The 144,179-nt window shown below is 42.1% G+C and overlaps 2 protein-coding genes across 2 annotated transcripts; both read left to right on the top strand.

Annotated features, from left to right (window-relative positions):
- The first annotated feature begins 3,608 nt into the window (after positions 1 to 3,608).
- Positions 3,609 to 71,852, top strand: LOC124252837. The gene is made up of 3 exons (XM_046686512.1): positions 3,609 to 4,338; positions 71,267 to 71,364; positions 71,623 to 71,852. The coding sequence occupies exons 1-3, from the start codon at positions 3,837 to 3,839 to the stop codon at positions 71,662 to 71,664; spliced, it is 642 nt and encodes a 213-aa protein (XP_046542468.1). The 5' UTR covers positions 3,609 to 3,836; the 3' UTR covers positions 71,665 to 71,852.
- Positions 71,853 to 82,529: 10,677 nt separating this feature from the next.
- On the top strand, positions 82,530 to 114,767 carry LOC124252836 (calcitonin gene-related peptide type 1 receptor-like). The gene is made up of 8 exons (XM_046686511.1): positions 82,530 to 83,142; positions 83,640 to 83,790; positions 90,026 to 90,176; positions 94,767 to 94,827; positions 97,140 to 97,206; positions 97,624 to 97,706; positions 99,029 to 99,206; positions 109,693 to 114,767. The coding sequence occupies exons 1-8, from the start codon at positions 83,057 to 83,059 to the stop codon at positions 109,915 to 109,917; spliced, it is 1,002 nt and encodes a 333-aa protein (XP_046542467.1). The 5' UTR covers positions 82,530 to 83,056; the 3' UTR covers positions 109,918 to 114,767.
- The last annotated feature ends 29,412 nt before the right edge of the window (positions 114,768 to 144,179 follow it).

A 144,179-nucleotide genomic window follows, 5' to 3' on the forward strand; every position in this document is an offset into this window, starting at 1 on the left:
GCCTTCTTCTGTGGCTGTGTGTACTTTTTCAGACTTATAACGTATTTATGGCGCTTGCCCCATGGGCTGTCTGGTCAGAGTTTAACATGCACGCCCCTCTCAGACACAATATACTGATCCGAGCTGACCAGTCCTTCTTTTGTCTTCTTAATGCCGAGCGCCAGGCAAGGTAACATCAAGCACTCTCTATTAACGTCGCTAGCTATGACTCGTCCACGGATTGAACCAACGGCCTACTCTCCCCTAGAATACGCAATGTCCACTAGACCGCGTATAGCTTTACCTAAGTTCAGGAGGAAGTAGAGAACGAACTTAAATTAGAACATATACAATATGTATAGAAACAAAGAGAGAAACAAATAAAGGAACACGTTCCTTTACTAATTTCCAGTTTTCATCTCCAGCTTTGAACAGAACTGTGGGAGGAAATCTGAAAATACATACAGGAACACTGCCATGAACTGTTGTTCCCTTATTTGTTTCCCTCAGTATATATTCATGCCTGAAACACCACACATGTATTCTCCAAAGATGGCATCAACAGGCGCCCAGCATTAATCAGGATCAATCACAACCAGGAAGAACCCATTTTGAAAAAAACCCAATTCCAACCATTATGAGTAGTTCCTTGAGCCGCAAGTCTGAAGGCGGAGTTAACGAATGGTCTTCAGCTTTTGTGTTTTTATCAGTGCAATAACTGTAGTATAAGTGTTGTCGGTGAGGTCAAATCTGGAGGACATAGCCTGCTGACGACCAGCTGTATATACTCACTGACACCGGGTGTCACCTGGAGCACTGTACACCTTCATCGACCCGCGGACACCCGGTGTCGTCACTCCAGTGGTTCATTAATGTAACTTTTCGTGCAAGACGACCTTGGAGTAGCTGGAACTGCTTCATGCACATATACGGTTTTGTTGAAACAATTATTCACGTCTTTACTGCAACCGACATTTATCGGTTGTGAGTGAAATACGGACTGTCGATTAACGAGAATGTGCAGTCACGTGCATGCACTTGTTTGTGTGTCTGTGTCTGTCAATGTGTTTCTGCATGTAGTGAGAAATCTGGACAGTTGACGATGTTACCGGACTGGACGACTGAGATACCATACAGCGTAATCGTGGATACCCTATACAGACACAGTATTCTGCCTCAGAATCGACAGGTCCGTATTTCATGGATATATTCAAGGGGAATTTTTAACAAGGTATAATCTCTTCCTGAAAATAATAATAAAATGAAAATAGTCAAAACGTAATCGTTCAACAGAAAATCTGAATATTTCGCAGCTTTGACTAAAATAGATCTAATCACAACACACTTCTCCCCTCCAAACAATTTCCCTGTTTGGAAGGGCAGTTCGGCTGTATTAGGCTCTGCTGTTGGATATGCTTACTGGAGTCACAGACCTGTAAAGGTCCGGGTTAGAATTGATCTTCAGTAACCCATGCTTGTCGTAAGAGGCGACTAACGGGATCTGGTGGTCAGGCTCGCTGACTTTGTTGACACATGTCATCGTATCCCAATTGCGTAGATCGATACTCATGCTGCTGATCACCGGATTGTCTGGTCTATATTCGATTATTTACAGACAGCCGCCATTTAGCTGGAATATTGCTGGGTGCGGCGTAAAACTAAACTCGCTCACTCACTCACTAACTAACTACTGGAGTCACGCAAGGCAGGACCCGATCCTGAATCCTGGTTAGCCTCTACTGTATCCACAGCTTCACCTCTCGTTGTAGATGTTTACGATGCCTCAATCGTTCATCAGGCATTATGCTGACATATTTATAACTAAAAAGACACAGATGAAAGCGGCGTAAAACGCAACTCACTCAACCACGGTTTATTCCTAACGCCCTTGCGTGTCACAGGTTAGACGGTCATATTGAATCTTATCGTTAGCAAATAACCGAATCAGGCCTCCCCCTGTGGTTATACTGTCTCCAATCAATACTGCACAGTGGCTAGGTACCAGGCGTAGATACAATATGAGAGGTGCTATACTTATATACTGTATACACAGGCTTACCGTCACGTTAAGGTCTTAACTTGTCATCTGGGCACTTTATTGTCATCGATCAAACACAGGTGTATGTTGCGACTGGAAATATTTAGTTTGTGCTGCGAATTGTATGTGTTTGTGTTTGTCAACGTCTTGTTGGGGTTTTAGGTAGGTTACATCATATTTAACCGTATCGTGAATGTTATATATGATTATATACTGCTTATTGTATTCAGAGTATTTCAGTTACAGAGACGGTCGGTGGCCAAGTGTTACAGTGTTTGCACTTGGGCCCAGTTCACGGGTTCGATTCACCACTGGTATAATCTGTCCATTTATGACTTCCCCTGCAGTAGTATAAGCAAACAAACGCACGCACGTACGAACGCACGCACGCAAGCACGCACGCACTGAAACGCATTTAACTGTCACACATTTACCTAGCATTTTATCGTTCTAATCGCGTTTACATATGTGTTATCGTAAAGTTAAAGTATTTCCACACGCTGTTCCTGTCGGACGAGCACATCTGTACAATCTCCCTGACGTCTTTGACAGCTATATGTACCATGTGGGTACTGAGTATATTCATCCACAAAGAAGGACTATATATCATTTTATTACGCAATATGTCATTAATATGCTCTATCTGGCTTAAACATGTGGTCGTTCCGAGACAATAAAACAGCCAATTGTGAAATATCGTGTTGTTTAACAGATGACTCACGCTGTTATGTAGACTCAAGTTTTACAGTGAGTTGGAGATGTGAAGACCATCCCAGTGTTCTTTACACCACAACTGCAGGAATCGCACTAGTCTGTCTCACATGCAGTCCCTCAACCACATTATTTTCCCTACTGCCCAGCCCTCCCTGCAATGTTTAAGCCCTAAAAGAAGCACGTATAGATTTCCCCAGATTCAGGCCTGAAATCTCCCAACTCACGGGGGCTCCTTTTCAATTTAAATGGGTCTATTTGTTATTATCAAAATTATGTACGTCATGTATATTCAGGGAGTAAGCGTTAGTCGAGCGAGATGTACTTTGCAATATATATCACGTGTATTTCCTGCCTCGAAACCTGCATTAAACTGCTAAAAGTGTATACATGTATGAGTCGCATCAGCTGATTCTATATTTGTTGTGATGGATCTAATATATAGCTGCATTTCTTACAGTCGACAAGGAGTACCTGTAACCTGGAATACCGCTGTGATGTTGCTGTAACACCTAATGAAGTCGTGAACACGTCATCGTAATTGACAGAATCACAACAGCTGAAACATCGATTAAAACTCATCCACTGTTAATAACATTGTTCAAATCATCGGAAACGCTCACCCATGAAGAGGAAACATCTACGTGGGTATACATCTTTAAATGTTCTTTAGGTCCTACTAAGCATGAGTGTGAGAGTTTAAAGTGCTGAGCAGGCAGTGTCCCGAGTGTTGAGACAAAGGAACGAGTCGAACCGTGACGAAGTGGCTGTTATGTGTTCTGTGAATGACACAAGAGGACCTCGTTATGATTGGAGGTTAGGCTACCGCCGATGAAGCTCAACCGTTATATGGTGTATTTACTGCGTGTATGTGGCCCCCACTCACTACACATCGACAACGCACTGCCGGGAGAGCGAGAGAGAGCGGCTGCGATTCGTTGCTGGTTGATTATTCAAAGGAAACGCGCGACGGATAAAGCCAGTTGATTAAATTCGTCAACGTTGCCTGTCGTGGAGGTTGCAGTCGTTCACTCACAATCATGAATGAGGCGGTCAGAGAACGCAGGTGCTGATTCACCGTATCGGATTACCATTGTAAAAAACAACAATGCTGTCTTTGAAAGATGTTTTGTACGTGGGGTTACTTTTCACGTGGATGTTTACACCAGGGGAGGGGACAGTGACGTCCTGTCGGGACAGGTATGGGGTTCTCCCCCTCCCTACGTTCAAGGCGTGGTCGTGTACAATGTGCTTCTCATACCTCTTCAGGGATGAGTTCGAGTTGAGGGCGAATCTCCCCAAACCTGAACTTGTGGCTGTGAATGGCTCTCGTTATGAATACGGTACCACCTTCTTACCTGATATAGAAAACAACACCGTGGTGGATGTTATCTGTGGAACCCTGAACGGCGAGGACTGTGAGCGATGGACGTCTTGCTGTCACGCAGCCCTGGAGTGCTGTCACCGTCAAAACCGTCTACCCCCTCCCGACCCCCAGGGACAGCTCTGTCCACGCACCTGGGACGGGTTCGGGTGTTTTGGGGACACCCCCGCTGGACAAAAGGCGCACATTAGGTGTCCGGCCTACATCGAGCACAGTAACCCCAGACGTAAGTAAATTGCTGCTTTTATATTTTTAATTATATGTTTTCTAGCCATTCACCTTGACTTTACAGATCCCATCTTCAGTTGTTATTAAAGTTTCAACAGAAAACCGTGGATGAGTGGACAACAATACATCACGTGGAAGCGTCCAGTGTCATATGTATGGTGCACCTAACGTTCTTGCATTCATCCATTAGATTTGGTGTAAAACAACAGGTGTTTGGTGTCTTTCACGAGGGAAGATTCCTGTTAATATGAATGTTCCTAAAAAAATTAAACTTCTTTTAAAGTGACGGTGTTTAAGTTTTAATTAGTTGTCCATTATCTCAAGAAAACAAAATGACGTTATACCCGTAACCCAGGGTTACAGATATATACAGGAAGATTGAAGGAGATGAATGAAGTTATCTACAAGTAGATAATAACGTGCTAGTAAACACATCACGATAATAAACCGTAAACACATCACGATAATAAATCATGTATTGTTCTAAATCTAGTACATGTACCCTGACGTTGTTCTGTGTGTCTTTAGCAACAGCGCATTTCGTATCGTACCAACCAATGGAACAAACGGCGACCTCAGCATCAATTCATGATTTGTCTAGAGGGGTGCACAAATGTGATTACAGCAGTAGGGAACCAGATGCTGTAGCAAGATGAAAGAGTTGGTCAATAATTAAACAATAGTTAACCATGGCTTTGAGGGGCACGCAGACCGCAGACCGCAGACCAACGCCTCGCTTACACACAGCTCACGACTGAGCCCATACCTGTCAAACTGAAACATGCCTCGATATTTACTACCTGATAAGACTCAAGGAATGCTTGCTTATCACAGTGACATATTTACCCGTCATTGTGGTGCAGCCAGGACGGCGATCACAGGACAGGGGGGTGGGGACGACGACCTGATGGGGAGGGAGGGGTACGTTCTGGTGGTGCTGATTAATGGTGAGAATACATTTAGCAGGAATATATTATGGGCATATACTGCATGGTAAAAGAGCTATACGCCCGTTCTATTATCATTCGATGCTTTCATAATGGTATTGACCCGTGAAGATCCGAGTTAGAATTGATCTTCAGTAACCAAAGCTTGTCGTAAGAGGCGACAAACGGGATCGGATGGTCAGATTCGCTGACTTTGTTGACACATGTCATCATATCCCAATTGTATCCGAAGATTGATGTTCATGCTGTTGATCACTGGATTATCTGGCCCAGACTCGATTATTTACAGACCGCCGCCATACAGGAATATTGCTGAGTGCGGCGTAAAACTAAACTCACTCTGCCACTCACTCACTCATAATGGTATTATCTTACGGTATGTACCATCAAATTGGTGCTTTGAACCTGAAGTTTACAGTGCTCTCGTCAAATTTTCAGGATTCTATCGGTTTGTTAATTTATGAAATTTCTTGATCAAATCCACTGAGTTTCAAGTTTATATTACTTGTTACGACAAAACAGATTTCGAAATTATACGAAATCTCTGAAAGTCAATCCATTGTACGATTCCGATTGTAGCACGAGCCTGTGTTGAAGAAGCATTGTCCAATAGTTATGATGTCAGGTCTAAGCTAAAGGCGAATAAAAAAATACGCCGCACCAAGCTACATGCATGCAAAGTTGCCTCCCTTGGAAGTGCCAGAATCCTATGATCCTTCTCAACACTATTGTTCGTTGGTTTTACCCCAGCTAACACACAACGTTTTAGTATTACGTGATTTAATAACGTTGCAAATTTACCTTGAGGAAACGTTATGTTTTGGGCTACTCACAGCGTAATAACAACGTTTGTTATAACTTGGTGTCACGATAGAGTTCTGTAAAACGTTTCACTTTGAGATTCTTTCTTCACTATTCAGCTACAGCTTCAGAAAACACACGACCAAAACAACATGCAAATTGACGAATAAACATTGATGTGAATTTCTGCTTTGTTTCTTATATACTGTTCACTACTAGGAAAACTATGCAACCATTAACGTTAAATAGAACGACGTCGTTATGACAACGTAAAATACGGTAGCATCAAATAACTTAACCTTGTGGCGACGTAAAACTGACGTATCACAACGTCAGGCCACAACGTTGTGACAACGTTAATGGGAGTCTACAGAATATAGCTGTAACAACGAGAGTATAACGTTGTGACAACGTGAAATTGTTAGCTGGGACCGTACTTGTTCACGTCTAAAATCTTTACCAACATAACCGTGTCTCAGTGAACTAACTCACCATTACATATAATTAATTTTGTTAAAATTTGCGTTCAAACACCATCATTCACAAAAGTAAACTTTTTTCAATTATTTTTTTCAAATTCACCCATTCATAATATTATGTTGAACTCGTTAAATTGCCACTCCTCGCGTCTCAATGCAATGTTGTATATTGACTGCGCGTGTCGTTAAAAGTAGTATGTTTTAGAAATATATTTTGTAATATAATATAACCACATAATCGAACGTTATTATACAATGCAGACATACACATTTGAAAAGACCATACGACGTGAGAAAAATACTGTTTGTGCCCCAAAACAGAATCACATCATTCTGTGACCGATGTTTTGCAAAGGCCGGTCCAGCGCTTGCAATAACATTCCCGTCAACATCAAAGATATCTACGTATTCAAGATACTGTGAATCCTATTTCTTCCACCTGGCCTGAAACTCTCATTGAAGTCTTTGGTTGACGTGGAGACCCATACAAGACCACCTTTGACCAGATCCGATCTGACGTTGGTGCTATATAAATTCATGGTTACATACAATAACCATTCCCCATGTTTACCGTAGTATAAGGCCAACTTCAAAAGCTTGAGTCCAGGTTAAATATTGTTGTTGCCAACTACAAACTCTCAAGCAATGGTTAACTGTTGTTGTAAGTTTCACGCACAAATATATATTTAAGAAGGCATGACTACATGATAACTTGTAGATATTTCAACATTAAACTAAAAAAACACAGTTGTAACACATGAAGGACAATCAGCTGATCAATTCCGCAAGACAGCAGCTGCACGATTGATCAGTTGACGATACTGTTAGTTGTCGACAGGTGCTACACCATCGTCAAGATTCTGTCGATAACAGTGAAATATATACTGTAAGTTATACGTCAGATAAACTCATGGTGTATGCTAACACTATATAATTGTGTTGAAAGGCATGAAAGGAACTCCCGGTGTTCATAGCATCAACCATCGGTTTTCTGTCGTCAATAGTCACTGGTTTACAAACTGGCATTATCTATTTCAAATATTTCTTAGTACAGCTTAAAACAAAACAAAACCTGAGTACACCTTCTCTGACATTGTGACTCAACAATCCATCTGCCTGTTAACCTGTGCCGCGGGTGCCGTAGTTAAACAACCTTGAATCATTATTTCCTAGTCCTGGGTCTCGAGGCAGTATCCCAGTCTTCCAGCGTGAACAATAAACTGAACCTTCATCTCCATCAGATAGATAGAAGTGTATCTGACATGATCTACTGCCCCTCGTTGTGGAGATGTGTGTCAGGGACGTCATCAACCGCGGCATCATCATCCCGACATGTTCCATCACGGAGACACGACTCAAATACACGGAATATGACCCAGTCACATAGCACCGTTATCACGAACAAATCTCTATATGTGTGGGTTTTTCCATAAAACGATTCACTAGTACTCAAAGGAATGCATTACATTGACGTGTATTTGTGATGGGCATTATCTTCTATATTTCTGATATAGAGACATAAACGACATATTATAACAGTTGATATGATATGCGTTATAGAGCAGATGATGGGCATTAGTTTCTATATTTCTGATATAGAGATATTAAAGATATATTGTAACAGTTATGGCATGATATGCAAAATATAGCATATTGATGGGTATTAGTTTCTATATTTCTGGTGGGAGTTTTAAAAGATATATTATAACAGGTTAGCTTTACTTACTATTGACTTACAAAAGACGGGCCCTCCCTGGGTTTTATTCATCTCGTAGCTTTTGCATCTTTTTCTGGAACTCTTAGAGCGTCTCACAGCCAGCCATGTTTATTACCTAATATGTCGGTTTAAGGGCAAGGTGCCGATTGAGTTCGCAGTGACTCCTATGTCTTGTGTGGATTTTTATTTGTGAAATTTTGTGTGTCGTTAAGTCATGCACTGCCAACTTTACGTAGCAACAGATCTTGTCTTTGCAATGATGACATAAAACTAGTTTGATTGATTTGTTTGTATGTGGCAATGCAAATTCTACATTTTTTCAAAGTATCGATTCCTTTAACAATGAAGTAGACGTAATAAAATATAGGAAATATCTACATACAGTCGATATCGAAATACGTGAATTTACCTTGTCCTGAAAGTGTTTGAAAATGGATGAAGAAGGATAGGGGAGCGGAAACAAAAGTTTGAAATTGCTGATCAGTCAATCAGTCACACCAAGGTGCCCTGTGATGTTTATTGGTTCTCTGACCCACTCCTACTGTCGTTCCGCCCATGCTTCGTCACATACTCTCTCTATAGAGGGCCCAGGGCAAGATACCTACTAGACATAACGAGCGCGTTCAACACTTATTGGATATTTGACATTGAATAACAACATGAAGCATGGATTTCAAGGTTTATATTGCCGTGACGTCACAGTCGTGTACACAACCAGGTACACCTTCACGGTTTGCCGACGTAACAAATGTGATCTTATCAGTTTCAAAAATATTGACTGGGCGATAAGGCTTGATCCAAGGAAATGTGTTTAAATACATTTCTTGTCTCTCATGACTCGTCCCAAAACTGACCCCGTGACAAATACCGTTTTCCATGTACTGTAATGAGAAGCGTCGTTTATATAACTGCTTTCGTAACCCCATCAGCTGTAGCTTAGCTACCCCGATACTAGATGTGATGACCGTCGTGGACCCACCCCTACACCCTGAGAGTGAGCCCGCCAAAACATGTCGGACTGCATGCGAGGATAACGACATAGTTCACTGTCACAGATATATCTGCTACAGAAAGCAAACACTCTCTCTCGGTGGACAGTTAGATTTGCTGTACAAACGGTTATAACGAACCAACGGTTATAACCGCTTTTACTGCATATCTGAATATCAGGGGCCACTAATTTCACTAATATACATAGATATATACTACCCATCAAAAGTTTAGACTCACTAGTGTAAATGTAGCCACTTACTTCAGTCAACTGTTCTAAACTAGATTTTGCAAAATATTCCATACTGTTTAAAGGTACTGTTTACACATGAACTGATGTATTGTACAACCAATTTGTAATGTTGATAATTAGTTCAATAAATGCTGAAACTAAGTGAAAATTGGCGAATTCTTAACAAACTTTTACACCAAAGCGCAGCTTTGTGATATTTGCACATGCTTTTCAGGAATTTGATGCATGATCCTCGTGCAATTCATCTGCATAAGGTTTGCAGTTGGTTCCCCTAAGTTAGTGGAGAAATTCATCTTCGATGTAACCACATATATATACATAACATATAGTGAGTGCTTTAAGCGAGTCTAAACTTTTGATGGGTAGTATACTTTGTCACAAATGTTTTATACAGCAAGTGGCCATGACAAACATATACATTTCATTATATCCGTCAATTCGGTACAACCGTGCTGGTTATAAACGCAGCTTGCTGACTCCTTACACTCTTTCATGATCAGTCAGGGCGGTGGGGTAGCTTAGTGGTTAAAGCGTTCGCTCGTCACGCCGAAGACCCGGGTTCGATCACTCACATGGGTACAGTGTTTGAAGCCCGTTTCTGGTGTCCCCTGCTGTGGAGTAATCAGTGAGTGGCGTTTTAAGTTGAAACTAAGTGTGAACTGTCATAATCGAATATGTTCCTTGAAAACATTAAAAAGCTTATTGTTGATGACACAAAGATCAAACCATTGAGCATAACCGTTACACTGATCGCGCAGCAATGGGAGACTCAAGGGGTTTTCACGTTCCATATACCCACAACGCCCGGGACTGGAACCAGCTGTTCACAGCGCTCGGGATTCCCCGTAATATATTTAATTAGTGGACATGTGCAAATACCATTACGATCTTCACAATAGACTCGCAGCCATCTGGACATGTGATTAGTAGTGATGACAAACATTAAACGTAATATGGTTTTGAAATTGAATTCCGCTATTATGGGCTGACTGTGACAACAGCAGACAAAACATGTGTCGGGCCACCAATATGATCCGATATTAACAACAGCTTATGTGGAAAAGCTTTAAAGATGCTGCTGATTGTTGTCCAAGCCTCGGGGTGGTTGTTAATGGTTTTGCTGTTGGTGATTAACAGTTGAGTCAAAAGTGTTGCAACCTGGTTTATCCGGAAGCGTCTCCTTTCTGACCACCTGGGAACGTCAGTTTTTGGCATCTACCCATTGGGGTTGTTCCTTAATGAGAGAATGAGTGAGCATGGTTTTACGCTGCTTTTAGCATTATTCCAGCAATATCGTGGCGAGGGACACCAGACATGGGCTTCAGACATTGTACCCATGTAGGGAATTGAACCCAGGTCTTCGGCGGCACTAGGCTACCCCACCGCCCCTATTCGGTAATGAAGATATTCTTAAATCCAAATCACGATGTCTGGAATAACGAGGTTTTACTTCTGTATATGACCATTGGTGATGCCCCCCATGTTTGTAACAATGGCTTGGCAAGGCTGGACATGGATCATACAACGCCCCACTTACAAACAAAACACACAAGATACTCTTACACAAGATACTCTTACACATGAAACACTTACATAAGACACACTTATACATGAAACACTTACACAAGATACTCTTACACATGAAACACTTACATACGATACACTTACACATGAAACACTTACATAAGAACACTTACACATGAAACACTTACATAAGATGCACTTACACATAAGACACATGAAGAGTCGTACCGTAACAGGGCCTATGTAAGGGACACTGTGTCAGCAATGTGCAATATATTGAAAACAATATGTTGAAACTCAACCTTTACGATTTACCAATGCATGAGCCGGGTTTAACAGAGGGAATGCAAGCCCTAGAAGCTTACGACTTTGGCGTAATCCACATGCAAGGATACGGTGCTAACAAACACTATACGTACTGGCCATAGCTTCGTGCTGTTGTTCCAGCACGCCAAGGGATGCAACTCTCAACAAGGAATTGTGGCACTACTGATTACACAAAACCAAATATTTTCCCACTGACTTCTATAGTAAGGGTATATGTTTGTTTAATGAATTAAGATATCAACAAATATTGCATGTGCATGTGTGCATAGTCTGACCTTACAGAAGCAATAAAAATATAAAATATGAACACCTCGTCAGTTCCTTTTCAGAGTACAGGAAGCTAAACAGACCAACCCTAGTTCCGCACAAAATGTCAACTGCTTGAAAATATATGTCAGTATTCAGTATACATCATCAGTAAAACATACTAAATATTGTAAAATATGGTTAGTTTTAATTACTGGATGGATGCACATTTAAAAAACACAAAACTCTTACACAAAAACACCCAATGACAGCTGTCAGATAATTCAGTCTGCACTGAAGGTTCGGTACGAAAAGTGCTTAATGAATACGGATTCTGATTTGGTGTAGTGTAACCAAATACTTATTGGTGTAGTGTAACCAAATACTTATTGGTGTAGTGTAACCAAATACTTATTGGTGTAGTGTAACCAAATATTTATTGGTGTAGTGTAACCAAATACTTATTGGTGTAGTGTAACCAAATACTTATTGGTGTAGTAACCAAACCAAATACTTATTGGTGTAGTGTAACCAAATACTTAATGGTGTTGGTGTAATGGTGTAGTGTAACCAAATACTTATTGGTGTAGTGTAACCAAATACTTATTGGTGTAGTGTAACCAAATACTTATTGGTGTAGTGTAACCAAATACTTAATGGTGTAGTGTAACCAAATACTTATTGGTGTAGTGTAACCAAATACTTATTGGTGTAGTGGTGTAGTGTAACCAAATAATTGGTGTAGTGTAACCAAATACTTATTGGTGTAGTGTAAACAAATAACTTATTGGTGTAGTGTAACCAAATACTTATTGGTGTAGTGTAACCAAATACTTATTGGTGTAGTGTAACCAAATACTTAATGGTGTAGTGTAACCAAATACTTATTGGTGTAGTGTAACCAAATACTTATTGGTGTAGTGTAACCAAATACTTATTGGTGTAGTGTAACCAAATACTTATTGGTGTAGTGTAACCAAATACTTATTGGTGTAGTGTAACCAAATACTTATTGGTGTAGTGTAACCAAATACTTATTGGTGTAGTGTAACCAAATACTTATTGGTGTAGTGTAACCAAATACTTATTGGTGTAGTGTATACAAATGCCCTAACTTACCAATGCCTACATGTTTATATGCCACTAAGGTGTTGGGGACCTACAAACTGTTAACACACGGGTCACCGGGGCACTGAGCTACTAACGAAATCAGAAATAGATATTTATGAGAACCAACACGTATTACTGGCACAGAAAACGACACCTTGGCCAGCGCATACAGAAATGAGATAATTATTTCAAAATGTACATATATCTATTGTATTTTTTCATGTTTAAATGACAGATTGCCATACATTCTAAATTTATCTCGCATTTACATGTCAGTTTGAAAGAAAGCCCATTATTTGAAAACATATGGTTATTCTAATGAAATATTTTATTATATTTATGTACATTAATGTCAGAACATTTCAACGCAGATATAAACCTATTTGTGTATGTGAATAATTTAAATGAATTAATACTTTGTTCAAAATATCTGTGTTGATGTTTAATTTATTATCCTGGGTGTCTGACAATGAACTGACATATGGATATCCGGTTATCAAGCAACATATTGGTCTATATCAACACGGTGATATTTACATCACCCTGGCCTGTGACAGTGTTGTGGCCACCTTTAGTAATGGCTGTCATTTCAACACAGTTCTGTTGTGCTATTGGCGATCTCTAGGAATGCTAACTGTGTCTATTACCATATTGTCAGGTCACGGTGCAGCTGGAAAATGTAGATTGGCGAACAGATTCCCTCCACTGACCTTTCAGCTTACATATTTTATACCACGGCTCAAATTGACTGGGTTTGACAGTTCACATTGTGCAGATTTAAAATGCGCCCAATCTACACCCTAAAGAATGATCGACGTACTACATGAATACCCGGTCAATGGATCAGTAAACTCGATCTATATTCTCAACTCCCTAGGGAGCCTCCATTCCAAGTTGCCTGTAACTTGTTGGAAGGTTAATTGTCTCCGACTATGGTAACACGTTTAGAATTCTGGTAGTTGTATCAAGTCAGTTAATAACATAAATACATCACCAGGGTTATACATATGTATGCTCACAACCCTTCCACGGGCTCACATCGCTCATTCAAGTCCATTTAGGCAGCAGTCTTTTCTGTGTGCATGACTGTTTCATGTTTTGTCTTCATTTTTCTTACATTTCTTTGTGACTCATGTCATTCTCAAACCTCTTGGTGAGGTCACCGTGACACGCGGGGTCGACGTGATACCCATGTTCTGGTATGGCGACCTCCCTGCCAGCCTGGCCAGACTGAAATAGATAAATCACTTATTGGTTAAAGACTTGTCAGACTTATAAATGCGTGATACAAATTGAATTTGTAAGACAACGGATGAAAATTAAAAACATGTCACTTCTTATATTCCGCTGGAATAAGAAATAGTGGAGAGTCTCCTGTGTACGTATAAGCAAAATAATTGTCAGTGTAACGCTACTATACTGAAGCAGGATAGAAACGCTACATATAGGATCCTGCATCTTGTCAACGATGTCAGAATGGGTTTAATGTTGATGTTCTAAAACATTTTTTTGATCCGATCGTTTGTGATCTCTACCTACCACGGTTTGCTTTACGCCCGTTTCGCTGACATTCATAGACGTCGTATATAGTGAGTGAGTGAGTTTAGTTTTCGCCGCACTCAGCAATATTCGAGCTATATGGTGGCGGTCTGTAAAAAACCGAGTCTGGACCAGACAATCCAGTGATCAACAACATGCGCATCGATCTGCGCAATGACATGTGTCAACCAAGTCAGCCAGCCTAAACACCCGATCCCGTTAGTCGCCTCTTACGACAAGTATGGGTTACTGAAGGTTCATTCCAACCCGGACCTTCACGGGTCGTCGTATATACCGCTCAAGAGGGGGAGAAGAATAAAGCTGACTAAAACCTCCCTCGACGACGTCATGCATACAGAGCCAAGCTTTTCTGTTATAGTTGTACCCCGTTCACCTATCCCAGTTCACTCACTTACTCACTGACTCTCATGCACGCGTTTCTTTACATACCCGTCACCGACGCATTCACTCACTCACTCAACTCCGCTCTGGGGCGGTGGGGTAGCCTAGTGGATAAAGCGTTCGCTCGTCACGCCGAAGATCCCGGTTCGATTCCCCAAAAGGTACAATATGTGATACCCATTTCTGTTGTTCCCCGCCGTGATATTACTGGAAAATCTGTGGAAACTGAACTCACTCACTCCACCGACTCAATTACACCCATTCCACTCACTCACTCTACTCCACCAACTCGACCCACATAATTACACCCACTTAACCACACAACTGCACACAACACAGCACCTCACTCTACCCCTCCCTCCCGCTCCACCCTCCCACTCCACAACACACCTCCTCCTCCGGTGTCAGCTGTAACCACGTTCTCCCAACATCCACTGCTTGGGGCGGTGGGGTAGCGTAATGGTTAAAGCGTTGGCTCGTCACGCCGAAGGCCCGGGTTCGAATCCCCACATGGGTACAATGTGTGAAGCCCATTTCTGGTGTCCCCCGCCGTGATGTTGCTGGAATATTGCTAAAAGCGGCGTTAAACCAAACTCAGTCAGTCAGTCCACTGCTTGGATGACTGTCAGTATATCACAGATCTATATCAAATAAAACCCTCCACGTGTCCTCCTTGTGTTTGATGAGACATGTAATACTGGCTTGTATCAAAGTGCATTGTCTGACTGTGTGTTGTGCAAGTACTTCTGTATAACCTTGTAAAGATAAAACTGTTTTTTCAGTAATAAATGTTATGTTTCGTGACGTCGTTATATAGGAGAGGCTTATGTCTGTGTCGTAAATGTCGTCACAGTCGCAGCGCCACTTGTCTTGTTTGCACGGTATGTTGTAAACATGGTGGTGTCTCCACGAACACTCGATAACTCGAACACTAACACCTCATAACATTTCTGGTGTCCCCCGTTGTGATATTGCTGGAATATTGCTAAAAGCGGCGTAAAACTAAACTCACTCACTCACTCACTCATAACATCAGGGAGCGGCTATGTGAGAGAGTCAATTTCGTTATGAGCCTCTTCAATACTATTGGGAAAACGAAAATAATAAGGTGCTTTTATCATTTGTTTTTCTTTTGCAAATTATATCTATGTAAGCGAAATCGAATTAATTAACTGTTCTGGGAATTATTAATTTATACAATTTGTTTTCCAAATTGAAAAAAGAAATCACGTTAAAGGATCGAATAATACACCGCTGTTCAATGCTATCCTAAATGTCCTGCCTGAGGATCAATAAATGTTGCTTTTCGGTACAAATTAACATTTAAAGTGAGTGAGTTTAGTTTTACGCCGCACTCAGCAATATTCCAGCTATATGGCGGCGGTCTGTAAATAATCGAGTCTGGATCAGACAATCCAGTGATCAACAGCAACATTAAAATCAATGTACAGGCAATGAGATTGTCTATTCATGTCTTGCCCCAGTGTCTATTGAACCAAAATATTCTTACACAATATTACTCAGCAGCAGATTACTTTTAAAAAACTGTGTGTTGGTTAAAAACACACACACAATCAAATTTCACAAAAGTTCTTTCAATTTTTAATCACATTACAAAAACACGGTATACTTTCTTAACACCTCAGTATATTTCAGAAATATCAAGAGGCTTTCCGTGCGAGAAGTAGCCTTGGCTGTGCTTTTGAACAGTGATATTTGTTACCTGATTGTTCATTATAACCGACTGTTCGTCATATCCGAAGTCAGTTAACCTATGTGTGGGTATATTCCATTATATGAAGGGATTAGCCACTCTCCCAGGATATACTGAAAGATAAATCCGTGGATATACAGCAACTGTGTCCTAATGCTCGATAAGCCTGGCGACAGTACAGCACAACAGTCCTGTAAAGATATCGCCTGATGTTCATATGATCTTGGAATTGTGTTTGGATTAATAATCATTGTGCAAGTCTGTGATAGGATTAACACATGGATATCCGTATAGTATTATATGATAGTATAAATATGTTATATGTATCGGTCTAATGTCAGCGTAAAACGTTCACTCTAACTTGATAAATTTGTTATTTGTTATTTGTGTTAGAAAGAGTGAGTGAGTGAGTTGGGTTACGCCTCTTTATCAATATTCCAGCAATTTCACGACGGGGTACGTGACCACCAGATATGGGCTTCACACATTGTACCCATGTGGGGTATCGAAACCGAGCCTTCGACGAGCGAATACTTTACCACTAGGCTACCCTACCACCCCTAACTAAGGACGAATGGAGATACGTATACCAGCGAAGTCGACGTAATTAGGACATTGGGATTGTAAACCCACGTAGGTCAACATTTTCATGAGACTAAAGGCAGACATCTACACATAGAGACTGCAAGACCTTAAATAACACCTGACCTACCTGCCATTATGTCCTTGTTTTTAGCGTACCGACCAGTCATGTAAATAACACTGACTGATCGTCTCTAGCTCAGCAGGGAATTATAGGGAAACCCCGTAGCATAATGTAAGACTTGTAAGGCATTAAGCAGCACTTTGATTCAGCACTTAATGGCTACCTATAATATAGGTTCAATATCTGAAGAATATTTATTGATGCTAGATGTACTGCCGATGATCTCGAGAAGGTAAATACGTGATCTAGTTCATGTAGTATTGCTCAATAGCTGCTTCTCCTGAAAGTGATCTTTTCACGATCAATACCTCAGATATATCCGGGGCGGTGGGGTAGCCTAGGGGTTAAAGCGTCCGCTAGTCACACCGAAGACCCGGGTTCGATTCCTCACATGGTTAAAATGTGTGAGGCCCATTTCTGGTTTCTCCCGCCGTGATATTGCTGGAATATTGCTAAAAGCGGCGTAAAACCATACTCACTCACTCACTCACTCAGATATATCCGGGCACACAAGTAGCCTGAAGCCACGTTTTATTGTCACCAAAGGTGTGTCCGTAGGGTGTGCCAGAATCCCGCTACCACAAGATTCTGGGATTATCAGTACGTGGGTTTCACAAAACTGGTAAACGTGAAACACCTGCATCACTTGTTCTCCCACATCGAGTTGACGCGCGGTGAGATTACTGAAATACTGTTGAAAATACATCAGCTCCCTCACTCACTCATCCAGACGAAGCCCTCGGTCCCCGGTGTACCTGGCATATGTTCAGAGGGATTCGCTGGTCAGGTGGTATGTCTGATGTGATGCCTTGAACAGTGATGTCGTAGTTCAATGTCCACGTTTGCCACCCCTGTGTAGGTGTAGTACCTCACTCATGAGACACTGACTGTCATAATGTTAAACATATCTCTTCACGAGTGTCATGAGACACTGACTGTCATAATATTAAACATATCTCTTCACGAGTGTCATGAGACACTGACTGTCATATTGTTAAACATATCTCTTCACGAGTGTCATGAGACACTGACTGTCATAATGTTAAACATATTTCTTCACGAGTGTCATGAGACACTGACTGTCATAATGTTAAACATATCTCTTCACGAGTGTCATGAGACACTGACTGTCATAATGTTAAACATATCTCTTCACGAGTGTCATGAGACACTGACTGTCATAATGTTAAACATATCTCTTCACGAGTGTCATGAGACACTGACTGTCATAATGTTAAACATATCTCTTCACGAGTGTCATGAGACACTGACTGTCATAATGTTAAACATATCTCTTCACGAGTGTCATTAGAGACTGACTGTCATAATGTTAAATATATCTCTTCACGAGTGTCATGAGACACTGACTGTCATAATGTCATGAGACACTGACTGTCATAATGTTAAACATATCTCTTCACGAGTGTCATGAGACACTGACTGTCATAATAAACATATCTCTTCACGAGTGTCATGAGACACTGACTGTCATAATGTTAAACTCTTCACGAGTGTCATGAGACACTGACTGTCATAATGTTAAACATATCTCTTCACGAGTGTCATGAGACACTGACTGTCATAATGTTAAACATATCTCTTCACGAGTGTCATGTCATAATGAGACAGACACTGACTGTCATAATGTTAAACATATCTCTTCACGAGTGTCATGAGACACTGACTGTCATAATGTTAAACATATCTCTTCACGAGTGTCATGAGACACTGACTGTCATAATGTTAAACATATCTCTTCACGAGTGTCATGAGACACTGACTGTCATAATGTTAAACATATCTCTTCACGAGTGTCATGAGACACTGACTGTCATAATGTTAAATATATCTCTTCACTTGTGATCAGCAAAGAGAGTTTACACATTTTATTAATGAATTCAGGTTTCAGGATACGACAGTAGGCATCCTTGGAGAATATACATGTTTTCAAGACTTTCTCTGCAAATGCCAGACAAAGGTGCAATGAGAAGGCACATTTCAAGCTGCAATAATGCATGAATATGGCACATGTAACACCGATCGGTACTGGTTTGAAGCCTCTCCCAAGTGCGACTGTGTTAGCTTTATGTTGAGCGCGGTGTGAAGGGCACTTGCTTTCATGTTTTATTAAGCTGTAATTCACTCTTTATATTCCCCCAGTTTAATTTTAAACCTGTGTAAAGTGTCTTTAGTTTGCTATCTAGTACAACTAATCCATGTCAAATGTCTATGTACACACATCGGTATAGTAATGCCTGGTAAGATTTTAAGGTTTCCTGTTTCTGGCCCTAACCATGTTTATGTAATGGTATTTTGTAACGATGTATATGTCAATACCTGCCTGACGTTTCGATGACGTGTTAATAGACACGTGGCGTATTTTAGGGAAACGATTGCCCCGTCTTTACACAGGTCCACTCTCGCAGCTCTCAGGAAGGACGTTTGGAGATTAAAATAACTTTATATCGAATTAGACGTGGTGCGTTGTGAGATTAATGACACACATTTTGTTAAATACAACCGGGTTATCTTTACTGCGCCTGTCAAATGACTCCACAACAACCGAAATGCCGCGCCCCCAAGTCGGGGCTTGGTTCAGCGTGACGAACAGTGTTGTAAGGTCACAGAAAGGAGCTATCGTGGTTACAGTGCTACCAATGTCCTCGTTCAGAAGACGACTGGAGCTTTAGGTCGGGTATTTGGCTCCTTGAATTGACCTTGCAAGAGTATCGCTGAGAACAACTTTGTACGTTGTCCAATATATGTTGTCCGTTGTGCTTGTCCGTTGGTCGTTATACACTGTAGATGGTACGTTGTCCGTTGTCCTCTATCCACTATACATGGTACCTTGTCCGGTGTCCAGTGTCCGTTTGTAATGTCCGATGTCCGCGATAGTTCGTTGTAGGTTGTCTGTTTATGTTATTCACTATAGAGGATACGTTGTACGATGTCCGGTGTCTGTTGTTCGGTGTCTCTTGTAATGTTCGATGATCCGCAATACGTTGTACGCTGCTAAGGGATCGATCGCGGGTTTTCAGAGTCACGACCTTGTGCTTTTTCAACGAGGCGTCAGGGACAAACGCTTAAACAACTAGACCAAACAACAGATCGAGACACGTGCGGGGCACAAATTAACGGAGACGGCTCGAGTTTGATCACACTGTGTATTGAACAAGAACCCATTCCTCCTGGGTGGGTTGGGAGACAGAATAGCTCTCAGGGAACCATCTAACGTAAAGCGGGCTCAACTTGGATCATTTGGTTCACCGCGTGTCAGCGTGTACATATGTGTGCTCATACTATCCGTCACATGTCTATTTCGGTCTGCATGTCCTGTGACACACCTCAACCTTCTAATGGTATGATTCAATAACCCAAGACCCTAACAAGCCTCATATGGTGATTGGTAAAGTTAACATAATCTTTATCCTTTACAAATGACAGGCCAACATCCCATCTGGCTATAATGGGTCACGATATGGCTGAAATATTGCCGATGTGACTTTAAATCTTAACTCACTCACTATAATGGGCAGTGGCGTCTGTGTACGCTCATCATGACCTGGGTTCGATTCCGTTCGTAGGAACGCTGCGTGGATCCCACTGTTTGGGTTCCATGATATTTCTGAAATATTACTAAAGGCGGTGTAAGACTCTTTAACTCACTAACTCCTAGGGTTGTTGCGATTCATCCAACTATAATGTTGAGTGTCCGATAGGAATTAATCGATGGTAGAAAAGAAAAACTATCGATACATCGATAGTATGTGTGACTGTCGACAGTTTAGTAATAGACTTCCGTTTCGCAGCGCAAAATACACGAAGTACCAGATTCGTTCACTTTGATTTAGAGTTATCCACCCCTGATACCACTTAAACAAAGATGGCGGCAAACACGGCATGCGACTCGGAGTTGTGAATGACAACGCTGGAAAATCCATAGTGTGGAGACATTTTGGGTTTCAAGTTTCTGGTCAGTTATTGAAAGAGACTGAAACTACTTCAACTTGATTTTTTTTTATATGAACTATACATTCATTTGACTTAAAATGACTATTGAAACTGAAAAAACTATTGCAAGTTGGTCGCAATAGACTATTGCTATCGCAATAGTATGTTGCAATAGACTCTCGCTATCGCAATAGTTGTTTCCCCCTCAATAGTCACCCATACAAGTAACTCCATAATATTATGATGACGGGACTTCTGGTGTGAGCAGCGACTTGGGCCGTGTGGATGTTGTGACGTTATGTTCTTGTTCAGTTACACAGATGGCGCTTCATGGCATGTGTTAATTACAGTCGTGTTAAAACAGTTCCTGTTATAAACCAGACCCTTGTGCCCCAACCACCCCCTTCCATTCGACATAACGACCAGCGATTAACGTACTTGGTATATTTGTCCTAAATTAACCACTTACTGGAACGACCTTTACACCACCCTCGTTCATTACATCCATTAACACGAAACTGGGCGTCTAGTCCTGCATCTCAGTAAACTTCAGTGACACACCCTCCCATCCCCCTCCCCCTTCTTCTTCCTTCTGCTCCTCCCTTCATCCTCCTCGCAAACCATCACTTCAGATGTGGTCAGACCTTCTTCCACAGTAGGATGTCTGAAGCCCACGAGCCTCTGCTATTTATCTATTTAAATGAAGACGTATCGCAAACCAAAATTAGATAATTTGGTGTTTCAAACGTGAAACCTCAAAGTGGTTAACACGGAATGAGATTACCATATTCATGACACGTAAAGTTGCTTAATTTCTTCTGGGTTCTTGACAACAGACTGTGTAAACAATGATGAACTCGCATGGCCTAGGGTGTTAGCAGGCCTCTGGTGTTCTGAATCTATCAGCGAGTAACATCGGAATATCAAGCCTATGAAATATGTCTGGAGGTAATGATGACCTGCTGAGAACCGTCTCGTACACAGATGCCTTATCATACATGCGATACTTAAGTCGCTTACACGGTTGACCAACCATATGTCATCTGAGTCCTCTTGCATGGTACCGCTTGGAATGTATCAAGTTTTTAATTAATCTTCCCTTTCAGGCAAAGTGAACGAAATAATCATATTACATTTTGTATTATATTACATATTACAAGAGGACATGGGTGGTCAGTGCTCGGACAATGTAATGGACGCACACACGAAATTTGCCATCAGTTCTGTGAAGCCAAGAGCAGATTGCATCAGAAAAACCCAAGTGTCCTCAGCACATGATCATGGCCAAACCTAATTGTAGTCGACGATGTCGTGCTGTCAGCGCAGATCCCCGGTATGATCTATGCATTGATGCTCACTGTCTTCCACATTAGGACTCAACGCGAAGGCATATGAAGCTGATGACGTCACAGTTAAGAAGCGATTTAGAAGATGAATCGTTCGTTGATATCGGTCGTCCTGTGGCGTCTTACTCGGAAGTGCTTCTGAATCTGTACGATGAGTTGGGACATAACTTTATCGAATTCAATTACGTCCGCGAGATTGCCATAAAGCCAGAACACGAGACGAGAAAGCGATAGTTTCTCGCGCAACAATATAACCTTCTCGTCTCGTATTACCGCTTTCTCCTACACACATAAATATTCCCTACCATAAGGTAGTATAATACTCTGCAATCGTATTCTAACATTCCAGTAATTCCGAATACTCATTAACACGATCACGTCAATGTTCTGCTCTCCCAGACTGAACATATCCATTCTAAACAATCAATAATATTGATAATCAGACACTGTAGAGGATTTTTCCATTCCAAAGAGCACCATACGACTATACATAAGTTGTTTGATGAATTCTACATTTTTCAGTACAGGGTTCACGACGTTTGATGCCGTGACAGTTGGAGGACACCAGTCACAAGAACGTTTTGACTTGAACTATTTGTTCTACTGCTCATTCTGGTTAACAATTGACTTGCCTGTGCGTGTGTTGTGACGTCTGTTACCACGGGAACACCTGGTGTCATTACTTTTAAATATTGATTCATTAACGGACAACCATGATATAGTCGGCGTATATTTGTGGCAGAGATTTTCGTATCTTAATCCGAAAGAGATTACCGAAGACCTATGCAGTATGCATATAACATCAATTAAATGCAATAGAAAAGACCACAAAAAACAATAGAAGGATCGCATTTCATACTAAACAATCATTTTACCCAAGAAACTCAAGGGCGCACGGTTTGTTAGTTATACTTAAAGTTTGCTTTTCTACGTGAATTGAGAAACGAAACATAAAACGGCCAGTACCCTGTAACATCTGATTATGTGTCCTTTGACTGTATATTGAGCAGGTTACAATTCCACGCATATGGCGTCCTCGTTGTTGAGAAACTTTACCTAACTGTTACTGCAAACTGAAGTTCATCTAACACGTATCACTGGCCGGTGTCACCTTAAGTATGTCCGATTTCCCACGATATATCCTTCATTAGCACCAGCATGTACACTGTAGTATATGTCTTTTTAATAACAGGTATCAGTATTGAGCGTCATGTTGATGACTTTCTGATGGTGCGGCATCGGGCGGTCGTTAGGTAATCACTCTCCAGATAACAATACATTGCTGTCGGCTCCGCTGTTAGGTCTTGTAACATCTGGGTTCGTGGGCAGACACTGAGGGGAAATCGTCCCTCGTTACGCCAAACAGCACGGTTCAGTTCCCTCAGATCGTCAGTTGCGAGTATGTCACATAATACACTTGCCTACATTAAGACCTTGACAAGACTCTTTTTATGGGTTTTCTTTTTTTAACTCTTTTTTTATGAGGGGTCTGTACTTTCATCGTGTGAGACATCCTTTCGATGACGTTGGGCGTTTTATCTGTTACTGATGCACGGTACATGGCCATGTGCAACTCTGGTCCCTGAACATGCATTTGATTCATCGCTTGAAGACCGTACCCAGATGGAGTACAGGTAACACAGAGGATTGTCTGTTTCTCTGGTGACAGTTCGGTTGGGGAGGGGAACACCTGAACATCCTTATGTATAACACAGTAGCAGTGTATGAAATAAGACCCGTCCGACCGCCCGAGACGGGCTAGATTTCCGACGGACGGTCTCCATTTACAGCTAGCCAGTCAGATGGTCTGGTAAAAAAATTAGATTTTGCATACAAATTCACAATATCTTGGTGTCTGGTCTGGTTAAATTCATATCGGGCTGGTAACATTTTGAATTACCAGCCCTGATGTCTGGCTGGGTTTGGGGCTTATTCCATACACTGACAGTAGATAGGTTTTAGGGTTATGCATTTATTCATAAATGTTTAACAGTGAATTTTAAACGGGATCGTATCAATAAATATATTACCGTAACCGAGGTCGTACACTTCATGTCCTCACAGTGTACACTACACGTCCTCACAGCGTACACTACACGTCCTCATAGCGTACACTACACTACACTACATGTCCTCACAGCGTACACTACACTACACGTCCTCACAACGTACACTACACGTCCTCACAACGTACACTACACGTCCTCACAGCGTACACTACACGTCCTCGCAGCATACACTACACTACACGTGCTCACAGCGTACACTACACGTCATCACAGTGTACACTACACGTCCTCACAGCGCTGTTAGGTCTTGTAACATCTGGGTTCGTGGGCAGACACTGAGGGGAAATCGTCCCTCGTTACGCCAAACAGCACGGTTCAGTTCCCTCAGATCGTCAGTTGCGAGTATGTCACATAATACACTTGCCTACATTAAGACCTTGACAAGACTCTTTTTATGGGTTTTCTTTTTTTAACTCTTTTTTTATGAGGGGTCTGTACTTTCATCGTGTGAGACATCCTTTCGATGACGTTGGGCGTTTTATCTGTTACTGATGCACGGTACATGGCCATGTGCAACTCTGGTCCCTGAACATGCATTTGATTCATCGCTTGAAGACCGTACCCAGATGGAGTACAGGTAACAGAGGATTGTCTGTTTCTCTGGTGACAGTTCGGTTGGGGAGGGGGAACACCTGAACATCCTTATGTATAACACAGTAGCAGTGTATGAAATAAGACCCGTCCGACCGCCCGAGACGGGCTAGATTTCCGACGGACGGTCTCCATTTACAGCTAGCCAGTCAGATGGTCTGGTAAAAAAATTAGATTTTGCATACAAATTCACAATATCTTGGTGTCTGGTCTGGTTAAATTCATATCGGGCTGGTAACATTTTGAATTACCAGCCCTGATGTCTGGCTGGGTTTGGGGCTTATTCCATACACTGACAGTAGATAGGTTTTAGGGTTATGCATTTATTCATAAATGTTTAACAGTGAATTTTAAACGGGATCGTATCAATAAATATATTACCGTAACCGAGGTCGTACACTTCATGTCCTCACAGTGTACACTACACGTCCTCACAGCGTACACTACACGTCCTCATAGCGTACACTACACTACACTACATGTCCTCACAGCGTACACTACACTACACGTCCTCACAACGTACACTACACGTCCTCACAACGTACACTACACGTCCTCACAGCGTACACTACACGTCCTCGCAGCATACACTACACTACACGTGCTCACAGCGTACACTACACGTCATCACAGTGTACACTACACGTCCTCACAGCGTACACTACACTACACGTCCTCACAGCGTACACTACACGTCATCACAGCGTACACTACACTACACATCCTCACAGCGTACACTACACTACACGTCATCACAGCGTACACTACACTACACGTCATCACAGCGTACACTACACTACACGTCATCACAGCGTACACTACACGTCATCACAGCGTACACTACACTACACGTCCTCACAGCGTACACTACATGTCCTCACGGCGTACACTACACTACACATCCTCACAGCGTACACTACATGTCCTCACAGCGTACATTACATGTCATCACAGCGTACACTACACTTCCTCACAGCGTACATTACATGTCCTCACAGCGTACACTACACGTCCTCATAGCGTACACTACACGTCCTCACAGCGTACACTACACGTCCTCACAGCGTACACTACGCGTCCTCACAGCGTACACTACATGTCCTCACAGCATACACTACACGTCCTCACAGTTTACACTACACGTCCTCACAGCGTACACTACACGTCCTCACAGCGTACACTACACGTCCTCATAGCGTACACTACACGTCCTCACAGCGTACACTGCACGTCCGCACAGCGTACACTACACGTCCTCACAGCGTACACTACACGTCCTCACAGTTTACACTACACGTCCTCACAGCGTACACTACACGTCCTCACAGCGTACACTACACGTCCTCATAGCGTACACTACACGTCCTCACAGCGTACACTGCACGTCCGCACAGCGTACACTACACGTCCTCACAGCGTACACTACATGTCCTCACAGTGTACACTACACGTCCTCACAGTGTACACTGCACGTCCTCACAGCGTACACTGCACGTCCTCACAGCGTACACTGCAGGTCCTCACAGCGTACACTGCACGTCCTCACAGCGTACACTACATGTCCTCACAGCGTACACTACATGTCCTCACAGCGTACACTACACGTCCTCACAGCGTACACTACACGTCCTCACAGCGTACACTACACGTCCTCACAGCGTACACTACATGTCCTCACAGCGTACACTACACGTCCTCACAGCGTACACTACATGTCCTCACAGCGTACACTACACGTCCTCACAGCGTACACTACATGTCCTCACAGCGTACACTACATGTCCTCAAAGCGTACACTACACTACACGTCCTCACAGCGTACACTACGCGTCCTCACAGCGTACACTACACGTCCTCATAGCGTACACTACATGTCCTCACAGTGTACACTACACGTCCTCACAGCGTATGTTGTGAGTAATATTTCCCGACATGAACTTTAGAATCAAGATGTTGGCGAGGTTTGGCAACCATCTGTTTCTTTCTGAAACGTACAGGATCGTTTTAACATTAGAGATGTGTGTAAAATAACAGGTTCTTAACACGACCAGTCCACGGAAGGTACGACTACAAAACGACGTCGTTGTCCTGTGTTCCTTGGCCGTCCTGGCATGAATCAGATCCCCAGTTTCGTCCGCGATATGCTCAGTGATATATGTGTACCAAACCTGTGCACGTCGGAGTCGGAAATGTCTGAACCAGCATCATGTCGTCCTCTCATCCCGCACGTATCACCCCCACCCCCACCCCCCGAGTGGCTGAAATCATGGCTGCAGTGTTAAGCACACTCCGAACAGAACACATTGAACAGTGTCAGCAAAGTTTCAGTGTCCGATCACATCTACCCCTTTTATTGGAAGTTCACACCCAGCGGTAGCTGACATGTCCTTGTCGACTTGTCGACGTAGGATACACAATCGTCGTACACCGTGTGTGAAAACGGTCGGGACACACTGTCAAGGAGTTGAAAGTAATTCTTCCTGAAGGATCGGGTAAATGGATAGTCCTAACACGTTTAGTTGAAGTTTTTGAACACCCAGTTTCTGTGTCTCTTTGTCCCATCTGATGATGGACACCGAGCTGATCAGACAATCCAGTGACTGATATCATGAGTGAGTGTGTTTAGGTTTACGCACTCAGCAATATTCTAGCCATATGGCGACGGTCTGTAAATAACCCAAGTTGGATCAGACAACCCAGTGGCTGATATGAGTGATTGAGTTTAGTTTTACGCCGCACTCACCAATATTCTAGCTATATGGTGGCGGTCTGTTAATAATCGAGTTTGGACCAGACAAGCCAGTTATCAACAGCATGAGCATCGATCTACGCAATTGGGAGACGATGATATGTGTCAACCAAGTCAGCAAGCCTGACCACCCGATCCCAACCGATTACGACAAGCAGTTATTAGTGAATATTAATTCTAACCCGGATCATCACGGGTCCACTAATATAATGAACATCTATCAACGCAATAAGGACACGATGACTTGCATCAACCAAGTCAGCCACCCGATCCCGTTAGTCGCCGCTCACGACAAGCATGGGTTACTGATAAAGACCAGTTCTCACGGGTTCTCTGTAATTATTGCAATTGTATTAGCATCTGCGTCGTGCAGCTGGGGCCAACAAGGAGGTGATTATCGGTGCAATGACTCGTTCACTGGAGTTTCTCACGACTGATTAATGGTTGTGTGAGAACAATATCATTAACTACAACATAATGATTATATCGTTAATAGTCGTCATTTCGCATTATGATGGCAATCACATTTCCATTGTATGACTGTGGACGTGTCCATCCATGACTATTTCACTTTCTGCCCCACCGTTAACCGTAATATTGCCTAAATGGTGAAAATAATTCACTGAAGTAAACCTTATTCTGACAGACAGTTGTTGAACAATATTCCTAGATAATCTTGGGCGTCCAAAACGACAATAATTTCATTACGGAATATATATTTTCACTGCGGAAGTTTACCTACCTTGATAAAGCTCGGGTATTTGTTTGATAAATTAAAAGAAAAAGTTTCTGGTCATTGTCTTTCGGTTTGCTTTGGTTTTCATTTTCTTCACATTACTAAAAACTAAGACCCAGTGTGTGTCTTGTCCGTACAGCTTTTCGTGGCTTGAGATACCTTGTAATTATAGTTAATGTAAAGTTTCATTCTGTGAATGGTCGCTCGAGAAATACAGTACTGAAACAGCGAAGCTTAACTTTGCTCTCAGCAAGAATTGATATATTCTTTCATTAAATTAATCAAAATCATAGTTACTCTTGATCTACACACCACAAACTTGGCAATGTGTACGATGTAACTGATAGCTGCACTACATGAAGATGACACTATATATAACAAGGCCGGCTTCGTTTTGTACCGTCTTCAATACATTCAAAAACCAATTAACATTTGACAACTTAGTAAGTATTCCAGTGTATATATTCCTCCAAATAGATCACAATTTGTATTACAATTTGGAGTTATCTGTTTAAGATATATGTATAACAGAGAATCAGGCCATTATCAAATTGGAGCATGTATGTTTGTTGTCTACACGGTCCAGAAGATGTCGAATATTTAAACTTGATTGTCTGTTTTCTTATGAAACAAATTGGATTTCACAGCATCATTACCGTCAGCACTTATAAAAACATATTTTTCAGGATTAATTGAGTATCCATATGAATCCGACTGCACTTTTGACTGACTTTGTGTTTATATGTTTATGTTAACATACATCAAAGTCAAATGTTAAGCTTACTGCAGCAAATAAACAGTTCATCTAAGAAATCTCACATGAATATTTCTCTTCCACTTTTCTTCCAAAATATTCAAATTGCTGATACGAATCTATTAGAACCGCCTGATTAATGTAATATCAACTTGATATGAAATATCCTAAAACCCTTAATCGTTCCGTAATCCTGTCAAAATGTGTGGACATTTAGAAGTGGTAATCGTTTGGGTTTTTTATAATGTGTTTATTTATTCTAAGCATTTAGAATTGTTGTTCAACTTGGCAACAGTTGCTCACACGTGTCTTTTGCTCCTTTAGCTATAAACTTGTTATCATGATGAACTAGTCGTGTTACAAGAGATATACGATATTATTTATTATCCAAGCATGTCCTTAGTGTTTTCGTAATCAATAGTAGGGGTCAAAGTAACATCCAATTACGCCTTGTCGCCGACCCGTAGGTATTAGCGTAAGACAGGGGTCGTTGTGGCCCTATTTGCCATGACTATCAGCTGCAGGTGATAGGACAGGTTCTCACCGTGTTTAATGGTGCTAATACTGCCTTCACGTGCCTCCCCTGAACTTGCCCTGACATCCTCGTCGTTTATTGTCAGAAAATAATTAGAAAAACAGAGGTTGTCTAGTATTTACATCTTTCTAGTCATTACCTTCCAGTACTTCACATAAGACTAACTGATAGTAAATTAGGGGAGATGGGGGCCAAAATTGGGATAATGTCAGTTGATAGTGGCAAACATTATCCTCTTGTTAGACCATATCAGCTGGTAAATTTTGATTCATTGAATTACTGTGACGTAGCATTCCTGTGTCGTTGAACGAAATGTGTACGACTATGAATGTCACGGTGCTCACCACGTCGATAACCAGGTGCACGCGCATTGTACACGTTTATCTTGTCAAATCTCGCAAAATCGAAATTCATTATCCCGATGTATCATGCCAAACTGGCTACTAAAGGAGACATCGCTTTGGTGTTATCAGTCGTTATCTCCCAGCAATAAGGAAATTACATCACTATGCTTGGACAATATTGTGACGTCCTCGGTTACCATGACGTCACAATCAAACAACATCACTAATCTTAACCTTTGTGATGCCAAGGCATTTGTTGTTAATGTTTCCAAATAAAAAACAACGTTTGTAGACTGATTTTAAATGCATATAAAAAGATAGCATATCATCTCTAACCATACATGCATGCTACGCTACACCGTGGATCGCCTGGTCCAGACTCGAATATTTACATTTAACCGAAAAATTCTCGAGTGCAACATTAAACAAACATACAAACTCAAGTGGGCAACACGGACATTCTTCGATTAATTTAAGCTTTTTTGCGTTCATACTCCCACGCTGACGTAATTATGGATTTTATGACTTAGTCGAATTTTGAAATGTAATGCTTTTCATCCATTATTATAATCTCCGCCCCTGTTCGAGACGACAGGGCTTGATATAGCAAATAATGTTGACACCCTGGCGCCTACGTAGGGGCTAGATAGGACGGCACGACAGCGAGGTTAATCGCTCAGTTTTCAAAGACAATTTATCAAGTATTAGTTTTTTGACAGTTAGCGTAAAAATAGTTAAATTTCGATTTAGGTACTGTTTCGCTTCAAGTTCATATCACACTTATAACTGGATTTTCGAATGGTGTGCGTCTTGTGCTATCTTGTTCTATCGTATTTGGAGGAAGCGGCTTGACTCGTCAAGAACTTGTAGACACGCCAGAGCGTTGGGTTTGTCACTGGAGCTGAGTTTTCCTTCCTGACGTAATCTTGATCTTTCGCTGACAAAGAGCCTGTCGGAACTGTTAGGAGGTGAATGTGGAGAGGGGAATGCGGACGCGATGGAAGGCTGAGCGAAAATAGTGTCAAGTAATGACTGGTTTAATTAGCGTCTCTTCCCAAAGAGATCCCGCCACACTGTGTCCAACACGGAGTTAACCGACTGGCGGATCAGGGAACAATTTGCCACAGTCTCATACAAATTAGTCCGTGTATTCCACCGGATGACGCGTATTGATTTGAGAGGGTTTGTAATAAATCTCGTCAAGATCTCGTTCGAAACGTCAAATGACGTTACTTAGTTATTGCTGCTGTTCACCTGCATATTGTCTTGATGGCAGTGTTCTAAATATTTGAACTCTTCGAATAACGTCTTTAAAGCATGGCTCCGAGGCAAAGAGGTTTACAGAAAGCCTCCACGCCAGGGCATAAAATCACATGTACAATACGATTTTATAGTTCCAAAGAACTGCGTCCAAATTAATCGTGACGAGATGCAAGCAAATGAAATTTAAAGTAGGTTTCATGGAAAAAGATACATGAATATTTAAACCTTTAGAAGGTTGTCATCACATACAGCTGTGAGAATTTTGCAAGAGTTTTACAAATGTGTACAAGATACATTAATTGCTCAACATTTATTTACTAATAAACATTTACTTTGGAAGTAATTTGCACAAATATGTACAATATATTTCAATCCCTCAGCATCAAATTATTAGTAATAAGCATTTACTTTCACCGACATATTGTAATAATTAATACCAATATAATGGCTGTTCCAACGTGCTAGTGTAAAGCATGGCAAATTCAAGTTATCTGTTTCTGTCATTACTGTCAACGCTTCAGATGTCTTGTTGACATCATACTCAGGTATACAAAACCGTGTGGATCGGTGAGATGACGTGAAATATACGCGTTCAACATCATTGTACTTATATGTGAAAGACGCATGAGTGCCTGCGTGCGATCTTGCTTGCGTGTGTACGTCTCTGTGTGTTTAAGGGAATGCTTGCACCAGTTCGAACTAGTGAGTGAGTTAGTGAGTATGGGTTTTCGCCGCTTTTAACCATATTCCAGCGATATCATGGAGGGGACACCAGAAATGGGCTTCACACATTGTACCCATATGGGGACTCGAACCCCGGTCTTCGTCGTGACGAGCGAACACGGTAACCACTAGGCTACCCAACCACCCCCAGTTGGAACTAATGTCACTGAGATCCCATTTTTACCCCACCAAGACACAGTTATACTGGCCCCGATCAGCTGACCAGTCGTTTTTCCCCAGAACCAGACAGGGCAACAACAAGTACTGTAGTTTATTTATCATGACGCAGCCGGGGCTCTAACTTATGAAGTTGTCGCTATCAAGGACGCTACACTGGCTCCAAGACCACAGAGACGAACGACACTACACATGATGGTCTACTCATGCGGATATCATAGTATCTTCTCGGACCATTGGGGACATTTGTCAGTTCGGGATAACATCAGTTGGAATGCCAGGTTCCTATAATCCTGGGTTTGAATCCTAGATTCGACCTGATCATTATTCCTGGATTGTCAGATCCATTCGAATATCGTGGGTTCCCGAGTGTGGTAAACGGCCGCACTCGCCTCCATATGTGGCGGCCACGTCTTGGGACTTACCCCACGGAGGGTAATTGTAAGTCTGATCGACCAGAGGCTGGTCAGTTCAGATGGACAAACGCTTGTGTGCGTGAAGGCAGATGATGTTGTCTCGGGACGGTTTGACATCAGGCTAACGGCGAAACTCTACATCGAAGGATGTTTCATTTCTATCACAGCACCATACACTTGGGAGCCAGCACTATACAGGTCATAGTTTATATTTCCGGAAATCAACGAGCACAACTATCGCGCTAAAACCCTAGAAATATAATCAAAGTGAATCTCGGATTCGAACCCACGACGAAAGGTTCCTAGACCGCCTAAGGGAAACAACTCTGAACAGAATAGCGGCGCATCAGATACCGTGTCCTCCTGTGTATAACTGCTTTGCTCACATCTTTGCTCACAAAATACATTTCAGAGTCAACAAAATGATTGCCACGTTACTGGTGCACAATGGTCATTTGGACAGTGACAGCAATTAAACGACCGATCTGGCATTGCACTACACTGAGACGAGGAGTGATAATTTCCCCTGTTGCGGAAGTGCGTGACACAGCTGGCGGAAGGATACACATCTGAGGCAGCAGGGAAACCACTGTTTCCGTCTCCGTCAGACATATCCCTCACGGCACACTCAGTCTTCGCTCTAACTTTAAAAGCCCATTGTCGTGATACGTTAAATAGACCGTTATTAACAGGTTCCGGGTTCCAACGGTGCCCAGTAGTGCCATGAGCTGCAATTGGCTGTGCAGGTGCTCTGTAGCGTTCCAGAAACCCATTTCTCAGAGTGGAAATCCGGATCTCCATATTAATGTGGCCATGCTTGTCAGCACCGTACAATGCTCGTGGGCTTAACCTGAGTGGTAAACATTTAAGACCTTCATGATTCTAGATGTCCCGCTGCCACACCTGCAACAGGTGGGATAATCAATATAGGTGTACGGAATCTTTCACAGAAGTTAGAAAATCACAAAATGATTCTCGACGTGAACTAATTTAAATCATTTGATTGTAATTTTCCAAGGGAGAGATCTGAATATATGCCTGTTGACAAACCCCATTTCTTTCTGAAATGATTAAACCACAACAAAACAGCAAATTGTCGATATAGTCGTACAGTAAAAGTAACTAAAAAGCGCCAGCCTGTAATATACCAATTGCATCTGCATCTGATATGTTAATCGTCATTACATATAACACAGGCTTACAACAGTCGATATGTTAATCGTCATTCCCAGTCCTAGCGACATGTTGGCTTACAACACAGGTACAACAGTCGTAGCGATATCGTCATTCCCAGCCTTAACACAGGCTATGTTGATCGTCATTCCCAGCCTTAACACAGGCTTACAACAGTCGTAGCGACATGTTGATCGTCATTACAACAGTCGTAGCGACATGTTGATCGTCCAGCCGATATGTTGATCGTCACAGCCTTAAGGCTTAGTCAGCGACAGTCGTAACACAGGCTTACAACAGCGATATGTTGATCGTCATTCCCAGCCTTAACTCATGTTGGCTTTACAACAGTCGTAGCGATATGTTGATCGTCATTCCCAGCCTTAACTTACAACAGTCGTAGCGATATGTTGATCGTCATTCCCAGCCTTAACACAGGCTTACAACAGTCGTAGCGATATGTTGATCGTCATTCCCAGCCTTAACTCAGGCTTACAACAGTCGTAGCGATATGTTGATCGTCATTCCCAGCCTTAACACAGGCTTACAACAGTCGTAGCGATATGTTGATCGTCATTCCCAGCCTTAACACAGGCTTCCAACGGTCTTAAGGCTAATGTTGTTTGAGCAACGGTGCCCAGATTCTTGGCGTGGAAATCTGCGACTACGATGAAGAGCAATGGTTTACATCAATAAAAGTCATTATTGTGGCAAAGCAGAACTCTTCTCATAGCCGGAGTTTCTTTCATCAACTATTCCTTTTCCCGAGTAGCGTGTTAATTAACCATTTATTATAGTCTACCGTGTACATCATGTGATCAACGCCTCTTCTATTTTCTAGTTTGCTTAATTATTCATTTCGAATATTGTGTGCCGTTTTGGATCAACGTGTCTCATAATTTGTTCTTTCTTTATCAATCATGTCTGATACTGTGTTCCTATTTTCATCCTCCTCTGTCGAAGCATATGCTTTGTGTAATCAACTAATGCTATTTTACTGTTATGTTTTATTCAACTTTTTTTTTCTGGTCAAGATATTTGTCGAGCCGAGGTCGCAGCTTCGTCAACAGCAAATGATTGAGTTCGTTATCTCTATCTTAATAAAAAAAACCCACTAAAACATATGTGTACGTGCTGCTGGAAAACACATGTCAATTTCTCGTGCCTTTCAAGTCTGTGTCTGTATTACCATATATATGACCATGAATAACTTAGGTCTGAATAGACCTTGACAAATGTTTTAAACCTGTATATTGTGTTTCGTTACCGTTAATGGCACACACGAAGTGTCTTGCATATATACAGTAATAAACACACGTTGAGATGACCTCGGTAATGTACATAGATATCTGTTAAATGTAGTTCTTGCACATCCATCCAAAACCCACCACCCACCCAACCCATCCACCACCCACCCATCCATTCATCCAGCAACCCACACACCACCCACCCCATCCACCACCCACCCATCCATTCATCCAGCAACCCACACACCCACCCACCCCATCCATCATCCATCCATCCATCCATCAGGCAGACAGAGAGATATGCGTCAGTTATAATTGTAATTTATGCCCGTCGTTCAGAATGGCCAGTGTTTGTTTATTTGTTCTTGTTTAACGCCGCACTCAACAATATTCCAGCTACATGGCGGCAGTTCACAAAGACCATTGATTTTTTGGTTCCGAATCAACTGCAAAAAAGGTGGTTTGCTGCTACAAGAGCCCATGGGCATATACCTTTATTGTACATTACTTTACTACATCTTCATCCAGAAAACCCAGGTTCTGGACTACCACGAATGCTGCTTTCTGACACAATTTGTTAGGCTTTTTGAAGACAGAGAAATACAATTCGATTACCAGAGCCTTAGAGAGTGATTTTCACACAAATCAACTCATTATTACTTGACATGGCGTTAAATCCCCCCTCAGTGTCGGGCATGCAGTTGCTATCTTCGATGGCACATCACACGGGCGCAATAATACTCGTCAGCTTCATCCAATCAAAAGTCTGTAATTACAAATCCTAAGTAGCTGATCAGCCGGTTAAGTCCCGGCCCAGTCACATGTGCATTATTTAGATGCGAGGGGTGGCAGGGGAAACGGGCACCTTTTAATGACGTATTTAGGTCAAAGGGCGACGATGGGGCAGGTGGAGGACAAAGTGGTTTTCACACATCGCCTTGTGTGTGCATGTGAGTCCAAGCATTACCTTGCAGTGATGTGAAAATAAGAAATAAATAAAAGTATGTCAAAACATGAATTATTTCTTTACAACACTATGATATTTCGATCAAAATAATGTTTGACTTTTCTGTACCTCTTACAGGCATAGTTCGACTGCACGTGGGTCAAGATCCACACAGCGTTCGTAACGTCATAACTCTATAGTTTATCATCGGCTTACGAATGTCGTAGCGCTAAGAACACTCTACGTGGATAGAACCCTTGTCAATTATGCACGTGACAACAATAGCGTTTGAGCTATGTCTGTCAGATCGCATCTTACGATCTTAGGATCGTGTTGAAAACAAAAGCAACGTTCAAACGTATTTTACCACATACTCCAAAATTAATGATAATAGTGTAAAGTTTTTAGAGGAAATGAACCTTCACAAATCCTTAAATGGATGAACGTTAAATATTAATTCACTCAATCATTCAAACGTTTCCTCTTCAATGATGTATTGTGGAATTAATGGTTAAGCGTCATTCAATATTTAGATAGTGTACATGGTTTGTCCTCTCATCCAGCGGTTTCTTCAGATACGTCAGTCATCTATTTCAGGATTGTTGGGTTTTGTGCTTGGTGTCACGTGGCTAGGAAAAATGCACTGATTTCCTCTATATGTAAGATTCTACACTCATGTCCAGCTTCAAGGTGAATGACGTTGCACGGTATTCCAACAGACGAACGTTACTTACCCCAACGCAGTTATGTAATTATCCATGCCTGCCATTTTCTTAATGACCCGTCATTAGATAACATCAAAGGCCATGTTTAGCATGTTTTTCTCGGTTAACAATATTGTATTATATATAGCATGTGAAGGTCAGTATGACTAGTGGACACAGAGGACCGCCACTGTGGTGTAGTGGACACAGCGTCTGGCCGGGGAGGCCGGTAGTTCGATCCCTTTACTTAAAGACGTTAAAAGATGTTGGTAAACATCCTAGCGGTCAGCAGTAGGGACATGGTCGGCCTGTTGCGCACACTGTCTGATTGGGTTCCATGTGGGGCAGGAATGGTCTCCATGCAATGCATGGTATCTCGGTGTGCTGGCACTAGAAACCTCGGCTTCCAGTTCCTACACTGTCTGACTGGGTTCTATATGGGGCTTGGTGTCTCGGTGGGCTAGCATTAGAAACCCCGGGTTCCAGTTCCGACACTGTCTGACTGGGTTCTATATGGGGCTTGGTGTCTCGGTGGGCTAGCATTAGAAACCTCGGCTTCCAGTTCCGACACTGTCTGACTGGGTTCTATATGGGGCTTGGTGTCTCGGTGGGCTAGCATTAGAAACCCCGGGTTCCAGTTCCGACACTGTCTGACTGGGTTCTATATGGGGCTTGGTGTCTCGGTGGGCTAGCATTAGAAACCCGGGTTCCAGTTCCGACACTGTCTGACTGGGTTCTATATGGGGCTTGGTGTCTCGGTGGGCTAGCATTAGAAACCCCGGGTTCCAGTTCCTACACTGTCTGACTGGGTTCTATATGGGGCTTGGTGTCTCGGTGGGCTGGCATTAGAAACCCCGGCTTCCAGTTCCTACACTGTCTGACTGGGTTCTATATGGGGCTTGGTGTCTCGGTGGGCTAGCATTAGAAACCCCGGGTTCCAGTTCCGACACTGTCTGACTGGGTTCTATATGGGGCTTGGTGTCTCGGTGGGCTAGCATTAGAAACCTCGGCTTCCAGTTCCGACACTGTCTGACTGGGTTCTATATGGGGCTTGGTGTCTCGGTGGGCTAGCATTAGAAACCCCGGCTTCCAGTTCCTACACTGACACTGTCTGACTGGGTTCTATATGGGGCTTGGTGTCTCGGTGTGGGCTAGCATTAGAAACCTCGGCTTCCAGTTCCGACACTGTCTGACTGGGTTCTATATGGGGCTTGGTGTCTCGGTGGGCTAGCATTAGAAACCCCGGGTTCCAGTTCCGACACTGTCTGACTGGGTTCTATATGGGGCTTGGTGTCTCGGTGGGCTAGCATTAGAAACCCGGGTTCCAGTTCCTACACTGTCTGACTGGGTTCTATATGGGGCTTGGTGTCTCGGTGGGCTAGCATTAGAAACCCCGGGTTCCAGTTCCTACACTGTCTGACTGGGTTCTATATGGGGCTTGGTGTCTCGGTGTGCTGGCATTAGAAACCCCGGGTTCCAGTTCCGACACTGTCTGACTGGGTTCTATATGGGGCTTGGTGTCTCGGTGGGCTAGCATTAGAAACCTCGGCTTCCAGTTCCTACACTGTCTGACTGGGTTCTATATGGGGCTTGGTGTCTCGGTGGGCTGGCATTAGAAACCCCGGGTTCCAGTTCCTACACTGTCTGACTGGGTTCTATATGGGGCTTGGTGTCTCGGTGGGCTAGCATTAGAAACCCCGGCTTTCAGTTCCTACACTGTCTGACTGGGTTCTATATGGGGCTTGGTGTCTCGGTGGGCTGGCATTAGAAACCCCGGGTTCCAGTTCCTACACTGTCTGACTGGGTTCTATATGGGGCTTGGTGTCTCGGTTGGCTGGCATTAGAAACCCCGGGTTCCAGTTCCGACACTGTCTGACTGGGTTCTATATGGGGCTTGGTGTCTCGGTGGGCTAGCATTAGAAACCCCGGCTTTCAGTTCCTACACTGTCTGACTGGGTTCTATATGGGGCTTGGTGTCTCGGTGGGCTAGCATTAGAAACCCCGGGCTCCAGTTCCTACACTGTCTGACTGGGTTCTATATGGGGCTTGGTATCTCGGTGGGCTAGCATTAGAAACCCCGGGCTCCAGTTCCGACACTGTCTGACTGGGTTCTATATGGGGCTTGGTATCTCGGTGTGCTGGCACTAAAAAAAACCGGGCTCCAGTTCCTGCACTGTCTGACTGGGTTCTATATGGGGCTTGGTATCTCGGTGGGCTAGCATTAGAAACCCCGGGCTCCAGTTCCGACACTGTCTGACTGGGTTCTATATGGGGCTTGGTATCTCGGTGTGCTGGCACTAAAAAAACCCGGGCTCCAGTTCCTACACTGTCTGACTGGGTTCCATATGGGGCTTGGTGTCTCGGTGGGCTAGCATTAGAAACCTCGGTTTCCAGTTCCTACACGGGGAAAACTTACCAAACACTTTATACCTACTTTATATCTTCCTCCAGATAAAGTGTCGACAAGTGCATTTGAAAAAGCTGCTTTAAATCTGCCTACATAGTGTTTTCCACTTGCGACAAATACGGTTCTGATGGCATTTTTTCGAGTTTGTTTGCAGTTTTTCAAAGTGTTTAGTATGAACGCTTTGCCACCATGTCACGGACATGAATGGGGGTGATCTGTGTGTGATTCCCTGTAGGGAACGGGTTATCATTAGGCCCAGATATAAATGCGCTTTGCAGTCATTGATGACGTTTCATTAAGTTTGATTAAATCTTGGGCTAGTAATTTGTTAACTCATAAACGTTCAAATGACAAGTCGTTAAACATTTATCATTGTGGACAAATTACAAATCGTAAAGTAAAATAAATAATTAGGCCTGATGAGCTACCACATTAGCCGTGTGTCGATGGTGTTGATAACTACATAGAGAATGGACGGGTGGGCTGTGTGGATGGATTGGTGGGTAAAAAGGTGGGTGGATTGATGAGTGGGTGGATGGGTGGATTGATGGGTGCATGGGTGGGTGAGTGAGTTTACAGATGGATGGAGTAAAGTGTTGGTCTTTCTGCTTGAGCAGGTCTCCCTCATGGATGCAATACCTTTGATAGAGATGTTCATGTTAACGTACTTTGTCATTACGACATTGTGCCACGGACTGCAAGTTGTGTTCTCGTAAAGGTCATACTGGCATCAAATCGAATGACATGACGCACATTGAGTAATTTATGACATTTTTGGAATTGTGTGCTGCGGATAATAACAGATTTATCATGTGAACTAATAATTTGAAAATCTTAAGTGACTGACTTTCATTACATTCTAAAATGATTTTTAATCAGCTTGTTATAATCAAATACGGGAACATAATTTATCAAATTCTTTTCGTAGAAGGTAGAATTAAATGAAATACCTAAACGTCGTTTGTTATTGAAACGGCGTCTCTGCTAAAAGTAAGAATCGTGTGACTCTCTTTGAATTCGTACGTCACATTCGTTTGCCTCTGAGAGATCCGGATTAGAACCGTGGCAACCTATCTTTGTCGTGAGAGTCTGGCAGACTTAATGGATGTTTGTCATCGTGTACCAGCTGTGTAGATGTCCCGGTTTGCATTGTTCAGACTCGATTATTTAGGCCAGATAGTACAGCGTAAAACAACAAAGAAACAACTTAAACTGATCCTTGTTAAAGCAAAACACTCAAGTGAAACGCCGTCGCATGACCTGTTGTAGAAATGCGATGCTTCCATTGAGCAACTGACGTGTGGCATGGGGGAGGTTGGTTGGTTGGTTGGCTGGTTGGTTGGTTGGTTAACGCCGCATTCAGCAATAATCCAGCTATGTGGCGTCGGTCTGTAAACAGTCGAATCTGAACCAGACAATCCAGTGATCAACAGCTTGCGCATCGATCTACGCAAATGATGACATGTGGCAACCAAATCAGCAAGCCTGACCACCTGATCCCGATAACCGTCTCTTACGACAGGCAAGGATCTTCATGGGTTCATGGAGGACGCTGTACATCCTTGTAGGTAACAAGTTTGTAACACTGTGCAGGTCTGGCGGGGATATCAGTGCTGGAGATAGGGGGATCTGTTTGGAAGGTGAACACTTGAGAGTGACACATACTCAGCTGTATGTTGTCTGTTTGATATAGAGGTCACCGGCCTGAGATGGATAGTCATCACTTCCACTTCCGCCTCAATCAACGTGCCTAGGTCACTGGACGAGTGGCAATTTGCAGCTGTTGATTGCCAGGAACGTATTCGTCAGTCTATGGCATGACATGTATTATGGAACAGTTTTAGTTTTAGTGAGTTTAGTTTTACGCCGCACTCAGCAATTTATTATGGAAAAGAGCCAGGGGAAGTGCCCAAGGTGAAAATGGACCAGATATTGCTCTGATAATCCTAATTCTGATATATATTGAACAACATGAACAAACCGATCTAAACCTACATCGATACTGACATCATATTATACGTCAAATACGGACGTCATATCATACAAGTACGGACATCATGTCATAGTCAAGTACGGACATCATGTACGTCAAGTATGGGCATCATATCTTACGTGAAGTGCTGACATTATATCATACGTCAAGTACGGACGTCATATCATACTCAAGTGCGGACATCATATCATACGTCAAGTGCGGGCGTCACATCATACGTCAAGTGCGGACATCATATCATACGTCAAGTACGGACATCATATCATACGTCAAGTACGGGCATCATGTACGTCAAGTATGAAAATCATGTCATACGTCAAGTACGGGCATCATATCATACGTCAAGTACGGACATCACATCATACATCAAGTACGGGCATCATGTACGTCAAGTATGGATATCATTTCATACGTCAAGTACGGACATCATATCATACGTCAAGTACGGGCATCATGTACGTCAAGTATGGGCATCACATCATACGTCAAGTACGAACATCATATCATACCTCAAGTACGGACGTCATATAATACGTCTAGTACGGACATCATATCATACGTCAAGTACGGGCATCACATCATACGTCAAGTACGGACATCATATCATACGTCAAGTACGGGCATCGTGGTTTTAAGGGAGTTCATTCTTAGCTGTCAACGTATTTATTACTTTTAACACAATAAGAAACAAGTTAACGTTAATAAATTCTGTCATAACTGACGTCACCACGAACATCCTACCCAAAACTACTTCAAAGTCGAAAATCATAGCAGCACAATTCATATGTGTCACAATGAAGATAGTATCTCCATATTTGCATTGTATTTACGAAATCCGAGACATTTAGGATATTTCAAGGACTTCGACAGAATCCAGAGAGACGATATATTTTAAATGGAAACAGGGATTTATCCTTTAGGTTTTAAGAATATGTTGCAATAAAATCCTTTTTATTTTGCAAATTGCGTAAGACCTGTTTGCACTACGAACAGATCACATTACGTTGAAAACACTAAACGCGGAATCAAACAGAACACAACTTCAGGTTGGTTATGTTTTGTCCATCATTGTTATCTAGGCAATATCATGATGTTTGAAATATGATATGATTGGGGAGATTTACTGAGGTACTAAAACGTTGATGATTTCTTTCAGGCGTTTGTCATACGGCTGAAATGTGAAACGATTTATACATTTCAAAATGTTAGTGTTTTGTAAAACGTTCGTAGAGCTTATTAGATTGTGAAATTCTTCAAATTTAAAGTAGAGAGAAAGTTTGAGTAAATATTTTTCATAAATTTAGGAAAGCAAAGGGGAAGATGGTGAGATAAGGTTGAAGGTAAAGTAGCGACAATGATGATGTATTGGGGTGGGATCTGCACTAATTGGTCGTAGTGAGTGAGTGAGTTTAGGTTCACGCCGCACACAGCAATATTCCAGCTATATTGCGGCGGTCTGTAAACATTCGAATCTGGACCAGACAATCCAGTGATCAACAGCATGAGCATCGATCTACGCAACTGGGATATGATGATATGTGACAACCAAGTCAGCGAGCCTGACCACCCGATCCCGTTAGTCGCCTCTTACGACAAGCGTGGGTTACTGAAGATCAATTCTAATCCGGACCTTCACGGGTCTAATGGGATTTAATAGGTTTTATTGTTCAAGGCAATGAGTGTAGGGGTAAAACAAAGAGTGACCAGCTCGGAGTTAGTAAACTGTATCAGAGAGGCGTATCCAGGTTACATGGTCTCTTGTAGGACAAGCACTAGGAGACTGGCACTGGTCCAATACAAGCAGTCACACGCACACACGTGCATGCACGACACTATATAAGACCTTTAATTGTGAATGACCAGTCACAAGTTCCATTTCACCTCTTACCACTCCCCACCCCAACGCTGCCTTACCACTCCTCACCTCACCCTAGCTTACTCCTCACCTCACCCTAACCTTCTCCAAACCTCACCCTAACTTACCACTCCTCACCTCACCCTAACCTTCTCCAAACCTCACCCTACCTCACCACTCCTCACCTCACCCTACCTTACTCCTCACCTCACCCTAACTTACTCCTCACCTCACCTAACTTCCCACTCCTCACCTCACCCTACCTTACTCCTCACCTCACCCTAACTTTCTCCAAACCTCACCCTACCTCACCACTCCTCACCTCACCTACCTTACTCCTCACCTCACCCTAACCTTATCCACACCTCACCCTAACTTACCACTCCTCACCTAACTACACCTCACCTAACCTCACCTCACCTCACGTTAGAACGTACATAGATAGCGCTTGAAGCTAAATTTGTGGGTAGAATCCGCAATGCTGCAATGATAAATGACCTCCTCGGCAATGAGAAAAAGAACAGTTTCCATTCCCGATAACGAATGGTTTCTTGAATAAATCAAAACGTTTGAAAAATAACTTGAAATAAATTGTCCAGTTTTATAAAGTGGTGACAGTGGTATTGTGCATGGCTTCACTGTAACGACAGGTCTATGTTTCTTGTCACGGATACTTTACGCATGTAACGCTGCCCCGGTAATCTAGCTACTCCAGCAGCATATAGATGATGAGCGTGGTCCTACGTCCTACGTCCTACGCACCGGTCACGAATCTGCTGAAGCAATGTTGATGGCGGAGAGTAGGTGGATGGGCGTCTCTGGTCGGTACCTTCACTCCCAGATTGGGGGGATGGGGGATGGGGTTTCTGGGGGTGTTGCCTAATGGTTAATGTGTTCGCTCCTCAAGCCGGGTTCGATTCCCCAGGTACAATGGATGAAGCCCATTTCTGGTGTACCCCGTCGTGATATTGCTGGAATATTGCTTAAAGCGGCGTAAAACTAAACTCACTCACTTACTCACTCCCAGGGAGTGGGTCCTTTCTCACGCTGAAACATTTGTGTCATGAGAGACACTTTTTTGCATGAGACTTTCATGTAAATATCAGTGACAGGGTACCAGCTAACGGAGGTCATAATGTGACTTCTTGTGCGTCTTACGGCAGCCCTGTTGTGTACTCTCCCCAGGGCGGTGAGGATGAAGTTCTCTGAAGTGTACGCTGACCTACAGAGAAGGGTAATAATGGTGTGGTACCATGGACTTGCTGAAAGGAACATGACGATTATGAAGCTCTCTTTTACGCTTTCTTATGTGTTATCTTTATTAATTTATTACACATGATGACATTTATGTATTATATAATTTAGAAGGTGGTACAGTCAGACTGGTTAGTCTCATCGTCAGCTCCGGGCCCTTGCCGGCTACACTACACGCAGCCCCGTCAATCAGTGGGACATGTCCCAAGTGGCATTGCCTAGAACCATCAAGAACATGTCGGCACATGTGAAGACTGCAGGCTGCCTTCTGCATACACCGAGTATCAGAAGGGCTGTGCTCCTAGCAGCAAGCCCGGGTATTCCCCCAATGCCAGTCAACACAATGGGAGGTACCAAACCTAAGGCACCAATTGCAAGAACAATGGGCAGTCATGTTGTGAGACGCTCACTGATATGATTCCTGTACTATCACTTAAGATGTTCTTATCAAACACTATCACCATGGAATATCCATTCTTGTTAGTTTCGGTTTTAGTTGCCATCAAACACGGTGTTTTCTTCCTTTCGCCTGGCAGTTGATCTTTCTTATCGTGATAAAAGGTTTGTGGTAATTCTACATTAAGAATGATATGCTGCTTTGAGCTGTAGTGTACTGGGTGGCAAATGGTATATATTTTTTCTGTCCGCGCCTGTACACGTATACATGTACTTCATCTGAACAAAGATTAAAGCCTTCCTATCCATGAATTTCATTTACCACGACAATTTCGCAAGAATTTTCTGACATAAATATCTTTATGATTAATTTAATTGAGTTTAGGATTTCTGTTATTAGAGACGGGAGGAAAATGCATCCCCCCTCTCTGTGATCATGTGATCCGATAATGCCTAAATGTATCCTGCAGCGTCGTATCATATATTCCGTTGTGCAGGAACATTTCCTAGGGTCTGGGTATTCATTTCATCATATGCCATACATTTACGGTTTGATCAGAGTGAACCTTTCATATGACGTAATACTCCTTCAGATTTCATGCCACGCAAACCCACGCTACATTAACATGATATTAATATAAAAATTAAAAAATAAAGACATTACGAAACTTTCATAACTTTTACTGAAAGGGAGAATATTTAATGAAATATTTCATGCTGTGACGATATCGAATCCACATGAACGCCACGCGTGTTTTAGAATCATCACTTGAACTTCATTTCCTGCCAGGGGGCAATCCCAGTACATCCAGCCGCCCAAGTCCCTCAGCCCTGTAATTAGTCCGGGATACCCGCTTATTTCCTTGGCTGAAACTGACATGTCGGTCTTGTTTCAACAGCTGAGGTTCCGGGGAAATAGACAAGCCTTTAAAGACAACTTCTGAAACTGACACGCAATTAACACCAGTTTATGGTTTTAATGCCCAAGTCCCCGACACGTGTGTTTGGATTTTAAATCTAATTCTCCCAGATATCATGCATGCATTTTGTGGAAGTTTACTTGAGTCGACATCAGTACGCTTTAGCAGACTCGGGTCAGTTTTGTCAGATGTCCAGCGTAATGTCAGCTGTACATGTATGATTTAGTATACAAATATGAACTCAGAATTTAGAAGCCAAGACTTGCGATAGTGGATGAGTATGTGTGTGACAGTGTGGGGCTTCTGAATATTGTTTGACGGCTGCTTGGGAGTGTCGTCCATAGAGCCTGAGTGAGTACATTGTATAGATGATGGAACCCCATCGACTGATCTACTGAGTATGTCGGCCGGTGGGGTAGCCTAGTGGTTAAAGCGCTCGCACGTCACGTCGAAGACCCGGGTTCAATTCCCCACATGGGTACAATGTGTGAAGCCCATTTCTGGTGTCCCCGGCCGGGATATTGCTGGAATATTGCTAAAAGCGGCGTAAAACTAAACACACTCTCTACTGAGCATGAAGAGGGTGTCTGATTGTATGGTTTAGTAAGGAGCTTGAGTACTTAGCTTAGCTTAACATACAGAGTATCCGTGTAAACGTCTGAGTGGGTATGTATGTAGATTAGTGAGTGTCTCCTCGAATGTCTGAATGAGTAAGCAGTACAGATGATACATCCCCATCAACGATTCTGCTGAGTATGTATTGAATGCCTAGTTGTATGGTTTAGTGAGCTTACCTTGACATACTCGAGTGAGCTTACCTTGACATACTGCGGTGGGGTAGCCTAGTGGTTAAAGCGTTGGCTCGTCACGCCGAAGACCCGGGTACGATTCCCCACCTGGGCACAATGTGTTAAGCCCATTTCTGGTGTCCCCCGCCGTGATATTGCTGGAATATTGCTAAAAGCGGCGTAAAACTAAACTCAGTCAGTCAGTACCTTGACATACTACGCATGTAACTTACTGAGAGTCCGTGCGAGAATGATATCTGAGTGTGTGAGTACCTGGGCCTAGATTATCGAAGCTCTCTTAGCGCTAAGATAGTCGTAAGTTAATGTTAACGTATGGCACTTACGACTATCTTAAGGCTAAGAGAGCTTCAAAAACCTAGACCCAGATTGCTGTCTGAGTTGGCTGTGTGAGTGTCACAATGAGTGAGCGAGTGTCAGTGGGTGTCCACATGTATGGCATTGTGGTTGTCTGAATGAGAATGCCAAAGAGCGTCTGCGTGAGATTTTTGGCATTGCTAAACGTTATTATTTATATGCCTGTCGGAACCGTGGATGAACTCTGAGAATTTCTCATGGTTTCAGAAATAGTTTTGTCCGTTTTACATGAATGACATGAATGACTACAATGAATTGAGATCCATTCTAAAACACACAAAGTAATACGTAAATAATCACTTAATGGAGTATAGAAGCAATTATAAGCAAATGATATATCCATAATCCGTTTCAACAGTTCTGAAATGGACATCCTCCAGCAGATACAGTTTACAACCATTTACCCATTAGGCTATTTTTTATACATGAAGTTTCGTGTTGAGCGCAGTGAGACCAGACAGGGGCGCCTACATGCCATGTCTCCGACATATTTAGAGCAGCGCGGTGCCTATCTGTTTTAATTAAGGCTGTGGCATACCTCCTTTATTCCAAATGGAATGGAATGTATTTTAAATATGTCTAGATCAAGTTGATCCCTTCGAAAACATGAAGCTGTTAGTGTTTTTGCCGACGCCGCCTACAAATACATCGTTAGATGACCGAGGGAGCTGAATACGGATGGCGGGGGAAGCAGTTGTTGGTCGTTAAAATGACATGTTTTACATATGCCAAGATAAACACAAACTAAAGTGCACCTATGTATAAATTGCTTGCAAGAAACAAGTATTTCACAACATCGTTTTCGTTTTAACTATATAATGATACTAGATATTATGAACTTTCTTAAATCAATAACCATATATTGTGGTGGTGTGCACAGGCCCTCGTGTCTTTGCGAGGATTAAAGATTTTATAAAACATATACCAAAATTTGAGATGAACCCCGACTCGAAATGCTTCACAGTATAATACATTATGATGAATTGTACTGTGAAGCATTTTGAGTCGGGGGTCATCTCAAAAACAGTATATTTTTAATAATTAATGCTCGCAAAGACACGAGGGCCTGTGGTGTTGTGTGGTCCTGTGCATAGAGCTCAGGTCACAAATCAGTTGAAGTTAAGCAATGTCGACCGCGGAGAGCCCTTGGATGGGTAACCGTGTTTGGCAGCTTGACTAAGAGTTTCTAGGACTTCAGTCCTGCCCCACAACGAAGCACATGTGATAAGGCAAGTGAGTTTGTTCCAAATTGCCTCTATTCACCCAACAGAAAATAAATGGGTACCCGGTAGGATAAGTTAACCTTCTAGCACTTCACAAGCAATGAGATTGCTTGTGGGCTTTGAGCATTCTAAAGCATGGATATATGCGAGGTACAAATATGCTATTATAAGGGAAAATGTTCCTGTAATCAAAACAGTTGTTTAATGTGGTCTCGAAGTTAGAACCCGACGTCGGGTTTACAGGGGCTAAAATATACACGAGCTAAAGTAGTCTTTCAGTTTGAAATGAAGAGTTACCTTTTGCTTGAATAGTTTTACATGAGGTAATAGTACATGTCTTTAATGTAACAAAACACACAAGATGCAGTCCGTTTGTGACAAAGACCATGACTGATACAAAGCCTCCGTGCAGCTTTCATAACGTTTCTGGTACATTGAGAAGTACATTTCAAAATCATTATGTCCGATGCAATTCCCTGACTTCTATGTTCCCGTGTATTTTTGGTGAATAACCGACTTGCCTTTGAATGCCTTGTTTGTACCCTCCCCTCTTAGCAAACACGACCTGGTATCAGCACAATATAAAAGTGACTAACACAGTCGTACAATCACCTCGGCCTTGGGCAGATATTTCTTGTTGCTCTTGTCTCTTGTAAACTATGTTAGGTATACTAAGCAGTTTCTATTCGATTGAAGATGGAAGATACAGTGTATGATCAACAGCCTCGTTATAAACTGTGACGGCTATAAAGAAATTCCTATCAAATAATTCATCCTGTCTCGAGGTATTTCAGTACCGTGCTCGAGGGTGTTCGAGTTGTTGAGATATATTATGGCTATTGACAGGTTTTATTGCAATTATTATCACCTAGAAACCCTAAGGCCTCCACATTAAACGATGATATAGCTGAAATATTGCTCAAAGGGGTTGGGAACCCATTTCACTCACTCACCCATCCACCCGCCAACTCACACACTCACTCACCCAAACACCCACCAACCCTCTCCCTCTCGCACTCACTCAAACTTGCGTTGACAGTAGGGACACGTGTACTGAATGTTTAACTACCGGAGAAGCCATGCTGAGTACAGAGAAACCTTAACCAGTTTATACCTACTGATCTTATCAGTAGAAGATATATCCCCTGCTTGGCTGACACACTTGCCCTCACAAAACGCCGTAATGGGTCCATATATCCTTCCACTACACAGTAGTAGGTGATTGTAATGTCGACATTATAGCGTACACGTGACATGTACGAGTTGTCCCACACGCCATCTTCACCAGTGGTCAACTATTGACTCGTTCTGTCCTTGATCGCCACCAAGACTCATTAATCTTAACAGGTCATCAGATTCTGACTTTGATGGCTCAAGCGAGATAGATATTGACCATCCATTGTATTGAGGTCAGTTGGTCAGCTGTAGATATTTTTTCGCTTGACATACATATGAGGTTATTGTTGTCGGTCACTGACCCTGTGCACGAAATGCTAAAATTGTATGTTCTGATGTACCACTTGTATGTTCAGGTATTATGCTTGGTACAACAGACACACTCCTATATACATACGAACATGGTTTCCTGGCTGAATTTGGTCCACAATTCATAAAAAGCATTAGCTGTATGCCAACAAGGAGAGCTATTCCGCCATATATATTATTTATTCCTCCTTGAGAGTTACAGGTATTCACTGTATTCACAGGTGTAATACCCATTCTTACGGTAACTGTATGCACAGCTCAAATGTTAGACAATACAATATTTCCTCGAGTTTGATGTATCTCTTAACTGTAAGAAGCATTTTGCAGCATTTTTTGCCAATGTTCTCTACTGTTTCTTGCTTTGCTGGAAATTGGGGCCTAAATGATAGCACACTGCAAACCCTCCTCTATTGTAGACTGCTACGCTGACCTTCCATTGGCAAGTGGCATATTTCTGGAATAATCATCCGTTCTGCGTTGATATACTCTGTTTTGGTATCCACTTCTTGCCCTTTTTCGGAAGAAGGTTCCTGCTTTGATAAACACTGGTGGAGGGCCAACTTCGAGTGAATGCTTATGTATTGATGAACACTGGTGGAGGGCCCACTTCGAGTGAATGCTTATGTATTGATGAACACTGGTGGAGGGCCCACTTCGAGTGAATGCTTATGTATTGAGGAACACTGGTGGAGGGCCCACTTCGAGTGAATGCTTATGTATTGATGAACACTGGTGGAGGGCCCACTTCGAGTGAATGCTTATGTATTGATGAACACTGGTGGAGGGCCCACTTCGAGTGAATGCTTATGTATTGAGGAACACTGGTGGAGGGCCCACTTCGAGTGAATGCTTATGTATTGATGAACACTGGTGGAGGGCCCACTTCGAGTGAATGCTTATGCATTGATGAACACTGGTGGAGGGCCCACTTCGAGTGAATGCTTATGTATTTATAAACACTGTTTTGAAGCCTACTTCTACCTTCAAGAAATGCAGGATCTGTACCATTTATTCACTTCTAGTCCCTCTTACGCCTAGATCATGTACTTATTATTGAAAAACACGCAAACGTCATTACGCAACAAGCGATTTAATGTTTTTTGCCCCAGGATGATGCCTGGCTAAGAGGTAAGGCGACTCTTAGATATAGTCTTTACATATTGTCCTTGACAATACACTGATAATCACGAGAAATCCCTATCTTAAGCTATAACTTTGATGACTTCTCCATCTTGTAGAATTCGTCGCTAGGTTCCACGAACATTGTGTCAATTTGTAATGATCTAATGAACTTTTTAAAATAAATCATTTGCTTATTTCTGTTTGAAAGCTCATACGATGTGTTCATTGCCTGCCGACGCCAAGCTTTGATGTAAAACATCCTTCAGCTTCATTATTGATCAAACCTTACCGCTACACTTCTAGAAGACAAATCTTACCTTTTAAGCCCAGCACCGTCGATTCATCTCCTACCGTGCATATCACTGTCACTATCTCTTTGCATCGCGGTTTAGGAAACGTCTGAATACAAGCTCTTAAACGGAACATATTCGCATTTGTGGCAAATGTTTAAGTGTGGCGTCTAATGGCAACGACCTAGCGATGATCTTACCCCGTGTAAGACAAGCCAGCGATGCAGTTGTTGTCTAACTAGCACTATTGATGGGCTGTTTTACTTTACATCCGGTCGGAATTTCAACTTGCACCAAAAGCGCACTCACTCCTAATGACGTGTGCTTGTGTTCTGTGTTCTGGCGTCAACCTTACCTTATTGCTCCGCTGGTTTCTGGTTAAGAAAACCTAAAAATTGTTTGTACAGACTTGTAAATAAGGCCCCAGGATTATTCTGTAATTCATCGCAAGGCCGACGGAATTTCACAAACATACAATTATATCATGAATACTTTAAACTCTGATCCGGATTCTTGTTTCATATAGCTTCTGTAGCACCACTTTGTCTGACTACTTACTGCTTGCCTGATTGTAGCAGTCAAAAAATAGCAGAGAAAAACAAACAAAATCCTTGTTTAACGAGTTTCGCAACAGATATACGGTAGATCCCGATTTGACTGCTGAATTACCTCCGTATGTTGCCTCCGTCTCACAAGTTTGGCATCCCGAACGTTTTCCATAGATTCCTTAAAGAAGAGCTTGTTACTTTCCAGAAGCAATGTGCATGTCCACGACGCTGCAATTCTCTGCCCATTGGGCATGTGTGAGTTCTCGGACCGTGCGTTAATATCCTGGTTCGTCCTGCTGGTATCTCAGTTGGGTGACACTGGAAAACACTCTATATGACGTGTATTAAGTGGGTACGGTAGATCCCAAGACACGTATCTCAGCAATCAAGGACGATGACACCGTTAGGAAAGTGATGAAGGTATCAGATTGTTTTGAGTTCAGTAAAACCCACGAGACTGAGGCAAATACTGTTCAATGCGACCAAGCTGAACCATTAACTCAGTCTCTCACAAAGGCGTTTGGAGCAGTACGAAAGTAAGATTCGGGATGGGAGTCGTTCTTTAGATGATACATCGTGTATAAACGAAAAAATTCAGTCTTACTGCGTGGTAATGAAACAGACGCTATTACTCTTCACAAACTGCCCCATGATGCTGTAGAAAGGCTGTATTCATGGCCTTACGGCCTTCCTGATGTACAAGTCGTCATACTGAACATCGCCCAGCATCAACCCGACTTCCTTGAGGGTTAACGGGTCGTACTGAGAAGCTTGTTTGGCATCACAGTGACGATCACTGATAGTACTTTGCCTCAATAAAACAAGGTAAACTTGTTTTGATTCATTAGAAAATTCCTAACCTTTTTATCTATATTTGTCTTCTTTAGCAGAGTATAAAAATGAACAAAACTTGACGTGCGTCGATTCTTTATCTCACGGTCGTGTGCTTTCATTATACGTCTAGTTTCGCTGGGTTTTACTGAGGTGGAAAATGATGTGAGATTTAGGCTGGACTGGGCAGAATCTTCCCGAAAGCAAGTTGTCTAAGGCTGTCTTCTGGGAGCGCAAACCTTTCATTATTCCGTGACACTGAACCAAGCCAATGCTAACAGGCTTACTGTCGTTGATCTCACAGTATTAGGACCAAATTATGTTTAATCATGCTGACGTATTTGTACAATACCACACGCTGGCGCTATGGAGGCGAGATAGTCATTGATGAGTCGGAGGCTGGGGGAATAGTTTGCTTTGCCGTCATCGGTGCTGCAGCTTATTCTAAATCACTTTCGGCGATAAAATATTTATTTTAAATCTTTGCTGGTCATACCATTGTGAAATACAATTTTGCATCTATTTGCAACGTAATGATACCGTGTGCAATATTCAAGCTACATCACTGCGACATGAGCCTATTAACTACTTGGTAGAATTGGGTCTGACCAAAGTGACGTGACCCAGTTTATAAGAGCATGGTGGACACCAGTACGTGACATATGCATGATATTCATACGCTGTCTGAAAGCAGGAAACGCTGTGTGGAGATTAGGGAGTCCAGGATGCGCAGACGTTATTTCGAGAATGATCCTAGAGCTGTTGATGATTCTTTGAAACATTATGCTGTGTCAATATAGTCTGGGAATATTCCATTGCAAGATTGATCAGGACAACTGAGAACACTGAAGTACCTACACTTGAAGTACCTACTAAACCTTGCTAACTCGTTTCCATTTATCTAGAACACACATACTGTGTAATACACAGGAACATATACTCATACACACATATACATCACACAAAGGCATACACACATAAACACCACACACACACACACGCCACACAAACTCACAGACACATATACTCATACAGACACATATTTACACCACACACACACTCACAGACACATATACTCATACAGACACACATATACACCACACACACACTCACAGACACATATACTCATACAGACACATATATACACCCCACACACACTCACAAACATATATACTCATACAGACACATATATACTACACATACACGCCACACAAACTCACAGACACGTATACTCATACAGACACACATATACACCACACACAAACTCACAGACACATATACTCATACAGACACACATATACACCACACACACACTCACAGACATATATGCTCATACAGACACAAATATAAACCACACACACACACCACATACACTGTCACACACACACATACTCATACATACACACATATACACCACACACACCACACATATACTCAATATACATACACACATATACACCACATACAGGCATACACACACATATACATCCTCTAACACAACACACATACACACAGATATGCATACATACACATTACAAACACAGCCATACCCTCTCTCTCTCTCTCTCTCTCTCTCTCTCTCTCTCTCTCTCTCTCTCTCTCTCCCTCGATATAATAGCGCTTGAGCTATTGTAACGCAAATACAGGGTAACGGCAGATATCAATGTGAGGCCATAGGCCTTTGAATGTAGGATTAAAAAAGAAAAGAAATTCCTATCTTCCGTTCGAGTTAGAGACTGTTCACTTCCGTTTCCAAGCAGACAAAACATTGATTATCTCCCTTATAACTTCTCTCTGGAATTGTCCTCAATGCAGCGTTTACTTGAACGCATGTCAATTACGGTATCCATTGTGCGAATCTGGCTCTGCTCAAACCCATATTTATTGACATGTGTCGGTGCAGATTATGTGAATTACAGCATAGGTGTCTGAGAAGAAGACAAATCATTCAGATGCAAGTCTAACTACACTTACCCAACATTGTCATCTAGCAGTGTTTCCGGAATCCGGAATACTCGGGGAGAAATTCTGCGCAAAGATGTCATTCATCCACGTAATTGCTTTCATTTTCGCCATGTTAGGATCGGGGTTCCGACATTATGTGAGATTTGAGGAAATGTGTCGGGAACGTCTCTCTCCATCAACAGTTATATGAATTTGCAGCTGTTAAAATTCAATAAATGAACATACTGATGCTACGGCTAGGCCAAAATGACGTTGTGCTTTGGGAGTCGGTGTAGATGGCTGTCTTTGAAACAGCAGACTGATGTCTGATGTCCATTTCACAGTGACTGAATTTGAGTTTGAAAGTAATCTGCCATTTTATTGACATGCAAAATGGACAAAGGTGAGAAGTCAACTCATATATGAGTATTATACTTGTGAATCTGGGTGGGAGGTTGTTACGAAGATACCTGAGCCGTGGTTTTGAGGCTTTGAGCAGCAGCAAACGTATGCAATAAACAGGGTGATATTTTTCAATAAAAACACAGTCTGAAACCACTCTGAAAACAGTTCTTCAGTCTCAACAGGAAGTTCAGAAACAGATAGCTGTCAGGATTGAGCCGAAATTTCTCCCGTCTGAAGTTCTTCCAACTGAAGAAAATGTTCTCGGAATTGCTAGAAACTTGGGACAAGGCAGTAAGTTTTTCGGTCTGAACGAAAAAGAATCGGACTGAGCAGAAAGTTCTTCGGTCTGAACAGGAATGTCTTCAGAAGATAAAGGAAGTTCTCCGGAATTAAAAGTTTCTCGGACTGAACTGAAGATGTGAGGAAACCGGCGACAGGGCCGTGGACAACCTGTCAACCCGCGTCGCCTGTTTGCTTAAATGAATATCGTATACACCTGGCAAGAAGCACCCCGAATTATATTTGTACTATTTTCAATATGTTACCATTAATCATACAAAAGGAACTTATCCAAACCTCAGTTTAACTTCCTGGATACATTGAGGTACAACGATTACCTAAATGTCAGATCTTTAAACGCAAGAAGAACGAAAACTGAAGTTTATTCATAAAAGCAAGCATGACAAAATAATATACACATTTTGTAGTACCGATAAAATTAACGTGCTGGCATTTGTAAGATTCTGGCATACAATCCTCAAGAAACCACATGGGTATCAATAGCTGTGCAATAGGTATCAATAGCTGTATCAATAGGTATCAATAGCTGTATCAATAGGTGTGACCCGCCAACTGCAATAGCATCCCTGACTCTCGTCAATGACCGTATCAGACGTTCAGTTTGATGTTGAGGTATTGTGTTCTATTCTTGATGGAGGACATGTTCCGATGCATCAACATATTGTACTGGAGGGTCCCTCTGGCGTAGTCTACCTATTATGGTCCCAAACATGCTGATTGAGATCCGGACTGATTGTAGGCCATGACAGAGTTTATTTCCGCCTCTTCACGTGAGAAATCACCAACGGTAAGTGAACGAACTGGCCTAGCATTTTCGTCCTTGAAAATTGGTCATGTATTGAGAGGATGGTCATCTAAATGTGGTACAACAACCCGTCTTGGATGTCAATGATGTACCAGATTTCGTCGCAAGTTTAAGTCATGTAAGTGGCGACTCCAAACCATCAACGACCTCCCTTCAATCTGTACTTGCTCCAAGATATTCCGTTGTCCATATGCAGTGTTTCTGTCGCGCCAAATACGAGCTCTGCCACCTGTCATGAACGAAAGAAACTTTTGTCCGACTGGTGACCCCTTCCCCTGACGTCTTGAGATTGACACAAGCTGGTTGTGCAGCTTTGTGCCCTGGAGAAATCGGTGGACGTCTCTGTTCCCGGTCGATTTGGGGCGATTTCAGACCTTTCTGCTGGACAAACGACGATATGGAAGCCACTGTTTTTAAACCACTTGACATGAATGAATGAAGTCTTGTGATTCTAAAACGGGCTGTATCCTCGATATGAAGTGTCACTCATGGTCGACCTGAACACTCACCAGCCTTAACGTCATTAGTTTGCAAATGTGCCCTGACCAGTCAGTTGATAATTGATGGGCCAATATCTCTTGCAATTGCCCTCAATGACATGTCAGCATCCTGCATACCAATAATGTGCCATCGTTGAGCAGTTGTCATTTGAGGTGGACACGAGGAAAACAAATTGATTGTCCAAGTAATTGAGCTGTAAGAACAGTTCAATGGGGCTTGATAGTGTTTATTGACGATTATACGTATTGCATGTGATCCTCGACTTTGATTGCAGCATGTGTATATCTCGAATCAAAGTATGGTGCGCCAGAAGGGACAAGCTAATCATACAAACATAATAATAATATGAATATGAATGGCTATTATGTGGGTTAAAAATCATAGGTGTTGCGACACTTACTTTTATGTGTATACATGTTCACTGAATAGACAATATGCATTATCTTATTCTAGATATCTTTGGTAGTTAAGTTTATTTACGTCCTGTATACTATAGCTTTTGGAAACGTTACGGGTGTTTTAACCATAAAGGGTTACTAACTTGTTATGAGCATTTTTTTATGTTCTGTGAATCTGTACATGTTGATGGAAATCTTACAAGGGTATTGTGCCTTTACTTGCCCCTGATGGGAGGTGATCGCAGGTGTCTTGATCTCTCGGAAAGATTATCTTCAGATATTCTATTGATGTCAGAAATCTTCTTTCGCTAACCTATCTGTGTGTACCCTTTACGTACGCCCCATGACCTTATGACCCGCGACGTACACTCCCTTCCTAATAACGACGACCTTTAGGTCGCTCTCCGGAAATGTCTATTAGAGCGTTATTAGCTCGTTATTATCAAATTCTTCTTTGACATAGTTCATAAATATTTATAAGCCCCAGACAAATGACTACATTGGTCGGATGATTTGAAAGCTAAAAGGTTATCAATGTATGATAATCAAAGGAGCTGCAGCCATCAAACATTTCTACCGCAGAGGCCGTGTTCAGATCTTTCCCAGATGCCATTCTTTAAAGAACGCCATTACTAGTTTAATCCAATTAGCCTGTGAGCTGATTGATGTTGGTGTTTTTTTGTATATTTACAAGGGAAGGGATTAAATACCTCATGAAACTCATTCATTGAATTATGGTATTTTTGGTAGATTTGTGTCATGGATTCAGACGGATAGCGATGTAATGTGTTCCGGGGTGATCGAACGCTAGTAGTGACGTCATTACCCACATGTTGTTGTGCAGCTCTGTGTGGAATCTTCTTACATTCGGTTCTTTTTCATCATGCAAGATTTTTATGATAAACTGTAAAAGGAGAATTGAAAGCCTTGAGTCCAAGATTTAATAGCTGAACATTTCGCCTGCTGACAATCCGTGTCCGGTATCCGACTCTTAGAAAGTAATAAATGCTAATATCCAGATCTATTATGCTCCTGCAATACTTATTTGTCTTTTATCGAAATGCCAATTGGAGGTTATTTTGTGTAACCTTCAACATCCAGCTTTTCTCGTGCATGGTGTTCATTGTCGGTAGCTAATGTTGCAGCCACAGTGGCTTGCAGGGCCAAGTATGGATCGACACCCAGGTGCAGTCTTGTTTCATTTACCTTCCAGGATCCTGCTTCGAATCCTGCATTACCGGCGTGCTACATAGGTGACGTGGGCTTGAACGCCGCTTTCACGATCATTTTACCGAATCTGTTTCGTGCATGCATATCTATGTCTGTCTGTATGTGCGCGCGTGTGTTTTGCTTCTTTTTTATTTTTATTTTGTGTGTGTGTGTTTTTATTTGTTCTTTTGTTGTTGTTTTGTTTTGTTTTGGTTTTGGTTTTAGTGTGTGTGTGTGTGTGCGTGCGTGCGTGTGTGTTGTTTGTTGTTGTATTTGTTACCTTTTTAGTTTTGGGTGTTTTTTATTTTTTTTGTTTTGTTTTTTTTTCTTATTGTTGTTGTTTTTCTTTTGTGGGCGCTGGGGACATGCGTGCGTGCGTGTGTTTGGTGGTCCATATATTCAGGGCCTATAGTGCTAGCCCACTGTGATGCAATGCTCAGTTTAAAATGGATATCCCACTTGAGCACTCGGGCACACAAACTCCGACCCGACCATCTCTGCGTTTTGCCTTAAGTGCCAGGAAACAAAACGTAACATGTTTTGGTAGGACACGGCATAGGGATGGAATAACTGGTATTCTGCTATCCGGGAAAACTAGGGAGACTTTACGTGTGCCATTGCCCTTCGTCTACTGAAAGAAATAAAACACCATACCTTTGATCATGTATTATCACCAACAATAGTAAATGTCTAAAACGTGCATCACTTCGGGGCTTCCTCCCATATATAGCAGACAAGCCGTGATATAACATCATTATTCATCAGGCGGCAGTACACCAAACTGTCAATGTCGTGTAAGACAGACCAGTGGTCGATAGGTAGACTAGACACATGTCGACGTCCACCAGTGGTCTATAGGTAGACTAGACACATGTCGACGTCCACCAGTGGTCGATAGGTAGACTAGACACATGTCGACGTCCACCAGTGGTCTATAGGTAGACTAGACACATGTCGACGTCCACCAGTGGTCGATAGGTAGACTAGACACATGTCGACGTCCACCAGTGGTCTATAGGTAGACTAGACACATGTCGACGTCCACCAGTGGTCTATAGGTAGACTAGACACATGTCGACGTCCACCAGTGGTCTATAGGGTAGGCACATGTCGACCAGACACATGTCGACGTCCACCAGTGGTCTATAGGTAGATAGGTAGACTAGACACATGTCGACGTCCACCAGTGGTCTATAGGTAGACTAGACACATGTCGACGTCCACCAGTGGTCTATAGGTAGACTAGACACATGTCGACGTCCACCAGTGGTCTATAGGTAGACTAGACACATGTCGACGTCCACCAGTGGTCTATAGGTAGACTAGACACATGTCGACGTCCAACCAGTGGTCTATAGGTAGACTAGACACATGTCGACGTCCACCAGTGGTCGATAGGTAGACTAGACACATGTCGACGTCCACCAGTGGTCTATAGGTAGACTAGACACATGTCGACGTCCACCAGTGGTCTATAGGTAGACTAGACACATGTCGACGTCAACCAGTGGTCTATAGGTAGACTAGACACATGTCGACGTCCACCAGTGGTCTATAGGTAGACTAGACACATGTCGACGTCAACCAGTGGTCTATAGGTAGACTAGACACATGTCGACGTCCACCAGTGGTCGATAGGTAGACTAGACACATGTCGACGTCCACCAGTGGTCTATAGGTAGACTAGACACATGTCGACGTCCACCAGTGGTCGATAGGTAGACTAGACACATGTCGACGTCCACCAGTGGTCGATAGGTAGACTAGACACATGTCGACGTCCACCAGTGGTCGATAGGTAGACTAGGCACATGTCGACGTCCACCAGTGGTCTATAGGTAGACTAGACACATGTCGACGTCCACCAGTGGTCTATAGGTAGACTAGACACATGTCGACGTCCACCAGTGGTCTATATAGGTAGACTAGACACATGTCGACATCCACCAGTGGTCTATAGGTAGACTAGACATATGTCGACGTCCACCAGTGGTCTATAGGTAGACTAGACACATGTCGACGTCCACCAGTGGTCTATAGGTAGACTAGACACATGTCGACGTCCACCAGTGGTCTATAGGTAGACTAGACACATGTCGACGTCAACCAGTGGTCGATAGGTAGACTAGACACATGTCGACGTCCACCAGTGGTCTATAGGTAGACTAGACACATGTCGACGTCCACCAGTGGTCTATAGGTAGACTAGACACATGTCGACGTCCACCAGTGGTCTATAGTGGTCTATAGGTAGACTAGACACATGTCGACGTCCACCAGTGGTCGATAGGTAGACTAGACACATGTCGACGTCCACCAGTGGTCTATAGGTAGACTAGACACATGTCGACGTCCACCAGTGGTCGATAGGTAGACTAGACACATGTCGACGTCAACCAGTGGTCATTCCAATATTCTCGTCAGACACTTTGTCATTCCAACTCTTCCTGTATTTGTGCTTGTAAGTGAACAATGCATACGTCGGCAAGTCTATCCAACCATTAGCTATTTTTCTGTTATATCACCTTAAACCTGTTATATCATCTTAACCTTGTTATATGATGTTAAACCTCTTATATCATCTTAAACATGTTATATCATCATAAACCTGTTATATCACCTCAAACCTCTTATATCATCTTAAACATGTTATATAATCTTAAACATGTTATATCACCTTAAACCTGTTATATCATCTTAAACCTGTTATATCATCTTATCCTTGTTATACCACCTTAAACCTGTTACATCATCTTAAACCTGTTATATCATCTTAACCTTGTCATATCATCTTAAACCTGTTATATCACCTTAAACCTGTTATATCACCTTAAACCTGTTATATCACCTTAAACCTGTTATATGACCGTCCGTCATCCTGCTGCTTCTCCCAGATTTACATGTGCCCCTTAAAGATAGCTGTCAGTAGGGTCCTAAATTGACGAGGAGAGATAGCTACCTTCATATTTATTCTGTTGGCAAGCCAAGGCAATGGCAGCGACAACACTCTTTATCATCGGATTTAGCAATATCAGAATGCGACAGGCGATCTGGAACGATGACCATAGCAAGGATCATCAGGATGAGATGCCAGTAAGAAGACATCATGGGGCATGTGTATGCATCGTACATCACACAGTCTGGGCTTCACTGGTCGTAACGGTGGCTGCATTGACACTGTGCTGGTCTGAAGGATGAAATATAACACTTTATAAATCTGTGTGTAAACACCTTCAATGGTATCTGGCTCGTGATTAACTTGTTGAACCTAACCTTGCTCCTGTTGATGGACCCAATGCAAACCTTCTTCACTTTCATCCCAACTTTGAATTGTTTTGACCCTCGGCCGGTTTATCAATCAGGGTATTGATTTCTGAAGATTAATCGCATGCATATGTTGCTAGGATTTCAATTCAAAATTGAAAGGTTAGGTTGATGAATTTGCTAAAATTCGAACTCTGGCTAGAAATCATAAGATTTAGTTCAAAAGACAGATGGGATCGGGTTTTAATTCCCCTAAACTAAAGAAACTATGTTATTTTGTTATTATTATAAATATCGACACAGGGTTTGATTCGCGGTTGATTCGTGTCCGTTGTGTTGCTCAGGAAGTGTACAATACCCCTCGCCTACCAACCACAAGTAGCCGCTCTCTGAGATTACCAGCAACACTTGGTGTTGATTGAAAGACGAGTGAAGCCTCATTTCCACCCCATCGTGTGTGAGCCACTGACATCCGGGTTCTGACTGATGTCAACAAACGCTCCCGGAAGTGGGTCTTTGCTGTTTCGACAGCCACTTAGTGCTGGATTTGCACAAATCACAAAAAGAAGTATTGTATGACGGGTTAGGCAGGCGAATGTATTAAGTCTGTGTTATCTCCGGAGATTGTCAAACAGAAGGTGGTACTTTGGTGGCCGATTGTCCGCGACAAAGAGTAATATCCGACAGCCCTCTTCTTAATTTCCCCGGTTCTATACTTGTTCTTTACACATCATATTTCAGCGAAAAAAACTTTGATTCTACTATTTTGATTAAAAAATTACATCGCCTTTTAAGTATTTTAAAAGCAAATACGGGCAAAGTGGTGGCGTATACTGACTGCCTGATGGAGATCTAGAGCTGAAGACTCCTGGTTCCATTCCCTGTGCGTATCTAACCAATCGACGTTAGTAGCGCAACAAACAATTGATAGATTGTCCAATAGATAGTTTTGCTCTGGGCTGAATATCGTATTCCACCAACAAACCGGTACAGTATCAAATATACAGTATATGTAATTATTATATAACAGCAAACTTGTAGCATTTCTAACGTCTCTGTATGGGGACATAGCCGATGAAACTGAGATTTTAAAAGATCCATAATTATGTTTTATAAGAATCGGTCTTTAGCACACACAATGCTAACGAAATCGGGTTGTCAGCCTCGTTGAGATAGCACCCTATTTGCATAGATGGATGTTGACGATGTTAATCACTGGATACACTATAAACAGTCGGTCGTATTGTATTTAGAATATTGCTGAGTTTGGTGTTAAACAGCAAACAAACATCATCATAAATTAGATGCTTTCTTTAGAAACCGTTTAATAGTCCAATATATTTCAACACCCGTGTACAGTCCGCTAAGAGCAGATTCTCATACATTAATATAAAGTACCAAGACACTGAGTTACTTCCCTTGTTGATATCTGGATATCGTCATTCAGCGAGTCTGTTCTTCCTGGCCAAGACATAAGCTACAGCGTATCGGGAAGGACATGTGTGTGTTCATTGCAAACAGATTAAGAATTACACGCGTTCGGATTTCACCACTCTTCTGATGATTTCGGTTTACTTTCACTGGGTCGAGCGACGGTACCACTCTTGCTATATATGACACTGATGTTAACTGCCACTCCATAAATTTCTTCAGACTGGAAACAAGCATTAACTGGTTTGGATCAGGCAAGGATTGTGCGGCAGGAGAGTTCCATTCACTGTTGCTCCATAGTGCATTTTACATTGGCATTGGTGAGCTGAAATCAGTTACACTACATTTAAATGCGATTTAAAGCATTTACATGTCACGGAATTGCTTAATGGAGGATATGTTTTTGTTCCAAGCGTCCTCAATCTTTTTCCTTTGAATGTTTCCTGTCAATATATCATATGAAACATGAAGATTGTAATGGTCCATGATCTGACTGAGTTGTACCGCGTTGTACTGATGCAGTAGGCCGTCCACGACGTCAGCCTTATCATGGTCGATCCATCTTCATTGACCCCAGTGCGATGGTGAGATTAGCTGGTAAACAGGTATGACATCCAATAACACTATCTACGATTCTACGCTGTGTGCGTTACTGTCACGCTCTCATGTATGCTGTAGCAAGATAAAAGATCACAGATATGGTTAGACTGTTTCTGACATCCAATATATGCTAGGGCATAAAGTTACAAGATGGAATAGAAGACAAAGCTGCTTCACATCGCATATATGCCGCAACTTCTTCTTGCAAAATGTAACTCCGCAGACTGCGTCATTAGTCATCAAGCAAGATCACATATTCGTCTTTAGTCATCAAGCAAATTCACATATGCGTCATTAGTCATCAAGCAAATTCACATATGCGTCATTAGTCATCAAGCAAGATCACATATTCGTATTTAGTCATCAAGCAAGATCACATATTCGTCTTTAGCCATCAAGCAAATTCACATATGCGTCATTAGTCATCAAGCAAGATCACATATTCGTATTTAGTCATCAAGCAAGATCACATATTCGCATTTAGCCATCAAGCAAATTCACATATGCGTCATTAGTCATCAAGCAAGATCACATATGCGTCATTAGTCATCAAGCAAGATCACATATTCGCATTTAGTCATCAAGCAAGATCATATATGCGTCTTTAGTCATCAAGCAAGATCACATATTCGCATTTAGTCATCAAGCAAGATCACATATGCGTCTTTAGTCATCAAGCAAGATCACATATTCGTCTTTAGTCATTAAGCTACAGATTTCCAAGACATCTGACGAAGCATTAGCGACTTCTAGCAGGCTGATCAGTATATGAAATGCATGCTGAAAGTATCAGCCGTATATTTCCGTCGCAAGCTAGTTGTGACCTCGTAATCGATCATTTGGTCGCCCTGCAATATAGTTGGATAGTAAGCGTCCATACTGATTTGAACCCTTGAATATCCGGGTTAGCATTGGTCCATATTTGTCATAAGAGTCGACTAACGGGATCAGGTGGTCAGGCTTGTTGACACACGTCATCGTAGCCTCATGTTGTTGATCACTGGATTGTCTGGACCAGACAGCATATTTTCTTCTGTGTTTTTAACACCGGGAAGTAGGGACTTTGCGCCAGTCCAGTCCACAGCTGCCCTATACAGCAGTACAGCCATCACAAGTGCCTCTCAGCACAGGCGGCTATGTGCTGTTTATTATTACTTGTAATACACCGTCTTGACAACAGGACCAAGACACCACTAGAACCATTCTTGACACGTGGTAAGCTATCGGCATTAACGGTGCTTGACAAGGGGGCATTTTGCCCTCGATAATGTTTGTGTCGTTAATCCTGTATGTTACTTTTCAATGAAACCCTTTTAACCCGGACATTGTCAGCCCGCGCACCTATCCTCTGTTATTCTGTTCTATATCCATTAAATATACACCAACATTGATCCGAACTGCATCTTGAAGATATCTCAACAGGATCTTTCTCCCATTGCAGTCATATTGTGTTTCAACCTTAGAAAATACAATTCCGCATAACAATATGAACAAGCTAATAACGAGCGAATTGTTGACGTAGTAGAGAGGGTTCAGCTTATGCACAACCATCCAATAGGGAGGAACCTGAAGCTTGGATTCCCGACTACCTGCAGCTGTTGCAGTCCCTACAGAAGCGACAACCAAGTAGTGAACGGGTACCCGGTGGGATGTGGGTGCAGTGCCGGAGACGTCAACCTATCTGTCCTACACTTCTAGCTCAATCGTTGACCAGGATGGTGACATGTCAACCCACTGTGGGAGCCCTGGACCTGTAGCTTATTGGCAGCTGCGCCAAAAAATAAAAATCGCACCTGTCGTTAACTGTTTGAAACGTAATACGTAGATGTTTGTTCTAAATGTTCAAATCTGGGAGGTTTTATCAAATATAGCACCCGCCTTATTTATCTCCGTTTGCTTAGCATCTTTTTAAGTTATCTTTTTACCAAGACTACTGATAATGCGTACACTGACTACCGTTATTCGGAACTTGTTCATGTTTTACAATTGTTTATGAAATGTGGCCATTTTATAAGTAGCGGCATGTTAGACATCACCAACATGATAACAAACGATACATCTTTCTTTTTTTTCTAGATACTGTGTATTTGTATTACTTCATTTTGAAATGACAATGTATACATAGATAACAAGGTTTTGTTTCATCATTGGAAATGATCAACATTCGAGACTGTGTGAGTTGTTCTATCGCAATCGCTGTCAGATATTGCAGGTGCTATATTCAACTCCAGACGTCGAAAAACATTCTTCCTTGATTCTTTTAACATTGCAATTTACTAATATATGCGGGTCGCTTTGACCTTTAGTTTTTGCCTACCTGTTGCCTACCTGCACTTGGAGATGTCTGCATCACTTATCAGCATGTACAGGGTAGTCAACTGGCATCACCGCCCAGTGCCGTCAACAACACAGGAGTGAAGCATATCACCTCAGATACTTCCAGGATTATACATGTCGTCGGCCTTTTAATTGCTTGCTATTTCCAAAATGTTTACCGATGAAAACTTAATGCAATGTAACAGCGGCATAATCCTGACTTCAAATGGAATTTGAAGAATTTCTTTTATGTGCACGGAAATAACTGTGAAAAAGACAGACCATTGAGAGGTTTAACTAAACTAGTAACAAAGTTGATATCATTATGTAAGAGTGGGTATTGCCAAGTCAGTAATACTCTTGTCATATCACAGATGGGGAGGGGGGGGGGGGGTTGCTCAGGCGAACGTACCCGACCACAGCAGCAGCTGATGCGTGTTGGTAGTATTATCAGACAAGGTCAATAGTACTGGGTATGTTTCACTTACAGTCGACACTGGTGTGTACAAGCATCAAGTTGTAGCTTGTTCAACTGCGTGACATCTCATATGTATATGTACTCTATGTTGGGGCAAGTACATGTAATTAGTAAGCACTTGGTCATATTGTTTTCTGTCTTGCGAGGATGTCTAACTCACAGAGGCTTGTATTGCTGAAAATAATACATCCTGGGTCCTACATTCGTTCACTGATATCCACATACATCCTTCTTTATATGAATATGGATATCAGTGAACGAATTAATGTAGGCCCCAGGACGTATTATTTTCAGCAATACAAGCCCTGTTGTGAAGCATCTTGTATGAAGCTTCTTCGTATGAAGCATCTTGTGTGAAGCATCGTGTGTGAAGCATCGTGTGTGAAGCATCTTGTATGAAGCATCTTGTATGAAGCATCTTGTATGAAGCATCTTGTGTGAAGCATCGTGTATGAAGCATGAAGCATCTTGTGTGAAGCATCTTGTATGAAGCATCTTGTATGAAGCATCTTGTATGAAGCATCTTGTATGAAGCATCTTGTATGAAGCATCTTGTATGAAGCATCTTGTGTGAAGCATCTTGCATGAAGCATCTTGTATGAAGCATCGTGTGTGAAGCATCTTGTATGAAGCATCTTGTATGAAGCATCGTGTGTGAAGCATCTTGTATGAAGCATCTTGTATGAAGCATCGTGTGTGAAGCATCTTGTATGAAGCATCTTGTATGAAGCATCTTGTGTGAAGCATCGTGTGTGAAGCATCGTGTGTGAAGCATCTTGTATGAAGCATCTTGTGTGAAGCATCGTGTGTGAAGCATCTTGTGTGAAGCATCTTGTATGAAGCATCTTGTATGAAGCATCTTGCATGAAGCATCTTGTGTGAAGCATCGTGTATGAAGCATCTTGTATGAAGCATCTTGTCTATTGTAGAAGCATCGTGTGTGAAAGTAGAAGCATCGTGAAACATCTTGTATGAAGCATCTTGTATGAAGCATCTTGTGTGAAGCATCGTGTGTGAAGCATATGAAGCATCTTGTGTGAAGCATCGTCGTGTGTGAAGCATCTTGTGTGAAGCATCTTGTGTGAAGCATCTTGTGTGAAGCATCTTGTATGAAGCATCTTGTATGAAGCATCTTGCATGAAGCATCTTGCATGAAGCATCTTGTATGAAGCATCTTGTATGAAGCATCTTGCATGAAGCATCTTGTGTGAAGCATCGTGTGTGAAGCATCTTGTATGAAGCATCTTGTATGAAGCATCTTGCATGAAGCATATTGTATGCACAAGTTTCTACCAATAGTGTCTTCAAGTATCTTGTACGTACTCATATCTAGTTACATCGTATTCAATATGTTGTCTATACAGGTATCAAGCAATAGCGTGTTGAAGTATCCGGTCTATACAGGTATCTATCAATAGTACGTACAAGAAACAGGAATGAAAGTGTACATATTCAATACTATGAAATTGGAAACAATATATTATGTACATCACTTAAAGAGCTATTCAAGGCATGTGGGAGACTCAAGATAAACAAGACAGAGAGGGACACAAACAGTCATTTGTCATCAGGCACTTTCGAGATGCAGAGATTGTAATAATTAATTTACCATGTGTCACAAGCTGACGTTTGAGGATAGTAAACACTCCCTGAGTGAGACGTGCATTGTAATGGACACGTACGGACACGTACTCTGACTATCAGTTCCTGGGAATGTCGGATGTAGCGATATCTAGCATACCGATTGACGCTGATACCGGGAATCTGTGCCACCTTTCTAACATTAGGATGTTTACATGTAGAGTGTGAGAGACGAGTTGATTGCGTGAGTAGTCTGTTATTGAACACAAAGTATGCTTATTGTTTTAAATTCAGCCGGTGTTTCCACGGAAACCTAGCATCAGTCTTCAACTGCCAGAGATGGACCTGAGGCTGGGCCGTTTGTTCGTGTCACTGCCCTGATAACATTATGTCGGACTTCACACGCTATATAAATCACATTAACTTACCTTGAGCCAAGATCTCATTACTTCAAGAAATCTGCACAATTGTATTGAAACCAAGCTTCCAAATCATTGTGGGCTTTTCTAAATGAACGTTGTAGTATCAGTATACGTCTAACGTAGTTATTGATGCAAACATATATAAAGAATACTATATTCTTTCTGAAACTGGCTCAACACTTATCACCAACAAGTCCTGTTAATCGTGAAATTATCAGACGCCCCTTTTGGCCATGTTGGGGTATATTGTCATACTGGCCATGTTGGGGTATATTGTCATACTGGCCATGTTGGGGTATATTGTCATACTGGCTTCACTACACAGAAGCAATCTCTCTCTCACGCAATTGTTGATTATGTCTAATTTCTTAGAGCAAATTGTCTTGCGTCAGATATCCGGTTTACTAACTATTCAACACGTAACTGTAACTTCAGCCTAATACACCGGTGAGAGTAATTAGTAACAACTGGGTTACACTAACGTAACCCAATCTAACAACGTTTCTGTCTCCAACACACTGTATCTACCGTCCCCTCTACCGCCTGTGTTCATACCAGTAGTGAGGCCATTCCACCAAGTCCGGAGTGTAGCTTGTATATCTAACACCAGTTGGATCTACATCTGTCTAAATAGACGCTTGAATCTGTCCAAATAGACGGCTTTATTTAGTTTTTCAGTGCAAAGACATTTGTCGTAAGCACAAGCAACACGATCTCCGAGTTGCGTTGTGGTTAATTTGTTATGGAGATATGGAGAGAAGGTGTTGCAAGAACATCCTCAAGTTTAAAGTATTGCTTAACTAAATCTTGTTATCTCTTATCGATTGAAGACTCGGGCACTGATCTTGTTGTTTTAATGCTTTCCGAAAAAGAATTCACAGTGAATTGTATGAAAATACAGTATCACATTGTCGCCTTCCTTGTTCTTTCTTGAAAGAGTTCCGAGAAACAGTTAGCCTAGTGGAGACAGTGCTTTTGCTTTTGCTAAAAGCGGCATAAAACCATACTCACTCACTCACTCACTCATATATACACTCCCTCAGTTCATAAATGCGTTCATGTTAACAGGTTCATACTCACTCAAACATCCACTCATTTATTCTTACACTCACTCATTCACACACTCATAAATGTATACACTTACTCATTCATACTCTCAATGGTTAAAGCTTTGGCTCGTCACGCCGAAGACCCGGGTTCGAATCCCCACATGGGTGCAATGTGTGAAGCCCATTTCTGGTGTCCCCCGCCGTGATGTTGCTGGAATATTGCTAAAAGCGGCGTAAAGCCAAACTCAGTCAGTCAGTCTCAGTTATTCATATACTCACTTAATTATTCATGCACTCAATTATTCGTACACGTACTCATTCGTATTTCATCAGATGGGCTCGTCGAAGGTAACATTTAGATCTTAGAACCCTACTGCCATCGCAGCCAACTGAAATCAGCTTTTCATCACACCGTCTTTTGTCTAGTCTTTTATGATGCCAAACATGAAAGTGTTGAAAAAATCCTTAGTCGTGATAAGTTGGCAGTTCAGACATGCCTTAACGTTAGTTTTCACACCTCGGTTTGAAACATCTATGTATTAAAAATGTATTTTGTCAAAGCTCAGGCATTATAATATATACTCTCCCAAAAAAGAAACGCATATAGGAATTTCAACTGTATTTTTATGTTTATTTTGAAATATCTTGTAGGCTTTATGAGTCAATGAAATATAGTGAAATTGCACACTGGGAATGCAGACTTATCCGTCTTTGGCACCAACCCGAGGAAAGTCAGTTTGAGTGTCACATGAAGACGTGTGGTGGCGCTGAAGTCAATACCTCGTGTGACCACAGTGGACATCCAGAACTGCTCGGCATCGCCTCGGCATCGAACGAATAAGTCTGAGAATCTCGTGTTGCCCAATCGCAGCCCACTCTGCCTGTAGTGCCTGTGCGAGTTGCTGAAGTGTCTGGAGCTGAGGGTTACGGCGTCGCACCCGTCTGTCCAGGGCATCCCACAGAAGTTCGATCAGGTTTAAGTCCGGTGATCTTGAGGGCCAGGGGAGCACATTGATGTTGTGGTTCTGGAGGAAGTCTCTAGTGTGACGTGCTGTGTGGGGCCTGGCATTGTCCTGTTGAATCAACTCCCTCTGGCGATCAATGATTGGAAGGAGGTGTGAGCGTAGGATTTCGTCACAGTACCGTTGAGCTGTCAGGTTGCCCTGGATCATCACCAAATCACTTCACCTACGGCAGGTGATCTCCCCCCACATCATAACACTGTCCCGGCCGAATCTGTCCACCTGGGGAACGCAAGCGACGGCGAGACGTTCACGTCGGCGTCTGTACACCCGCATTCTTCCATCGCGTCGTTCCAGTAGAAATCGTGATTCATCACTGAACCAGATTCTACGCCAATTCGGTAGGTTCCAGACCTGAACGTTGGTGCACCATTGAACTCGATGTCGACGATGTTGTTGTCGAAGCACAGGGCATTTCGCGTTCGTCAACAATATTCCAAATACAGTGAATAAGCGACAGAGAGCGATCAACCTTTTATGCCCATCATTGAGACTATCTGATCCCCAACTTTCACGTGCATTGCATGTGAATTGTGTATTCTGTGACACTACACGCCGAAATTGAAAATGATGCTGTTAAATACGGGTATTTTACGGATGGTGCGTTTGGTTGTGATGTTTCAAAACATAAACGCCATAGGACTCATAAACAGGGCAAATCCTTTTGTAAATTGAATCACGTTTTAATTCATTGGTACATGAAATTGCTATTTTCATGATGCGTTTCTATATTGGGAGAGTATATTATGCGTGGAACCAATACTTTCGTGATGTGCTTCACCTTACGATGACGTCAGTATTTGCAGTATTGAAACCCCGGGTAGACAATAATCCTCTTTATCCCATGCTTGTCGTAAAGGTCAAAAATGCCAATTTACCCGGCTTGGCTCATAAACAGCTGCCATTACCAAAGCTAAGGTACAGAAGCTGACTGTTACACAGGCCAGGAGGAAGCGCGAACACCTGGTGTCATGACCGTCTCATAACGATTCATGAACACATGCTCTGTCATCATATCACTGGATTGTCTGGCCCAGACTCGATTTGTTTACAAACAACACCGTACAGCTGTGATACCGCTGAGACAGATAAATACTCGTGATATAGTCAGAATTGTACAATCGACTCTGTTTTTTAGCATAGATTTCTTATGAATGTTGAAAGGGCATTGTCGCCTTTATTCTGCACATGCAGGTAGGCGTCCCTATTAACTTGCTTCTGTGTTTTTGTTGCAGTTAACGCCGACAAACTCTGCACCAGCAACGCCACCTGGTTCCGAGACCCTCACACACACCAGGAGTGGACAAACTACACCACGTGTGTCGACATGGACGTGAGTACTACCAACATAGCTAATTCACTTATCTAAATACTACCCCAGGCAGCAGTGTAGTTTTGATATTCCATGTTGTACATTGCAAATAAATTAAAATGTTTGAATTATTGAACATAGGTTTCCGGTTCGTTTTCAAGCCTCACCGCGAACAGATGCAAAGTTGCTGATGCGCAGTTAAGAAATATTCACTCACTCACTAATTTTCGAGCACACTTCATTAAAAATCGCGATTCCCGTCATATTTTACTGTTTTAGGGAGGGACAGTGACGAGAACTAACGAGACTAGCAGACCATAAAGGTTAACCACTTAGGACATCCAAACCACTTAGGACATCAAAACCACTTACGTCATCCAAGCCAATTGTGTTGAATGCCCAAGGTTCATAAATCGAAGCTATTCAAGAAACACGCACGGAATCTAAGGGAAGTAACTCTTCCTTGCGAATGACGCATGCATCGCTATCAAATAAAACTGTCGCTGTGACCTTGTGTACAAGTCATTTTTATACTCCTTGAAAGCTTCTGACACATCAGTGGTTTTCTGAGTGAAACTGTTATTATGATCTGGAGACTGACTCGTATAGTATGTGCATGGATAGATTAGATATGTTAGTATTTCTTGAAATGACGCGGACTGACCCTTGAATATATTGTGCCGATATATGTGAGGGAGGAAGATTTGTTTGATGGTTGATTACGATTAACTTCCGCTGAAAACAATATTCACAATGGAGATGATCGCAAACTGACTTCGTACCCTTAGAAGGAATCGAGCCTGATGTTTGGCATGTCGGAGCAACACTTCAACTACTGTAGTTTGTATGGATCGACGACACTCGCTGCCACCTTCTTAAGCAGTGCGTCGTCTATAAGGTATCTCTATTCTACGTGCAGGGTTGAGCCAGAAACCTCTGGTCTGTGGTTCGAATCCCGGCTGGTGCAGTCTCTCCCGCTGCCGACACGCCGTGACGTAACTGGGATACTGACTGTGGACAAAATGGCGCTCAATCCAACTCACAAACAGTGACAATTCCTTCGAATGAAAAACTGAAGTACATGGTCCAGCAACAATTAAGACTGCGTCACCCGAGAGCCAATGCGTTATTTTACAGGGCCACTGGCAAATTAGATTGAATCATGTAAAACATCAATATACGTCGCTGTTGGTTTAAAAATAGCCCGGCTACATAAATCAGCTATGAAAGTGCACGATAAAACATAAATCATATATACTGTGATGAAGTATATTCCTCTGTTAGCCGTGATGACCGATGATTTCGCACTGATTATCAACGAGGCAAATCATAACATACCACCGCTGGAGGCAATTTTCTCAAAATAGTCACTAAATGACGATAAATTAGGACTGGGCGTAGATCGAGGTGATACTAATCTTCGGGAAAGTTGTGGTCAGCTTGAACGGTACATGCTACCCTTTGTCAATGGCCTAGAAGGAAGAAGAGTGAGCGCAACTGTCGATATGACTAGACTGTATCCCAGTTTACTTGTGACTGGCAGCTCTGAGGCCGATCACATTCAGTTGCTAGATTGGATTTAGTGGGTTCGAGTGGCCACGTATAAAACTCACTAGACTTTAACGCTAATTCCTATGCAGAAAGTAAAGCATTGTTGACTTTCCTTTTAGCAAAATTTATGTGCTAAAAATATTGACAAGAGTAACCAAACATGGTGGATCACACGGCCATAATGAAATCTCACCCACTGAGCGAGTATATTATGATAATATATTTTGAATCACTATTTACTGGCCGGGATGCCAAATAGCTGTCCAACTTCGTTAGTACTGACGCCGCTAGCGCACTTCCTAAGCGCACTTCCTAAGGTCTATAAATCATTTAAGTGATATTTCTGTGTACTGAGAACCCGTTAATCCGGACAAGAGTTATTCCGGACGCTTGCGCTAAGAACCGTACGTATGGATTAACCGCTATGACTGGTAAAGACAAAGTGTCGATCTGGTTCAGACGGAATTCTCACCAGCAGAAAGACTGGTCCTGGCATTGGCACTTGTTTGTTTCGAACTGTGGGTAACTCAACATATTTTCAATGGCATGGAAGTCTTTATAAATCATTTAGTTAAACGATAAATGTGAAAACGTAGTGAGACTGGAAAACGACATCACAACTCATTGTGTGAAAAAAAAGCTGCAAGTGATTCCGTGGCATTTCAGTGGCTACCTGAGCAGTGTGTTGTGCTTTCTTTCTTCTATAAAACTAAAATTTTACTCGACAACATGAGGCCCAGTGCTCTGATATATAACTGATACAACACCTAGTCACTCTTAAATTCCTGTATATAACGCTTCCTACTCTAGTCAAAGTGTCGTCTATAGTCATCGAAACATTGTAACATATTCTTGACTTGTTTGTATGTAGATTAACGCCCTACTTAGCAATGTACCAGCTATGTTGTGGCGGTTTGTGATTAATCGGGTCTCGACCAGACAATCCAGTGGGTGACATTACGCGCATCGATCTAAACAGTTGGAATGCCAATCAGCCGAATCACCGATCCTGATCAATCGATCTCGCCGGTCGCCTCTCAGGACAAGAATGCATTGCTCAGACCAATTCCAACTCGGATCACCACGGGTCAAGGTCATTGTGTCGGAACTGCACTTCGTGTTCCACCTCGTCATAGATTAGGTGGGAAGTGGGGTTTCAAGGGACCCTTCAACACTTACCTTTTGGGATGCGGTTTTACTTTTTATTCCTGTTATGAAAGTAACGTCCTTATTCTGCCTTGTAATGTTATACTGCATTCGGGGCGGTGAGGTACCCATATGGGTACAAAGTGTGGAGCCCATTTCTGGTGTCCCCTGTCGTGATATTGCTTCAATATTGCTAAAAGCGGCGTAAAACCATACTCACTCAATCGCTATACTGCACCCATCATCACCTTGAAAAGCAATGACAATCTCCCACCCTGACTGAATTGGTTCCACTCTGTCGGTAACCGGGTAACATTTTCAGGTGTTTTGTTACTGAAGTGTCACCTGATATCTGTAAGTATTTGTTACATAATAACATCATCACGTGCACATGTCGGGTAGTTGTAGCTAACAAACACACAATACAGTGGAATTTATCGCCTTCTTTCTGTAACAGCACAAAATGACGAGAAATGTTTACCCAACCCCATTATCTGTCTTTACACTCCCTTCGATCAATGATGTAAATTAATTTTACGCTAGAGCACTCGTAGCTCTCCCTTTCAAAGATTTGATTGATGACAACACTTATATCTTGCCTCTTCACGTTATTCGTTGTTCAGCTGCACTCAAACTGTGCGTAAACACCGTATAGGGTATGAAAGATTCATCCAAGGAGTTGGAGAGATGTCACATCGACATGTATGTAGCCAACATTAAGTGACGGACTGTTTGTACATCACGGGACCAAAGAGTATTCGAACGTTAAAAGAGCTGAGACAACAAAACCCGAGAAAGGTCTGCACCGAATGGCACCTAGAACAATTCCTAACGTTTTAAGGGTATCAGTTTTGTTTCTCTTGAATCTTCAGTTGGTAAAGGAATGCCTCGAAGCATACATAATCGACTAGCCTAATGCAGAGCGGCCCGGTTTGGCGGTCATTCATTTCAATCAGTCATTTATTATTGAAGTGCGAGAAAGCACCTGACAAGTAATAGCCTATCATTGTCACATTTCACTAGACAACAAACACGAAACGACTTACGCTAATTATCGCAAATTGATCACAAATCGATCTTGATTGATTGATTGCTGCATCCTGTGAGCGCAATGCTCTGGCGGACCTTGAACGAAAGCCCCTGGTGTGCGAGAACAGGTTTCCAGACATGTATAAAAACCGGAAGATGTGCCATTCGCTCCGGACGTCGTTAAACCTATTTATGTGTATTTTCTTTCTTTGATAATTGGCTACGGATACGTTTCCAGATAATGCTATAGAACATGTTGACAATAAACACGTTCATATTTGTGTTGCCTGTATCTGCACGCTCTGTAATATATCTGTGATACAGTTCCACTATTTGTTAATATATATATTCTCTGTGATATACATGTATCTGTACTCTCTGTGTTATATCTGTATTCTATATTCATATCTGTACTCTCTGTGTTATATCTGTATTCTATATTCATATCTTTACTTTCTGTGATATATCTGTACTTTCTATGACATATTTGTACTGTGCAAACCGAAACATGAGTCTCATTAACCAATTCAGACAATGACCTACTTTTCAGCCAATCCGAATTTTCTCGTGTGAAAGTGAAAAGAGACACTACAAACAACTATGGTTACACTAAAACCCAATTCCTTGTTTCATAAGAAATTGGTATTTACAAATTAATTTTAATTTTAAAGTTTAAAAAAAATTGCATTTCTATATTTTATGTGGAGGTTTAGGCAGCATGTCTTTAACTAAGACGTCACGGACTTCCCCTGTTTGAAGTGGTCGTACAGTGATTAACAATTCATCTGGCTGACTGGTTACACCTGTTATGTGTCACTTGCGCTTATTAAGTGTATTTTTGTAACTACAATGTGGTGGTTATAATATCAAGTCCGTACCAGACCGCCAAACTTTTCTAGGGGCCGAGCCTCGTTCTGAGATTTTTACGATTTCCACATTTCCGTTTGTCAGAGCACACTGTTCGACAGATCACGCTGCACGACGTGTTTGCAAGGATTAGAAGGAGCGTAGTGTTGCAATATACAAGTGCTTAGATGTATCAAGTAATACTGATCAATATTTATATATCCAGTTGAATGAGTTGGTCTAAACATTCTGGACTGGTTATTGTACTAAGCTGCGCAATAGGACGGAACCCATGTCCAGTCAGCAGGAAACAAGATTGTTGTGTAATCAATGTTTTGACTTGTATATCTGTATTCTCTGTGATATATCTGTATTCTCTGTGATATATCTGTACTCTCTGTGATATATCTGTATTCTCTGTGATATATCTGTACTCTCTGTGATATATCTGTATTCTCTGAGATATATCTGTATTCTCTGTGATATATCTGTATTCTGTGATATATCTGTACTCTCTGTGATATATCTGTATTCTCTGTGATATATCTGTATTCTCTGTGATATATCTGTATTCTCTGTGATATATCTACAGTATTCTCTCTGTGATATATCTGTATTCTCTGTGATATATCTGTACTCTCTGTGATATATCTGTACTCTCTGTGATATATCTGTACTCTCTGTGATATATCTTACAGTGTTCTCTCTGTGATATATCTGTCTGTGATATATCTGTATGATATATCCTACAGTGATATATCTGTCTCTGTGATATATCTGTGTTCTCTCTGTGATATATCTGTACTCTCTCTGATATATATATCTGTATCTACTCTCTGTGATATATCTGTACTCTCTGTGATATATCTGTACTCTCTGTGATATATCTTACTCTCTGTGATATATCTGTACTCTCTGTGATATATCTTACAGTGTTTTCTCTGTGATATATCTGTATTCTCTGTGATATATCTGTATTCTCTGTGATATATCTGTACTCTCTGTGATATATCCTACAGTGTTCTCTCTGTGATATATCTGTACTCTCTGTGATATATCTGTACTCTCTGTGATATATCTGTATTCTCTGTGATATATCTGTACTCTCTGTGATATATCCTACAGTGTTCTCTCTGTGACAGATCTGTACTCTGTGATATACCTGTACTTTCTGTAAAGTGTACAACTGTAACCCAGCAACACATCTTAAAACCTGTTAAAATATGTACCCAGTATGTCAAGTGTTAAACTTCACTTTACATTAATTATTGCAGATATTACGATCAAAGCTGTTCGTCACACCGTTCTGTCTAACTCTGTTTTAGGAGTTCAATGACACTCAGGGGTTGGTGTCAACTGGTCTACCTGTTGTCTGAATGCGTCTAGAGGCATTTCAACCAGCAACTTAACCCCAGCAATATGCCAGCCTGGTTTAACGCCAGTTAGAAATGATTGGGTTATATCACGATGTGCCAGCTGGATGTAGGAGGAAGGACAGGCTAGCTCAAGACGTAGGCGAGGTGTCATTTCTGAAACCAGCACATATGTCACAACGGCCACCGATGACCTTAACCTGAGCCACCTGGTCCCCACACCTAAGGGGCGTAACTCTGCATTTAGAGACGTTGCTTGCACTCCTAAAACTAGACTAACAACTAGTCTCTGAAATGAATATATTTTACTGTAAAAGGTTCATAGTAAAAAGAAATATAATATAATGAAAAGGAGCCCTGAGACTTTCTTCATTTTCAGAAGCTGAGGAAATCTAGACTTGCCACATTTTCTAGACTTGCGTGGGCTTTCTTGGATATATTTGCTTCATTTTTAAAACATAAATGGCCACATAAATCGGATAACAAGTAACTTCTTTGAGAGGCATTTAAAAGTTGGAGCAGGGAGGAAGGATTACAATATATGGATGAACAACTTCATTATTGCTGTGAGAGCGACGTTTCGGTGTAGGTTCTAACACCGTTATCAAGCACTAGCGACACCGAAACGTCTCTCCAACAGCAATAAAGAAGTTGTTCATCCATATATTGTTATCCTTCCTTCGGATAACAATTAGATGCAAAGAATAAGCAAGTTAATTGTCATTGTGTTAGACATATCACCCAGTTCATTAATTTTTATACGACAGTGTTATAAGCATTGCATAAGAGATCTACAGAGTATCAATCACGTTATACTACCACTTATATAATACGCCTAACGTGTAACGTGTTTGACTGTGTTCACGCTGGTAGAAGCACACTGTCAGCACTTCAGTGATACGCTTTAATAATGAGTAAATATTTCCCTCAAAGTTCTTAGTACATCGCCGACACAAACATACTGCGAGTTGGGGCGGTGTGGTAGCCTAGCGGTTAAAGCATTCTCTCGTCACGCCGAAAACCCGGGTTTGATTCCCAACATGGGTACAGTGTGTGAAGCCCATTTCTGGTGTCCCCCACCGTGATATTGCTAGAATATAGCTAAAAGCGGCGTAAAACTAAATTCACTCACTCACTACTGGGAGTTGCCCTATCATTATAAACAGAAAACCTAACTAACTTTATAAACAGTTGACTCCGAGCGCCTTTGTCTGTGTCATAGTAATCTGACTATTCAGTGCAGAACCAATAACATACTGTACTCTATTAGTTACAGACCACCGCCATATAGCCGGAATATTGCTGAGTGCGGCGTTAAACCACAAACAAACAAGCACATTCATCTAAGGAATGCTAAAGTTATGTCTGTTTATGTCTTGGTTTTCACCTTACCTTAAGAATTTCAATTGCAAGGAAAATTAAAATTGCAAAAGTAACATTTACTGATGTGTACGCTGTCTCAATGCAACAATGACCGCCTCCGTGGTGTAGTGGCTAGAGCGTCCGACCGGAGAGCGTTATACCAAATATGGTACTCGTTGGTCCCTGCCTGGCTCTCGGCATTAATGGGTACAACAAGGACTGGTCGGCTTGGAGTCAGTATAATGTGTCTGAGTGGGGTATTCTTGCTTCACTGCGGCATGGTATCTCAGTGGGCTAGCACTATAAAACCAGCTTAAGTCTGGGCTAGTACAAGCAACCGCACATACACATACACACGCATGCACGTCGTCATATGAGCGAAATATTCTCAAGCACGACGTTAAACCCAATTTCCAGCGGTATGCTACAGATTTCTGAACAAACATGGCGGCCCCTGTTTAATAAACTACATGTAGTTGTGAAATATAAGTAATACTAGTGACTAAAAATGACGATTAACCGAGATATGATTTTAACCAAATATGCAGTTATCGTTCTTGTTACATCACGTGAAGGTCACGTGACACTTCCTATCGTCTGCTCGGTGTTTTCAGACTATATCAATCTGAAATCAAAAGATTTATCGCCACAGAAACGTGATGGATGCAAAGTATCGGGAAGATATAAGCTAAATCTGAAATTGCAAGGGAACTCGGATTACCAAGGAATACTGTTTCTTTGGCAGTGGGAAAAGCAAGATTTATGGATATCAATTTCTTTATTGTGAATAACACGATGTATGCTTGAGTGGCCTGATGAAGGAACAAGCATACACTCCCAAACGTCGTGTTATTCACAATAAAGAAGTTGACATTCATAAATCTTAATTTTTTATGCATTCCACTTCTAAATGCCCTTTAAAGATTTCTTCAGAAAGTACACCTGGAAGATGGCGATCTCGATAGACAAAGCGTCGAGACACACGGAAACTTTGCTTGGTTAAAATAATTAGAAAACAACCTGCATGTGTCAGGGGTAAACGAAGGTGTAGAGTTGAGTGGGAAAAGGTAATATTCAGTGGTGAATGTGAAGTCATAATTGGTCTGGCAAAAACCCGGCGAGGAGTACACCTCTCAATATTTGTGTCTTGGGTGCCCGTCCCGACTGTCTTTGGTGATCTGGGGATGGAATGGAATTATTTGGAATGGTGTAGGTGTACTAACTGATGGCAACATAAATGGTCAGAAGTATGTTGATATTTAAATTGAGATTCTGTGTTGGGGCCTGTTTTTCAAATGAAAACTATGTTTTAGAAGACAACCACTGACCCATTTGATAGGGAGCGTTATGTTACCTAATATAACCAAAGAAATACTATTCATGGCATGCTATGGCTAACACAGTCACCAGATGCAAAAATAAGAATTGAAAACTGTTGGTGTCTGCTGAAGAATCGTTTGAAGAGACAGGGCATCATCATGCCTCTACTGAAGACTAGGAACGTGAAATACGGACTATGTGGGTAAGTAGTCCTCCACAGTGCATCAGGAACTTGTATTTCTCGATCCCAAGGCGTGTAACGTCAGCCATGTTTGTTCATAAACCTATGGCAAACCGCACTTTCAGCAACCGGTTGCAACGCCAAGACGGAAATAGGGCACAGAGTTATTTCCCCTTTTCTGCTGAAAATTTGGGACAGCGAGCGTGCGACTCTGGTATGTCAGCGGCTTTAGCAATTTAACCCGTCCATTATTTTTACATCCTTTTTACTCCAACGAGGATATCAGATTTCCATTCCAAAAGTATTCGGCACCTTTCTTCATAAACCGAACTGATACAGAACAGGTCTAATCCGCTATCTTCTGTTCCCACCATTCAGACAACCAATGGCAAGGCTGAAAATAAATAAGCAGCTGTAAAATTCATTGGCCCTTTTATGGAACATTATGCTCCACAGGTGTCATAAAACTCTTTAAAACATTAAATTAAACATTAACATGTAATTGGCACACCATCAAGTGATCCTTTATTCTCCACAGTGGAATAAACAGAGGACTACGTGACATCGTGTGAGATTAAGCTAAAGTTTTGGAATTTTAATTTCATTGCTCATTTAACGAAAAAAGCGGACAAAGTGTGAAAGGTATAAATTCCTCATTGTATTCTCATCTATGTAAAGGTTAAATCAATTATTTTGATCATGTATAGCGTGAGTGGCACTTAGTGCGGAATGTTGGAGATATTGCGTAAGGTATGACCTGTAGATATAGGTCAGATGGCAATAGGACGCTCTGTGGAAACGGTATGATCAGCCATGAAGCTATTTGCGAAAATATTTGTGAACATATTTCTCGTGTATCTGGTCTCCGTGAAGTCAATGTAATACTACCACACAGATCTTGTTGGGCAATCTGATGGAGAAAATACACTAGTCTACTAGAAATCATGTTTTGCAACCAGCTTAAAAATCATTTTCTAATTGTTCTAATTTGGCTTCTAACCGTTCTGATTTCTTCCCCGCCGGGAGCAGAGTGGGTATGTTGGAGTGGGTCGGGGGAAGTGGCATCGTGGCTGAAGCGTTCACTCTCAACGTCAATGGCCAGTTTTTATCCCCACATCGGTACAGTATTTGAAACCTGTGTGTTCCCCACCGTCTTTCTCTCAGGCAGGAGTCCCAGGATTGCCCCAAAGGAAGTCCAAATTCATAGTTGATTTAATCATCTTCTCCTGACAACTAATTCATGAATACAGTGGAAGATGGGTGTAAAATTTCCAAATACAAATAGCCAATTGCCAGGTGAGAGGCAGTAGTTTTGCTATGGACCAGAAATGTCGTCATCGGCTGTCTTGACAACTGCATGTCGGATAGTCGGGAGGTTATCATAACCCAAACCGCTCTAAGGTTACCCAAACATCCATGGCAACTTAATGTTACTCTTAATTACTGCACGTCTCAACGCGTGTTTTTCTTTAAAACCAGTTTAGGTCACATGACCTTCATTACAAGCCGAGAAGCAAATGAATAGGTACTCGATCATCTCACGGAGATTTACGAGAGTTCCGGAACCTTGGGCGACAAGTTACAGTCCAGCCTGGCGCGATCCAGCACGCGCGGCGCCCGTGGGGGACAGCCGACGAGATGTGGTGTCTGACACGCACCCGAGACCTGTGCGGGGTAATTAGGGGAGGAAGCGAGGTATGGAAAAATATAGCATGGCGGTGAAAGAGGTATCAAGATGAGTTTTTGGAGACAATTAAATCGACCTGGGCTTTCGATGGGGAGAAGAGGAACAGAAGAAATTGAACGAACCCTAAAGGCTAAAGTTTAGCTCACCTGGGGGCCGTTCTACAAGACAATCTTGCTCTGTACGTCGTATTTTTATCAAATGCTGGAGTTACGAGGGGTTTATTCCAAAGAACGTCTGGCATAAAACTTTTGAAGAAAGGAGGTTTTATCATTTTAATTTAGTGTCAGAGGGATGGAAAAATATAGCATGGCGGTGAAAGAGGTATCAAGATGCGTTTTATGGAGACAATTAAATCGACCTGGGCTTTCGATGGGGAGAAGAGGAACAGAAGAAATTGAACGAAACCTAAAGGCTAAAGTTTAGCTCACCTGGGGGCCGTTCTACAAGACAATCTTGCTCTGTACGTCGTATTTTATCAAATGCTGGAGTTACGAGGGGTTTATTCCAAAGAACGTCTGCCATAAAACATTTGAAGAAAGGAGGTTTTATCATTTTAATTCAGTGTCAGAGGTATTGATTTGATCCCTAACCTTTCATTGTTACCAGTGGTGCTTGATATTTTTGGATTTTGATGTGCACATTTGTCATCAACTGCATTCGGTCCTGTTACACACGTGTTTCCTGACACATCGTACTGCGTCCTGGTCGAGCGGCAGCCCTCTTCTAGGGCCTCACGGGTAGGTTGTATACTCCCAAGGGAACTAACAATGAGATTATGACTCCACTGAACTGAGTAACTGAAATTCCATAAACGGGTAACCAGAAACCTTCATCAAATGAAATTCCCACGCACTGAATGCTCAGTAATACCCACAAATCTCAAAACATGTCACGTTCACATCCGAACTACGTATGATGCATCCGTGATAGATGCAAATTTTGTTAGGATAAAATGTCGATTCTGTTTACAATCGCGACAAGATTTGTTTCGCTTCCAGATTCAATATGGCGATACAGCGACCATGATTGTAAAATCTCGTTCGACACTCAGCTTCTGTTATACAGTCGGAATGTACTGAATATTTACAACATGACTAACAATACCGGAAGGACAACCATATTAAGTTTTTCACTGCCTGCTCATGATGTTTACCGACAGCATGTTCGTCAAGAGTTCCGACGTTTCGATGACATTGGCCGTGTTTGTTTCAGACGTACATGACGTTGTTTCAAGTAGGCGTGGCCTGTAACGCCATCAGCATCGTTTTCCTCGTCCCCGCCTGCATCGTCTTCGTCGTTTACAGGTACGTCATTGTTGATAGAGTTAATGACAGGAAATGCATACCTTGATACGTAGTGCTGGGTACCTGTATTCCAGCACACCTGTTGGACAGACAGGTAGCTGAAGCATTGATTCGTTCCCGGGTTTGACTTCACAATTGGGACAATGGCCTATTATTCAACAATTTGACGAATGGTCACTGTGAAATTTCTAGATGAATATGTGTTAATGTATGGTTTAGACAGACTCGTATCTTGAAGCATAGACGATGTCAGCTACGACATGTTGAGGAACTTTGAACTTATGTGAATGGGCTGTCACAAGTCACTCACGTCATAATCCGTAGAATTTCCGGGTAATGAGTGTCACTTTATCCACGTACATCTTCAAAACAATATTCGTATCAACACTTAACTGATATGATCTCGTTATTCAGTGTTTGATGGTGTAACACATCCACTCATCATGTGTGTGTAATGATGTGACTGATCAGTGATGCACAGCGTCTGTCTCCCACAGACAACTGCGGCTGCAACAGCGAATCAAGCTGCATCTCTGCCTCTTCGCCTCCTTCATCCTGACCAACGTCATCCTCATCCTGTGGGACGTCCTCGTGTACAAGGACAGACTGGACAAACCCAAGGACCAGACTGTCATGTACAACAACACGGTAGGTACAACAACACGGAAGGTACAACAACACGATAGGTAGGTACAACAACACGGCAGGTGCAACAACACGGTAGGTACAACAACACGGTAGGTACAACAACACGGCAGGTACAACAACACGGTAGGTGCAACAACACGGTAGGTACAACAACACGGTAGGTACAACAACACGGTAGGTACAACAACACGGTAGGTACAACAACACGGTAGGTACAACAACAACACGGTAACATACAACAACACGGTAGGTTTTACAACAACACGGTAGGTACAACAACACGGTAGGTGCAACAGGTGCACACGTAGGTACAACAGGATTACAACAACACGGTAGGTACAACAACACGGTAGGTACAACAACACGGTAGGTACAACAACACGGTAGGTACAACAACACGGTACAACAACAGGTACAACAACACGGTAGGTACAACAACAACAACACGGTAGGTACAACAACACGGTAGATACAACAACACGGTAGGTACAACAACACGGAAGGTACAACAACACACGGTAGGTACAACGGTAGGTACAAACACGGTAGGTACAACAACAGGTACAACAACACGGTAGGTGCAACAACACGGAAGTTACAACAACAGGTGCAGGTAGAACAACACGGTAGGTACAACAACAACAACACGGTAGGTACAACAACACGGTAGTTACAAACACGGCAACAACACGGTAGGTGCAACAACACGGCAACAATACACAACACGGTAGGTACAACAACATAACACAACAACACGGTAGGTACAACAACACGGTAGGTACAACAACACGGTAGCAACACACGGTGGGTACAGCAACAACACGGTAGGTTACAACAACACGGCAGTATTAGGGTGCGGAATTAGAGACAACACGGTAGAGTTGCAACACACGGCAAGGTAGGTACAACAACACGGTAGGTACAACAACACGGTACGGTAGGTGCAACATCAGGTACAACAACACGGTAGGAAGGTACAGTGGAAACAAACACGGTGGGTGCAAAACAACAACAACACGGCAGGTACAACAACACGGTAGGTACAACAACACGGTAGGTGCAACAACACGGAAGGTGCAACAACAAGGTGCAAACACGGTAGGTACAACAACACGGTAGGTAAACAACAACAACGCAACAACACGGTAGGTACAACAACACGGTGGGTGCAACAACACGGTAGGTACAACAACACGGTAGGTACAACAACACGGTAGGTGCAACAACACGGTAGGTACAACAACACGGTAGGTACAACAACACGGTAGGTACAACAACACGGTAGGTACAACAACACGGTAGGTACAACAACACGGCAGGTACAACAACACGGTAGGTACAACAACACAACAACACGGGGTACAACAACACGGTAGGTACAACAACACGGTAGGTACAACAACACGGTAGGTACAACAACACGGTAGGTACAACAACACGGTAGGTACAACAACACGGTAGGTACAACAACACGGTAGGTACAACAACACGGTAGAACAACAAGGTTAACAGCATGGGTCACAACAACACGGCAACAACACGGTAGGTGCAACAACACGGTAGGTACAACAACACGGTACAACAACACGGTAGGTGCAACAACAGGTAGGTTACAACAACAACAACACGGTAGGTACAACAACACGGTAGGTGCAACAACAAGGTACAACAACACAGGTACAACAACACGGTAGGTACCGCGGAACAACACAACAACAACACGGTAGGTGCAACAACACGGTAGGTACAACAACACGGTAAGTACAACAACACGGTAGGTACAACAACACGGTAGGTACAACAACACGGTAGGTACAACAACACGGTAGGTACAACAACACGGTAGGTACAACAACACGGTAGGTACAACAACACGGTAGGTACAACAACACGGTAGGTACACACAACACGGCAGGGTACAACACAACACGGTAGGGCAACAACAGGTACAACAACACGGTAGGTGCAACAACACGACAAACAGGTAGGTACAACAACACGGTAGGTACAACAACACGGCAGGTACAACAACACGGTAGGTACAACAACACAGGTACAACAACACGGCAGGTACAACAACACGGCAGGTACAACAACACGGCAGGTACAACAACACGGTAGGTACAACAACACGTGCAGCTTATGGAACAACACACGGTACAACAACACGGCAGGTACAACAACACGGTAGGTACAACAACACGGTAGGTGCAACAACACGGCAGGTACAACAACACAGCAGGTATAACAATAAGTAGGACACGCGTACATTTTCATCAAGACGGTTTGTGGCACCTGTAGACAAAACGACGTTGATAGTCTGACATATACAAGAAAGCATCCGTACTGTGTCACTGCAATGCAGGTTTGACCAGAAACTGTTGGCCATCAGACTTAATCATATCAAATTGTATGTACATGGTAGAACGTAGTCTAATTTTGATTCAAGGAACTTTGTAAACTGTAAGTATGATCAGAGTTATCTAAACTGGCAAACATGCTTGCAGACGTGAATCAACTCTACAAAAAACAGCTTTGGAGAACGAACGATTCTTTCTTAATTGTGCTATCAAGACATCAGATCGGTATTGGTCTTTTCAGAGAGAACATAGATTCCAGTATCAACTGTGTACTGTGTTTTGAAGCGTACTGAGAGTGGAGATGAAATTGAGAACAAAAGGGAAGCATGCAAGGCCAGTGAAATTGACTGTTAGCGACAGAAGGTGACTTGCTGTGATGGCGTATAAATGAGACGCATAGAATAGAATGAACTCAACAATGATAAATATAATTAAGCAGTTCCCGCTTCTCAAGACACAATAAGATCTCAAACCTACACAAACACCGAGACCATTAGCCGCCCTTGAGTTTCATTAACATTTTACCCATAAATCAAATTTCCTCCGGTGAAAGGGTAAGGGAGGTAACTCACATTTCCTAGAAACCAAAGTCATGTTTTAATGGACATGAAAAAATCCTTTTCGTCAAACGATTTTTGTGGGCTTGTTTTTTTGGCTTGTCAGTTTTTCAATATTGAATTTTTCTCCAACTCGGTCGTAATCAATGATCTGGCAGCCGTGTTGTTGATATTGCCAACCCAACTTTGAAGCTGGTTTATAACTCGCATTCTGATTGGTACTTTAGACCTAGGAGCGAGCCAATCAAATTGGAAGACAGAAATGGAGATGCTGCTGTGTGAGGAGAAGGAGCTATCGACATGCTACTCCTGGACGTTCATGAGGGTGTCCTAGAACCTCACCAGCAGGAGCGACATTGTGCTTGTGGGATTGAAATTTCAATTGGGACAAGCTTACGTTCACTGATTAAAATGCAAACCAAAGCTACCGAAAAATAACAATTTTCCAGCGTCGAAAATACAGTCAAAAATTCATAAATAGGTCAGGGTATCAATGGTGGGTGCCATCCTATTGTGTGTATCCAGTGTGCGAAATAGTTTCCAAATTTTGCTAGCCAGTCGGGCTAGCTATGCCTTAAAGTTACTAGCTAACAAAATATTTCACTAGCCCGAAATTAGATTTTAGAAACTAAGCTGCATATATGCTGAACATTTTTACCAGACCATAATCAATCTTACATGATTCAAAAGTGTATTAAAACTTAACAAGTCGGAGAGAGTGATATGTTTACAAAATGAGCCATGCATGAAATTCATAAGCCATTCGGGTCAGTGACTTTGGAGATTTACTGGCCCGGCTATATCGCAGACTGTGTGTATCTGAAGGTGACATGTACGTATACTCTGATATTCTACGGGGACTTTCCTTCCAAACATACAGGTGTTGTCTGATTGTTGGATCATCATTCTAGAAGTTGGTGAGTAACTGATAAAGCACTTTATGTATAACAACTTCTTGTTTATTGCACAGAGCGATGTTTCGGTGTAACCTTGCACATGTTTTAGCTTGAACATGGTGTAGGAACCTCGCTTTATGCAATAAACAATAAATACATGACTCGTTTTATGGATAACAACTTCTTTTTTATTCTTTTTATCCATAAAACGTGTCATGTATTCATGTACATCCAACTATAAATGCCTTTCAAAAACTTCAATAAACAATAAGTTGTGATCCATAAAGCTGTATGCTTTATTAAGTTTTGTATGGTAATGGATTGGCATTCCAGCAAGACAATTATCCAAAGTATTTACTGCGATGGCTCAAAAGCTGACCTTCCCATTTGAAGGAATCATGAAAGACAGTATCAATTAATCGAATCTCCAAAGCATGCGTAAAATGAAATATTGGTAGTGATGATATACTGAAACAGTATGAATCATAATTTCCTTGACAGACAGTAAGCCGCGGCGCAATAAAGCTTTATTATATTGACCAGTATACTGTTTTGCAGCTTTATCTAAGCAGTGCTTGTTGGACGAACCTTTGGTCTTTGATTTAATCATCCTATAGTTTGCAATCTCCTCATTCCCAATAATATTTTGGTCAAACTATAACTTACAATGACATTGTTACATCATAGTTTTCCAAGAGTTTTGGTCCTGTTCTCATGTCAACGTCTCTTACCTTTCGACGTCATGTCCATTTGTCTATCTGACATTTACACATGCATCTGAAACCAGGGTCTACCTATATTGGTTTTGTGAACAGAATTTCATTTTCAAACATGCACAGATGTATAATAAATGATCTCGGGACTTGTCAATGTGTTTTACATAACACCGACGTTTAGAGCACATAAAATGTGTTTTATACCGATTTGTGATTATAAATATGTAGACGGCCAAGGCTTTGCTACATTTATGGCCCATTTATCAGAACGATCAATCACTTGAACGTGCACAAAGTCGTACTCCCAACGTAATACCGTTCTCGATCATGTTCTGCTATATATATTACCAGTATAAATTTACGCCAAGCTTACAATTTCTTTTTGATACTTGTCGATCTATATTTCTCAGACGGTTACATTTTGTGCATAGCTATGCCCATAGTTTGTATTTATTGCATATACAAGTGAAATTGGGAAATGGCTGATGGTATAGATCTGGACAGACACTGGTTGTGGAACACGGGTTGGTGTATTCCTGACACTTGATGCCAGTAGGTCTTCAGATTCAGACACGCGATGAACTGGTCTTTGTCTATGGGAAGTTGCGTACAGGCTAGTCAGACAAATTAGATGGCACTACCAGAAGGTTCATTCACTTAATCATTTTGCTGACGCGATGACGTCAATATGTAGGTGCAAGTTAGAACTGTCTACGTGAAACCGTGTGTACTCGTAGCACGCCATTCCAGGGGCGCTTGCCATAACTGTTCTACAACAATGCGGCCGAAAGTTTACATCGTTGTAAACGATAAAGTGGATTAATAGTTTTGCGCACACTTTTTCTGTAGAGCAGTCAATGTCAATTTTCAGCGTGTCGATTTTATATTTTTTCTATTTTCTTCACAAATTTTTATTTGATTCATCTTGTAGTTTCGTGAAGTATTTATGCCAAGCTGGTATGCATGCAACAATATGTATCCATGCGAACATATTTACCATCTCTAATGCTTGTGTTGTTAGATCAACCTGTATGTAAATCACATAAATCTTAAATTCTCCATATTCTCTGAAATTACTCCCCGTCGTGATTCCTGATGAGACAAGTTTCTATGTGACGCCTGGTAAAGTGCTGGTGGAAACTGCTTCCTTGCTTTAGTGGGGCGGTTGTATCTCCTTGTTGCAGGAAAGACAGTGAAAGATGGTATTTCTTTTATCCCGTCAGTTGCTCGACATTGAGAGAACTGCTTGTCTGTGTCAGTATACTGTGTCTGAGCCGGTATCTTTGTTGCATGCACATCGCCTTATAAGCGATATGACCTTGAACGCGACATTCGACCTCACCTCGCCTCGCCTCGCCTCACCTCACCTCACCTCACCTCACCTCACCTCACATCACACACCTCACTTCTCACCTCATCACATCACATCACATCACATCAACACACCTCACCTCTTATCACCTCACCTCACCACACGTCGCGTCACGTCACGTCACCTCACATCACATCACATCACATCACATCACATCACATCACATTAGAGGACAACTTGCATAGATGCCACAGTCGTTTACCCGGAGCACGGATTTGGTGCTCGTATTGGAAAAGATGGCCCGCAGATCCTGCTACTACCAAGGGACGTAAATCTTACGAACAAATGTTTGGGGTCAATTTCATCGATGACAATGTCATCATTGTTTTCCCAGGTTGGCTGCCGGCTGCTTTACACCTTGATCCGATACGCCCAGACCGTCAACTTCCTGTGGATGTTTCTGGAGGGTTTCCACTTACATCGACTCATTGTGCAAGCATTCAAGGTGCCTAAGTCCTTGCTGGGATACTATATAGGAGGATTCGGTAAGTGGCTAAGTGCTATGCAATATCGTAGGAGCAAAACCTTTCAAAATGGTTTGGTTCATTTTAGGTTTATTATCTTCAAACCTTCCGTGTCTGTGAGTTGTCTTAGCGCACGATGTCTCTGTTGAATTGTATTTATCTGCATGTAGGCATAGCCAAGCAGTCCATGTTGACGGAATAATGTGGTTATCGGGGTCTAACTGGATTCTGTATGCCAAACAAAGATCCGTTTATGCCTACAAGCCTCCACTTGATTAAGGTTGTGATTTGTAGTTTTGAGCAGATAATAGTTTTACTAAGTATACCTGCAAGGCAGGATAAGTTCCAAGATGGCTATTGCGAGGTCAAGGCCATGGGGCCTCGGGGACAGATTAGAAGCAATCAAATCAGAACCGTTCCAGATAGGAGATCCTGTATGTCGGATGAACGCGTTCCAGATAGGAGTTCCTGTATGTCGGATGAACGTGTTCCAGATCGGAGTTCCTGTATGTCGGATGAACGCGTTCCAGATAGGAGATCCTGTATGTCGGATGAACGCGTTCCAGATAGGAGTTCCTGTTATGTCGGATGAACGCGTTCCAGATAGGAAATCCTGTTAGTCGGATGAACGCGTTCCAGATAGGAGATCCTGTTAGTCGGATGAACGCGTTCCAGATAGGAGATCCTGTATGTCGGATGAACGCGTTCCAGATAGGAGATCCTGTATGTCGGATGAACGCGTTCCGATTCCCAGTCGGATAAACGGTTCCAGATAGGAGATCCTGTCGGATGAACGCGTTCCAGATAGGGACTCGTTCCAGATAGGTTCCTGTATGTCGGATGAACGCGTTCCAGATAGGAGATCCTGTTAGTCGGATGAACGCGTTCCAGATAGGAGATCCTGTAGGTTATGGTAAACGCGTTCCAGATAGGAGATCCCTGAACGCGTTCCAGATTTCGGAGGTTAGAACGCGTTCCAGATAGGAGATCTTGTATGTCGGATGAACGCATTCCAGATAGGAGATTCTGTAGTCGGATGAACGCGTTCCAGTAGGTTAGGGAAGATTTCCTCGGATGAACGCGTTCCAGATAGGAGATCCTGTGAACGTGTTCTAGATAGGAGATCTTGTATGTCGGATGAACGCGTTCCAGATTAGAGATCTTGTGTAGGTTAGATCCATTTCAGATAGGAGATCCTGTATGTCGGATGAACTGTAGGTATGGTGAACGTTCCAGATTCAGATATAGGAGATCCTGTATGTCGGATGAACGCGTTCCAGATTAGAGATCGTGTAGGTTAGGTGAACGCATTCCAGATAGGAGATCTTGTATGTCGGATGAACGCATTCCAGATATAGAAGATCCTGTATGTCGGATGAACGCGTTCCAGATTAGAGATCGTGTAGGTTAGGTGAACGTGTTCCAGATAGGAGTTCCTGGTTGGGTGAAGGTGAACAATTTAAATTTTAAATTGTGGTGGTGCTTTTTTGTCAGTCTGCTGTTTTAATTCAAGTAACTTGAATTTCAAGGTTTCACCTCCTTGAGGTCACTCACATCCGGAACACAATCGCACTTGTAAGGTTTAGTTACTCTAACTTTCTTCATTGTTCACAACTTTCTTCTGCAAAACATTTCCATTTATATGGTTTTAACACGTCACTGTTTAATACGTGTGTTCCTTTGTCGTTCCACGTGGGGATTCCGGGCGGGCACTGAACAAAGAACCTAATACAGACACGTTAAAATGGTACTTATTGTTATCCTGCGAGTCTGTCATACAGACCCTGAAACAAACTGATATATCCAAGAAAGCCCATGTAAATCTAGAATATGTGGAAAATAATATAATATGTGTTCATTTCAGAGAGACATGTGAAGATCCAGGGTTAGAATTAATCTTCAGTAGCCCATGCTTGTCGTAAGAGGTGATTAACGGGATTGGGTAGTCAGGCTCGCTGACTTGGTTGACACATGTCATCGTATCCCAATTGAGTAGAACGATGCTTATGCTGTTGATCACTCGATTGTCTGGTCCGACTCGATTATTTACAGACCGCTGCCATTTAGCTGGAATATTGCTGAGTGTGGAGTAAAATTAAACTCACTCACTCACTGATTTCAGAGACTAGATGTTAGTCTATTAACCCGACATTAGGGTCCATTTCATGCTGACTCTAAATCTTGATTCTCCCATATTTCAAAGCACTCTACTTCGGGGAAGCACTCAGGACAAGGAATCAAACAATTACAGGAGTAATCTGTGTCCACAACATTTAACGAAAATGCCGATTTTGTCACTTTAACGGTTTTACTAAAGAGGTTTAATAAGGGGGGTTCTGAATTTGATGTAGTGTTTACAGTGGCGAGTTACCGTTAGCCTGGCCACCACACATGCCAGGCGACGTTCAACTGCTACACGTTCAACATGAGAATTATTGTAATGAACTTCGCTGGTCGGAACATCTTGACCTACGACTGGTTAATCGAACATGGATTGAATACTCACATACATACATTCTAAGGAGATGTATCGAGCAGGTGTACTCGCTAAATACTCTCTATATCAGTTTGACATTATGACTGACTGAGTTTAGTTTTATGCCGCACTCAGCAATATTCCAGCCATATGGCGGCGGTGTGTAAATAATCGAGTCTGGACCAGACAATCCAGTGATCAACAGCATGAGCATCAATCTGCGCAATTGGAAACCGATGACATGTGTCAACGAGCCAGAGAGCCTGACCACCCGATCCCGTTAGTCGCCTCTTTTAATTACGACAAGCATGGGTTACTGAAGTTTCCTTCTAACGCGGATCTTCACGGGTTTGACATTATGATGTGTATGCCATGTGTGTATATAAAGAAGTACATATCACCCCTGTCAACAAATGCTGGAGACGGTGTTACAGTTGAATCTCCATTCAGTGAGTGAGTTTAGTTTTACGCCGCTTTTAGCAATATTCCAGCAATATCACGGCGGGGACATCGGAAATGGGTTTCACACATTGTACCCATGTGGGGAATCGAAACCGGGTCTTCGGCGTGACGAGCGAACGCTTTGACCACTAGGCTATCCCATCGCTCCCTTCTCCATACCACTTACCTCAAATTACAGTGATACTGTTGTGTGTTGCCCTGCCAGTGTTTCCTGACTTTCTTTGAGAGTGACAAGGTTGCTTCTCACATATGAAAACGTTTGTGTTGGAGAAAATATGTTCCCAATACTAGTAACAGTTTAATCGTCATACAGAAGTAACTTACGATACTTTTAGAATACATTTATGAAACCATATAGTGACTGATAGTCAGGCGTTATATCCATGTTTGTTATAACAGTTTTCGCCTGTACGTTTTTACGGAACACCAAATATTGCGTCTTTAAGCCTTACAAATAGAGAATAGACGCAGGTTTCACTCAGTGAGTGAGTGAGTATGGTTTTATGCCGCTTTTAGCAATATTCCAGCAATATCACGGCGGGGTACACCAGAAATGGGCTTCACACATTGTGCCTATGTGGGGAATCGAACCCGGGTCTTCGGCGTGACGAGCCAACGCTTTAACCACTAGGCTACCCCACCGCCCCCTTTCACTCAGTGAAGGACTACAAAAAAATAGCGTATGGCTGCATGAATAAAGAATATTTTCGAAAATTGTAAATTACATGTTACATGCAACTGACATTTGGTTTCAAGTAAGAACTGCTGAATAGGATATCTGGCGGGCAAAAGTAAGCGTACAGGTGACAGGATCGGCTCTCACTGGAATACTCAGTTTGCAGTTACCCGGCGACTGTCTATCGTCTAGTAATTGCTCGTCACATCCATTTTTCAAGTGTTTACTTTCTTCCACCGAACAGTTTATAACGACCCTCTGGGCATGTGCAATGGAAAAGTTTATCGCAATCAAGTGAAGCGAGTGGTGGGAAGCCACCTACGACTATATTCATGCAGTGGACCCCACAGTTATTACTGAGAGTCCCGTGGACCCAGTAGGTTAATATGGGGCAACTGTATATACAGATGGCGGCAGTTGGAATCAATGATTGAGGAAACTTGTTGTACAAATGCTGTTGTTTTTCAAATTTCACTCTGGAACGCTGTCGTTCGGATTAGAGGATGTTCTCTGGCACCACCGAATATGAGTTTTATTCGTTTCTTTCACATTGTAGTTGAAAAACGATAGCATTTCTTCTTTACAAATGGTCGTTGAGCGTTTCATGTTACACTACTTCGTGTTGGTTTCAGCTTTCATAACATTTAAACACGAATTATGTGCAGCGTTAAGCCGCGTTGAGGAGCCCCACAACTGTGATGTGATACAGGCTTAGTCCCGAACCAGAGACACTGCCGCCGTCGTGGGTGGGTAACTGTATCTACTGTCCTCAATAACTCTACTTTAAGATGACCTTATTGGTAGATAACTGGTGGGAACGGCTGACAGTTTCGTATCAGAAATACTAGGTTCGACTCCAGTGTAACAGTGTCCATGGTTTGTCAACGCCATAGCTGTGCCCGTGGGTTTCTCCAAACTCACTCACTCACTCATTCATGTAGCTGATGTTAAGGAGTTGGTTCTATGGCGTATTTAACACTACCGTCTTGTTTTTCAGTGGGGCCGCTGGTGCCAGTAATTGTGTATGCCATTATACGGGCTGTGAAGAACGACCAGAGGTGAGGCGTGACCTTCATTGATACGAGAAATATGACAATTTTGACGTGTTAACTTTTATCCTTCAAAACGACCTGGTTGTGAAATCTAATCTTCAAATTAACTTTAAAATATCCCCTTTTGATGGTTTTATTCAAGCAAATGTTTTCTTTCTAAGTAGCGGTAGTTTGTAGTTTATTGTTATAACCCATCACCACCGTGGTGTAGTGGATAGAGCGTCTGCCCGGGGAGCTCCAAGTCAGTGGGTCGATTCCCTGGTCGTGTCATATCAAACAGATGTTTCCTAGTTGTTACCCTGCCCTTCCTTCTTATTTTATGGTTTGAATTAGATGTAATATTAATATCAAATGATTCTAGTTTAACCATTTTACATGAGAAGCATATTTCAAGTGCATCGTTTTGCAAAAGTTGTTGTTTCATGAAAACCAAAGAGCCAATACCTCTCAGTGTATGTTGCCATGTGTTTGAGTTTCAGTCAAAGGTAGCGATATTATATACATGTATGAACCATAGAGGTCGGTATGGAAAGTGAAATGGTTATGTTATTGTTTACAATTGAATGTCAAACTTTCAAACAACGTTTTTCCTAAATAACAGCCTGTGGGTATCTCTCACGTAAACTTTGAAAATCAATAGATTTGTTATATTCAGCACAACATGGATCTGTTTGATTGGCATTTTAGAAATTGAGGAATAATAAGAAATGTATGATACTTTATGGATAACAACTTCTTTATTATATTATGATGCGACGTTTCGGCATAGATTCTTATACCGTTGTCAAGCAAGACTCACGCAACATAAAAATCAGCATATTTTTACTCAAAACTAACAAGCCACAGATTACTTTTTACTAACTGTTAAAGAAATGACAGATGTTTAAATAGCAATAATCAGCCTAGTTCTAATGAGCTTTGGCACTTATGCAATACACTGACAATGCTTTGGTGGAAGCAAGAACATCACACTCTGACTTGTGTTGTCCTTTAACCCTGTCAGTTCAGTTACAGATGATGTAAGTTCAAGATCAAAATGTGTGGAATTCGTGATCATTATGAGACAAATAGCCATGTGCTCTTCAGAGATTTACATAAAGACGAAAATATTTTATCGTTTTGTAAATTTCCTCAGTAAAAATTTCAGTCATTTACACTTGCCTGTAGCATGTGTATGTTGAAAGTTTAATTCATTCACAATGCTCATGGTCACAATATACAATTTTAACACATATTCGCGAAGAGTACTTGGACAAGATGGTTGTAAGAGATACGTATAGCACATGATTCGAATGGTAATGAATTCAATTTACCGTTGACATTTGTGCCTTCAAACTGAACTTTAAGTATTGATATGCCAGGTCTGAACGGCTGCCATGTATATCTCATTACGATAGGCCAACAGACACAGAGGAGACTTAATGCATCCGAGAGCAATGCAACCCTTCACTCACTCAATAAACACAATCAATACCCGAACAGCGCCATCATAAAGCGACCCAAACGTGTGAATCAGTGTCTTAAATGGCGCGAGAGTCTATAATCCCACCTGTGACCTTTTGAATTCATCATCCTGAGTTAAACAACGCTATATGATGCAGCAGGGATGAGGCTCTGTTTCATCCAAACTCTGCTTCAGTGGGCTCATGTTAAAGACACCGGGGACATAGAGGCGACAACCTGATGCAGTTACCTTCCAGATACCGTCAGCCGTGTAATGTCCGAGTTGTCCCATTCTACATGTGTGAAGCGGCCCATCCAGATATTTTAGAACTCTACTTGAACTCTTGGGCTCAACGTTATATATAGTTTTTACGATTTGGTGATAGTTTTGTGATGCTAATGTGTTATAGAGTTCAAAAACAGGATCGTCTTTTGCAAGAACGAATGTCTGGGGAATTTGCAATTTGCACTCGCGTCTGAGACAAAACAATGAAAAGTCACGGAGTCAAATACATTTTCCAACCTTAAAACAAAGATTTCAGGCATCACTAAAAATCTACTATGACCACACCTTGTGTTCACGACGAACTCGGGAAAAATCCTTATCGCAAAGCAAAAGTAGTAACTGAGAGTCAAGGTCATGACTTGTTACTCAAATTCTAGGAATCTTTCAATGGAGCACATATAGGTATATTGAGGGAAGCATCCCCAAAGTGATGGAAATAATTCTAAAGCGATTATAAGCCATACTCGCTTGCTTGGCGTCTGTGGCTCACACTTTTACTTACGTATCAATACGATTTGGGATTCTTGCAATCTACAGCAAATACAGATTGATTCTGTTTTATCATTTGATCTTTTTCCTTTTCGTCCAGTTGCTGGGTGCGGCACGCGGGAGGTTATGAGTGGATCATATATACACCCAATCTTCTATGTATTGTGGTGAGTGGTCACTGGAATAACGTCACATTTCATGTCACGGCATCCAAATACCACTGAAACAAAGAATCGTTGACATAGTCAGGTCTGCTCTCATTTTCGTCAAGATAAGGAGACACGCCCTTTCAATATTCATAGTAATAATTATAGTAAAAGCGACAAAATCCTTCCCACGTCTATAAGAAATCTCTGCTGAAAAGATTCCATTGAACGATTCCGTGTTAATCAGCGGTTATATGGAAGCACGTACGTGACATTATCTCACTCCAAGTGTATGTGATAATTGATTCCCGGCTTTAGATGTCTCATTTTGTTTAGACATCGGCTGTAAAATCTCAAAATGGCATGAAGATTACTTTCAGAGAATGATTTGGAATAATCAGTCTTCACCTGTAATTAACTCACGTTTTTACCTTACAGATTAACCTGTTTTTCCTTGCTAGTATCCTACGCATCCTCCTCACCCAGCTTCAGTCTCATCCGAACGAACCCAGTAATTACAGGTGAGCTACTGTATCAAGCCTCAGAGTTACCGTACTGTAGACAGTGAACAGTTGCTGATGCCGCTCTGAACATCCGGGCTAGCAATGGTCTCCTGCAACCCGTGTTTGTCATAAGGGGCGACTGACTTGATCTTGTAATAAGGTCATTGACTTAGATGTTGCATGTCATCGTAGTCTGGTTGCGTAGATCGATGCTCACGATATCAGTCACTTGATTGTCCGGTCGAAACTCGATCATTTACAGACCAATGTAACAGCTGTTGTTGTTGTTTGTAGTGTAATAAATAAACAAACAAACAGTTATCGCCATGCAATAGCATGTGAACTGTCTTTGATTTGAAAACGTTCGATTCTAAGTGTCAGTCAGAGATTTCAACCACTTCTGATTGAAACAACTGTTTTAAAAAATGAATTTCAACGAAAGCTATTGTTCTAAGCAATAAGCCCATCATTTCGGTAGGGTTTTAAAACATTGTTATGTAATATTCTGTGTGGGGAAATGCAGTTTAGGTTGCTGCAATAGATGCTAGAATTAGGTTCTGGCACAACCGTGAGCTAACCCTATAACTACACCAATTGCGTCATCATGACCGATGTGACGTCATGGTAGTAAAGTCATGACTAAATCTTAAAAGCCTTGCTTCAAATTTTTTAGGGCTCCCCTGCTCGTGCTGACAAACAATAGCCATGCTACAGAATCTCAGTGCCTGAAATACTTTCGAGTACAGTTTAACCATATCAGACAACAATGGTTGAGCATATATACGGCAGGAGACGGTGTATAGGCTAACACTAATGTGTTTCCTTGCTTCAGGTCAACAATCCACTCAAAACACACAAGCGTCACTCAGTTATTTTGTTAATATCATTAAATACTTAAATTCAGTTATGGTAGAATGGAGACACAAAATCGTAGAACTAGGTCACCTGCATATTTAACCACGAACAAATTAATGTTGACACGAAATTAAATCACCGGACAATGGGTATCTGGCCGTAGGTCACGAACAGGGCCAGCTGGAAACGGTTGATGTGTAATAGTTAGGGAATAGCCAACAAGCTAGTGGGAATAACGGGTTATCTGTATCGAGTTCACTAGAATAACTGTTGGAAGCCTATTGGTCATATGCCGTCATGTAATCAACTAGTGAACAATTGATGACGTCATATCGTATTTTCCCCCATAAGTAAAGCACTGTGATGTCATATGGCTTCAACCCAAAACTGAGAATCGCTGAGATATAGGAACGTTAGTACACGCAATCATTGTTCAAACTGACTTCATCGGGCAATCATGTTAATTGTAGCTGATGTGTTTCCAGGAGAGCACTGAAGGCGACATTCATCCTGGTTCCACTGTTTGGTCTTCAGCTGTTCCTTGTCATATACCGACCCCCCGCAGAATGGGAGGGATTCTTCTACTATGAGATTTTAGCCAAAGTCGTATCGAACTCGCAAGGAGCAGTTGTCGCCCTTATATTCTGTTTCTTCAATGGCGAGGTAAGAAACAGCACAATGTAATTGACATTTTTTTACATTATGCTTGGCCTGTGAAGCGATGTTGTAATGCTATTTATTATTTGCTCCACTGATGCGTTTTTTTGCGATTATATGATACTGACACATCGGTGTTTATTCAACCATCACATGATTAAAATGTTCATGAACCTACAGCCCTATAAAAAGCGACACCGTTGAGTAAGTGCTAAATATGGTCATTCATGGCAGACTTGCATTACGTCATTGGCACGACGTATGGCTGCTGAATGGTAATTGTCCACAGTACAATCACAAGTTACCTACCCATTTTCCAGATTTACCTTTAAATATAACAATAATCACATAAAGACAATGAATGTGTTCCAAAGTGTCATTACTTTCGTTTAATTTCCTTTCTCATTTTTATCAGTTTTAATAATGTACATGTATTTGTTAACTTATTTTATTTGTTTATTTTATATTTCGTTGGACAAGAGTCCCCAAATGTATGTGTCTGAAATGGGGTGACATCCGTTATGACTAAGTGTTAAACTGCCTTATAGTGTTACATACATGTATGTGTTCAACCAGCTATGAAAGAGGAGGCTTATCTGTTTACTTTGTGCGTCATTGAAATATTCAGTTATGCAAATCGTTCTGATGGAAACAAATCTTTATTCTGAGACGAAAATAGCAGTAATTATTCACTAAAATCAATATTTTTCACATGTTCAAAGTCGTTAGCTGACAACATCTCTATATCTGACACATTCATCACATCAGTTATCCATTCATCATATATCTACCCCATGTTGGGCTGGATACTATCACACGTTCCGATAATTTTAGCGCCGAGTTTATGATCCTATTTAACTTGGAACTGATGTGATATTTGTGTGTTATTTTTAACTCTACTGTCCAAATCTTAGGTAGCAGTGGTTTTGTGTTTAGCATACATACGAATCTATGTGATATACTGCCGATGTGACGTTAAATAATAACTCACTCACTATGTGATATACCCATTACTTACGTTCTTGTGCCATATTAAACAGAATTACAAGATCTTTGTGATAACCCCCCTGCTTATATTTAATGTTTAGTTTACAGCGTTACAAACATAACATCTTTGTGATATACCCCTCTCTTACGTTTGGTGTTTAGTTTACAGTATTACAAACATAACATCTTTGTGATATACCCCTCTCTTACGTTTGGTGTTTACTGTGCAGTGTGACAAACAGAAGGTCTTCCTGATATATCGCTTACTCACGTTTTGTGTTATGGTAAACTTCAAAACAAACATAAGATATTTGTGATATATCGATTACGTACGTTTGGTGTTTAGTTTACAGTATTACAAACATAAGATCTTTGTGATATACCCCTTACTTACGTTTAGGTCCACGCTATACGAATCCAGAAGAAGAATACACTCGTGATTTTAGTCAATGGCTTGGAGGAGATCGGTAAATTTCGACTTTCTTCGTATGTCCGTCCACTAACACTGCTATTCAGTTTATGTAAACGAGCTTTCATTTTCTCTGAAAACCTCTGACAACAATTTATGATTCTTCGCCCTATGTGATTACGTCAGTTTTTGTGATTGTGTCTGTTGAGTAGATACTAATACAGCTTATTTTTAACTTTCATTTCGTCATTTATTTTCTATTCCGATGTTCAGTGTCGTGGTATGTAAATGTGTGTACATGTGGTTAGCCAGAGGTTTCTTCTGACGATGGAAACAGCGTCTGATAATGATTCATCTTTTAACTTCAATTTGTAACACTTTACATAATGGGATCCTGTATCCATGAAGGTTTCGTTCAATATTGCACTGGAGTTTTTCTGTCCTTGCACTCACGGTGAAACAATGTACTTGGAATATATACTTTCTTGTCTGTAATTCGAGACATGCGGAGTTCATCATAAGCCATAGTGTCGTTATGGAACTTGTCAGAAGATAACATGGCATCGTATTTAATTATGCACGGCGTTAACAAGAAGTACGTTTAAACATGGTGTCGCTATACATAACAACCTGGTTGATGGATCAAGTAAAAAATGTGTACGGCTTAGAAAGGTGTCGCTGTAGCAAGATGTTCGAGTAATCAGTGTATTATGTCTACAGACGATGAATATTTATAAGTGTAAGTCGAAATGTATACAAGAACATTCTAACTGTAAGAGGTTTCTTTCCTCAAACATAACATGCCTCAAGAAAGACACCTTAACGGGGAGAAACAGTTTTTTGCTCGATGAGATCATGCAGGATAGAATAAATCAAATAATAAATCGCTACATTTCCCCCAACTAGTGTTGTTGAGTTTTTTAATCCACAGCTACTTTCATTTATTTATTTGATTATATTTGATGCTATGTAAGCAGCTAGAGGCTAAAATGGTGTGTCCATAATGGCCCAGTGATCATTTCAAGCTTATATCCCAGGGCGTTCTTGGTTTTGTTGTACAGTAGTGTACTTGTACTGCATGTATGTTGGAGCACGGGGTTGTGTTGTACCTAGCTTCTCTGCTTCTGCTTCTGCACATCCTGGTGATGCTGATTGTTGTATTTGTGACTTAGTGGAATGTGGAGTTGGGATCAGTGTTTAACATTCACAATCCTATTTTGGTTTGTTCAGTCATATGTCATACTTATCGGGCTACAAAGTGATAATGTATTTGGTACCGAACAATGAACATTCTAGCTTTGTTTGCATATTATGAGTACAGAAACCTTTGTCTGTGATGAGTAAGTGACTTCAGTAGTATCTAGGCGGAAACTACATGACCTTTTGTTACAGTTTAAACTGAATACAGCAAATTGGGTTCTGGCACAGTAATCCTGCACTTCTCCCTGGAAGTGCTGTCCAGAACCATCCAAGAAGTTTTCAGAGAATGCGTGGACTCCCCAGCACTGCAGCCTTCTGTATTAACTATAGTGTTAGCAGGGCTGTGATACTGGCTCAAACCAGGGTACGCTACACATGTCAGTCTACCGATAGGGAGGTACCAAACCTAACCCACCAGGAAGTGGGGAGTCGGACAACTTGGTACATGGGATCCAATCGTAACATTCCGTAAGCGAGGTGCGCATATATAGCATGTTTGTCAATAATCTCTAGGGTTAAAAGGGATAAGAAATTCAATTATATTAAAACACTGGATTTATCATAATCCACAATGTTAAGTTTGTTGCCATGGATACGCCCAAGGCTGCATTCAAGCCCATTCCAAAGACTTCTATTTATCATTTTCCATGACGGCCACTGTTTACTCTGTGTGGTAAAATGGATGGACCTCTGAGTCAAGACCACAAGCATGACGGCCTTGGTAGCAAAGGGAGCACGCCACACCGTGATGTCGTTAAAGATACCGTGCCAACGCTGACCATCGACTGACAATCTCTTGAACACTCATTGATCTCATTGTACATACGTACGTTTCGACGCAAAATCAAGTGGGAAGGGACTGAACCTTATCAGAATGAGAAAGATTTCTGGTTCACCTTAAAGGCCAGCCGTCTTCATCCTAACGAGGACCGGGCTAGAATTGATCTTCAGCAACCCATGCTTGTCGTAAGAGGCGACTAACGGGATCGGGTGGCCAGGTTGGCTGGCTTGGTTTACACATGTCATCGGTTCCAAATTGGGTACATCGATGTTGATCACTGGATTGTCTGGTCCAGACTCGATTATTTACAGACAGCCGCCATATAGCTGGAATAGTGCTGAGTGCGGCGTAAAACTAAACTCACTCACTCACAGATGAATCCTAACGAGGTACTCTGCGTAGGTGTTGTTCATCTCAATACTGCACACCAACTCGATGCCCGGGTCGTTCATAGAACCTTCTCTTGAGTCTGTGCGGGTGCGCATGTCGTAAGCGGTACATCCGCCATATCTGTAGATCGGGGATGGACAAACTGTAATCATCCAGGTGACCGACCAGGTGATTCATTTAGCCGGGGACCAATGTTAAAACTGGGGAAGATTTTAGAAATGAATGCCCACTACATACTCTGTTTATGCACATGTTCAGTATGCACATGTTCAGTATGTTCACAAAAACATTCATCTGTAGAGCGGAGGGTTTCAGACTAACAGAGACTTCCTGGATTTGCAACGAAAACGTGGTAGACAAGAACATCAACTTAAGTTGCAATGGGAAAAACAACTGTTGATCCATAGCCACCAGCTTTAAAAACCTTTCAGTGTAAAAAAACATAATGCCGCTCGCCCACCATCACGCAATGTGTGATTGACACGAAGTGCGCTACCGCCTGTACACGTGCACTTCCGTGTCCTGAAGAGTAGACCGAGATGGTGGCAAGTGATACAGATGGCGGCCACGCTACAGACCGCTTCACCCGTGTGTTTTAGAAACCAGCATGTCAGCGTGGAACGTACGTGTAATCGGGGAACTGATCATCATCAATGTCAATGTCAATAGGGTGTTTGTGACGGTTCAAGGTCATCACTAGCTAGCTGCATTTATCTGATAAAAAGAGTGGAAGCTGAAATTGCAGATGGACGTTATTGACCGCTGTTTTTACAAGGACAATATATTGCTCAAATTCGTTACATCGTGATACAAATATCTGACTTCGTTCTCTTTTAACTGCACTTGATGCTCATTTAATCCAATAAGTTTTCCTGATTCAACTGACATTCCGTAGATAATTGACATAACTGCTGTTACAACGGACTTCTAACTCCAGAAATCATACATTATTTTTAAATATCTTTATATCAAGTTCTTCCTTAATCACGTACCTCCACAAAACATCCAATACGTAATACTGTTCTTCATGAAACTGAAATAAAGATTCCAGATCGATACGACAGTAGGTGTTTAATTGGGACAGCCATTAAGTCTTTAATCTTGAGTCCAAGTTAGGTTTCGATGAAGAGAAGAATGTGTATTTTGGGATAAGGAAATCAGTGATGTTTTTCAAATCTACGAAATGTTTTATCGTTTATATTCAAGCGGATTTGAAACAAACTGGCACACTTTTAACGGGACCATCCAGTGGCCCTGGACAAGACCTTACATCAAGCAAGGAACATACAAGAAAACTGTTGACTGTCAGAAGTTGGTGACGGACTCTTTGGTCAATACTTTAAATGTACGATGAAATAATAACAAAGATATTTAATCGACATCGGCATGTTTAATACAATATGAACGATTTCGTGTTTCATTTTACGTCTTAAATCATAATGTGCTAACGGAGGTACCATCGCTCAGTATTGCCGTAAACTTTCAAGTAGGTAAGCTACACAGTTATGTAACTAACGCAAAGGGTCCACTTGTTTCAGTTCCTTCTAATCCTAATTTGCGTCCCCCATTTCGACAAGACTATACACCATGTGGCCGGGACCGATACACAGTCCGTTGTAAGCGTGTTTGTTATAAAGGGAGTTTGCTGTAAGGGTTCAAATATAACTGAGAAAACAGCACCACACACGAAAATATGACATTATATCACATAAAAAAAATGTTTAAAAAGAAACAAATGCATGCAATTTCTGTTCAAGTTCCCGTCAGTCCCAAAGCGTTCTCAGAAAATACCTCCCTCTTATTATTGCTGTAAACTTTCTTACAATCGTCTTGCATTTAAAGTAAAAATCAGCTGACAAAAAGTCACAAAACGACAAAAGTGAAATATACTATGAACATTTGTTTGAGCAGGGATATGTTTAAGAAAATAGAATTGCATGTAGTTCCTATTCAATTACCCATAAGGCCGTATTTCAATTACTCGCAATTACCATAAACTTGACCACAGCGGTAATTCCGTGGAATGAAATACTACATGTAACTACAATTATAAATGGTCCCTTCAGTGGTGTTCCCATGATCGCTCGAATACGGAAAGATTCCGTTTAGGACAGCATCATGCACAAATACCATTTTCTGAACATAAAGCGAGGCTCAAGTAGCCATGCCTATGTCCGCCTGTGGCTGTTTATCCGTTTCCCACCTTTTCTATTGTAGACAAGGGTCATCCATTAGACAAAGGCACGGCGTTTTTCTGTGCAGATTTTCGTACCTTAGGCGAGCACGAAATCTGTTGATTCGATTCCCGGTTCATCCTGAGTGCGTGTCTTTGTGAACACAATACCCATGTTCAGTTCTTTCACAAACACATGAAGTGCTCAAACCAGTATCTAATCAGGCTTCCTCCCCACATCAGGCTGACACACCGTTATATACCAGACCTACGTTTTATAACGGCTACCTACATGGTAGTTCACCCTTTCTGTCGTAGGGGTTCTCAATTAAACCTTTACGTAATTCGTGTTTGAAATAGGTTTTCCAAGACCACAGTATCTGAGTATGACCACCTTGATAGGCAGACATCGCATCAATTGAAAGTCCACCAATACTTGACCAGCATGGCATGATGTATCAACCTTGCTTCGGTCATCGTTTTTCTGTTGGTGGAAAAATGGACTGCGAACCTCCCATTAAGAAGACATTGAAGTGCTCTTGAATAATCATTGACGTCACTGCTTCTCCCGGGAGGACGTCTCGAGTAGGGTTGTTAAAACATGCAGTAAAGAAACAAAAACCTTTGTAAGATGATCAGTTCTCTACGCTTTACTTATGGCATGCCATGGCCCTAGCGTCCACTTCATGTAAGCAGTGGTTTTGTTTTTAACATTTGTCATCAATATGCCAGCAGTATTTTGTCTATTTTGTCCCACGCAGATTTTTTATTGCTTTGGTTGAAACTTTAGGAGCAGAATATTTCAGAACCTCTAACTATTCAATGGACCTATGTGTTTATATACACTTACATTTTTTCTCATATGTAATGAATATCTACGTCATCTGTGCTTTGTATTACAGATGCAGTGTGTTTATTATTTAAATATGAAATTTAAGACGGTTAAATCCTTGAGACACATTCTGTATTGAGAATATGATCGAAGATCGTATTTCTGTTTGTCTCGAGCCTTGGAAAATTCAACATTGTTAGTGGTCGAGAAGCTTCTTGACGTGGGAATGAAATGAAACACTCAGGAACACCTCTCTGGCGAACACCTGGTGACAGGGATCCATTCATAGAATTTTCATCGCGAATTTGTTATTTTTTTTTAGGGGGGGGGGGGGAATAATCGAGACTGGTTAGTCTCTGGCATTGACGCTCTATGTTTACAGTATCACAAGTGTTACTATTTACGTCATCTTGAAGGTGTATAATTGTATCTCTCTCTGACAAGAACATCCCATCAGAAACCTTCAATGGGTCATCACAGGGTAACTGAGTAAGTTGGCTGCTGTATCGGAAATACATCACTGATGAATGAAGCATAAGGACAAATAACCAACTGACACGTGAAACCTTTTGTTTGGCCATGTGGCTGATAAAATACAGATCTTATTCTGTGATTCGAACTCAGCGCGTCTTGGTACAAGAAGGGTACGCAACTCAAATGGGGCAGGGGGTGTCATTTGACCACTAGCGACTAATAGATCATTGGATCTTGTATAGCAATATATATGATACTGCCCTAAAATATCTGTTTTGTTTCTGAAACCAGGATTCTTAAAATCAGGTTCGATAGTTAGGGATTTTTTACTGCAATTTATAGTACGTAAGTTAAGCCGATTTGTCAATGAATTACGATGGGAAATATCAGGTGAGATCGAACATATGTGTCGATTTCAACATGAATCATTGAGATAATCAAAAAACTTGTTCTGTGTTTGACCCAATATACCGCTACTCGGAAAAGATTTTGTAATATGTAACGTTTTTTAACGTGCAGTCCTGCTATTTCCTATGTTGAGAAGGTTAAGTGTATCACGTAGTTAGAACAACCCACTTCGTTATTACGTTTTCCGGAAAGTTTGTGCAATTGATGTATTCCCCAACATGCGAGGATTGCGTGATACACATATATGTGATAATCCATTTCTATTGAACATGTGAAAGTCGGTATCCCTCCACACTGCTAATTTTATAAGGGCATAAACTCTCAAACTAAAATTGTCTTTGAACGCATCGCCAGCAGAGGCGTCAATGGTATTTCCAATTTACAGTTGACGACAGCAAGAGAACACAATGCTATTGGAAAGAAATATCCCCAGTGCAATACAATAAACCTCTACTCGTGTTTTGTTGAAATCTAGTTACCCTGCCAGGATTGACGAGTTGGGGAAATTTCATCAAATTCCTTCTCAGTATTCCATGTAAAAACTTGCCTTGATGTAATCACCAGGTCGGTACCACATGTAAAGTAGGCTTGTCATGGCTGGACAAAAGTTGAAATCAGGTCTCCATATAACGTCTGTTCTTTCCAAAATTAAATTGAATTTCAAATAGTGCAATTTATTCTGAAAATATTTTTAGATCACTTGAAAGATATTAGGGTAATTTCTTTCATAGTAATTTATAAAACATCAAATATCTGAAACACATTTGTTCTTTGCGAGTTGTCTGTGGAGCCTGATGAAGTTTCAACTCTGCATGAGCTGGCTTAACAAAGTAATCTAGCGTCGTGTATAGCATCGCCTTAAAGCCAGGATCGGTAACCTCAAAGCATGGTAGACACGTTGGAGAGACAAGGTACCATATGCTGAGATGGCCTTGGGATACATCGACCGTCAATCTCTGTCCACACATCGATGATATGTCTGTGACTTTCGTAATACGTAACTGCTTTGGATACTCGGAGTTAGCAAGGGGGCAACAAAACAGATACATAATTTGGGAGATGACGTAGAAAAAGACAATACCAACCCTTCTCGTAATAAACTGCAGAATAAATGACAGAAAATTTAAATGTGTACTGAGAAAGGCATAATAAAAACTACAAAAGTAATTTAAGCGCATATAGAAAGTCGAAGAAGTTGCATGCAGGTTAATGTGAATACCGTGAGTAATTGATTCAAGATAGAAAGAATATGGTTTCTTACTGAAGTCGGAGAATACCGACTCAGGGTTTTCATCATCCACCCCTAGGGAACTGAGTTCTCTAAATCAGCCTGTTATAGTGTTCCTCTATCCACGATCTCATTGTCACCCACTGAGCCCCTAACTTGAGCTGAGCAAGATTCTATTCTTCAAATCTAATTATCCTACTCATCGATCTGTTGAGTGGGATGTGTCGACCCTATTTGCAAACGCGGCATGTCGTGCGCATATTCTAGGGAGATTTGTGAGTTACCAAAAAAATCCCAGGTTCTTGACAGACACAAAGGAAACTTAAAAACGTCACAAACAGGTGACAGGGTATCACGCCCTACCGGGCTGTAAAATTAGCGTCCTGCAATAATGGCCTTCGTGTATCAAGGAAACAACATGGGTCCAATTGCCCAAGCCTTTCCGTAGTATCTTCAAGTTGTATATGGTCCGTACACTCCGTACACTGAAGACACCGGGTGTTCGCGAAATAACCTGTCCTACCAATAACCATATTCCAACTCACCAAGAACTTTACGACTTTCTTCATTCACAAATACCATATATATTTTTATGTTTCAAATTCCATTTCCAGACATCCACAACTTGCTTCATTCGTGAGATTCATATGGAGAATTACACTGGTTTTAAACATGTAGAATTGTACTTATCCTCTCCTTCCTATACATGTACAGGGATTCACATCAACTGTAGTAATTTACCTGTGTTTAGCTTTACAGTTATGCGTAGTACTATCTACACGCACAATTATGCGTACTTTTGTTGAGATGCACAATTATGCGTACTTTTGTTGAGATGCACAATTATGCGTACTTTTGTTGAGATGCACAATTATGCGTACTTTTGTTGAGATGCACAATTATGCGTACTTTTGTTGAGATGCACAATTATGCGTACTTTTGTTGAGATGCACAATTATGCGTACTTTTGTTGAGATGCACAATTATGCGTACTTTTGTTGAGATGCACAATTATGAGTACTTTTGTTGAGATGCACAATTAGGTGTACTACTATTACTTGTCTTAGATGTACAATTATGCGTACTACAAGTATAGCTGTTTTAGCTATACAATTCTAGGTACAGCTGTCGGTTTGTGTTTAGATGTGCGTATACTTTAGTTGTACACTATTGCGTGTATCTGTGAGTTTGTGCAGAACCCTGTCAAATCCCCGATCAGCGGATTGACTTGCATTAAATGCTCCCATGAAGTAGAACAATCAATGAATGATAGTAAGAACAGCAATCTCTTCCTGGTAGGATTACAATCTGCTGAGCAATAACTGAGTATATTCTCTAATGACGTCATACCACATGACGTCATATTATATCCTCACGATTGCTACACTGTTAGGAAACAGTTTCCTTAATTTGATCATATGTGTACTTAGAATATATAAATCTAGCATCTACAGGAACTATGACACATGATTCTGACGCCGGATGTTTGAGTCCTCAGACTGAAAAGAGTTCATCGTAAAACTACTGTACGTGATTACGTTAAGTATGTGTTACATGGGGAGTCTCCAGGCATATTTTGTCAACTTTTACAGCCTTCGTTCTATTTGCAGGTTCACTCTAACCTGAAGACGCTCCTTCCACGGTCGCTGAGACGCGGGGGGATGTACAAGTCTGATGTGGTGAGAAGCAACTCCATGTCAACACAGTACACCACAGACAACCGCTCCATCTACACCAAGAACGTCGGCAGCCACGTGGACGACAAGGGGAGCTACATCCCCCTCACCGCCATGAACGAAGAGCAAGCTAATGGCAGGTGTAACGGAAAGCACTGAGACTAGTGATGTGGACTCGGGATGATGATGAGTAGGAGGAGGTTGTGGAGAACGTCCTCAGGAAAGGAGGATTCACGTGTGAGCTACAGAATGTCCTTGAAGGAGTTTAAGCTGGAACGAATAGCTTTGAAATAAACTGTCCATGTAAAAGGAAGACGAAAAGACCGTTGAAACTGAACAGAAGAGTTACGAATTGAACATGATGTTGAAAGATATCGAAATGATTGTTGAAACTGAAAATGGTATATTGAGATAGAAGAGGCATTTTGCTGAAGGAAGCAAAACAGTTGTTAACATAAGTTGACTGGGGAGCTTTCTATTGAACATCGTCTTGTTAAAAGAAGGTGAAATGGAGATTGAAAACGGAAGAGGCTTTTATAATTAACATGGTATTGTTGAAAAAATATTCGTTGAAGCTGAAACTGAAAAGGATATAGACGAGGACCTTGTTGAAAGAATGCAGAATGATTGTTGATGTAGGAGGACAGCTCTGAATTGGATCTTGTTTAACAAAGTGGAAATGGTTGGTGCAGTGACGTACCTTGTTGTAGATGTGTTCATCATACAGGGTGGGAACTACAGGAGGTGTTGAAGGTGTAACGAAACGATGTCAGAGTGGTGATTAAACAGCAACTACGAAGGGAGGATTATAGGATTTGACCACAGTTATTCACGTCAAATACAGACTTCAGTCTACCGTGGGTGAGATCAAGGATCGATAGATCGATAGATATTGTGATGGTTATGATTGGTTTGCATATGTCAACACGTGTCTGCCCCAGGTATTTACAATTAGGACGGAATTGTGTTTGTTGAATATATTTTTACCTAGTGCTATTTATAGTAAATATTTTCCTATTTTCCACAGACATAGCTAGGCTGAAGCCAGTGTGTACTTTGAACATCTGAAAAAGAGACCAAATGATTGGGAACCGTCCCCATGACCGATGTGAGTTTCCCTGATGTCAAGTACGTATTGAATGGATGATTTTCCTCCTGCTCAGCTGTTTCATGACGGTGAGCCTACAAACGTGTGTAGATACAGTTACCAATGGTTTGTCAACAAGGATTATACTTTCAAGTTGGCTGCAAGCATTGAGTGCTACCTGTGTAGCGTCTCGTCGTAGGCAAGGCAGTGCTTTCACAGACATAGAATAACATGCCTGAAGACAATGATGGTGATGCGGACCTGTGATCACAAGCAACGAATCAACCACGAACATTGTAGGTGAAGATGGAGTCGACGTTGTTGTCATGTCTAGCTTGGTTTACGTCAACGATGTCGTTCACATGTTCTGTGAATATTTTTAACCAGGGTCACGGTGTTGAGATGAACGCATTGGGTTTTTTGTATAAAGAAGCCGTCACTACATGTACAGCTTACGATAGATGTGATCATTTATACACTCGTTATGTTGAATCATGTCGGTTATTACAACAATTAACATTTTATTTTCCTTTGAGGTTTTCAAAAGACTTTCAGCCAGGAGGAGTCATTACGAACTGGAACAAAGGTCTTTAATGTATTCAGTGCCAGCCCATGAAACCAGGGAGTGTTTCACCAAATCACTCACTCATCCAAAACCAGTAAATACTCCAAAACTATGTATATATTGTTATCTTTTATATTCGAATCGAGTTTTATACATTAAAGCTGAAAACAAACGACTCTTTTTGTTTTGAGCAGTAGTGTAATTGTAACATACGTGTCTCGGTACAGAATCTCATGTTTGTACTTGTAACATACATGTCTCGGTACAGAATCTCATGTTTTGTGATAGACTATTTTTTCGGGTGCATGTTTGTTGTTCAGAGTTCAAAGAGATGTTTATACAGAGGCTATATTTTGGAGGTTGACAGGGAGTGGGCGAATGTAGTGACAGGTATGAAGATTACTTCTGATACACCTTCCAGGTGAATTTCGTTGCTCATTTCCCTGTATAATAATGGTAAGTCCTATATAATGTTCCATCGCAATAAGTATGATCCCACATGGAAGTTCTCGTCTACAAGTATTGATTGGGACAAAACACGTCCAAATAGATGAGGCAAAATGTCCATTTGATTAATGTATGAAACTATTTAGCTTCTTGTATTCTGCAGATCATAGTGACCTCCGCGTGACCTCATAGTGATCTGAAGGAGGCAACTATTAAGTTCGGTACAAACACCAAACATGGAAAGCTGATTCGACTTTGTAGCTTTAGAAATTGTTGTATATTTTCAGAAATAGTTTTGGTCTCAAGTCTCTTACATCCTACCCACAGTGTATGTCAGTGGTCTCAAACTCTTTACTTTACTGTAACGTGGACTGATACCACTGGCTTTACTGTAACATGGACTGATACCACTGGCTGAAGACGCTGACCATTATTCACTGTACATAGTTGCGTGCTTTGGCGATTCCAGGATCTGCTCGTTATGGGTTCGAGTTCTTGCTTGTGACTTTCCACAAATTTGTCCCTGTGTCACTTTGGCGTGTTTCTTCAATCCATGATGTAACTGAAAAACTCTAAACGCTTCTGAATCATCTAGACTACAGTGAGTCCTATTGTTAATTATTGTGTTAAGTTAACATTGTTGAACCGAGCCCAGAAGCTTTGGTAGATTTTGGTGGGATTATATTAGTTTTGTTTTGTTTAGCAAGACGACAATCAATATCATATGTATATCATAGATGGTGTTTCGCTCATCATAGTTTCAATCATCAGTAAGCAAGCATATGATAGACAAAGTTCAACGAGGACTGTTAATTGAGACAGCACGGCCCTTGTTGACCTTTGTCCATTCGTTTAGGAATAATTTATACAGTGTGTGTCGTTTCCATTTCACCAAAGAGTGGTGACATTTTCAAATGTTCTGTAACATTGAAGTGGCTGAAGTTCTGGTGTTGGGGTGACTTCTCTTGAAGTTGTAGTTTTGGGGTGACTTTCATGAAGTTGTAGTTTTGGGAGCGACGTTCCTGAACTTGTAGTTGTTTTGGGGGGACGTTCCTGAACTCGTGGCTTTCGGATGACGTTCCTGAAGGTGTGGTTAGGGATGACGTTCCTGAGGACATCGTAGCTGACATAGGTGGCGACATCGGTGCTGACATGAGTGTTACTGCGTCAGCCAGCTGTAGAGTGGACCACTTGATATGGGTTCATATTTTATGTAGTTAATGAAAAATGGTCCAGATAGGTCTGTTATGACCAAGATGTCCATTATTACGTCATGATGACAGTATCTTTCAGTCAGTCACTTTGAAAGTCAGATTTTGATTAAGTCATTATTGTTAATGATGTTCAAATAGACTTCCATGTCATGTTACATGACCAGTATGAGTTGTTCAGCCAAGCAACTCCTTATAGTCAGCTATGTCTCAACCATGTCCAAATCCCACTGTTGTAGGAGGACGCTGCTTTTGAAGCAGCATATTAACAGTCGCTATTGTTGACAATTATTTGTCAATCATGTTAATGTCACCTCTTTCATCTACCATGTTCAAAGTCAACCATATCTGCAGCATAGTTTATGACCGGTATGGTGATTGTTCAAATCGTAGAAAATCAGGTCAATAATGTTCGAGAAACCATAGACAATCATATTGGAATTATATTCAAATGCAGTCATACTGGCATATATTCAAAGATACATATCTCATCAGTATGGCATGAAGTTATTCCAAGACAATCGATGTTTTGTCTTCAAAGTCAACCATACCGCCATCATCGTCAGTCTCGTAGTGATACCATTACCCACATTGTGGCGTATTTGATTTTTTACCGTTGTATCGAAGTAACTGTCTCGCGTTCTCTCGAAGTTACAGAGAAATTACGATAATACGAGCTTCGAAATGAATGGCCTTTACTATATTTCTATGCTGGTACCGTTAGTCCTCTTCGAGATAAACAATGTTTCTAGTTACGGATGTACGAGAATATAGTGTATGACCACGAACGTCACTGCAGTAGGTGCTACCAAGACAATGGTGTTCTTCGAATGTATGTGAATATATCTTGTTTCATGAATCTCTTTCTTCCATTTCCTTACCATTCCATTTCGTCTCAGGTGCCGCTATGCGCAGTTGCGTCCCTTTGGCTTACCAGAATCGTGTGATAATTAGTTCGAATGTCGGTCCATCTCGACCGTGTTGTTAGGTTTGTCAACAGCATACCCGTGCTCATGTGTTTCAAAGACAGATGATAATTTGTTTAAATCTACATCACTTTAATCTGGTACGTGTCATGGAACTGGAAAACTGTTCACAGCCAACTCACTCACTCACTCTCACTCACTCTCTCCATTCCAGTTCATGTTAAACGTATGCTGAAATATGCCTCAGTGATTCTGCCAGTTTTTGAAAGTGATTATTATGTGTTAACTATCATAACAATTATCATACGACAATTTAACACTGTGAGGTATTGGTCAGACCACCGGCAATGTTGAGAGGCACTAGCGTCGGTTATGTCATGGCTGCAGATCACGTGACTGATATGGACAGGTGTGACACAACTTCCAGTGTCACAGCTGACACGCTGTACAAATACTATAAACCAAATACTGTCCCCAATCAGGACGTGTAACCGAGACAGTACATCCCTGATTGGGGATACGTACACAAGGCACGCTTTATTTAATTTCATCACAAGCGAGATTTCATTCTCCGCTGTCCACTCCACACGTGGGAACATGCATGTGTACATATGTAGATATTGTACAGAGACCTCAACAAGAAGGGACCAACAGGTCCTACAGCTTATACCGTTCATCTGAAGACTATTGAAGATTGTGTTATATTAGTGGCAAAACAAGTATTTTGTTGAAGTGACACAAGTGTGCGTGTGTAATAAACTAATTTGAATATTGACAAATTGTTTTCTTTAGGGATAATTGTACGTACGCACTTTAAGTGCAGAGTTACTAATACGCTGAGTTATCATATACGTACGATCTCTCCGATGGGACACCCTGTTTGTGTATCAAGACGTGATGGGATATGCATGGAAATATAACAAAATATCCCTATCAATATCCCTATCGCTAACACTATATCTATCACTATCACTATCACTATCACTATATCTATCACTATCACTATCACTATCACTATCACTATATCTATCACTATCACTATCACTATATCATCTATCACTATCACTATCACTATCACTATATCTATCACTATCACTATCACTATATCTATCACTATCACTATCACTATCACTATATCTATCACTATCACTATCACTATAATAACACTATCACTATCACTATTACTAACACTATCACTAACACTATCACTATCATTAACACTATCACTAACACTATCACTAACACTATCACTATCACTATCACTATTACTAACACTAACACTATCACTACTAACACTATCACTACTTCACTAACACTATCACTAACACTCTCTATCCCTATCACTATCACTATCACTATCACTAACACTATCCCTATTACTAACTATTACTATCTCTATCCCTATCCCTATCACTAACTATCCCACTATCCCTATCACTAACACTACCCCTATCACTATCCCTATCATTATCACTAAACACTATCCCTATCACTATTACTCACTATCTCTATCCCTACTATCACTATCACTCTATCACTATCACTAACACACTATCACTATCACTACACTAACACTATCACACTAACACTATCACTATCACTAACACTACCCCCTATCCCTATCACTAATACTATCACTATTACTAACACCACTATCACTATCACTAACACTATCCCTACACTACAACACTATCCCTATCACTAACACTAACACTAACACTATCACTAACACTATCACTATTACTAACAATATCCCTGTCACTATCCCTATCACTTACACTAACACTATCACTAACACTATCCCTAGCACTAGCACTATCAATATCACTAGCACTAGCACAAGCACAAATACTAGCACTACCCCTATCACTACCCCTATCACTATCGATACCACTAGCACAAGCACTAGCACTACCCCTATCACTATCACTATCCATATCACTAACACTCACTATCACTATCACTACCCCTATCACTATCACTATCCCTATCACTAACACTCACTATCACTATCCCTGTTACTATCCCTCTCCCTATTCCTATCACTATCACTAACACTATCACTATCACTATCACTACCCCTGTTACTATCCCTGTCCCTATTCCTATCACTGTCCATATCCCTATCCCAAGTGGAATGAAAGAATATATATATAGGGATTTATACGAAGGTACTCAATACAGCTATATATATCTTACTACACTTTGGATATTGACATTTTGTTTTCTGTCCAGACACATACAATGGAAGTAAAGTGAATGTATATGTGTATTTGACACATCTGATTTTCCCTTTCCGAAGTTGAATAGTATATTTGGAACATCGCCATGATGATCAGCTGATGTTACAACATGATGTCGGACAAGGCTTCGGCCTGACAACAAGTCTATATCCGTTTCGTCACTATCCAGAATTGGTCTGGTTTAATAATTGGCCACCTCGCATTACAAGGGTACTGACGTGCGGTGTCGGGCCAGTATAATATTTCCAAGTGTTGTGTATGGCAGGGACTTCCTGTAGGGGTTTACCCTTCACACGAACACCTGGTGTCATCACTGATTTTCAGTTATCCAGTCATGTAATTTTCAAAGCTTTTTGGACTATTTTCACAGGAATGTTTTTCTGAGGATAGTTATATTCGCTAATTTGTTTTGCACTGGCGATAACATATTGTATCTAGTCATACTCATTTAAAACCTTTTTAATAAAATTCTGAAAATTCTGAAAATAAAATATCTTTGTCTACTGTGCCATATAAGGGAAATATTCAACTGAGGTCATATTTCATAAGACGCTTGTCCTCGTAAACCACGTGACAATTTCTTGACAGTAAAGCTGTATTTGTCCGATTGCAAGATCGATCAGCAGGTATCGATTTGTGAAACATGGCTGAAGAGAATTATGTAACCCTACTGACATGTTTGTTCGGTCGATGATTGCGGGAATCAAAATAGCAGTTCGCGGTCATACTTCAACTCTAAGTATGACATTGTACGAACAACACGCCTTGGGTCGCAACAGCTTTCGACCATCTTCTCGCCTCTTCCTTGTTCCATCCTAAAGAGGGAGGAAGGGAGAGGCCCAGCTAACAAGTGCACGTTGTCACAACGTTATGCTTTCGTTGTTACATTATTCTGTGGACTCCCTATTTACGCTGTCACAACGTTGTGGCCTGACGTTGTGATACGTCATTCTTACGTCGCCACACGGTTAAAGTTAATTGATGCTAGCCTATTTTAAATTGTCTTAACGTTCCATTTAACGTTAATAGTTTCATAGTTTCCCAGTAGAGAAAAGTACATAAGAAACAAAGCAGAGATTCACATCAATGTTTATTCGTCAATTTGCATGTTGTTTTTGGTCGTGTCTTTTCTGAAGCTGTAGCTGAATAGTGAAGAAAGAATCTCAAAGTGAAACGTTTTACACAACTCTATCGTGACACCAAGTTATAACAAACGTTGTTATTACGCTGTGACATAAAGTTATAAAATGACGTAACACTAATGTGACTACGTTGTGTCATGACGTTACCAATCTACAACCGAAAACGGTCAGTGTTAGCTGGGTGTATCTGTATCCCCATTAGCCACCGATACATCAAAGTATGAGGTCACCTGTCAGAGCTGGCTCACATTTTAGTCCTAACTGAGAACCTATGTAACAATAGTTGGTACAAATAAGGTATATTTTGTTATATTTCCATGATGAATGGCAGTATTGCACAACTACACCTGACTCTGAGTTCGCCAAATCTCTAGCATTACCTTTGTGTTATAGAGCTGCTGACATTGTTAAAGCGTATGTTCTACCCGGGTCATTGTCACCGAGGTGGTGTGTCATTATATGAACCAGAATACCTTGGTATTAAATGGTTTGAACGAAGATAAAGTCAGATGTTTCAAAGGTGGTGAAGTCAATAGGTATTGAATACTTCACAAATGTCCCCTATTTTCTCCTTTTGTATCAAAGAGAAAGTGACATTTTACTAGACCTAATAACTTTGGTCACAGGGCGATGTCTACCACTTTTTCGTGGACTGTTTTCTTTATCTTGGACGTCGGGATATATGTGTTGCTCATCTGTGATAGAGGATGGCGCTTGTGTGGCCTGTGAGAGTTCTATGTATATACTGAACAGACATTGCTCTACTCCGTCAGGTGTCGCTAGGGTCAACCATTTATTGCTATGTTGTTACGTGTTCATAATGTAAATTCAATCATCCTTCCAAAGTTGGAAACTGTGTCCAACCCATAGTTTATAAAATCCGATGTTTGAATGACCTCCAGTCTCCGCTTAACAGACAAAGGACAGTCCATTTCGGGACCTGTGAACTGTGGATTATCACAGAAAAGATTTGCAAAATCTTCTTCGAATTAGACTTAAAAGTTTGTTAATTTCCACTTTTGGGTGTTTGGGGTTCCACAAACAAAATGTATTATGTTGCTTGCCTTAAACAAAGCCGTGACATTGCTATTCGCTGCGTAAAACTCACCCACTCACTGTTTGTCAAAACCTGTGTCACAATGACTGGTTTTTTTATCTGATTTTTAACATGAATTTGAATTTTGGTTTAAGAGCACATCTCCTACATTTTGAAAAATCTGCCCTTGTCTCTCATTATAGCCTTCGGACGTAGTTGATAATGCCAGATTGTTCATATCCTACCTCGTTATTTGTGATATCCTCAAGTTTGCCCAGGCCCCCTTCCACAAATGAGATGTAATGACATGGCGAAGTTAAATGTGTTCCTCAATTCGTATTACTTTATACTGTTTCGTTTTGTGGAACGGATTCGTCGTCTTATCCCCACCAAAATATTTTGTTTCTGCCAGGGGTGTCATAGTTTAATTCATGTTATATTTCATGGCGCCATGGTAACCATCACTGATTTGTGAAGGTGGCATGTGGTAATCGTGGCGCTGTTCTGCCTTTATCTACCGGCTGTATCTTGTATCACACTCCTGGCTGTTGCTCCTCTTGTTAAACAATGTGTGTTTGAAGACAGTTACATTGTATAGCTATTTCTGCTTCAGGTGTCATGTCATGATTTATTTGTCTAGAGAATGTGAACTTGCCACTGTATCAGCTGTTCGTTTAGTCGGTTGTGAATATAAAGATGAATTTATATTTTTCTTGTTTGTCCTGATTCATGAATCCATATATGTTTGTGTGCTTCTTAACACAAGTACAAATATGGTTATAGAAATATAATTGATACACAGTGTTATTCACTAAAACACATGCGTTAAAACATTACATAGTAACCAACAAAAATTCGACACATGCAGAGTCATGATATGTGATAGGACTGAGTGATAAACGACAGATATACAGCTGTTTGTACAATGGGCGGCGTAATGAGTTCGAGTTGTCGAAGGATACATGTGAACAAACAGTCGACATAGACGACAGGTACGAGCAGCTACTGGGTGTGTGTGATACAGATGGAACTGACCATACAATTACCATAACAAGCCAGAACTGACCATCCAGTAAGAAATATCATTACAAGCAAGAACTGACCATTCTGAATGAGAAGCATCATATACTAAGCCAGAACTGACCATTCAATAAGAAGTATCATATACTAAGCCAGAACTGACCATCCAATGAGAAGTATCATATACTAAGCCAGAACTGACCATCCAATGAGAAGTATCATATACTAAGCCAGAACTGACCATTCAATAAGAAGTATTATATACTAAGCCAGAACTGACCATCCAATAAGAAGTATCATATACTAAGCCAGAACTGACCATCTAATAAGAAGTATCATATACTAAGCCAGAACTGACCAGTCAATGAGAAGTATCATATACTAAGCCAGAACTGACCATCCAATAAGAAGTATCATATACTAAGCCAGAACTGACCATTCAATGAGAAGTATCATATACTAAGCCAGAACTGACCATCCAATAAGAAGTATCAAATACTAAGCCAGAACTGACCATCCAATAAGAAGTATCATATACTGAGCCAGAACTGACCATTCAATGAGAAGTATCATATACTAACCCATAACTGACCATTCAATGAGAAGTATCATATACTAAGCCAGAACTGACCATTCAATAAGAAGTATCATATACTAAGCCAGAACTGACCATCTAATAAGAAGTATCATATACTAAGCCAGAACTGACCAGTCAATAAGAAGTATCATATACTAAGCCAGAACTGACCATCCAATAAGAAGTATCATATACTAAGCCAGAACTGACCATTCAATGAGAAGTATCATATAAGCCAGAACTGACCATAAGAAGTATCAAATACTAAGCCAGAACTGACCATCCAATAAGAAGTATCATATACTAAGCCAGAACTGACCATTCAATGAGAAGTATCATATACTAAGCCAGAACTGACCATTCAATGAGAAGTATCATATACTAAGCCAGAACTGACCATTCAATAAGAAGTATCAATAGCCAGAACTGACCATCAATAAGAAGTATCATATACTAAGTCAGAACTGACCATCCAATAAGAAGTATCATATACTAAGCCAGAACTGACCATTCAATAAGAAGTATCATATACTAAGCCAGAACTGACCATCCAATAAGAAGTATCATATACTAAGCCAGAACTGACCATCCAATAAGAAGTATCATATACTAAGCCAGAACTGACCATTCAATAAAAGTATCATATACTAAGCCAGAACTGACCATCCAATAAGAAGTATCATATACTAAGCCAGAACTGACCATAATGGAAATTATCATATACTAAGCCCATTACCCAATGAGAAGTATCATATACTAAGCCAGAACTGACCATCCAATAAGAAGTATCATATACTAAGCCAGAACTGACCATTCAATGAGAAGTATCATATACTAAGCCAGAACTGACCATCTCAATAAAAGTATCATATACTAAGCCAGAACTGACCATCCAATAAGAAGTATCATATACTAAGCCAGAACTGACCACAATAAGAAGTATCATATACTAAGCCAGAACTGACCATTCAATGAGAAGTATCATATACTAAGCCAGAACTGACCATTCAATAAGAAGTATCATATACTAAGCCAGAACTGACCATCCAATAAGAAGTATCATATACTAAGCCAGAACTGACCATTCAATAAGAAGTATCATATACTAAGCCAGAACTGACCATTCAATAAGAAGTATCATATACTAAGCCAGAACTGACCATTCAATAAGAAGTATCATATACTAAGCCAGAACTGACCATTCAATGAGAAGCATCAATAACTAAGCCAGAACTGACCATTCAATAAAATATCATATACTAAGCCAGAACTGACCATCCAATAAGAAGTATCATATACTGAGCCAGAACTGACCATTCAATGAGAAGTATCATATACTAAGCCAGAACTGACCATTCAATGAGAAGTATCATATACTAAGCCAGAACTGACAATCCAATAAGAAGTATCATATACTAAGCCAGAACTGACCATCCAATAAGAAGTATCATATACTAAGCCAGAACTGACCATCCAATAAAAAGTATCATATACTAAGCCAGAACTGACCATCCAATAAGAAGTATCATATACTAAGCCAGAACTGACCATCCAATAAGAAGTATCATATACTAAGCCAGAACTGACAATTCAATAAGAAGTATCATATAATAAGCCAGAACTGACCATCCAATAAGAAGTATCATATACTAAGCCAGAACTGACCATCCAATAAGAAGTATCATATACTAAGCCAGAACTGACCATTCAATGAGAAGTATCATATACTAAGCCAGAACTGACCATCCAATAAGAAGTATCATATACTAAGCCAGAACTGACCATCCAATAAGAAGTATCATATACTAAGCCAGAACTGACCATCCAATAAGAAGTATCATATACTAAGCCAGAACTGACCATCCAATAAGAAGTATCATATACTAAGCCAGAACTGACCATTCAATAAGAAGTATCATATACTAAACCAGAACTGACCATCCAATAAGAAGTATCATAACAATCAGTGACACCTTACTTTCGATATGTATATCTGGTTAACAGATGCACTTGTATACAATGTTATTCTTTCGTTGTTCAATTCCACTCATCACTTGGCCCCTCTCAACTGCCGCTCTGATCTGACATGACACTCCATCATGCCACGTCATCATGATATGCTTGCTCATGACACCACATCTAACATCTTGCTGGGCAGTTAATAGCTGTTTCCAGGACCAGCAGATTCTTCATAAAGTTATATTAAAGGCACTTATGCCAAGGTCAGCAAAACTCTACTTATTATAGACGGTTCTTGCATTTGTTTGTTTGTTTCTTCCCGTGCAATCCAGTGATCGGCAGTGTGACGATAGTGAGCCTTCCCACCCATTCCATGTTGGTGTCATCTAACGGCCATGCTACTAGGGACCAGCTGGACTCCGAGAGAGTCCGGAGGCTTCCAGTCTTTGGAATTACCAACAGAAGAACTGTATCGCAGACACGAGATTCGAACTGGGTCATAGGGATGCCACGTTAAGACACAAAAAGTTCAGTTAAGTCCTCGAAAGCATCAGCCAATAGCGCTACGTAACGACTTGCGTCAACGACCCAATTGAAGTAAGCAGATTCTCTTTGATCAGATTGTATTGGTAGCATTGCGTCTAACTGTCTGATTTGACGATATCGAACATCTCTACTTTCTGTGTTGCTAACCCCCCTATCTATCATCCCTGTTACCGGCACATAAACATGTCACCACCACAATGCCTAGCCTCCTTGTGGAATCGATTACCCAACTACACCACATCTCACAAGTTGATGCCGCCTTGACTCCACTCAGTCATAATACACTTGTCTCAAGTAAACCCCCATGATTTCATAAACTGACATTTCTGTGAAGACTGCTGTCCATAAGAGATCTGTCTGCCCATGGTATCAGATCCTTATGTAGCCATTGTGCTAGATCTGTTGGTGCCCGTGGTATAAGATCTGTCGGGCAACAAAGGTTCTTGGACTGTAGGTTGAAACATTGTTTTTTCGTTTCCCATACTGTTAAATCTGTTACTGACTGCAATGTATGATATGTCAGTGACCCCAGTGATCTATACCGTCGAGTGAAGTGTACGTCATCTATCAGCGGCCATGGCAACAGCGATTGCATCACTGGTGTTGTGGATGGCGTGCCCGGAGAGCAGCAGTTGGGTGTCATCTGTGACTGGATGCAGTGGCCATGTTATTCAGCAGCATGGTGTCAGGGGGAGGGAGCATTTAATGATTTATTAATCCTGATAAGGGCGAGCAGCAGCACACACACAAAAAATCTCACACGCGCACACGCGCACACGCATGTCCAAAAGCTGTATAAGTGGAATGATACAGAACTGGAGTTATCTCTAATATCACCTTACCGGTTGGAAGTAAGCCTCTGGACACTCTTTTTCCTATAACCCACACAACTTGCGTCACACATTCTTGCTAATCGATTTAAAGAGTTAAATATCATTTATATAAATAGTTCGATGGCAAAAGAGATGAATGTCATGGCATGTCAAACTGATCTGTATGACAAGCCCAACTTCTACGACATTTATCTTAATCGGGCACATGTTTCTTGCCGGCCCGTGTTTCACTGCATGATTAATCTTTCCTTGGTAATAATATTACGATATATCATGGTCGATGGCTTAATATCTCATATTGCAAGCTTTGGGAAAAAGTAATAAATTACAATTTAATATATTTGGAATATTGCTCAAAACGGAGAAAAACTAAATTCACTCACCCACTCATAATCAAAGTAAATGGCAAATGTTCGTTATTTGCTGCACCACCTCTGTTGTCTGTATGATAGTGTCGGAAGCCACCTTGTTTGTTTTAAACTGGCAATGTAATGTAATCGCTTGTACTTTATAACGTCGTAAGTCATGACATTCTCGGCTCCAAAGATATCCAACATCATATTACGTCACGTGATAATTAACATTTGAGATAAAATAGGTCCATCGTTGGAATTAAGTTCAAACAAATATCTTTAAATACATATTCATGTTTTGCTATAAACAAATCAATTCTGAAGCTGTACTGAATTATTATTTTTATAATATCAAAGCATCAATGGCCTATCATACGTTTTACGGGCGACTGGGTAGCCCAGTGGTTAAAGCGTTTGTTCGTCACACCGAAGACCAGGGTTCGATTCCCAATGTGGGTACATTGTGTGAAGCCCATTTATGGTGTCCCCCACCGTGAAAACTCACACGTTTCACCCAATTAAAAGGAGGTTTACACCTAAACACTGGATTTGATATATTCACTTCATACAGTCTAATATTTGATGTACCAACACTTTGAAGAACCTACCTGGTCTAGTGGATAAGCTCAGAACGCGGCATAGGACAGAACATCCACATATGCTTTCTCAAAAAGTAACACATGGGTGTGTTTTCACGAATTTAATCTTCTAACTTAAAACGAGAAAACACGTGTCATTCCGGACTGGTTACAGTCACATTTCACAGTATTTAGGATCAAATGTCTGTTAACATGTATAGTTTATATAAAGTTCAATAAGTGAAAGCATCCGTTACAAGTAGGGCGTTGTCTTCAGTATCTGTTGCGGCCACCATGAGCTCCCAAAAGTACTCTGCACGGCTTGAACTGTCTTTGAATTCGACCTCATGGAATTCTGACCAATTCCTCTTGCAATGCCTGCGACAGTTGATCTAACGTCTGGGGCGCCAGTTGACGTTCACGTAAGCGTCGGCCGAGGTCATCCCACAAATGGTCGATGAGGTTGAGGTCGGGCGAGATGGAAGGCCATGGACTCATTGTAATGTTCTCATGCTGAAGATACTGAATAGTATCATGTGCTGTGTGAGGCCTGGCATTGTCTTGCTGAAACAGCCCCCTCTGGCGGTCAATGATCGGAACCATGTGAATCCTTAAGATTTCATCTCTGTACCAAATAGCAGGTAAATTGCCCTGAAGGCGCACAAAGTTTGATTTCTGCGTGTAAGATATGGCTCCCCACATCATGGCACTTTTGCTACCATATCAGTCAGATTGGGTGACACAATTCTGGGTAAAACGTTCATTTTGACGTCGATAGACACGTACTCTTCCGTCACGGCACTGAAGCAGTTTTGTAGATTCCAGTATCAAACGTTATTGCACTACTGGACTCAGCGACGTCGATGTAGTCGTTGCTGCACAGGGCCCGAATTCGGTCTTCTGGCACGAAGTCCTGCTTCTCGAAAATGATTCCGCAAATGAAGTACCCGAATGTACCTTTAATGCGTTGCAGTGGTAATCCGAGGTCTACCACTTCGAGGCGATCATGCGTAAAATTGGTTGTTGATATCGGTCCCCGCCTGATGGTACTCTTGGCCCCCTATTTTCGAAACTTCGTAGGCCGAAGAACTTCTTAAAACCGTTCTTAACGCTTACGAACTTCTACGATCCTATTCTCGAAACGTTCTTAGCCTTACGAATTCTTAAATTTAAGAAAAAAGCCTAAGACAGCTAGCAGGCTGTCGTAATTTGAGATATGGTCACCTTGCAGTGAAAGGGTATCTGGTGGGATAAGCCTGATGACTATTAATCTTGGGTTAACTGGGGTAATAATATCAATTATCTTATATGCGCTTACAGCAAGCCCGTGCTGTGTGGAGTTCCATTATCGCCTGCCTTGTTTGCAAACATGGGAATTCCCTAGTGCTTGTGACGTCACGGGTAAACGCCCAAATAAATCTCCCTTTGAGACATAAGAGTTCCATTCGTAATTTACGAAAAGTTACTTAAACGTAACTATTCCTGTTGGGGTTACGAACTCTATAAAAACGTTTCGAGAATAGGTCGTAAACGTTTTGTTAAGAATTTTTATCTTTTGGCGTAAGCAGGTAAGAATTCGTAGCTCTTCGAACGTTTCGAGAATAGGGGGCCTGGTGAACATTGAGGCGACGAGCACCGGCAGATTGAGACTCCCCAGCCTCCAGACGTCCTATGGCATGACGATATTCTTTCATGCAGCTAAAAATGCCAATGACCGTCTAAAAGCAAAACGAGCTGATATAGGTAATGTCACTTTTCACGGTTCCTCAGAACTGCACGTGCATATTGCGAACCACTTTTTTCCATGACATTTTCATGCACGTTGACACATCCGAACGTAAACATGCATTAAAGTTTCCGAAGATGCGTTTTTGCGTTGTGCATTCGTTCCATGTACACAAACTAGCATCATAGTGGGGAAATTATAACCATTTGAAAAACATTTGAAATTTAATATATCAATATCACTATGCGTTTCTTTTTTCGGGGAGAGTATACATAAATGATTCATGTCGAAATACAATTCCAAATGTTGACAGATGAGTCTTGAAATGAGCCCCATGGTGGCAAAGATGTCCGAGGTTTCCATACATTCTGAGTATATTTTCGAAAGAAAACGAAAACATCAAAGCAAAGGTTATGCTAATGGATACGGGCTGAATGGATACGTGGTTGTCACTCCAGGGACGGAGGGTGATCAGGTTATGTGACAACAACCAATACCAGCACGAGCTTCTTCAGGCTGTAGAACATAAACATCATCCATCTTGTAGCACACAACAGACACAGCTTCATCTGTGTCTTATACTAATGCAGGTTAATTACGAAGATATTTAAATGACCGCCAGTTGGGATAACGGCTTTTAATGACATGTAAATACAGTACTTGACGACGAGCCTGCTTGGTGTGTGAGAGAAATTTACCCACATGAACTTTGCCCACAAGGAACTTTGCCCTCAGGGGATGACCTTTGCTCACAATATAAATTTTGGCCTACCACAAAGACAGTCTTTCTGTATATGAGACAAATCAAAGAGTAATTTCTTTTGATACCTGTTAAAAGTTGTATTTTAGTATAGTTTAAAAGAGATAAAAATTGATTGCACTTCACCAAAGCTTCTCTGCTGCCTTGTGCTTCTTTTTCTAATTACATTAGTACTCACCTAAATTCTCACGCTGCTCAGAGTGGCAACTGGGACTATGAAACAACTATATATGATTTGACGACATCAGCAAACAAAAAACAATGGAAGAAATTCTGAAGTTGGTATCACTATTAGACTGAACTCAGGGGCGTAGGAACGGGGGTGGGGGGTGGAGCTTAGCCACACACACACACACACACACACACACACACACACACACACACACACATTTTTCAAGACGAAACCATATCTACCTTACCATAACTACAATTTCATTTTGATTTTCAATACTTTTCATAAATTAGCCACCCCACTCTGAAAACCGTTCCTACGCCCCTGGAACTAAAACAGAGTGTTATTTTAGAGTTATTTGTTATGTTTAGAGTGTTATTTACATGTATTTGACTGAATTAAAACTGTTAAAGTGCTATTCATTTTATACTCTATCATTGTGCTATATAATATTTTGTTTATGTGCAGTTCAATGAAAAAAATATATACTTATCTTATATAATGTTGTATTATCATGGTGGGCAAACTTCCTCCCCTGCACAAATTGTGGTGGGCAGAGTTCCTAGTGGGCAGAGATCCTGTGGGCAAAGTTAAATTTCTTGTGGGCAAAGTTCCTGTGGGCAAAGTTCTCGGATTCCCCGAAGTGACGTTTGCAACGCTGGGCTCGGGAAGGGGTACCGAATGGCCAATAACCCTACCTTGTGCAAACATTCAAACATCGTCTCACGACACATACAAAATAACTACGATTCTGTTGAATACCATGACGAGCCAAACATAATGATTGAGATATTACGTTAATTTGATTGAGATACTCATTGCGCCACGACTGCACTGCACTGCTCCGATAAGAAGGAATCCTTTAATCATGGGTTCGAATCCTGCTTCGTCCTGATTGGTATTTCGACGTAACGGAAGGCTATATGATACCCACGACGATATGTTGACCTGAGCCGTGTATCACTACGATCACCACACACACACACACACACACGCACGCACGCACGCACGCACGCACGCACGCACGCACGCACGCACGCACGCGCGCACATGCATTTAGGTTACACATTATTTTAGTTTTAAACTGAGCTGAAGCCCTAAGCAAGAGGTTAATATGCCTCACTCACTCACTGATATTCAGAAACTGCCTCGGATTAGTACAACTGACATGGAGACGTTGGTCAGAGCAAGCACAGCGGGGCCGTCAGCTCTATATCAAGCACCAGCTTGCGTGTTCAACATTGTACAAATCATCAACTTGGGACCCAGGGCATATTTGGTTAAAGTTTGTGTATAGATGAAAAAGGTCCGTTTTATAGATATTCTGGACGCGAAGTCGGCGCTCCACATCACAAGCTGTCATGCTGTTTTTAAACGAGGATTTCAATTACACATTTTTCAAACACAGGATTGATGTTGTTAATGAGTACAAGGCACGATCAGTTAAGTAATAATCACGCGTACTACACAGGAAACACGTGACTTTCGTGTCATGCGTTCTATTGTGCCTTCGCTAATGTGATTATGTAACAGTCAGGGTTGTTTTCCATCATCTTTAAACTTAATATGAATAGGGCCCGTAAGTAAGTCACGGCACTTCGCGAGACGTTAGTACTTCCGGTGACAAACAACGTTTCATACCTTTCGGATGGTTTCATGGCTGTCAGTTTACGATCGAACCGCCGACATTCCGGGTAGCGACATCTGAATATGCTGCAGACCTGATCGTTCACCATTCCTATGTCTTCCACCAGGAGGGGCTACCGGTCGACAAACTGGAGCATTACCATAGTCGATAGCATGATTACGATACACTTCCCTTCAGTTTGACCAATTGATTAACAAATTCTGCCAAAAGATGGCTTTAAAATGATATTGTTTGTGTCGAGCAATGACACAATGGAGTCGACTGGTCAGCCGAAAATAGTATCAAAGGTTAGACTGGTATTAACCCAGTCTGGGGTCACATCCGGTTTCAACAACTTGCTGTCTGCGAGTTTGTCATGACGTGTTATAGTATCAGACACAGCCCGCGGGGGATTTCAACATGATGAAACTTTCCGAAATATCTCCAGAAATACAGATACACATGATACAGCTCCATACACAGGGTATTTGCGTTAAACATCGTCTCCCGTTGAGTAATCCCTTGACTCCACGAATGACAGTCATTCTGCCCATGGCGCCCCGTTGACGTTCTATGACAATCGATAAATGTTTGCATTTGACGAAAGTACCCCTTGACTATAAATCTAATGGATTTTGACTCGACTTTTTCTCATTTATATTGCTAATACATCACGGTGTTACGGTGGCCTCTATCCCAACTGGTCATTGTGGCTCTGTGTACGTTCTCACAAACCTTCGGTTGCTCCTAACACAATTTACAGAGCATGAACTATGCTTCTTGGTTTAGTTAAAAGATGAAAATTCATGTGATGTTCTAATCAGGTACTAACATGATAAAAGCAGTTGTCCCCACACTCAATCTCATATATAGACACGTAACCACGCCCGTATCATTGACGTAATTAAGAATACTTCGGATTATCACCTATTGGACATATCATTGTCTTTTATTCTTGGAGGTTCTCTATGGGTAATTGTCAGGAGAGTTCTGTTTTCCTTAAATGTAGTAATCCACAGCTTTCTAAATAAACGTCGGTCCTCAGGTCCGAAGCCGACTGAAAACCACGCGGACCCACAGCTTTAGTTTTCTGCAGGTCCTTATGCACGACAGCTTTTTCACCCCAAATAAGTAAGAGCATTATTTCCATATCAAAATATATGGCCTACACATTCGGATCAGGACCCACAACCTTCTGGGTCCTTAGGGCCTGCAGATTTTCAGGGTTAAGGGCAAACAGTGGTAATCCAGCCTCATACATATGAATCTTCGCATTCTAGGAAAATAAATACTATATTAAGTTATCATCAGTTTATATCGCCCGAATGAGCAGCCATAAGTTTATGGTAGAGGAAAATGCCTGAGTTGCTCACTTCCAAAGAAATTCTCATTTCAAAGCAATATCACGACCACATTCCCACACCTGGGAACAAATGATTGTTTCCTAATAACCGCTTGTGACTTTGAACACCAACGGATTTAAACATATCATCAATTGGGGGATCCCGGCAGATCTCCGTCGCCCATATTTGTCCACAGACATCCTTGCAATATACAGTGGCCCACTGTTGGGTTTGCCTTTACTCTTGTCTGTCTGGACCATCCGCAGCAAAAAGACAATGTAGTATCGTGTTGTATGCAACTAGTTGTGTGGAACGTATGATCTGCTCAAACCGGAAATGATTATAGCGGATAAGACACACACACATCCTTTCAGTCCCCTGCCAGCCACCATGTTTAAATACTACTAGCGGACCCATATATTTATTCTTTTACATTTGTTTAAAAACTCACTGTTTGAAAACCCATCCTTCCCTAGAGAGGTACAACGTTGAATTCTCTTCTGGTTGTTTCCACAAAACAATTGTAAATAAATGTTTTTCATCATTATGTAGTGTTATATAACAGGCTTCACCTCATGACGATTTCAGCTTTCATTCGAACCTGTTTTGACCATATTTTGATTAAAATATTACTGTGCAATTAGACGTGTTTAGTTTATAAAACTGCTATTTAGCTGACTGCAAACGCACAGGAATCAGGTACATGCTATGCCAGCATACAACGGAGAACAGGGGCCATCAACGATTCATCTGATAATGACGCTAATGATGTCAGTGATGATGAAGATGATGATGATGCTGATGCTGCTGATGATGATGATTAACAAATTAAAGCAAAGAATCAAGTCTTTAGTTCGTGATGGACAAATTCAAATGAAAGCATTGAATCAAATCAGAGAATATCATAATTGTAGTAATGTAACTATTGAATTGACACGTAATGCTCCCTAAACTACCGGATGTAAACAACTGCTCCATGTGTACCCCAATGCATGATGGTACTATTACGTCATCGGGCCATGTGCTTCCCGCCCAAGGATGTATGCTCCAGCCGACTGCAATAAAGCCGCTGCTCCCCAAGTCGTGTCGTGTGCTTTTGGGGAATGTTAGTCAGTCACGATACCAGACTCATGGAACCTGAAATGAATGGGAGAATGTCCAGAGTGGCGAGGTCCCACACAAACGTGGAAGGAGCAGACAAGTATCTGTCACTCGGTGTCGTGACAGCACCAGGAACATGGCGCGGTTACATTGTGAAAACAATACGTATTAATGAATCAGGACTCTTTAACATGGATACCTGTATATACCATTATCATGCTATATTTCTTTATTAATCAGTTCAGTGGATGAACTGTTTTCAAATAGGAGAAATTATGATTTAATGTTTGTAATGAGGTCGGAGCACCACAATCAACATACTTTGGAATGTTTGAGAGTTATGTTATGGTTCTGTGTATGTTTACACGTGCTTGTTCGTCGTTTATGAATGTACTAGTTGTTATTGCAAATATACGAGTTATCCTCGTCAAATAAACACTGATGTGTCCAATGACAGAGACACATGTATGCACCTATTTATACATATATAAAGCTCCCAGAAGTTTCTAGGATAAAGTTGATTATTAGACTTTTCTTAAAGCTTCCAGATTACTCCTCACTTTCCGTTTTAAAATAGCGACTAGAATACCATTGCACTACACTGACCCTGAACAGAAACAATGTAATGCAATCACGTCACTGCTTTGCAATAAAGTACTCTCCCACATAACACCTTTCACTTTAACAGTTCTCGTGACGACAAGGATCCCAATACCATTTGTCCACAATGACTGCTAGGTGCGAATTACTGGCGTGGGGTCGGCCTGCTACAACTCCCGCGTAGGTGAGATGTTGTGCACTGATTAAATGTGCTGTTTATACCACGGTTTTGCAGACTGTACCTCAGTCTGTTTCAGAGTTCCCAGATAAGTGTTGGGAGGGTGGAATCGGTTAGTGACCCAGATTTCCCATGACATTATGTCTAGGTTTGTCTACAGTATTGATATTTAAACGCCAACACTTGTCTTCAGTAAAGGGAAAATGGTCCGAGTCCAGTTGGCATCATTTACCGTTATAACTATACGATGGCAGCTCAGCTCATATCATACAGCATGTGACAGTGTTAACACGCAGGATGAGCTCACGTGTCACATAAACACGTGTGTGTGTCATTATGGAATCGAAACACGTGGGTGTTTGCACCTGACTTACTGACGTTCAGGTCTAATGTTGGGTGTCAGCCACTATTGGCTTCCATGGGAATGAGCGAGTCAGTGTTGCTTGAAGCCCAGTTACATCTCATGGACGGATCAAGACAACCCAGTGACCGAGGATCGGTCCACGCCATTGAGGTACGACGGAAGAAAAAAGCACGCCCTGATCCAAGTTAGTGAGCGAGTAAGTGAGTTTATATTATAGCAATATCACGGCGGGGACACCAGAAATGGACCTCACACATAGTACCCACATGGGGAATCGAACCCGGGTCTTCCGCGTAACGAGCGAATGCTTTAACCACTAGAGTACAAAACGGCCCCCTGATCCAAGATCTGTTACGGCAAGTATAGTTTATTTGGGGACCAATTCCACCTCGAATTCCTCCCTGGTTATATATGATGAAAATGTTGGCGATGCGGAACATCGAGGAAGGTTTTGACAGCTGGTACTGTTTCGAAATGATAAACTGGGAATTACTGCCATTGTTACACAAAATGGCCGTTAATTGACGACGAGCAGTCACGTGAAAGGATCAACCATCTCATATACATTCTTCGTGCTCAGAGAAATTAGGCCGGCACAAGGGTAATACCATTTCATCATTTGCGAGCGTCATTTCAAATTTTAATAAGTCAATTAACTCTCTATTCATACCGAGTCAATCTTCAGAGCAGGAAAGTTCTCATTAACCGACAGCGGTGATTAGGCGCAACAGAGTCTCATTTACGAGAGTCCGTCACGCTAAAGGACGTGTTTCCTTCTGTATCTGGTCCTGGCCTGGTCATAAGACTGGCTCAATGTGGCCCTCTCACAGCAGTGTGTTCTGGGGAGTGCTTGGGTTAACCTGGGGTTGCTGGGTTGGACAATAGCTTCATGCAGGTTGCTGGGTTGGGCAATGGTGGGATGGAGGTTGCTGGGTTGGGCAATGGTGGGATGGAGGTTGCTGGGTTGGGCAATGGTGGGATGGAGGTTGCTGGGTTGGGCAATGGTGGGATGGAGGTTGCTGGGTTGGGCAATGGTGGGATGGAGGTTCCTGGGTTGGGCAATGGTGGGATGGAGGTTGCAGGTTGGGCAATGGTGGGATGGAGGTTCCTGGGTTGGGCAATGGTGGGATAGAGGTTGCAGGTTGGGCAATGGTGGGATGGAGGTTGCAGGTTGGGCAATGGTGGGATGGAGGTTGCAGGTTGGGCAATGGTGGGATGGAGGAGGTTGCTGGGTTGGGCAATGGTGGGAATGGAGGTTGCTGGGTTGGGCAATGGTGGGATGGAGGTTGCTGGGTTGGGCAATGGTGGGATAGAGGTTGCAGGTTGGGCAATGGTGGGATGGAGGTTGCAGGTTGGGCAATGGTGGGATAGAGGTTGCAGGTTGGGCAATGGTGGGATAGAGGTTGCAGGTTGGGCAATGGTGGGATGGAGGTTGCAGGTTGGGCAATGGTGGGATAGAGGTTGCAGGTTGGGCAATGGTGGGATAGAAGGGTTGCAGGTTGGGCAATGGTGGGATGGAGGTTGCAGGTTGGGCAATGGTGGGATAGAGGTTGCAGGTTGGGCAATGGTGGGATAGAAGTTGCAGGTTGGGCAATGGTGGGATAGAGGTTGCAGGTTGGGCAATGGTGGGATAGAGGTTGCAGGTTGGGCAATGGTGGGATAGAGGTTGCAGGTTGGGCAATGGTGGGATAGAGGTTGCAGGTTGGGCAATGGTGGGATAGAGGTTGCAGGTTGGGCAATGGTGGGATGGAGGTTGCAGGTTGGGCAATGGTGGGATAGAGGTTGCAGGTTGGGCAATGGTGGGATAAGAGAGTTGCAGGTTGGGCAATGGTGGGATGGAGGTTGCAGGTTGGGCAATGGTGGGATAGAGGTTGCAGGTTGGGCAATGGTGGGATGGAGGTTGCAGGTTGGGCAATGGTGGGATGGAGGTTGCAGGTTGGGCAATGGTGGGATAGAGGTTGCAGGTTGGGCAATGGTGGGATAGAGGTTGCAGGTTGGACAATGGTGGGATAGAGGTTGCAGGTTGGGCAATGGTGGGATAGAGGTTGCAGGTTGGGCAATGGTGGAATGGAGGTTGCAGGTTGGGCAATGGTGGGATAGAGGTTGCAGGTTGGGCAATGGTGGGATAGAGGTTGCTGGGTTGGGCAATGGTGGGATGGAGGTTGCTGGGTTGGGCAATGGTGGGATAGAGGTTGCAGGTTGGGCAATGGTGGAATAGGAGGTTGCAGGTTGGGCAATGGTGGAATGGAGGTTGCAGGTTGGGCAATGGTGGGATGGAGTTGCAGGTTGGGCAATGGTGGGATAGAGGTTGCTGCAGGTTGGGCAATGGTGGGATAGGAGGTTGCTGGGTTGGGCAATGGTGGGATAGAGGTTGCTGGGTTGGGCAATGATGAAATGGAGGTTGCTGGGTTGGGCAATGGTGGGATAGAGGTTGCTGGGTTGGGCAATGGTGGGATGGAGGTTGCTGGGTTGGGCAATGGTGGAATGGAGGTTGCAGGTTGGGCAATGGTGGAATGGGAGTTGCAGGTTGGGCAATGGTGGGATAGAGGTTGCAGGTTGGGCAATGATGGAATGGAGAGTTGCTAGGTTGGGCAATGGTGGGATAGAGGTTACAGGTTGGGCAATGGTGGGATAGAAGTTGCTAGGTTGGGCAATGGTGGAATAGAGGTTGCAGGTTGGGCAATGGTGGGATGGAGGAGTTGCAGGTTGGGCAATAGTAGGATAGAGAGGTTGCAAGGTTGGGCAATGGTGGGATAAGAGTTGCAGAGTTAGGCAATAGTGGGAGATAGAGAGGGTTGCAGAGTTGGGCAATAGTGGGATAGAGGTTGCTGGGTTGGGCAATGGTGGGATAGAGAGTTGCAGGTTGGGCAATAGTGTGGAATGGAGAGTTGCAGAGTTAGGCAATGGTGGGATGGAGAGTTGCAGGTTAGAGCAATAGTGGGATGGAGAGTTGCTGGGTTGGGCAATGGTGGAATGGGGGTTGCTGGGTTGGGCAATGGTGGGATAGAGAGTTGTTGGGTTGGGCAATGATGGAATGGAGGTTGCAGAGTTGGGCAATGGTGGGATAGAGGTTGCAGGTTGGGCAATGATGGAATGGAGTTGCAGGTTGGGCAATGGTGGGATAGAGAGTTGCAGGTTGGAGCAATGGTAGGATGGAGAGTTGCAAGGTTGTGAGGCAATGGTGGGATGGAGGTTGCAGGTTGGGCAATGATGGAATGGAGAGGTTGCTGGGTTGGGCAATGGTGGAATGGAGAGAGTTGCTGGGTTGGGCAATGGTGGGATGGAGAGTTGCAGGTTGGGCAATGATGGAATAGAGGTTGCAAGGTTGGACAATGGTGGGATAGAGGTTCCCTGGGTTGGGCAATGGTGGGATAGAGAGGTTGCAGGTTGGGCAATGGTGGAATAGAGAGTTGCTGGGTTGGACAATGGTGGGATGGAGGTTGCTGGAGTTGGGCAATGGTGGAATGGAGGTTGCTGGGGTTGGACAATGGTGGGATAGAGGTTGCTGGGAGGTTGGGCAATAGTGGGATGGAGAGTTGCTAGGTTGGGCAATAGTGGGATGGAGGAGTTGCTGGGTTGGGCAATGGTGGGATAGGTTGCTGGGGTTGGGCAATAGTGGGATAGAGGTTGCAGGTTGGCAATGGTGGGATGGAGAGTTGCTAGGAGTTGGGCAATAGTGTAGAATGGAGGTTGCAGGTTGGGCAATAGTGGGATAGAGAGTTGCTGGGTTGAGGCAATGGTGGAATAGAGAGAGTTGCTGGGGTTGAGAGCAATGAGTGGATAGAGGTTGCTGGGGTTGGGCAATAGGTAGGATAGAGAGTTGCTAGAGTTGGGCAATAGTGGGATAGAAGTTACAGGTTGGAGCAATAGTGGGATAGAGAGTTGCTAGGTTGGGCAATAGTGGGAATAGAGAGTTGCTAGGTTGGGCAATAGTGGGATAGAGAGTTGCCAGAGTTGGACAATGGTGGGATAGAAAGTTGCAGAGTTGGGCAATGGTGGGATAGAAGTTGCAGGAGTTGGGCAATGGTGGGAATAGAGAGTTGCAAGGTTGGGCAATGGGTGGGATGGAGAAGTTGCAGGTTGGAGGCAATGGTGGGATAGAAGTTGCAGGTTAGGCAATGAGTGGGATAGAGAGTTACAGAGTTGGGCAATAGTGGGATAGAAAGTTGCAGGTTAAGGCAATAGTAGGATAGAAAGTTACAGGTTGGGCAATGGTGGGATAGAGGTTACAGAGTTGGAGCAATGGTGGGATGGAGAGTTGCTGGGTTGGGCAATGGTGGAATGGAGGAGGTTGCAGGTTGGGCAATGGTGGGATAGAAGTTGCAGGTTGGGCAATGGTGGGATAGAGTTGCTGGGGTTGGAGCAATGGTGGGATAGAGGTTGGGCAATGGTGGGATAGAGGTTGCAGGTTGGGCAATGGTGGGATAGAAGTTGCAGGTTGGGCAATAGTGGGATGGAGAGTTGCAGGTTGGGCAATGGTGGGATAGAGAGTTGCAGGTTGGGCAATGGTGGGATAGAGAGTTGCAGGTTGGGCAATGGTGGGATAGAAGTTGCTAGGTTGGGCAATGGTGGGATAGAGAGTTGCAAGTTGGGCAATGGTGGGATAGAGGTTACAGGTTGGGCAATGGTGTTGGAATGGAGGTTGCAGGGTTGGGCAATAGTGGGATAGAGAGTTGCAGGTTGGGCAATGGTGGGATAGAGTTGCAGGTTGGGCAATAGTGGGATAGAGAGTTGCAGGTTGGGCAATGGTGGGATAGAGTTGCAAGGTTGGGCAATAGTGGGATAGAGAGTTGCAGGTTGGGCAATAGTGGGATAGAAGTTGCAGAGGTTGGGCAATGGTGGGATAGAGGTTGCAGGTTGGGCAATGGTGGGATAGAGAGTTGCAGGTTGGGCATAGTGGTGGGATGGAGGTTGCTGGGGTTGGGCAATGGTGGGAGAGTTGCAGGTTGGGCAATGGTGGGATGGAGGTTACAGGTTGGAGGCAATAATGGTTGGAGGTTGACACAGTTAGGATAGGGCAATAGTGGGATAGAGGTTGCAGGTTAGGCAATGGTGGAATAGAGGTTGCTGGGTTGGCAATAGTGGGATAGGGTTACAGGTTGGGCAATGGTGATGGATAGAGGTTGCTAGGTTGGGCAATGGTGGGATAGAGAGTTGCAGGTTGAGGCAATAGTGGGATAGAGGTTGCAGGTTGGGCAATGGTGGGATAGAGTTGCTAAAGGTTGGGCAATGGTGGGATGGAGGGTTGCTAGGTTGAGCAATGGTGGGATAGAGGTTGCAGGTTGGGCAATGGTGGGATGGAGGGTTGCAGGTTGGGCAATGAGTGGGATGGAGGGGTTGGACAATAGTGGGATGGAGGTTGCAGGTTGGGCAATGGTGGGATAGGAGTTGCAGGTTGGGCAATGGTGGGATAGAGTTGCTGGGTTACAGGCAATAGTGGGATGGAGGGTTGCAGAGTTGGGCAATGGTGGGATAGGAGTTGCTTGGTTTGCAATGGTGGGATAGAGGTTGAGGTTAGGCAATAGTGGGATAGGAAGGTTGGGCAATGGAGAATAGAGTTGCAGGTTGGGCAAATGGTGGGATAGAGAGTTACTGGAGTTGGACAATAGTGGGATAGAAGGTTGCAAGGTTGGGCAATGGAATGGAAGTTGCTTGGAGTTGGGCAAGTGGGAAGGAAGTTGCAGAGTTGAGGCAATAGTGGGATAGAGGGTTGCAGAGTTAGGCAATAGTGGAATGGAGGTTGCAAGGTTGGGCAATAGTGGGATAGAGTTGCTGGGTTGGGCAATGGTGGGATGCAGAGTTGCTAGAGGTTGGGCAATGGTGGAATGGAGGTTGCAGGTTGGGCAATGATGGAATGGAGGTTGCAGGTTGGGCAATGGTGGGATAGAGGTTGCAGGTTGGGCAATGGTGGAATGGAGGTTGCAGGTTAGGCAATGATGGGAATAAGAGGTTGTTGGGTTGGGCAATAGTGGGATAGAGAGTTGCAGGGTTGGAGCAATGGTGGGAATGGAGGTTGCAGGTTGGGCAATGATGGAATGGAGGTTGCTGGGAGGTTGAACAATAGTGGGATGGAGAGTTCCTGGGTTGGGCAATGGTGGGATAGAGGTTGCAGGTTGGGCAATGATGAAATGGAGAGTTGCTGGAGTTGGACAATGGTGGGATAGAGAGTTGCAGGTTGGGCAATAAGTGGAATGGAGAGTTGCTGGGTTGGGCAATGGTGGGATGGAGAGTTGCTGGGTTGGGCAATGGTGGGATGGAGGTTGCAGGTTGGGCAATGATGGAATGGAGGTTGCTGGGTTGGACAATGGTGGGATGGAGGTTCCTAGGTTGGGCAATGGTGGGATAGAGGTTGCAGGTTGGGCAATGATGAAATGGAGGTTGCTGGGTTGGACAATGGTGGGATAGAGGTTGCAGGTTGGGCAATGGTGGGAATGGAGGTTGCTGGGTTGGACAATGGTGGGATAGAGGTTGCTGGGTTGGACAATGGTGGGATAGAGGTTGCTGGGTTGGACAATGGTGGGATGCAGGTTCCTGGGTTGGGCAATGGTGGAATGGAGGTTGCTGGTTGGGCAATGATGGAATGGAGGTTGCTGGGTTGGACAATGGTGGGATGGAGGTTCCTGGGTTGGGCAATGGTGGAATGGAATGGGATGGTTGCATGGAGGTTGCAGGGGCAATGGTGGGATAGGAGGTTGCTGGTTGGGCAATGATGGAATGGAGGTTGCAGGTTGGGCAATGGTGGGATAGAGGTTGCAGGTTGGGCAATGGTGGAATGGAGGTTGCAGGTTGGGCAATGGTGGGATAGAGGTTGCAGGTTGGGCAATGGTGGGATAGAGGTTGCAGGTTGGGCAATGGTGGAATGGAGGTTGCTTGGTTGGGCAATGGTGGAATGGAGGTTGCTGGGTTGGACAATGGTGGGATAGAGGTTGCTGGGTTGGACAATGGTGGGATAGAGGTTGCTGGGTTGGACAATGGTGGGATAGAGGTTGCTGGGTTGGACAATGGTGGGATAGAGGTTGCTGGGGTGGACAATGGTGGAATGGAGGTTGCTTGGTTGGGCAATGGTGGAATGGAGGTTGCTGGGTTGGACAATAGTGGCATGGGGGTTGAAGGTTGGGCAATAGTGGGATGGAGGTTGCAGGTCAGTCAATAGTGGCATGGAGGTTCCTTGGTTGGGCAATGGTGGGATGGGGGTTGCATTTTGAGCAATGGTGGGATAGGGGCTGCATGTCAATCAATAGTGGCATGGAGGTTCCTTGGTTGGGCAATGGTGGGATGGGGGTTGCAGGTTGAGCAATGGTGGGATGGGGGCTGCAGGTCAATCAATAGTGGCATGGAGGTTCCTTGGTTGGGCAATGGTGGGATGGGGGTTGCAGGTTGAGCAATGGTGGGGTGGGGGTTGCAGGTCAATCAATTGTGGCATGGAGGTTCCTTGGTTGGGCAATGGTGGGATGGGGGTCGCTGGGATGGGCAATGGTGGCATTGGGGTTGCTGGGTTAGGCAATGGTGGGATGGGGGGGGTTGCAATGTGACATTGAGGTTGCTTGTTGCAAGCAATGGTGGGATGGGGGTTGTGTGGTTGTTGAAGTGAAATGGGGAATGTTACCGAGAGATTTGCAGTTTTAAAAATTCTAACCGTCCGCTCTGTTGAGTTCCCGTCATGGAGTCCAGAATTTCACAAAGACATCAATCGAAGGTTTAAGTATTCCTGTAATCATTGATTGTGCCTACTATCTCGCACACTGTCGATAGCCACGCGTGACAAAGATGTCAACTCACTGGTATAGGTTTGCTTCTTTTTCTAATCTACACACTTTTCAAATTACACTTGCTGTGATGGGAACGCCTGGCTGTGAAGGGAACGCCTGGCTGTGATGGGAACGCCTGGCTGTGATAGGAACGCCTGGCTGTGATGGGAACGCCTGGCTGTGATGGGAACGCCTGGCTGGGTTTGGATTGTCCTGTGTGCGGAAGTAAGCACATAGCAAAACCGGCAGAATTGTTTTCTTGACTCAAAAGAAATGAGACTTAAGGATGAGACTTGTAATTTGTGTCCAAAAGAAAACACCCACTTGTAGAGTTACACCACAATCACACACATAGAGTTTCATTACAATCACACACACACTTACACTACAATCACACACTCACACACTTACACCACAATCACACACACTTACACTACAATCACACACTCACACAGTTACACCACAATCGCACACTCACACAGTTACACCACAATCACACATACAGTTTCACCACAATCACACACACTTACACTACAATCACACTCTCACACAGTTACACCACAATCACACACACTTACACCACAATCACACACTCACACAGTTACACCACAATCACACACACAGTTACACCACAATCCGCACACTCACACACTTACACTACAACACACCACAATCACACACACTTACACTACAATCACACTCTCACACAGTTACAAAACAATCACACACTTACAATACAATTACACTCACAGTTACACACAATCGCACAGTTTCACAATCACACATACAGTTACACCACAATCGCACACTCACACACAGTTACACCACAATCACACAGTTACACCACAATCACACACACACACAGTTACACCACAATCACACACACAGTTCAATCCCACACACACTTACAAACAAGCACACACACATAGCTACACCACAAATACACATTCACAGTTGCACAACAATCACACACGTACAGTTACACACAATCACATATACAGTTACACCACAATCACACACACAGTTACACCACAATCACACACACACACAGCTACACCACAAGCACACACAGTTAGCACAGCATCAACACACTCACAGTTACCCTACAAACACACGGTTACTCACACAGTTACACAGTTACACACATCACACATACAGTTACACACAGTTCACACAACAATCACACACACAGTTACACCACAATCAAAAACACAGTTACACCACAACTACAATGTCCAAAAGAAAACACCAAAATGTAGAGTTACACCACAATCACACATACAGTTACACCACAATCCCACACATACAGTTACACCACAATCACACACACTTACACTACAATCACACATACAGTTACACCATAATCACACACACAGTTATACCACAATCACACACACACTTACACTACAATCACACACACACTCACACCACAATCACACACACAGTTACACCACAATCACACACACAGTTACACCACAATCACACCTAACACAACACACTTACACCACAATCACCCTCACAGTTACACCACAATCACACACAGTTACACCACAATCACACACACAGTTACACCACAATCACACAAACAGTTACACAACAGTCACACACACAGTAACACCACAATCACACACACAGTTATACCACAATCACACTCACAGTTACACCACAATCACACACACAGTTACACCACAATCACACACACAGTTACACCACAATAACACATACAGTTACACCACAATCGCACTCTCACACAGTAACACCACAATCACACATTTCACCACAATCGCACACTCACACAGTTACACCACAATCACACACTCACACAGTTACACCACAATCACACGTACAGTTACACCACAATCGCACACTCACACAGTTACACCACAATCACACACTCACACAGTTACACCACAATCACACACTCACGCAGTTACACCACAATTACACACACAGTTACACCACAATCACAAACACGTTTGTCGTTACACCACATGCACATGTACAATTACACCACGCGTACAGTCACGCCACCACGAGCACAGTTACACCACAAACGGGGTGAAGTGGGGTTGTTCAGACAGTTTAGAGATAAAGATCAACCAACACAGTTGGGTTGTCGATTGGTGCCCAGTTCGTCAGCAATGATATTTTACGTGTGCTTCAAGCAATTAGTCGACGGTAATAAGGAGGTGTAACCCCAATGTAAAAGTAAGTGAGTGAGTGTGGTTTTACGGCGCTTTTAGCAATATTACAGCAATATCACGGCGGGGGACACCAGAAATGGGCTTCACACATTGAACCCATGTGGGGAATCGAACCCGGGTCTTCGGCGTGACGAGCGAGCGCTTTAACCACTAGGCTAGCCCCCACACACCTTCCCCAATGTAAAAACACATGTTATAAGGTCTGTACAGCCTGTCAGGTGGTGTACTGTATGCGCTACATACATAGCTGTACGCTGTACGCTGTGAGGGCATCGCCCCTTTCCGTAACCTCCAAGAAGACGGGTGCTTGTTATGTGCGAAATTACGACAAACCATTCATAAGATTTCTTCTTATCTGATTCACCAACTTCTAACTATGCCACTCAAAGACGTTATACGACAAACCAGTCAGATCGTGCATAATGATTGATTGGTGATTTAATAAAAAAAATAATCCCGAGTACTTAAATCATGGCATTAGGTTTTTGTTTAAAACTTCATGAAACATATAGCTAACAGAATTGTGTTGCCTAATATTACGTTTTTGTAAAGGATAATGCCATGAACTGTGAGAGATTCAATACACCCACGTGCGTTCGTTTACTTTCTTAGGTGTGACTGAGTGACAATCTTGCGGGCTGGTTTTGGAGGTTTTAAGTCCGCTTTCCGACATTTTTTAGGGACTATAATTAGAATATGTTTTACAAATATTCCGGATTATGTATGTACGTAATAACACCTTGTCATTCCCAGCTCCCATTCTCAGAGAAAATGATTGAGAGTTTAATCTATAATTCCTAGATTGTATAACAAACACTTTGTCCCAATGAAATGTCAGTGTCCTTACTGTCCCTTATTAAGCACTGTTTCAGTAAAACCTGGAGTAAATATCGATCCCTTGGTGGTTTGCAAGGGATGCAGTATATGAGACGCTGCAAGGTTAATTCACATTACTATCTCATCCTACCGGGTACCCATTCGCAACGGGAAGGAAAGAGAAGTACTTCGAACAAAGTTACTTGTCTGACGAGACTGCGTGTTAGTCCCACCAGGGTCCCGATCCACAAAGCGTTACGGCATTCGTAAGCCTATGGTAAACGGGTCGTAGCGTTACGAATGCTTTGCGGATAGGAACCTTGGAGGTGTCGCCACCGTAGCCTCTACATTTGCGTCTGCGACAAACGGATACTGAACATCACATTGTGCGTCGTTATACTGCTTGAAGCGTTAGTAAAATAATTATCTTCCGCGGGTGATCGCCGCATTGTCATTGGAAGGTGTTCATTTCAGACTGACTAATGCTTATGTGCTTTTTTAATAAATTATTATTTGATGCACTAAGAAAAAATGCAAAAATGAGAAAATATTTGCGGAGCACAGGTATAGTGCTGACAAACCTAGCAACACAATCAGGGCAACCGGGATTCGAACCCCGATCTGACATTTCTGACATGCCCAACTCTGCACAGCGAACACTGACCTCCCCATGCTTTGCATTTAATGCGTTTTAAACAGATGGGAAATTGTATATTACTAGTGAGCGTACTGGAATACAGAAATCTGAAGAGACGCTATGAATCTGTCATTACCACTGTCTGACGCGAACACGTTACACGAGTTACCTCCCTTTACGAACTCAAGATGGTTCCCTGAGGGCACCTGTCAATCAACAAGACACGTCGACTGAATCTTCATGTGTTGCACGCTAGAACAATAGAAGAGTTAATGTCACCCAAGCCATTGCGTCTGGTGGTGTAAATGTCATTTTATATGAACTTGATGAGTGTATTCTAGTTGTTAGCCACCACGAGAGTGTAGGTATTTTATTGTTTAATGCTATTAAGTATACATTTGGCGTTAACACTGTGTAGCCTAAAATTTTAATGTCATACTCCGGCAAAATGTGGTCTTAGTGAACAGTGAAAACGTTGCAGGGGGAAATATACTCATGCCAATAATGGTTGTCACCCCCCCTCCCCACACCAACCTCACACCCCACCCCAAACCCCTCTCTAATTAAAAAATTGAAGGGGTGACAGCCATTATTGGCATGAGTATATCACCAATCGTACTTT

The sequence above is a fragment of the Haliotis rubra genome, unplaced genomic scaffold (assembly GCF_003918875.1).
Source record: "Haliotis rubra isolate DU_JTF1 unplaced genomic scaffold, ASM391887v1 Scf526, whole genome shotgun sequence".
Taxonomy (NCBI): domain Eukaryota; kingdom Metazoa; phylum Mollusca; class Gastropoda; order Lepetellida; family Haliotidae; genus Haliotis; species Haliotis rubra.

What these genes read in the sequence shown, in the direction of transcription:
- LOC124252837 (XM_046686512.1), top strand. Translation starts at nt 3,837, where the DNA reads ATGCTGTCTTTGAAAGATGTTTTGTACGTGGGGTTACTTTTCACGTGG. An exon ending in CGAGCACAGTAACCCCAGAC is followed by an intron (nt 4,339 to 71,266) that starts GTAAGTAAATTG and finishes TTTTTGTTGCAG; the next exon opens with TTAACGCCGACAAACTCTGC. An exon ending in CCACGTGTGTCGACATGGAC is followed by an intron (nt 71,365 to 71,622) that starts GTGAGTACTACC and finishes TTACTGTTTTAG; the next exon opens with GGAGGGACAGTGACGAGAAC.
- LOC124252836 (XM_046686511.1), top strand. Translation starts at nt 83,057, where the DNA reads ATGACGTTGTTTCAAGTAGGCGTGGCCTGTAACGCCATCAGCATCGTT. An exon ending in ATACTATATAGGAGGATTCG is followed by an intron (nt 90,177 to 94,766) that starts GTAAGTGGCTAA and finishes CTTGTTTTTCAG; the next exon opens with TGGGGCCGCTGGTGCCAGTA. An exon ending in GCTGTGAAGAACGACCAGAG is followed by an intron (nt 94,828 to 97,139) that starts GTGAGGCGTGAC and finishes CTTTTCGTCCAG; the next exon opens with TTGCTGGGTGCGGCACGCGG.